General features: G+C 42.0%; 8 protein-coding genes across 26 annotated transcripts in view; 1 reads left to right on the forward strand and 7 right to left on the reverse strand.

The window, feature by feature from the left end:
- Nucleotides 1–4,334: 4,334 nt before the first annotated feature.
- Nucleotides 4,335–11,467, reverse strand: LOC117963704 (taste receptor type 1 member 1-like). Of its 5 annotated transcripts, none has more exons than XM_059002422.1 (7): nucleotides 11,412–11,467; nucleotides 9,756–10,359; nucleotides 9,363–9,672; nucleotides 7,932–8,714; nucleotides 6,561–6,776; nucleotides 6,223–6,343; nucleotides 4,335–5,877 (listed from the first exon to the last, which is right to left on the reverse strand). In XM_059002422.1, the coding sequence occupies exons 2-7, from the start codon at nucleotides 9,950–9,952 to the stop codon at nucleotides 4,946–4,948; spliced, it is 2,559 nt and encodes an 852-aa protein (XP_058858405.1). In that variant the 5' UTR covers nucleotides 9,953–10,359; nucleotides 11,412–11,467; the 3' UTR covers nucleotides 4,335–4,945. The 5 variants fall into 5 exon arrangements, with proteins under 5 accessions (XP_058858405.1, XP_058858403.1, XP_058858406.1 ...); XM_059002420.1 differs by lacking the exon at nucleotides 11,412–11,467 and adding an exon at nucleotides 10,960–11,026; XM_059002423.1 differs by lacking the exon at nucleotides 11,412–11,467 and adding an exon at nucleotides 10,606–10,881 and having other exon boundaries at nucleotides 8,109–8,714.
- A 1,628-nt stretch (nucleotides 11,468–13,095) lies between these two features.
- LOC117963703 (taste receptor type 1 member 1-like) lies at nucleotides 13,096–20,067 on the reverse strand. Of its 3 annotated transcripts, none has more exons than XM_059002493.1 (7): nucleotides 19,978–20,067; nucleotides 18,323–18,926; nucleotides 17,932–18,241; nucleotides 16,249–17,031; nucleotides 14,934–15,149; nucleotides 14,596–14,716; nucleotides 13,096–14,253 (listed from the first exon to the last, which is right to left on the reverse strand). In XM_059002493.1, the coding sequence occupies exons 2-7, from the start codon at nucleotides 18,517–18,519 to the stop codon at nucleotides 13,322–13,324; spliced, it is 2,559 nt and encodes an 852-aa protein (XP_058858476.1). In that variant the 5' UTR covers nucleotides 18,520–18,926; nucleotides 19,978–20,067; the 3' UTR covers nucleotides 13,096–13,321. The 3 variants fall into 3 exon arrangements, with proteins under 3 accessions (XP_058858476.1, XP_058858475.1, XP_058858473.1); XM_059002492.1 differs by lacking the exon at nucleotides 19,978–20,067 and adding an exon at nucleotides 19,526–19,590; XM_059002490.1 differs by lacking the exon at nucleotides 19,978–20,067 and adding an exon at nucleotides 19,236–19,387.
- A 1,318-nt stretch (nucleotides 20,068–21,385) lies between these two features.
- Nucleotides 21,386–28,881, reverse strand: LOC131701850 (taste receptor type 1 member 1-like). Its single transcript, XM_059002294.1, has 6 exons — nucleotides 27,243–28,881; nucleotides 26,849–27,158; nucleotides 25,423–26,205; nucleotides 23,544–23,759; nucleotides 23,206–23,326; nucleotides 21,386–22,864 (listed from the first exon to the last, which is right to left on the reverse strand). The coding sequence occupies exons 1-6, from the start codon at nucleotides 27,437–27,439 to the stop codon at nucleotides 21,933–21,935; spliced, it is 2,559 nt and encodes an 852-aa protein (XP_058858277.1). The 5' UTR covers nucleotides 27,440–28,881; the 3' UTR covers nucleotides 21,386–21,932.
- Nucleotides 28,882–30,829: 1,948 nt separating this feature from the next.
- Nucleotides 30,830–41,196, reverse strand: LOC131701851 (delta-1-pyrroline-5-carboxylate dehydrogenase, mitochondrial-like). The gene is made up of 15 exons (XM_059002295.1): nucleotides 41,055–41,196; nucleotides 37,566–37,659; nucleotides 37,091–37,183; nucleotides 36,757–36,804; nucleotides 36,479–36,634; nucleotides 35,938–36,087; nucleotides 35,682–35,756; nucleotides 35,267–35,454; nucleotides 34,840–34,913; nucleotides 34,317–34,513; nucleotides 34,013–34,060; nucleotides 33,641–33,793; nucleotides 33,033–33,154; nucleotides 32,745–32,863; nucleotides 30,830–32,202 (listed from the first exon to the last, which is right to left on the reverse strand). Exons 1-15 carry the CDS (start codon nucleotides 41,093–41,095, stop codon nucleotides 32,090–32,092), a joined length of 1,671 nt encoding a protein of 556 aa, XP_058858278.1. The 5' UTR covers nucleotides 41,096–41,196; the 3' UTR covers nucleotides 30,830–32,089.
- Nucleotides 41,197–42,528: 1,332 nt separating this feature from the next.
- Nucleotides 42,529–72,679, reverse strand: LOC117963634 (intermediate filament family orphan 2-like). Of its 2 annotated transcripts, none has more exons than XM_034904445.2 (9): nucleotides 71,665–72,679; nucleotides 53,925–53,985; nucleotides 53,676–53,771; nucleotides 51,192–51,368; nucleotides 49,671–49,816; nucleotides 48,705–48,897; nucleotides 48,236–48,325; nucleotides 47,701–47,831; nucleotides 42,529–47,403 (listed from the first exon to the last, which is right to left on the reverse strand). In XM_034904445.2, exons 1-9 carry the CDS (start codon nucleotides 72,204–72,206, stop codon nucleotides 47,298–47,300), a joined length of 1,542 nt encoding a protein of 513 aa, XP_034760336.2. In that variant the 5' UTR covers nucleotides 72,207–72,679; the 3' UTR covers nucleotides 42,529–47,297. The 2 variants fall into 2 exon arrangements, with proteins under 2 accessions (XP_034760336.2, XP_034760337.2); XM_034904446.2 differs by having other exon boundaries at nucleotides 48,705–48,867; nucleotides 71,665–72,678.
- A 7,808-nt stretch (nucleotides 72,680–80,487) lies between these two features.
- Nucleotides 80,488–128,625, reverse strand: LOC117963820 (E3 ubiquitin-protein ligase UBR4). Of its 12 annotated transcripts, none has more exons than XM_059002645.1 (106): nucleotides 128,451–128,625; nucleotides 127,235–127,332; nucleotides 126,878–126,981; nucleotides 126,510–126,639; nucleotides 125,757–125,896; nucleotides 125,292–125,394; nucleotides 125,027–125,168; nucleotides 124,769–124,893; nucleotides 124,503–124,627; nucleotides 124,321–124,380; nucleotides 123,770–123,960; nucleotides 123,310–123,409; nucleotides 123,089–123,226; nucleotides 122,879–122,996; nucleotides 122,555–122,742; nucleotides 121,997–122,153; nucleotides 121,705–121,790; nucleotides 120,923–121,092; nucleotides 120,217–120,499; nucleotides 119,962–120,094; nucleotides 119,725–119,804; nucleotides 119,329–119,457; nucleotides 118,937–119,119; nucleotides 118,677–118,796; nucleotides 118,355–118,584; nucleotides 117,968–118,086; nucleotides 117,610–117,707; nucleotides 117,346–117,503; nucleotides 116,572–116,784; nucleotides 116,041–116,142; nucleotides 115,590–115,690; nucleotides 114,922–115,309; nucleotides 114,657–114,720; nucleotides 114,171–114,362; nucleotides 113,574–113,644; nucleotides 113,302–113,449; nucleotides 112,934–113,170; nucleotides 112,571–112,741; nucleotides 112,185–112,367; nucleotides 111,673–111,831; nucleotides 111,403–111,555; nucleotides 110,947–111,174; nucleotides 110,378–110,535; nucleotides 109,690–109,861; nucleotides 109,339–109,540; nucleotides 108,773–108,936; nucleotides 108,459–108,675; nucleotides 107,876–108,092; nucleotides 107,095–107,127; nucleotides 106,555–106,618; nucleotides 106,191–106,325; nucleotides 105,577–105,751; nucleotides 105,292–105,432; nucleotides 105,086–105,207; nucleotides 104,867–104,978; nucleotides 104,451–104,581; nucleotides 104,041–104,218; nucleotides 103,826–103,930; nucleotides 103,254–103,391; nucleotides 102,602–102,770; nucleotides 102,294–102,390; nucleotides 102,050–102,157; nucleotides 101,799–101,912; nucleotides 101,504–101,713; nucleotides 100,557–100,706; nucleotides 99,949–100,176; nucleotides 99,538–99,616; nucleotides 99,082–99,306; nucleotides 98,563–98,731; nucleotides 98,193–98,337; nucleotides 98,008–98,093; nucleotides 97,803–97,890; nucleotides 97,522–97,715; nucleotides 96,959–97,198; nucleotides 96,541–96,679; nucleotides 96,066–96,191; nucleotides 95,670–95,798; nucleotides 95,060–95,403; nucleotides 94,610–94,700; nucleotides 94,423–94,507; nucleotides 94,190–94,317; nucleotides 93,926–94,055; nucleotides 93,572–93,729; nucleotides 93,188–93,297; nucleotides 92,694–92,835; nucleotides 92,095–92,176; nucleotides 91,296–91,469; nucleotides 91,083–91,204; nucleotides 90,777–90,974; nucleotides 90,594–90,674; nucleotides 90,355–90,442; nucleotides 90,127–90,254; nucleotides 89,807–89,914; nucleotides 89,553–89,672; nucleotides 88,995–89,185; nucleotides 88,511–88,684; nucleotides 88,146–88,245; nucleotides 87,834–88,052; nucleotides 87,245–87,358; nucleotides 86,997–87,139; nucleotides 86,778–86,903; nucleotides 85,981–86,175; nucleotides 85,493–85,717; nucleotides 82,294–82,384; nucleotides 81,850–82,012; nucleotides 80,488–81,590 (listed from the first exon to the last, which is right to left on the reverse strand). In XM_059002645.1, exons 1-106 carry the CDS (start codon nucleotides 128,573–128,575, stop codon nucleotides 81,526–81,528), a joined length of 15,498 nt encoding a protein of 5,165 aa, XP_058858628.1. In that variant the 5' UTR covers nucleotides 128,576–128,625; the 3' UTR covers nucleotides 80,488–81,525. The 12 variants fall into 12 exon arrangements, with proteins under 12 accessions (XP_058858628.1, XP_058858620.1, XP_058858624.1 ...); XM_059002637.1 differs by having other exon boundaries at nucleotides 93,572–93,732; nucleotides 104,442–104,581; XM_059002641.1 differs by having other exon boundaries at nucleotides 93,572–93,732; nucleotides 104,454–104,581; nucleotides 119,956–120,094.
- Nucleotides 128,626–129,710: 1,085 nt separating this feature from the next.
- On the reverse strand, nucleotides 129,711–141,109 carry LOC117962344 (ER membrane protein complex subunit 1-like). The gene is made up of 22 exons (XM_059002651.1): nucleotides 140,936–141,109; nucleotides 140,421–140,548; nucleotides 139,912–139,977; nucleotides 139,446–139,539; nucleotides 139,013–139,141; nucleotides 138,552–138,678; nucleotides 138,037–138,192; nucleotides 137,771–137,938; nucleotides 137,545–137,616; nucleotides 137,224–137,322; nucleotides 136,917–137,013; nucleotides 136,460–136,576; nucleotides 135,640–135,839; nucleotides 134,996–135,145; nucleotides 134,512–134,673; nucleotides 134,152–134,271; nucleotides 133,463–133,600; nucleotides 132,909–133,082; nucleotides 132,125–132,335; nucleotides 131,737–131,821; nucleotides 131,290–131,419; nucleotides 129,711–131,042 (listed from the first exon to the last, which is right to left on the reverse strand). The coding sequence occupies exons 1-22, from the start codon at nucleotides 141,025–141,027 to the stop codon at nucleotides 130,863–130,865; spliced, it is 2,895 nt and encodes a 964-aa protein (XP_058858634.1). The 5' UTR covers nucleotides 141,028–141,109; the 3' UTR covers nucleotides 129,711–130,862.
- A 133-nt stretch (nucleotides 141,110–141,242) lies between these two features.
- The window catches only part of LOC117963629 (mRNA turnover protein 4 homolog), a 3,736-nt gene continuing 3,321 nt past the window's right edge, over nucleotides 141,243–141,657 (forward strand). The window contains exon 1 of the mRNA XM_034904421.2: nucleotides 141,243–141,339. Within this exon, the coding sequence (XP_034760312.1) occupies nucleotides 141,312–141,339 (28 nt within the window). The 5' untranslated portion in view covers nucleotides 141,243–141,311. The remainder of the gene's footprint in view (nucleotides 141,340–141,657) is intronic.

Raw genomic sequence — 141,657 nt, forward strand, 5'->3', positions numbered from 1 at the left:
AGAATACACACACACACACACACACACACACACACACACACACACACACATATATATATATATATATATATATATATATATATATATATATATATACACACATACATTGTAGTGTATGTGTGTAATTAAACATTTACACACGTTCTGCGTACCAGGACTCACCGTTGCTGATAGTCAGTAAAGCATGCATGTGCAGTCTACAAAACTTAATTTTATTTACACACCCACGGTAAATTAATCATACTTGCAATACCAATCAATTATTTTTCATTCATTCAATTTAAATGCACGTCGATTGCACAAAGTTAGATCCACAATATTAAAGTATGCTATGCAAATGAGTGTACTGTATGCAGAGTGTGCCCTCCCGACTAATTGTCATACTTTGAAAATAAATTACAGCTTTGCAGGACAAAAAAGGTGTCTGCTACTTGATGCATTGTGTAATACAGAATTATCACAAAATGCGAGCTTGTTCTTGCATAAAGTTCAGTGGCTGAGTTTATAACAGAAAAAAATAGCCATACCTTTTCCCTCCTATGCAATATATAACATTACTACCAAAATACAAAAACTACCAATTCCGTAAAAAAAACAAATGACTACAGTATTTATATAGATAAATGAATGCAATTTAACAACTACGTCAAATATTGAAGCAGGTTATATATTTATAGCATTTACATTGATAAAGAATGTATTGATACATAATATTAAACAGCTGTCTACAAAGTATTTGCCTACCTAAAAGCTAGCTATTTCTTTAAGTCCAACGGTTATTCTACACATTTTTGAACATGTTTCAACAGTCTTCTATAGTGTTACAAGATAGCGAATGTTTATACATTTGTCATCACGCCCAAAGTCGGCTTATCTACGCTCATTCATTGCCATTTGTTAAAAGCTTCAATTTACCGCTGTAGAAGCTGGCGGTATAGCTAGTGAAACGTTAGGATTATTGTCTATCAACATAGTCCCGGCTGTCTTCCTTTGTGTATTTGTTTGATTTACGATTTATCTGTTTTGGAAGAACTGAGATTCAAGGTATTTGATATAATATAATGGCTCTTTGAGCTAATTTATATATATATATATATATATATATATATATATATATATATATATATATATATATATATATATATTTCTCGCCCTCGCTGTTAAACATGGGTGGGTGGTCCCTTTCAGAAAGTGCTTGGGCAGTGTCCCGTTGGGCCACCCGTCTCCGGCGCCTATGACTATATATTTAAGAAAAAAAGTAACATAATATTATATGAAGTAGACGTTCAGGAGCTACTGGAGTTAGGATGGTGTTCGGGAAACACTGCAGTTTTAAAACGTTCATCTCCGATGGTCTTACGACTTTGGTTTGGTTCAAGTAGCTTTTAGTGAAAAAAAAAAAAAAGACCTGGAACAGAAATAGGACTTAGCAGTTTGTAACCAAATCTAAGCATATATACAAAATGTATATATATCAACTTACACAAATACAGCTGCTGTTCAGATTTGTTGTAAGAAAATTGAATCGGGTACGTAATCGGTTAAGTTAGCTGACAGTTTGATCAAGCTCGTGCTTTTTCCGTTGCTGTTTAGGGCGCGCCAGAGCTCGCGGGTGCCAGAGCGAGGTTGTTCACAATTTTCAACTGAGGTGATTTGAGAAGGAGCCGAGAAGATCGCAGTTGAGGTAATTGCCATTTATATATATATATATATATATATATATATATATATATATATATATATATATATATATATATATATTTCTCTCTCTCATTTCTAAATCGTGTAATATTTTACGATATCATAACTTTAGTTCCCACTTCACCTGGAGCGAATTTGACACACACACACACACACTCCACAATTACAGTTCTTTCTCCACGTCTTATTGTCGAAGTTCAGTTCAATAAAATTGAAGGGCAGGGCCGCAAGAGGCCTGGGAAACGTCTGATGATAACAGGGAGGAGGAATTTCTGAAAGACAAATAAGCCAGCCTCCCTCCCTCCCTCCCTCACTCACTCACTCACTCACTCACTCCCTGCCTCACTCACTCACTCTCTCACTCCCTCCCTCCCTCCCTCCCTCACTCACTCACTCCCTCACTCCCTCACTCCCTCACTCACTCACTCACTCTCTCCCTCCCTCCCTCACTCCCTCCCTCCCTCCCTCCCTCACTCACTCACTCCCTCACTCACTCCCTGCCTCACTCACTCACTCACTCACTCACTCACTCACTCCCTCTCCCACTCACTCACTCACTCACTCACTCCCTCACTCACTCACTCACTCCCTCACTCACTCCCTCCCTCACTCACTCACTCACTCACTCACTCACTCCCTCACTCACTCACTCACTCACTCCCTCCCTCCCTCCCTCCCTCCCTCACTCACTCACTCCCTCACTCACTCCCTGCCTCACTCACTCACTCACTCACTCACTCACTCACTCCCTCTCCCACTCACTCACTCACTCACTCACTCCCTCACTCACTCACTCACTCCCTCACTCACTCCCTCCCTCACTCACTCACTCCCTCCCTCCCTCCCTCCCTCCCTCACTCACTCACTCCCTCACTCACTCCCTGCCTCACTCACTCACTCACTCACTCACTCACTCACTCCCTCTCCCACTCACTCACTCACTCCCTCACTCACTCACTCACTCTCTCCCTCCCTCCCTCACTCCCTCCCTCCCTCCCTCCCTCACTCACTCACTCCCTCACTCACTCCCTGCCTCACTCACTCACTCACTCACTCACTCACTCCCTCTCCCACTCACTCACTCACTCACTCACTCCCTCACTCACTCACTCACTCCCTCACTCACTCCCTCCCTCACTCACTCACTCACTCACTCACTCCCTCACTCACTCACTCACTCACTCACTCACTCACTCACTCCCTCTCCCACTCACTCACTCCCTCACTCACTCACTCACTCTCTCACTCACTCACTCACTCACTCACTCGGTGTTCTGTTTCTTCTCCTGTACTCTCTGGCGCTGCTGTTTTTAAAGCCCTTCTAAATGGCAATCTGGTCAGCCTCGTGAAGAATGTCCCGTATAATTAGCGCATTAGTCAATTGGGGTGGAATTAAATCCAGGTGAATATCGTGTGACAGTTAGTGAAAGTAAGTAAATTAAACGAAAACAAATCCAATACATAAAACACACAGTGATAATCAGAGCACAGCGACTATATAAATGAATGTGAACAAGGAAAGGAAACATAAAGTATATAAATATATTAGTGCCAAAAATAAATAAAATATGTTTTTCTTCCTCAGTGGTTTTGAGTGTAGAGTTTAGATGTTGTTGTTTTGTTGTTTTTATTTTTTACAACTTTTTATTTATGTATGTATTTTTTTTTTTTTAGGCCACAAGTGAATTTGCAATGGCCCTTGGAAGAAGAAGATTTGAAACTTTATACAAAGGGACTGAAGATGTTAGTCTGTCTCCGAGTGTTGAATCCCAGACAGAGGTAGGGATATATACAATCACAGAACACTTGCCATTTCATTCTATTGTAGAATATCTCACACACACACACACACACACACACACACACACACACACACACACACACACACACACACACTGACTTTCTGTCCTTACAGCACATGGAGGGCAGTTAAAACGCTTAGTCATGTTTATTGGTATAACTACCAGTGTGGCTGCATTCCTGGATAAAGCAACATGTTGTCAGTTTCACAAATTTAAGATGCCAATCTTATGGCAGTTTACATCAGCGGAATGACCTGCATCCGTTAAATAGATGTGTTTTGTAAAGGGTGATGAATTAATACCTCAAGATGATGAATGCAACATTAATATCACCTTATTATCTTAACAGTCACGGTTTTAAAATCACAGAAAAATGTGAACTAGTAATAATGCAAATTGCAATGAAAACCAAGATACTTGGGGCAGCTAAATATTTTGTGAACTATGTATAGACTTACCCATTTGTCACGGTTGGCTACTGCCCTGTGCACTACAGGGATTGTTTCAGGTGTGGTACACATAAATGTGGAAGAACTCATTCGGAATGTCACAGGGCAAATTTTCAAAGCTTTACTCATTTTCTTTCCTCAAAGACAAATAAACTAAACTACTAAGACTAAGAATAAGAATAAGAATACAAAACTAGAAATAAGCACATAAGGCATTCAAGGCAGTTTTAATAATTTAGGTTGTATATTTGTTATCAAAATAATGAAAAAACAAAAAAGTAATTTACACACTTTGGAGTAAAAAAAAACCTCTGAAAAATCATCCCCTACAACCCAATAGTAGAACAGAGAACACAACAACCTTACTGAGCATTCAGTTCCATTTGTATTGTATTTTATTTATTTATTTTATACAAAGATAGCTGGGTTGCAAAAGACATACAAAGTATTTAATAAGTATTTCAGTATTTAATAAGGCAAATATAGCTGTCTACAGGATTTATATTGTTGAAACTGTAAACCAATAATAATAATAATAATAATAATAATAATAATAATAATAATAATTCAGCTGTAATACAATTGCTGCACATTGCTATGAATTCCAGGTCATTAGCTGCTACTGTGTTCAACCTGAATTCATTATGAATTTCTGGCAATTTGTAAAAATGTATTTATCTTCAGGTGTAGAAACATTAAACACATTTGTTATTCATATGTTACTTCTATGCATTCATATGAAGCTCTATTGATAATCATATAATCTTGCAGCTATGGTTTTTAAAGTGTTACAGAGATAATAATAATAATAATAATAATAATAATAATAATAATAATAATAATAATAATAATAATAATAATAAACTTGCAAGTATTTTAAACGTTATTATAAACTAAATAAATGTCATAATGCCATTACTAGCAGGATATGTACTTTCTTAATTCCATTGGCTTTTAAAGTACAGAATGATTACCTGCAGTAATATTTTAGCATTAATGATCACTTTTCTTGGTAGTGTACATTTGAATGCAATTCTGAAAATGCGCTGCAGTATTAAGCTGAGGTTTCAGCAGAATAATATAACACTTGGGCATGAAATAACCCCCGAGCATACCCAACACGCTAGCCAATACAGCGACGGTGTTAAAAGCTGGGGTATACTTTCCTTTGTAGACTGCGTAGGTGGTATAGAAACCAAGCCAAGAGACTAAATATAGTAACAGGCTGAACGTGACACACTTGGCTTCATTGTAGTTCGCTGGCAAATCTTTCCCCATGTAGCTAAATGCAAAACACAAGAAGCTGAGCAATCCCACGTACCCTGTCTCCATAGCGGAGCCTACAGACTGGGTCCCGCTGCATTCCAACACGATCTTATCAGGAGAGATGCTATAGTTCTCAATTGGTACAGGACGATCCAGGACAATGCGCAGAAGTGAAATAAGGAACCCAATGGCCGAAGAGACCAAGATAAATACTTGCGGGCCGTTATTTTTGGTCCAGAACTCGTAAGCCTTTGGCAGCTTGCCAGACATTTTAAAAATGCACACAATTTGAAATGACCTGACGGCGACGCAGGAGAGGCAGATGGTGAAGCTGAAGCAGAACAGTTCCCGGAGGAATGCGCAACCCACGGCCGTGGGGATGCCAAAGTGACCGTACACGCTGCAGGACGCACACGCCAGGGAGGACAACATGAGCAGGCATGTCTTTCCACCCGCCGATTTGACCACTGGGGTGTTCAGGTTTAGCAGGAAAAGGCCTGCCGTGGCTACAGTCAGAAGCAGTGTCATGACTGAGGTGATTATCAGCACTGCCGAAGTGATGTCATTCCATGGGAGGTATTCTACAGTTCGGTTGAGGCAGGCGTCACTCTCTGGCAGAGACCACTGATGTATCTCACAAGGCTTGCAATTGAAAAGATCTATGGGGGAAGGGGATACAAAAATAAATTGTTATGCTCTTAGCAGTAAATGGCCTAGTCAGTGAAATTGTTTTTAGAAAGTTGAGGAACACATATAGTGGTGAAGAATATCATACATGTAAACCCTGTTCTGGGTGAAAGCAACTGGGCCAGCAGGTTTCCATACACAAACTGGAATGCAAACACAGCCTGCACAAAAGCGTGTCACATCTGACTCATTGTGTATCTGTGTTTGTGTCAGTGTGTGTGGGAGTTAAACATATATGAGACAAGTAGACACAGTTTTACATTTAATGTTGGAAGTTTTGGATGAGTTAAAGAGTGCAGATTGATCTATTTTCTCACCATCTATATCCACGTAAGTTCCTGCGGGACAAGCCTCACAGTTGAAGCAGCAAACGTGAGCGCCAGTCACAACTCTTTTGTACCCCTTCCAACATTCCGCAGAGCAGACAGAGGTGGGCACCTGTGTGGTTTATATTCAGAGAAGAATTATTAGAAAACATTTAAACATGCAGGAATGGTCTACTGACATACCCTGTTCAAAGTTCACAAATATACCAGATATAGTTGGCATAAATGGGTACAGAAAATGGATTTTAAATCTACACTACACCTTTTAATATCCTATACATAAGGAATGAGTTTCCTACAGTTTTCAGACAGAAAGATCTCAAACTTACTGTCTTGTTGTCCTTGGCATTCCAGTTAATCAAGTCTCTGTTGATTAGCAGTCTCTCTGGGTTGGGGCTGTATGATCCGATCACCTTGTATGATACGCTGTCACCGACCCAGTCCCACGCAATTATGTCATAGCCAGTAGGGGGATCTCCGTTATTATCAAAATATAACGGGGCGTCATGAATGGAAATATTAACCTGTTTAATCTGTTGCAAGAGCTGCAAATAACAAATGATAAATACAATAAACAAAAACATTAAACACATACATGCATGTGCTGTATCCTTCTTTATTAGTAAAATGATGAAACCTACAGTAATTGCAATAAGAATAAATGTGTAATTAAACTTCTCTGACAATTCCAGAATGGGGAATTATTTGAATGATCTAACAGTGGCGGATCCTAATACCACCACACACAATAAATCTTTTTTTCAGTCTTGTACTTTATTTAATTTAACGAATTCAACCTCCAGCCAGATCCTAAAGCAGTTAACTACACCAATACACCTATTACATTGGGCATGAAATGCCCCTTATATATATATATATATATATATATATATATATATATATATATATCATCTTAATTCGACACCATGCTTTACTCGTAACTCAACACTTATTATTGGTACCGAAGGGATGAAAACTATTGCAAACTATTGAAAAGACTAGTGGATAACTCCACACTTGACCTTCCAGAGCCTCCTATCAAATTGGATAAAGCCATCATCGCACTGGACACGGTTCAGATGTTTTTGATTCTGCTGAGAGCTCCCTGTCAGCAGAACTGTGAAAGCGCGTGTTTTTGCATGCAAAACAATCGACAATGCTTGATTTCTGTGTGAAACTGTAAGTTGTTTATTATTGTTTTCGTTCACAGAGTTAATTATGTAGAATGCACATTGTTAACTTTTGCTAGTTAAGCCGTCAAAATAGACAGTACAAGCTAATAACTAAAAGTAGGCCTACAGTCAACAGTTTGTGCACAGTTTGTGGTTGGATTGTTTTCGTAAAAATGACGCTATAGTTATTTTATTAATTCTTATTTCAATCGAACTATAAGAGTTGTACCAAGTTTGTACAGTACTTACTGTAATTGATTCATTCACTGCAGTTCTTTCAACTGCTTTCATAAGGACCTTTAACTAAAAATAAACTTGGAAATACTGTAAACGTATGAGTTCTGCTGTTATATGCACGTTAATGCCATAACTCATGTTGACACCTCGGATAAGTCAACACTAAATGGCATCCACGCGGGATGTCGGGTTAACAGAGGTATATAATATATATATGTGTGTGTGTGTGTATTATGTGCATCTGCTATATAAAATAGATTCAACTTGTCAGGTTGTCAGGTTACCCCTTACCTGCCAGGGGTGCACATGTTTTTTTTGGCACTCTTCAGAGTCGCAGCCTAGTAACTGGTGCAGTGCATGTGCAACAGCGTACACGGCAGTGTAGACATTGAATGAAGACTGAATATCGAAAGCTTCCAGCAGGGAGGGCACGTCTGTAGAATTCAGCAACCTGCACTGGTCGCATACCTGGTAACAGGCGAGGATCTCGGAGAAAGTTTCATTTCGGCACATTGGTTCCTTGTTGGCCTTAGAGTTATCTGATTCAATAGAACGAGCTTCAAACTCGGCAAAGCCGGGCATCTCTGCCGCCTTGACGGATATCCCCATGACGCTGCCAATGCTTTTGATTTGAGGTAGCCTGGAAACCAATGTGGATATGGACCAGTCTTCAGAACCAATCCACACTTTATCCGTGACGTTCTGCTCGACGACCAGTGAGAAGAACCCGCTGGCTTTGCGATTGTTAGAAAAAACTACGACCACGTTCACCTTGGTTTGGACAATGCCTTTAATCATCTGTAGCATTTGAGCCCTTGTGTCTTTGTTGTAAGAGGGTATGATGGCTTGATAAGCTATGCAGATCCCATATTTCAATGCCAGTTTAGATAGACTCTGCACCCCCTGTGTCCCATAGTCATCATCACTTCCCAGGAGGGCAATCCAGGTCCACTGAAACTCTGACAGTAGCTGAAGCATCGCCCTCACCTGATACCTATCGGTGGGGATAGTGCGCAAGAAAGACGGGTATAACCATTTGTTGCTCAGCAATTCATTGGAAGCCTCATAGCTGATCTGCAAATATGAAAGAGTGTTTTATTAACACATGAAGTAAAGGGAGCAGGAAGGGAGGGATGATTTAACAAAGGGTTTTATAATCCCACTCAGTTCACATACTGCATTGCATGCAAGATGAGGTTAATAATTATAATGATGCAGTTTTACATTGTTACCATAGCGCTGTCAAAACTGCATTTATAACACAGTTGCTATTTATAATAAAACAGATAGGCAACCAGTTGCAGTCCATTCAGTAGCAGGACTTTGTTTCAATTTATTCCTCAATTATTTAACAAGACTAAATTCAGTGGTTAATGGAAACCAATGGAATTGACCAAAACAGATAGGATTGTCTTCTCCAGAGTTAAGGTTTCAAAGTGGCTTTATCGAAAAGTTTACCACAGTAGGATCCACAAGAGGTCACTACAGAATAAGCCAAGGAATGACACACTTTTACAGCAAGTCTGATATATGATCCAAACCTGTTTCCAGCATTGTGTTTTTTAAAACTGTTAAAACGTGGTGCTAATTTGCACCAAACCAGCTACCCTTTAATCTAAACACCAAAATACAAAGACTATAGCTCTTTGTCATTTATTTATTTGAGTGAATGTCGCCCATATCAAACCATTTGTAAATATGCTGTTTAAAGTAGGTAAATACCTGCGGCATCAGGTAATATCCCATTATGCTTGCTGTGGTGAAAGCATAGGTGCTGCTGTCTGGCCCGATCACAGCTATAGTTTTGGGGTCGTAGTGCTTCTCTGTTGTTAGCTGTTCATTTTGGTGCTCAGTGTTCTGCTTGGACACGATGTTGAATGCTGCTAGGAGATTAGCCGTCTCTGAACAGATATCGTATGCTTCGTATCCCAATTTAACACCGGGCAGCAGAACACTGGTGGCACCGTTTATTTCTTCCAAGGCGAATCGCATGGCTTGCATCAAATGATAACCATGTTTGTTGAAAACTTCACTAAAAAAAAAAACACATTTACAATTGTTAAACCTGCAGATTGTTGGTAATTAAACATTTAAAACAAAGAATGGAGCACTTACGTATTGCAGTCCGGCAGTTCAGGTACTGTTCTGGTTATACTAAGTGCTTCATGAACGGGAAATAACCCAGCAATCAAATAATCACCGTCCTGCTGGAACTCAGACTGGGATCCAGGCGTTTCTGTGCAGCTGGGTTCAGAGTAAGCCAAGGTCACAACACACAAGTGTGTGAATAAGAGAATAAAAGAAACGGCCATGACTGTTGTTCCTCAGGGTATGGATTATACACACTGCCTCTGTACATGTTTGCGTGTGCTTTTTCTATAGCAGAATTTACATATTGTGGGATATTTGACGGTTTGACTCTCAGACAAATTTGTTTACCACCTGGGCTTCTGTGTAATCAGAAAGACAACATACAGGATCTGATTTCCTGAGGGATTATAAAATTATTTATTTTTATTTTTTTAAAAAGTAGTTGGACAAGCCTGTCATTGTTTGGGAAGGTCCCGGCTCTGTGCTCCTGCGTGAATGTGCTGGGAGGGTCTGGGTTACACCATGTAGGGATATCTCCACTCAGTCAGGGGGACGTGGGTCTCCTTCACCACCTGAGGGCTGGTCCAGCGCAGCACATAGTGGGGGCCACCAGGCTTGTCGTTGGTGCCTGGAAGTAAAGCCAAAGAAATAACAATTAGAAAACTACAGTTAGCCTTATTGATTAAAAAGAAAAAAAACTACTGTTTTCATCTTCTACTAGTTAGCTGTCAAAAACAACAAGAACTATCAATTTATTTAAGCTTTATTTAGCAGCAGGCCTGTAAGCTGTACACAAGTGATTCACAAGTGATTTTTTTTTTTTTTTTTTACAGCTTCCTTAGCTAGTGATGATGTGTAGCCCTCGTTTGTGTACCTCCGTTATTGAACAGTTTTGTATTGTTGTAAACTGCACGATTGCTTTATGTATACCCTCTTACAAGTAAATGAGATTGATCTCTGCAATGTATTAATCGTCCTCTGTCTGGGTTTTCTTTTTTTTGTTTTTGAGCTTGGAGTGGGTCGATTGGGGACACGCCCCGCCTCACCAGCGTTCAATACAGTTAGTACTGAGAAGCTGCACCTGTACCGTGCTGGATAAAATTGAGAAACGTTATTATTTGGGTATCGGTTGATGAGTACGGATTCTTGGCTCTGTGAATTATTTAATTCAGTTATTAAGTTATGTATCTTGTTGTGTAACTGGGCCAGTACAAGATAGTGCTCTTACCCCCTTTCCGTTTTCGTGTAGCACTTGAGTGTACAAATCACCTGTAGCTTGTTACGCTCTTTTGCAGTAATTGAAGCTCTGTTGGAGGTATTGGGACGGTATTGTATATGTCAGAGGTGGCCAAATTGCAGTTCAATCATAAATAAACACAACATTTATTATGTGTGTTCTCTGTATTCATCCGTGTTAATTATTCTTTCCCTCTCTCGTTTCTTTGAACCTCCATGTTCACTGCATGGATATTTTGTCACTTGTTGACCTTCGACACCGCTCGCTGACGCTGATTTTAAATTTCAACTTCGGATGTGCAGTTTAACCTAGACTGGGAGAAAGAGTTGTCTTTCACTGAAAACAGTGGTAAACGTGTGTCTCATCTGCAACACGTCGCTTACACACTGTAGCCTGTACATACAAAGCGAGCAACAAACGTCATTATGAAACAAACCACAAACCATTTTCATCTGCATATTCTCCTGGATCAGACTTAAGGCAGATGCTGCTTTCGGCGTTCAGTAAAGAAGCTGATTAACGACTCAAGCCAGTTTTGTATGGCAAGCATGGAATGTCGCTCGTGCCACACGTCTTTATTCAGATGAATGAATGTTTTTTTTTATAAAATTGGGAGTGTTGGCGCAAGACTAGAGAATGCATGTTTAAATGTTATATTGCAGGTCTAAAATTAATATATTTACATATCTTGCGTCTCGTCATGAGAAGGTACTGTTTTTTTTTTTTAAAACCACCATTCAATTCAGATCTTAAAGGAAAGAGCCTGTCAAAAAGAATCCTTACCAAAATGTGTGTTTAGCGTTTTTTGTTAAATCAGGTCAATTATTGTGTTTTGCTTAATAATAACTGAATATATTTTATTTAAAGTGCGTAATGCATACAGTATAAACTGAAATAATGGAAAAACACCAGTATGTTACATTTAAAGTTACTACACTGTAGATCTACAGTACAATACACATTACACAGAACCTGTGCCGGCTCTGCATTGTTCTATCCCTTGTTCTTGTGTATTTTGCTGACATCAAGAGATAGTCTAACAACTACTGTACTGCACAACAATGCTAGTATTTAAAATGTCTTTTATATTCTTCAGTATTTGGTTAAAGAATCACACTTTGTTAATGGCAGAATACTATAACCGATTTTGAAATATATATTTTAGATACATTAATGCTGGGGAACTGCAGTTTTGTTTATTATTCTTTATCTACAGAATAATAGTCGATACCCTACTATGGAACACTCCATAACTTTCTTAACTGAGTTGATTGCAACTTTAGGTTTCCATGTTTATTGGTATAACTACCGGTGTGGCTACAATCCTGGATAAAGCAACATGTTGTCAGTTGTGTTGTGTTTTGTATAATAGATTATAAAATAGATACATAGATAGCAAACTTAACATGAAGTGACAGAAGGGGAAAAGGACTGTTTCAGGTGTGTGGTACAGAACTCATTACAGGCCTCATAGTGCACATTTTCAAAGCCTTACTCTTTAAATGAATGTGAAATTACAATACTATAAAAAATGCAGCAGGTATTCAAGACAGTTTAAGTAAGTTTGACTGTTTATTTCTCATTTCATTACTTGAATAAAAAAAAAAGAAAAGAAAAAAAAGATAACCTGAAACATTTTAGTAAATTTATACTTTTGACTAAAAACCTCAAAAAATCATCCCCCATACCCCAATGATGGAAAAGACCAACCTCTTCTGAACATTCAATTACATTTTTATTGTGTGTGTGTATATATATATATATATATATATATATATATATATATATATATATATATACACACACAATATATGAATACACAAAGATAGCTGGGTTACAACAGATATACAAGTAACATACGTTCAGTATTTAGTAAGGAAAATATAGCTGTTTATGATATTTATATTGTTGAAACTAAACCAAGCCACAACTGATAATAATAAACAAATGTTTAAACTTTCATACAATCACTGCACATTCCACTGAATTCCAGGGCATTAGCTGCTGCTGCTGTGGTGTTCAACTTGAATTCATTATGAATTTCTGGCCATTTTTAAATAATGTATTTATCTCCAAGAGTAGAAACATCATTACAAAATCACAAACACAAATTTGCTATTCATATGTTACTTCTATGCAATCCTATGAAGCTCTATTGATAATCATATGATCTTGCAGCTATGATTTTAAAGTGTTACAGAGATAATAATAAATAATAATAAACTTGCAAGTATTTTAAACATTATTATAAACTAAATAAATAATGCCATTAACAGCAGGATCCTTAAATGTACTGTCTTAATTCCATTGGCTTTTAAAGTACAGAAAGATTACTTGCAGTAACATTTTAGCATTAATGATCACTTTTCTTGGTAGTGTACATTTGAATGCAATTCTGAAAATGCGCTGCAGTATTAAGCTGAGGTTTCAGCAGAATAATATAACACTTGGGCATGAAATAACCCCCGAGTATACCCAACACGCTAGCCAATACAGCGACGGTGTTAAAAGCTGGGGTATACTTTCCTTTGTAGACTGCGTAGGTGGTATAGAAACCAAGCCAAGAGACTAAATATAGTAACAGGCTGAACGTGACACACTTGGCTTCATTGTAGTTCGCTGGCAAATCTTTCCCCATGTAGCTAAATGCAAAACACAAGAAGCTGAGCAATCCCACGTACCCTGTCTCCATAGCGGAGCCTACAGACTGGGTCCCGCTGCATTCCAACACGATCTTATCAGGAGAGATGCTGTAGTTCTCAATTGGTACAGGACGATCCAGGACAATGCGCATAAGTGAAATAAAGAACCCAATGGCAGAAGAGACTAAGATAAATACATGTGGGCCGTTATTTTTGGTCCAGAACTCATAAGCCTTTGGCAGCTTGCCAGACATTTTAAAAATGCACACGATTTGAAATGACCTGACGGCGACGCAGGAGAGGCAGATGGTGAAGCTGAAGCAGAACAGTTCCCGGAGGAATGCGCAACCCACGGCCGTGGGGACGCCGAAGTGACCGTACACGCTGCAGGACGCACATGCCAGGGAGGACAACATGAGCAAGCATGTCTTTCCACCAGCCGATTTGACCACTGGGGTGTTCAGGTTTAGCAGGAAAAGGCCTGCCGTGGCTACAGTCAGAAGCAGTGTCATGACTGAGGTGATTATCAGCACTGCCGAAGTGATGTCATTCCATGGGAGGTATTCTACAGTTCGGTTGAGGCAGGCGTCACTCTCTGGCAGAGACCACTGATGTATCTCACAAGGCTTGCAATTGAAAAGATCTATGGGGGAAAGGGGGGATAAAACATGTTTTGTTATGCTCTTAACAGTAAATGAACTACTCAATGATATTCTTTTTTGAAATGTTTACTGTAGAAGTGAAGTTGAGAACAGGAACCCTGTCATGGAATATCAACCTTGGTTCCATGGGAAAGTAACTGGGCTAGCAGGTTTCCATACACAAACTGGAACACAAACACAGCCTGTACAAAAGTGTGTCACATCTGACCCATAGTGTGTGTTTGATGGGAGTTAAACAAATATGAGACAAGTAGACACAGTTTTACATTTAGTGTTGGAAGTTTTGGATTAGTTAAAGAGCGCAGATTGATTTATTTTCTCACCGTTTATATCCACGTAAGTTCCTGCGGGACAAGCCTCACAGTTGAAGCAGCAAAGGTGAGCGCCAGTCACAACTCTTTTGTACCCCTTCCAACATTCCGCAGAGCAGAGAGAGGTGGGCACCTGTGTGGTTTATATTAAGAGAAGAATTATTAGAAAACATTTAAACATGCAGGAGTGGTCTACTGACATACCCTGTTCAAAGTTCAGAAATATACCAGATATAGTTGGCATAAATGGGTACAGAAAATGGATTTTAAATCTACACTACACCTTTTAATATCCTATACATAAGGAATGAGTTTCCTACAGTTTTCAGACAGAAAGATCTCAAACTTACTGTCTTGTTGTCCTTGGCATTCCAGTTAATCAAGTCTCTGTTGATTAGCAGTCTCTCTGGGTTGGGGCTGTATGATCCGATCACCTTGTATGATACGCTGTCACCGACCCAGTCCCACGCAATTATGTCATAGCCGGTAGGGGGATCTCCGTTATTATCAAAATATAACGGGGCGTCATGAATGGAAATATTAACCTGTTTAATCTGTTGCAAGAGCTGCAAATAACAAATGATAAATACAATAAACAAAAACATTAAACACATACATGCATGTGCTGTATCCTTCTTTATTAGTAAAATGGTGAAGCCTACAGTAATTGCAATAAGAATTAATGTGTAATTAAATTTCTCTGACAATTCCAGAATGGGGAATTATTATCTAACAGTGGCGGATCCTAATACCACCACACACAATAAATCTTATTTTCAGTCTTGTACTTTATTTAATTTAACAAATTCAACCTCCAGCCAGATCCTAAAGCAGTTAACTACACCAATACACCTATTACACTGGGCATGAAATGCCCCTTATATATATATATATATCTTAATTCGACACAATGCTTTACTCGTAACTCGACACTTATTACTGGTACCGAAAGGATGAAAACTATTGAAAAGACTAGTGGATAACTCCACACTTGACCTTCCAGAGCCTCCTATCAAATTGGATAAAGCCATCATCGCACTGGACACGGTTCAGATGTTTTTGATTCTGCTGAGAGCTCCCTGTCAGCAGAACTGTGAAAGCGCGTGTTTTTGCATGCGAAACAATCGACAATGCTTGATTTCTGTGTGAAACTGTAAGTTGTTTATTATTGTTTTCGTTCACAGAGTTAATTATGTAGAATGTACATTTGTTAACTTTTGCTAGTTAAGACGTCAAATTAGACAGTACATGCTAATAACTAAAAGTAGGCCTACAGTAAACAGTTTGTGCAGTTTGTGGTTGGATTGTTTTCGTAAAAATAACGCTATAGTTATTTTATTAATTCTTATTTCATATAATATATAATATAAGAGTTGTACCAAGTTTGTACAGTACTTACTGTAATTGATTCATTCACTGCAGTACCTTCAACTGCTTTCATAAGGACCTTTAACTAAAAATAAACTTGGAAATACTGTAAACGTGTGAGTTCTGTTATATGCACGTTAATGCCATAACTCATGTTGACACCTCGGATAAGTCAACACTAAATGGCATCCACGCGGGATGTCGGGTTAACAGAGGTATATAATATATATATGTGTGTGTGTGTATTATGTGCATCTGCTATATAAAATAGATTCGACTTGTCAGGTTACCCCTTACCTGCCAGGGGTGCACATGTTTTTTTTGGCACTCTTCAGAGTCGCAGCCTAGTAACTGGTGCAGTGCATGTGCAACAGCGTACACGGCAGTGTAGACATTGAATGAAGACTGAATATCGAAAGCTTCCAGCAGGGAGGGCACGTGTGTAGAATTCAGCAACCTGCACTGGTCGCATACCTGGTAACAGGCGAGGATCTCGGAGAAAGTTTCATTTCGGCACACTGGTTTCTCGTTGGCCTTAGAGTTCTCTGATTCAATCGACCGAGCTTCGAACTCGGCAAAGCCAGGCATCTCTGCCGCCTTGACGGATATCCCCATGACGTTGCCAATGCTTTGGATTTTAGGTAGCCTGGTAACCGACGTGGATATGGACCAGTTTTCAGAACCAATCCACACTTTATCTGTGACGTTCTGCTCGACGACCAGTGAGAAGAATCTGCTGGCTTTGCGATTGCCAGAAAAAACTACCACCACGTTCACCTTGGTTTGGACAATGCCTTTAATCATCTGTAGCATTTGAGCCCTTGTGTCTTTGCTGTAAGAGGGTATGATGGCTTGATAAGCTATGCAGATCCCATATTTTAATGCCAGTTCAGATAGACTCTGCACCCCCTGTGTCCCGTAGTCATCATCACTTCCCAGGAGGGCAATCCAGGTCCACTGAAACTCTGACAGTAGCTGAAGCATCGCCCTCACCTGATACCTATCGGTGGGGATAGTGCGCAAGAAAGACGGGTATAACCATTTGTTGCTCAGCAATTCATTGGAAGCCTCATAGCTGATCTGCAAATATGAAAGAGTGTTTTATTAACACATGAAGTAAAGGGAGCAGGAAGGGGAGGGATGATTTAACAAAGGGTTTTATAATCCCACTCAGTTCACATACTGCATTGCATGCAAGACGAGGTTAATAATTATAATGATGCAGTTTTACATTGTTACCATAGCGCTGTCAAAACTGCAGTTATAACATAATTGCTATTTATAACAAAACAGATAGGCAACCTCTTGCAGTCTATTCAGTAGCAAGACTGTGTTTCAATCTGTTGCTTAATTATTTAACAAGACTAAATTCAATAGTTAATAGAATCCAATGGAATGGACCAGAACAGATATTATTATTATTATTATTATTATTTCTTAGCAGACGCCCTTATCCAGGTCAACTTACAATTGTTACAAGATGTCACATTATTTTTACATACAATTACCCATTTATACAGTTGGGATTTTACTGGAGCAATCTAGATAAAGTACCTTGCTCAAGGGTACAGCAGCAGTGTCCCCCACCTGGGACTGAACTCACAACCTTCCGGTCAAGAGTCCAGAGCCCTAACCACTACTCCACACTGCTGTCCTAGGATTGTCTTCTCCAGGGTTAAGGTTTCAAAGTGGATTGATCGAAAAGTTTACCACAGTAGGATCCACAAGAGGTCACTACAGAATAAGCCAAGGAATGACACACTTTTACAGCAAGTTTAATATGTGATCCAAACCTGTTTCCAGCATTGTGTTTTTTAAAACTGTTAAAACATGGTGCTGATTTGCACCAAACCAGCTACCCTTTAATCTAAACACCAAAATACCAAGACCATAGCTCTTTGTCATTTATTTTTTCTTTGTGTGAATATCGCCCGTATCAAACCATTTGTAAATAAAATGCTGTTTAAAGTATGTAAATACCTGCGGCATCAGGTAATATCCCATTACGCTCGCTGTGGTGAAAGCATAGGTGCTGCTGTCTGGCCCGATCACAGCTATAGTTTTGGGGTCGTAGTGCTTCTCTGTTGTTAGCTGTTCATTTTGTTTCTCAACGTTCTGCTTGGACACGATGTTGAATGCTGCTAGGAGATTAGCCGTCTCTGAACAGATATCGTATGCTTCATATCCCAATTTAACACCGGGCAGCAGAACACTGGTGGCACCGTTTATTTCTTCCAAGGCGAATCGCATGGCTTGCATCAAATGATAGCCATGTTTGTTGAAAACTTCACTAAAAAATAAGACATTTACCATTGTTAAACGTGCAGATTTTTTGTAATTAAACATTTGAAACTAAGAATGGAGCACTTACGTATTGCAGTCTGGCAGTTCAGGTACTGTTCTGGTTCTACTAAGTGCTTCATGAACGGGAAATAACCCAGCAATCAAATAATCACCGTCCTGCTGGAACTCAAACTGGGATTCGGGCGTTTCTGTGCAGCTGGGTTCAGAGTAAGCCAAGGTCACAGCACACAAGTGTGTGAATAAGAGAACAGATGAAACAGCCATGACTGTTGTTCCTCAGGGTATGGATTAAACACACTGCCTCTGTACATGTCTGCGTGTGCTTTTTCTACAGCAGAATTTACATACTGTGGGATAGTGGACGGTTCGACTCTCAGTCAAATTTGTTTACCACCTGGGCTACTGTGTAATCAGAAAGACAACGTACAGGATCTGATTTCCTGAGGGATTGTAAAATTATTTTTTATTCTTTTTTTAAAAAGTAGTTGGACAAGCCTGTCATTGTTTGGGAAGGTCCCGGCTCTGTGCTCCTGCGTGAATGTGCCGGGAGGGTCTGGGTTACACCATGTAGGGATATCTCCACTCAGTCAGGGGGACGTGGGTCTCCTTCAGCACCTGAGGGCTGGTCCAGCGCAGCACATAGTGGGGGCCACCAGGCTTGTCGTTGGTGCCTGGAAGTAAAGCCAAAGAAATAACAATTAGAAAACTACAGTTAGCCTTATTGATTAAAAAGAAAAAAAACTACTGTTTTCATCTTCTACTAGTTAGCTGTCAAAAACAACAAGAACTATCAATTTATTTAAGCTTTATTTAGCAGCAGGCCTGTAAGCTGTACACAAGTGATTCACAAGTGATTTTTTTTTTTTTTTTTTTACAGCTTCCTTAGTGATGATGTGTAGCCCTCGTTTGGGTACCTCTGCTATTGAACAGTTTTGTATTGTTGTAAAAACTGCATGATTGCTTTATGTATACCCTCTTACAAGTAAATGAGATTGATCTCTGCAATGTATTAATCGTCCTCTGTCTGGGTTTTCTTTTTTTTGTTTTTGAGCTTGGAGTGGGTCGATTGGGGACACGCCCCGCCTCACCAGCGTTCAATACAGTTAGTACTGAGAAGCTGCACCTGTACCGTGCTGGATAAAATTGAGAAACGTTATTATTTGGGTATCGTTTGATGAGTACGGATTCTTGGCTCTGTGAATTATTTAATTCAGTTATTAAGTTATGTATCTTGTTGTGTAACTGGGCCAGTACAAGATAGTGCTCTTACCCCCTTTCCGTTTTCGTGTAGCACTTGAGTGTACAAATCACCTGTAGCTTGTTACGCTCTTTTGCAGTAATTGAAGCTCTGTTGGAGGTATTGGGACGGTATTGTATATGTCAGAGGTGGCCAAATTGCAGTTCAATCATAAATAAACACAACGTTTATTATGTGTGTTCTCTGTATTCATGCGTGTTAATTATTCTCTCCCTCTCTCGTTTCTTTGAACTTGCATGTTCACTGCACGGATATTTTGTCATTTGTTGACCTTCGACACCGCTCGCTGACGCTGATTTTAAATTTAAACTTCGGATGTGCAGTTTAACCTAGACTGGGAGAAAGAGTTGTCTTTCACTGAAAACAGTGGTAAACGTGTGTCTCATCTGCAACACGTCGCTTACACACTGTAGCCTGTACATACAAAGCGAGCAACAAACGTCATTATGAAACAAACCACAAACCATTTTCATCTGCATATTCTCCTGGATCAGACTTAAGGCAGATGCTGCTTTCGGCGTTCAGTAAAGAAGCTGATTAACGACTCAAGCCAGTTTTGTATGGCAAGCATGGAATGTCGCTCGTGCCACACGTCTTTATTCAGATGAATGAATGTTTTTTTTTATAAAATTGGGAGTGTTGGCGCAAGACTAGAGAATGCTAGTTTAAATGTTATATTGCAGGTCTAAAATTAATATATTTACATATCTTGCGTCTCGTCATGAGAAGGTACTGTTTTTTTTTTAAAACCACCATTCAATTCAGATCTTAAAGGAAAAAGCTTGTCAAAAAGAATCCTTACCAAAATGTGTGTTTAGCGTTTTTTGTTAAATCAGGTCAATTATTGTGTTTTGCTTAATAATAACTGAATATATTTTATTTAAAGTGCGTAATGCATACAGTATAAACTGAAATAATGGAAAAACACCAGTATGTTACATTTAAAGTTACTACACTGTAGATCTACAGTACAATACACATAACACAGAACCTGTGCCGGCTCTGCATTGTTCTATCCCTTGTTCTTGTGTGTTTTGCTGACATCAAGAGATAGCCTAACAACTACTGTACTGCACAACAATGCTAGTATTTAAAATGTTTTTTATATTCTTCAGTATTTGGTTAAAGAATCACACTTTGTTAATGGCAGAATACTATAACCGATTTTGAAATATATATTTTAGATACATTAACGCTGGGGAACTGCAGTTTTGTTTATTATTCTTTATCTACAGAATAATAGTCGATACCCTACTATGGAACACTCCATAACTTTCTTAACTGAGTTGATTGCAACTTTAGGATTTCCATGTTTATTGGTATAACTACCGGTGTGGCTACAGTCCTGGATAAAGCAACATGTTGTCAGTTGTGTTGTGTTTTGTATAATAGATTATAAAATAGATACATAGATAGCAAACTTAACATGAAGTGACAGAAGGGGAAAAGGACTGTTTCAGGTGTGTGGTACAGAACTCATTACAGGCCTCATAGTGCACATTTCCAAAGCCTTACTCTTTAAATGAATGTGAAATTACAATACTATAAAAAATGCAGCAGGTATTCAAGACAGTTTAAGTAAGTTTGGCTGTTTATTTCTCATTTCATTACTTGAATAAAAAAAAAGAAAAGAAAAAAAAGACAACCTGAAACATTTTAGTAAATTTATACTTTTGACTAAAAACCTCAAAAAATCATCCCCCATACCCCAATGATGGAAAAGACCAACCTCTTCTGAACATTCAATTACATTTTTATTGTGTGTGTGTGTGTGTGTGTGTGTGTATATATATATATATATATATATATATATATATATATATATATATATATATATATATATATATATATATATATATATTATATACATACAATATATGAATACACAAAGATAGCTGGGTTACAACAGATATACAAGTAACATACGTTCAGTATTTAGTAAGGAAAATATAGCTGTTTATGATATTTATATTGTTGAAACTAAATCAAGCCACAATTGATAATAATAAACAAATGTTTAAACTTTCATACAATCACTGCACATTCCACTGAATTCCATGGCATTAGCTGCTGCTGCTGTGGTGTTCAACTTGAATTCATTATGAATTTCTGGCAATTTTAAAAAAATGTATTTATCTTCAAGAGTAGAAACATCATTACAAAATAACAAACACAAATTTGCTATTCATATGTTACTTCTATGCAATCCTATGAAGCTCTATTGATAATCATATGATCTTGCAGCTATGATTTTAAAGTGTTACAGAGATAATAATAAATAATAATAAACTTGCAAGTATTTTAAACATTATTATAAACTAAATAAATAATGCCATTAACAGCAGGATCCTTAAATGTACTGTCTTAATTCCATTGGCTTTTAAAGTACAGAAAGATTACTTGCAGTAACATTTTAGCATTAATGATCACTTTTCTTGGTCGTGTACATTTGAATGCAATTCTGAAAATGCGCTGCAGTATTAAGCTGAGGTTTCAGCAGAATAATATAACACTTGGGCATGAAATAACCCCCGAGTATACCCAACACGCTAGCCAATACAGCGACGGTGTTAAAAGCTGGGGTATACTTTCCTTTGTAGACTGCGTAGGTGGTATAGAAACCAAGCCAAGAGACTAAATATAGTAACAGGCTGAACGTGACACACTTGGCTTCATTGTAGTTCGCTGGCAAATCTTTCCCCATGTAGCTAAATGCAAAACACAAGAAGCTGAGCAATCCCACGTACCCTGTCTCCATAGCGGAGCCTACAGACTGGGTCCCGCTGCATTCCAACACGATCTTATCAGGAGAGATGCTGTAGTTCTCAATTGGTACAGGACGATCCAGGACAATGCGCATAAGTGAAATAAAGAACCCAATGGCAGAAGAGACTAAGATAAATACATGTGGGCCGTTATTTTTGGTCCAGAACTCATAAGCCTTTGGCAGCTTGCCAGTCATTTTAAAAATGCACACGATTTGAAATGACCTGACGGCGACACAGGAGAGGCAGATGGTGAAGCTGAAGCAGAACAGTTCCCGGAGGAATGCGCAACCCACGGCCGTGGGGATGCCAAAGTGACCGTACACGCTGCAGGACGCACACGCCAGGGAGGACAACATGAGCAAGCATGTCTTTCCACCCGCCGATTTGACCACTGGGGTGTTCAGGTTTAGCAGGAAAAGGCCTGCCGTGGCTACAGTCAGAAGCAGTGTCATGACTGAGGTGATTATCAGCACTGCCGAAGTGATGTCATCCCATGGGAGGTATTCTACAGTTCGGTTGAGGCAGGCGTCACTCTCTGGCAAAGACCACTGATGTATCTCACAAGGCTTGCAATTGAAAAGATCTATGGGGGGAAGGGGGGATAAAACATGTTTTGTTATGCTCTTACAGTAAATGAACTACTCAATGATATTCTTTTTAGAAATGTTTACTGTAGAAGTGAAGTTGAGAACAGGAACCCTGTCATGGAATATCAACCTTGGTTCCATGGGAAAGTAACTGGGCTAGCAGGTTTCCATACACAAACTGGAACACAAACACAGCCTGTACAAAAGTGTGTCACATCTGACCCATAGTGTGTGTTTGATGGGAGTTAAACAAATATGAGACAAGTAGACACAGTTTTACATTTAGTGTTGGAAGTTTTGGATTAGTTAAAGAGCGCAGATTGATTTATTTTCTCACCGTTTATATCCACGTAAGTTCCTGCGGGACAAGCCTCACAGTTGAAGCAGCAAACGTGAGCGCCAGTCACAACTCTTTTGTACCCCTTCCAACATTCCGCAGAGCAGAGAGAGGTGGGCACCTGTGTGGTTTATATTCAGAGAAGAATTATTAGAAAACATTTAAACATGCAGGAGTGGTCTACTGACATACCCTGTTCAAAGTTCAGAAATATACCAGATATAGTTGGCATAAATGGGTACAGAAAATGGATTTTAAATCTACACTACACCTTTTAATATCCTATACATAAGGAATGAGTTTCCTACAGTTTTCAGACAGAAAGATCTCAAACTTACTGTCTTCTTGTCCTTGGCATTCCAGTTAATCAAGTCTCTGTTAATTAGCAGTCTCTCTGGGTTGGGGCTGTATGATCCGATCACCTTGTATGATACGCTGTCACCGACCCAGTCCCACGCAATTATGTCATAGCCGGTAGGGGGATCTCCGTTATTATCAAAATATAACGGGGCGTCATGAATGGAAATATTAACCTGTTTAATCTGTTGCAAGAGCTGCAAATAACAAATGATAAATACAATAAACAAAAACATTAAACACATACATGCATGTGCTGTATCCTTCTTTATCATTAAAATGATGAAGCCTACAGTAATTGCAGTAAGAATAAACACGTGGATTTAAAGTACTCAGACATTTCCAGACCGGGGGATTGTTTGAATGATCTAAGAGTGGCGGATCCTAATACCACCACACACAATAAATCTTTTTTCAATCTTGTACTTTATTTAATTTAATGAATTAAACCTCCAGTCAAATCCTAAGTAGTTAACACTACATCAATACACATATTAAACCAGGCATAGCATGGCCCTTCAGTGTGTGTGTGTGTGTGTATATATATATATATATATATATATATATATATATACACACACACACACACACACACACACACACACACAGGACTAGAAGTTAACTTTTTAAGGAAGTAGTGAGGATTTGCTACCTGCCAGGAAAGTAGGTAGCAAAATGGTCTTAATCAACAGCGGTTTATTCGACTAATAATTATAAAAATAATTGTAAAAAAATAAATACCTACCTACTGTTTTAAATAAACTGAATATCCCAAACGATCACATAGTAGGATTATATTTAAGTTTTTTGTTGTTATTGTTGAATCATGCATTGTATGACCTTAGAAATTACAAGGTTACAACCACAACCAAGCTGAAAGCTAATTCCAGCACGGTATCCCAACATTTTAAAGATTCATGCAACATGTTATAATAACTGGTTTGTTCATAAATATGTATGCTCACACCCTGCCTTTTCACTGCATTTTTAAATTCTGTAGAATTTTGAAGAAATTAACTAAGTAGTAATAAGAATAAGGGATATCAACCATGATTTAAAAAAAAAAAAAGAAAAAACACAATGGTTTTTTTTTTTAATTAAACAGTGACATTTAGCTATGTGCGTAAGTTATAGTTTGAAGGTGCAATCTATATATATATATATATATATATATATATATATATATATATATATATGCATATAACTTTTTTTGCCAAAGCATACGTTTCACTAGTTAAACAGGAGAAGTATGCAAGGTAGTGAATTTATTATAAAAAGAAAACCGATAGATAAATTAATGCACCTCCAATGCACCAAAATTGTATGTTGTCTATTATTCGTACTGGAAGTTGTTCTTGGATCATGGTAACATTATAGCTAGCTATTTGCTCCTGTTTTTTTTTTTTTTTTTTTTTCCTCCCCTTAGTCAGAATTTTGATAAAGTAATAGTGATCTACCTATTATGTGTTCATTTCTATCATGGGTGAAACTAGGGTTAACATTCTAACAAAACTGGAGATGACATTCTCCATGACAGATTAAATTAGCATTTTATAACACTGAATAAACGTAATATCCTGTTAGATCATTGCCTGTTATCTTAAAAAAAAATCACAATGTTTTTACAGTTATTTAATTTTACTTTTGGTCTATAAAATAAATGTGCTACTGCATAAAAAACACTTGTAGCAAATTAAGAGTTTATACGTTAACTTTGAGCATATATCTATCTATCTATCTATATATATATATATATATATATATATATATATATATATATATATATATATATATATATATAATGAACACCTGCTATATAAAATATATTCGACTTGTCAGGTTCTCAGGTTAACCCCTTACCTGCCAAGGATGCACCTGTTTTTTTTGGCACTCTCCAGAGTCACAGCCTAGTAACTGGTGCAGTGCGTGTGCAACAGCGTACATGGCAGTGTAGACATTGAATGAAGACTGAATATCGAAGGTTTCCAGCAGGGAGGGCACGTCTGTAGAATTCAGCAACCTGCACTGGTCGCATACCTGGTAACAGGCGAGGATCTCTGAGAAAGTTTCACTCTGGCACACGGGTTCCTCGTTGGCCTTAGTGTTCTCTGATTCAATAGACCAAGCTTCGAACTCAGCAAAGCCGGGCATCACTGCCGCCTTGATGGATATCCCCATGACGCTGCCAATGCTTTTGATTTTAGGGAGCATGGAAACCAACGTGGACATGGACCAGTCTTCAGAACCAATCCACACTTTGTCGGTGATGTTCTGCTCGATGACCAGTGAGAAGAACCCGCTGGCTTTGCGATTGTTAGAAAAAACTACCACCACGTTCACGTTGGTTTGGACAATGCCTTTAATCACTTGTAGCATTTGAGCCCTTGTGTCTTCGCTGTAAGAGGGTATGGTGGCTTGGTAAGCTACGCAGATCCCATATTTCAAGGCAAGTTCAGATAGACTCTGCATCCCCTGTGTCCCATAGTCCTCATCACTTCCAAGGATGGCAATCCAGGTCCAATGAAACTCTGACAGTAGCTGAAGCATCGCCTTCACCTGATACCTATCGGTGGGGATAGTGCGGAAGAAAGACGGGTATAATCGTTTGTTGCTCAGCAACTCATTGGAAGACTCATAGCTGATCTGCAAATATGAAAGAGTGTTTTATTAACACATGAAGTAAAGTGAGCAGGATGATTTAACAAAGGGTTTTATAATCCCAGAGTTTGCGACATACATACTGCATTGCATGCAAGCCTAGGCAAGGTTAATTATTTTAATTATACAGTTTAACGTTGTTACCATAGCGCTATCAAAACTGCAGATAAATAATAAATTGCTATTTATAACACAATAGATAGGCAACCTCTTGTAGTCCATTCAGTAGCAAGACTTTGTTTCAACCTGTTGTTTAATTATGTAACAGGACTTAATTAATGGAATGCAATGGAATGGATCAGCACAGCTTGTTTTCTGCTTCAGAGTAAAGGTTTCAAAGTGGCTTTAGCAAAAAGTTTACCACAGTAAGATCCACAAGAGGTCACTATACAGAATAAGCGAAGGAATGACACACTTTTACAGCAAGTCTGATATATGATCCAAACCTGTTTCCAGCATTATGCTATTTTAAACTGTTAAAACATGGTGCTGATTTGCACCAAACCAGCTACTGTAATCTAAACACCAAAATATCAAGACCATAGCTCTTTGTGATTTATTTATTTGTGTGAATATCGCCCATATCAAACCATTTGTAAATAAAATGCTGTTTAAAGTAGGTAAATACCTGTGGCATCAGGTAATATCCCATTACGCTCGCTGTGGTGAAAGCATAGGTGCTGCTGTCTGGCCCGATCACAGCTATAGTTTTGGGGTCGTAGTGCTTCTCTGTTGTTAGCTGTTCATTTTGGTGCTCAACGTTCTGCTTGGACACGATGTTGAATGTTGCTAGAATATTAGCCGACTCCGAACAGATATCGTATGCTTCGTATCCCAATTTAACACCGGGCAGCAGAGCACTGGTGGCACTGTTTATTTCTTCCAAGGCAAATCGCATGGCTTGCATCAAATGATAACCATGTTTGTTGAAAATTTCACTAAAAAAAAAACAGACATTTACAATTGTTAAACCTGCAAATTTTTATTAATTAAACATTTAAAACTAAGAATGGAGCACTTACGTATTGCAGTCCTGCAGTTCAGGTACTGGTCTGGTTATACCAAGTGATTCATGAACGGGGAATAATCCAGCAATCAAATAATCACCGTCCTGCTGGAACTCAAACTGGGATCCGGGCGTTTCTGTGCAGCTGGGTTCAGAGTAAGCCAAGGTCACAACACACAAGTGTGTGAATAAGAGAACAGAAGAAAAGGCCATGACTGGTGTTCCTCAGAGTATAGATTATACACACTGACCGTGTGCATGCATGTGCTTTTCTATAGTAGAATTTACATACTGTGGGATACTGGCCGGTTTGACGCTGAAATTAATTTGCTTACCGCTTGGGTTACTGCATAATCAGAAAAACAGCTGATTCTGATTTGTGGAAGGATTGTAAAATTATTTTAAAAACGTAGGTTGTTAAGAAACGATATAGTGCAACACAAACTGAACATTATTTAAGAGTCAAGAGTTCTACAATAGCAATGTTCATACTACTGGTATTTTCCACATTTGAGTTAATCAGAGTGCCAGCAGCAGTTTATATGTAGTGTTGCATTTGAAATATTTGCATACCCTTCATTAGTGTAAATTAAGAACAGCAGAATAACAAACATCGGGCCGGGTACCCGCAGGTGACCCGCAGAAGCGGGTCGGATTGCAACGTGAACTTTTTCGCGGTTTGCAGTTCGGGTCAAAGAATAAACCTTTTCCCAAATAACATACTAGAAGGTAAATGTACCTGTGTAGTGTTATTTTCAGGTACGCGGATAAAAAGTGGTACACAGCGCAATGCGCTTGCTCGCGCATGCTTAAACAACTTACGCTTAGAAAGCACGTTAGTGTCCATTCAAATCTGGTACATTATGCTGTTTTCAGTCTTTTTCATCTTCTTAAAATTAATTTATCAGATTTTTCCACCATTAAAAAATAGTATGTGAATATTTATCATATGCAATACATTGGGTCTTGTGCATTTTTTCACTTCTGCAGCTTTGCGGTGGACTTCTCATTTTGTCTTGTTCGTCAAACCGATTGTCTGTTTCCAGTTTAAGTTTGCAAAAAAAAAATAATGTATAATTAATGGTTTGCAAAGAAATAATGTATAATTAATGGTAAATGTACCTCTGTTTGACAATAAGAAAACACATCACATCTCAATTGATTGCACCTGTACCAAAATCTGACAGTGTACCAGTTTCTAACATTACATGGGTCAAGTTTTGGTACGCGTACCACATTGTGATGATGTACCACTTTATAACACTACACTGGTATTTCCTGCACTAAAGCAGGAGGCGATTAGGGAGGAGTCAGCTGACTAAGCAGTGTTCTCGGTTTGTATTGCCGCTTGCTTGATACGTCACAAGATCCTTTTATCACGTCTGCTCGGTGACAATAAAAATGCCTGCGGACTAGGTGAAACAAAAGATAGCACAGGGTTTATATCATGTAGTGGATAATAGTTTGACAGGTAAATCAGACATGTAGAATTCTTTTGGAATTATAACAAATGAAAATAATGAACATGTGACTGGATTCATTGCTTGTAAAACCTGTCACTATGTGTAAGACAGCCACAAAACTGGTATATCTGCAAAAGCACAGGTGTATCTCCCTTTCAATTGGTGACACGAAAGGAATAGACTTGTATTTAGTACTAGGAATAGTATTTTATAGTAAAGTAAGTAGAGATAGTTAATATGTTACAATGTTTAAAAATATGCAGACCACTAGAGAAAGCTACCACGTTGTACAGCCTGTTGTTTCTGTAAGTCGCCTTGGATAAAGGCGTCTGCTAAATAAACAAATAATAATTGTATAAACTCATTCTGTGGAGAATGGTAGATATATCTGTGTGGGAATGTGAGAGCGCCAGTCGACACAGGCACTAGGTAAAGGACAAATACTTGCGAGTTCGAGTTGTGTTGCAGGTCTTATTAAAGTGGGTTGGGTCGGGTCGCGGGTAAGAAGACGGTGCTGCAGCGGGTTCGGGTCGGGTTCTGTAGTAGCGTTTCCATGTCGGAAGCGGGTTGTAAAAATCAGACCCACGCAGGACTGCCGTGAATAAATGTTAATAATAAAAATAAAAAAAAGAAAAGAAGGAAACATTTTAGGCTGCTTATGAGAAACAATTTAGAAATTGTAAAATAAAACTACATATGTTTCAATGTCATCAATCAGTCCAATACCTCACATAAGACAGCCAACACCTCACATATGCAAACAATGACAAATTCGCAATCCAATAATTCCAAATTTGCATCGATTTTCATTCAGAAGTGCACCGCAAACCAGAATTTGTTCTCTGGTACCGGATTTGCTATGGTGAAAAAAAAAAAAAAAAAAAAAGACAGGAAAAACATCAATCTAAGCATAACCTATGCAAAGGCAGCATCCTGGACATGCAAAGTGCAACAATAACAGATCATGTACTCTAATTGTGCCTTCCATATGTAAGGGATTTGTCAAACAAGACTTCCCTCCACTATGTATACAAAGCAAGTGCTACATGTGTATAGTTGGATGGACTTATAGACAGGCAGCTATATATTCCCATGTTCTGATAGTCTCCATTACTTGGCTTAGGAATGTCCTTACCAAGTCTCCTCACAATTAAACAAGCTGGGGAACACTGATGGGAAATTCTTCCTGAAGCAGGCCTGGCAATTCTAGCATGAATTCACTTTCCTTTACATTGCCTGCCAATTTTATTAGGACCTGTATCTAATATGGTGCTGGTGCCACCGCCTGTCCTGATCACAGTCAACATGCTCAAGTAAAATATGCCAATTGTTCCATCTTCCAGAGTAATCAAAGCACCTGTGGTCTACCAGGAGGACTTGCCCCATACCAGGGCGATGCCAAACCCAATCAGGTATGGACAAGTCCTAATTAGTGTCCAGGAACTGAACTTTTACCATGCTGTCCTGCAGTAAGCTCTTAGGACAGACAATGCAGAAATGCATCATGTAAGTGTTCCAGTTCATCCACACTGTTCATTTCTATGACTTTTGGTACTAAAGTCTGACGGCAGCTTTTACAAACCCAGTCTGAGATCATCGCTGACCAGCTGTCAGACTGTTTTGTTTCTCCATTAATGGTTTGCATAGAAGATGTTATTATCTGTGCAGTGACCTGCATCCCAGGTGAAGACAGGCAGCAGAAACATTATTTGCATGCCGCCCTAGTTTCCCAGCTCACGTTGTAGCAGAACAATTCAAATCAGGGAAGGATGTGGAAGATGCCATTCATGCAACACCAGTCAAGGGCATGGAATACAAACTAGAACCAATGATTCCACAGAGAATTACATTTTAATGTAATGCCCTGTGGACAGTACAGGATAACAAGGTTGCAATGTTATCCCTGCAAGTTTAAAAAAAAAAAACAAGACTAAAAAAGCCCCTAGTATTCTGGTTTGTTATGGGACCCCATTTACATGAACTGATCCCCCCCATTGAGAACACAGACAGAGGAGTGTGTTGCACTCGGGTATCAGCAGTAACAAAACACCCCAGCTCAGTCAAAAGACAATCGATCAGAGCACCAGCGTGGGCTCCTACTGTTTCCCCAAGTCATAAGTAAAAACACACAGTAAACCAATAACTTTTTAAAATCTTTTACTGAAATGAACCAGCATTTGGAAGTACAAATTACTACAGTAGCAATGCAATTAAAATCTACAAAATCAACAAAACATGATGTTAGGCAGCAAATCATCCAGACATTATTACTAACATTAATTTAAAATATATATATATATATATATATATTTAATTTAGATTAAAATCTGAGACAGTAACGTTTTTTTATGTAATCGTATACAATCTATGTTGTACTATATGCCTGTTGTGTTATATGTTATAAAAAGCTTAATCTTGCTAAAAACAAGTTGCCAACAGATTTTCTGACCTTCGTGTTTTGGAAACCACAGAGAGATATTGCATTACCTCAGTGGTTCTCGATTGCTAGGGTTCAGGAGGCTATGTGACCATTTGTTTGCAGTCCAGACTCATTTTTTAAAATCACAGGCTTGCAGCATTAGCCTGACCCTCTATCTGCTCCGCAATAGAAACAGAACACACTTTTAGGCATTTATAGCAGTCAAGACCAGTCCCAACAAACCATTCCTCAATTCTCTTTATGCAAGTCCTACTTATATATACAGTACTATGCATTTACCATGATATGCACACACACAGTAAACTTTCATAAGCATGGCTTTAAAAACTCACACTAGCTGTGCACAGAGCCCTGGACTCAGAACTACTGTCAATTTAAGATATTATTAAAGTAATAATGAGTTTGATGCTGAATGCATTGATCTTCCCTTATTGCTGCATGAACTACTTCTATTAGTAAACCTACAGTTCAATCAGTTCAGAGCTGATTTAACCCAAGCCTGACTGTTCAAACTCCTGGCACGTGCTCATTTCATTAATACTGTAAACCAAAAACAAAGGCAGTTCTGAGACCCATGATGGGTGCTTGGGGCTAGTGGGAGTTTCAAGCACTACAGGTCAGGTCGCTGGACTGGACGGCTGGATGGACGGACACTGGAAACTCCCACCAGGCCTAAAAAAAAGCACTTTCAGTATACTTCTGTAGCAAAGTTCTGTGTAGCCTGCTGTTATGGACATTGTATCTACTGTAGGAGGGTTCAGAATTCACAAGGCAAGTATATGCTGTGCAAGGATTGCATTACTCCAGTATTCAACAGTCCAAAAACGGTTACGTTATTTTTTAAATACTGGTACTTTTTTTCTTTTTTTAAATAGTTGATTGAATAGTTGGACAAGCCTGTAATTGTTTGGGAAGGTCCCGGCTTTGTGCTCCTGCTTGAATGTGCTGGGAGGGTCTGGGTTACACCATGTAGGGATATCTCCACTCAGTCAGGGGGACATGAGTCTCCTTCACCACCTGAGGGCTGGTCCAGCGCAGCACATAGTGGGGGCCGCCAGGCTTATCGTTGGTGCCTGGAAGTAAAGCCAAAAACATAACAATTAGAAAACTGATTGTAATTACAGCTCCCCAAACACATGCATATTGCAATTAGGATTCAATCTTCTGTTGCTGATATATTCATTAATATACCATATTTCACATCAGTGGAATTCTTTCTGAAGAATGTTTTTATTTAAAATTTATGATTTTGGTCACTGAAACAGGAAAACTGAACTATTTAATTCAAATTTAAAAAACAATGAGCAAGAATGACTTTCTTTTTAAATGTGTTTTAATTCTATGTCACCATACAATATATCATTAGTCCCCAACTCCCTCTTGTCGTCTGTTCCAGTCCAGGATTTTGTTCCCATAAAGTCCTAAAATTACTTAATTGACTCTTAGCCTGTTCAAATTTACTAATTTAAGACCTGGTTGGAATCTGGACTGGAGTGGACCTTGAGATTCAGAGTCGGTAACAACTGCAATAGATTCTCCTTTCTTGTTACTCAGCACAAGCTATAGTGTTCAGGTGAGTGCCTAGTTAATCGCTCACGAACCCTGGACTCCTCACCTGAAGCGCGGGTGCCTCCGAACGGCTGCTGGGCCACGACGGATCCCGTCGATTTGTCATTGATGTAAAAGTTGCCGGCTGCGTTCCTCAAAACCTTTGATGCCTCAGCTATAACATTCCTAAAAACAAAGCCAGTGGTCAGTCCAGGAAGAGGGGGGGGGTCACCTTTTCATAGATGACAGGCACAGTGGCCGTGGACTGTCCAATAAATCATTCAATGACTTATCTCTGGACAGACAGCATTGTCACCAGTGGTTGGAAATGAGACGTTAATAAAGGTATACTTACTTGTCCTGGGCAAACACTGCCCCCGTGAGGGCAAAAGGGGAAGTGCTGTCAATCATCTGCAGCACTTCTTTGTATTGGTTTTCAGGATACACATACACAGTAAGGACTGGACCGAATATTTCCTACGAGTAGAAAAAAAATAATTTAATACAAGTTTTTGTCATATATCCTCTTTGGCCCTTTTGTTCAGTATATCGAACATTTTTCATTCGAAAATCTCTGCGCTACCATTATCCAGAGAGCCCTGTTTGGACGTTCAGAATACTGAACGTTCAATATTGGTCTAATTATATTTTGTATGTTTTTGCGATCTCATGTAAAGGAAATAACGCGTTTCACAGCCAATTAAATATGTTCTCTTAACAAACCTGGTCTCAGGACTGAGGAGGACATGGGTATAAACATTGTATGTAGTCTAGAAATCTTCTACTCTGCAGCAAGCCATGTTAAAACTGCATCTCACATGAGAACTGGAAAGCAGCAATGTGTTATGAAGCATATTTCTTTCATATTTCTTTCTCAAGGGTCCCTCCATTATGTTATATAGAGTCTGGTCTTTGCAATCATGGTTCTTACAGTCACACTCCTATTCTTGAGCGTTTCCCTACCTCTTTCATGATGGAGTCCCGAGGGTCCTTTGTCTCGATGATAGTGGGCTCCACGAAGTAACCGACTTTGTCATCACACTTCCCCCCCGCCACGACGGTCAAGTTCGGAGAGGACTGCGCGTGGTCCAGCCACTTCTTGATACGGGCAAAAGACTTGCGGGGGGATGAAGAATCAAGAAATCATTAATTGTTCCCAGCAAATGAAATAAATGTAGTCTTAAATTACTGATGTTTCACTTTTTCAAAGTGATCTTGACATGCGCATGACTGCACTCTAAGAGGGGTTGCTTATTGTAATTGTACCGTTTCTTTAACAGGGAAAATCATATTTCTTAATAATAACAATACTAATAATAACAGCAATGCCTTTACCTTGTCATCAATAACAGCAGACAAGAAAGTGTTGAAATCCTCAACAGGCTACACAGAGAAGAGAGAAAAAATTGTTTTGTGAGCATGAAAAAGGCAATATATATATATATATATATATATATATATATATATATATATATATATATAATATATAATTAATGCATTGTGAAATTACAATTCAAACTGATAAGTTGTCCTTTATAAACTGGCATGATGATGAAAATTATATAGAGGACGCTGGCACTGGAAACAAAAAGGTTGAAAATGTGGCTGGCACTGGCATGTAGGAATCAGCCCGACTCACGTCTCCCAATTTGAGCTGCTTGTGCAAGTCCAGCATCTGCTCCTTGATCTGTGGCCACAGGGAGTCCGGGACGTACATCCTGGAGCAGGCTGAGCACTTCTGCCCGCTGTACTCAAAGGCTGAGCGGATCGTCCCGGTCACCACGCTCCTCACGTCAGCAGACTTGTGCACGAAATGGAAGTTCTTCCCCCCACACTCTGCAGCCCAGGAAGGAAGAAAGAAACGAAGGAAGTTGGTTAGAGCGCAGGTGCAGGCAACTACAAGACTAACAAACATGCTCCCCACGAAAAAGATTGCTTCAGATCACCCAGCGATACACGTATAAAGCTGAGGGAACACAAAGCAACTTTTTTCAGGGACAGTGGCTTGAAACCTGGTTCCAAGATCTCACGATGAAACGGCCCTACCATGACAATTGGATAAGCAATTGAAGATTAGACAGATAGTTAATGCGACATAGCTGTAACAGACTTTCTCCATTACCTCCACTATGTAAATCTGCAGAAAGAAAACTAGAGCTCACCTCCTGCAACGCGAGGGAAGTTTCGATACTGGTCCAGGTTTTCTGCTACCTGTCTCCAGAGCCGTTTGAAGGTTCTGAAGAAGAAAAACATAAATGAACCGGACTTTCTATTCCAAATGCATATGTAACAGGGTGGAGGCTAGGTGTGCACTGCAAGTGACCGTGTCTAAACCACAATTAGAAAAAGAGCCGGCCTCGTCTGCATTCGTGGTTTTAGAGCTTTTACTCTCATCTCATCTCACAGATAGGGGACAGAATCCTTAACGGCAGTGTATTGTATGTATTTCACTGTATTAGGATAAGGCTAGGGCATTCTGCATTGATTGTACTTCCACTACAATTCCCAATTCCAGTATGAGTGACCACAGAAGCCAGATGTGCAAAATCCCAGAAAACCTCCGGCTGGGCTCATGTCCGGTACACTCACGCTACGCTGCCAGTGAAGTTGATGCCTGCTAAATGCTCGGAGGCTGTCACTGTGTCCCCAAACACTGGCCCCTCCGCCGGCACAAACTGGATGATGTTTGGGGGCAGACCGGCTTCTCGGAGGATCTTATAGACGACATAGCTGGCAGACATGGCCGTGTCGCTGGGCTTCCACAGAACCACGTTACCCTGCAATCAGAAATAGAAACAGGGTTCAGGAGCCGTCTAGCCTCGAGACAGGCTTGTCAGTCATTTATTTAATTTAAAATGTATATAGAAAACCTGTTTGATAGGTAAATGATAGCTAACCCCCAAACATGTCCTCACAGAGCTTCTCACTGCACACACCCCAAGCCACACACACTCAGCAAGTCGCTGTTGCATGCTAGAGTCAGCTATTGCACGCAGGCACTCACCATCAGAGCGGGCGCCCCTGCCAGGTTTCCTCCGATAGCAGTGAAGTTAAAGGGAGACACAGCTGCAACAAATCCCTAGTGTAAAAAAAATAAAATAAAAAAAATAATAATTTAAACATGTAACGTTATATAAAAAAGATTAACAGTTTATTATTTTGTAGTTTAATTTTTTAAAATAGAAATTAAAAGTAGTACTGTAAAACAATAATAAAAAAAAGCGATGTTGTCTCACACACCTCCTCTAGGGGGTGCTCACCTCAAGGCCACGGTACAGCATGGTGTTGGTGCTGGGCTGTATGCTGAGAGGCTGCTGGTCCTGCAGCTCAATAGCGTGTTTCGCATTGAAGCGGAAGAAGTCGATCAGTTCGGGTGCGGCGTCGATCTCAGCCTGGATCACGGTCTTACCCTGTGGAGAGAGAGGGGGCACTAGAACTGAGCAAAGCAAAGCTGAGAGAGAGAGAGATCAGCACCATCCCTTTGCATAACAGGATATTAATGAGAACAAGTAATCCAACAATGACAATCTGCAAAGCTCCCTGCTTTCATTTATAAAAGTTATGCACTGGTTGCTGCAGTTCTAAAGGGACCGGACTGAAATAGCACATTCATGTTTGTACTGTTGCAGAGGGAATCACTGGAGAGTCTTAAGTAGACTATTACTGGGAAAACACTTTGGAAGTATGCCCTGATAAATATGGATTCCCAACCATCTGCGCAGTGTCCCTGAAAGAAAAATGAATTGTGTACAAATCCAAGACCTTTACTGCCTCCGTGCCTGCTGCTGCTGCTGTGCTCACCTGGCCGATCATGGTCTTTGCCAGCACCTCTGCTCTTCGGGGTCCGCTGATCATGTCCGCAGCCTTGAAGAAGATCTGCGCTCGGTCCTGAATCGGCTTCAGGTCCCACTCCTTCCGGGCAGCCATACAGGCATTGATAGCTTTATTGAGCAAATCCTAAAAAAAAAAAAAAAACCACACATGTATGGTATTTACAAATCGCCTCGTCCTTTGGTGAAAGCAGAGGAAACAACAATGGACCTCACAGATTTTCTGAACCAGTTGACTGTTTTACTCACCTTATCAGCGTAACAAAACTTGGCCAGCTTGTGAGAATGATTATAAGGCTGCAAAAAGAGATACAAACACAAGTGTTAAGGTCTGATGGACTTCATAGGAATATTTAAAGAGCAGCTCAGTGCAACACTTTCTTTACTGGGGGACAGTGTTGCAGGGGGACAGGTTAATGGTCAACAATATAATTATACCAAAGTAAGCAAGAAACAGAAATAGGTTTGAAACACATTTGGCTGTCTGGCGTTACCCAATGTTTTAGGATACAAATTATATTTTTTTGTTTTTTGTGATTCTACATTCGGCACATCTTTAGCTGCAACCCTACAGTTCACTCACTGAAAGCTGGTATCTGATCTCCTTGGTCCAGACATGCTCATCTCCAATCACACATGGGATCTCCTCCGTCTTCCCCTTTAACTCTTTCAGTGCCTGTTAAAAATGAATACAAAAAAAACTTTAGGAAAGTTTGTCAAGCAGGAAAAAAGTGCATCTATATCAACCCCAGTTTGTCTTATATGCCGTTCAGTCACTGCATGTATAATTATACCATGATAAGTTTCCTATCTATACTTTGTAATGGATACCTGTTTATTTCTTGCCTGGACAAATTCCCATATCCCACAGAGTTAAACAGTTTTATCGCTCTTAAATTGTGTTACATTTACTACATTTATTTGGCCACACGCAATTTGCCAGCCAAAAGAAACATAAGTTCATACGTCACTGAAATGCAAAGAGGTATAAAAATACAAAATATTCCGCCTGCTATTTCCTCATGGTAATGAGCTCTCCCTATAGCCTATACATTTACCTTCTGCAATGCATCCCTTTCAGAGCTGCCTGGCTTGAAATCGAGGATGGGCTCATTTTTAACTTCCACAGCTGCACAGGGATAAGTTCTAAACCTGAAGAGAGGACAGGGGGGTCAGTGTTGCAGTATGGCTTCTTGTTGGGTATTCCAGCTGCTGATCAGTGCTGGGATCAAGCCGATAATAGGCAATAGACTGATTCAGTCAGCAGTCCTCTTGATGCAATGAAAAGAGCATTAGGAACTTCTATTACGAACTACTTCCTTAAGAAGGCTAAAAATGCTCTTCCATGTGGAATCCTCTCCGCTGTGCCAAAACTTTGCTCAGATTTGGCTGTCGTTCTGCCACTGACCCACAGACACGTAAAGTAAAGCATTCTGACAAGATGGAGAAAGACACTTTGTGGAAATACTTGTCGAAATCAGATAAATGCATTATATATTATATGTGTTACTATATGTTTAGTATACCTTCAGATTTATGACGACACCACTGCTGCTAATCAAGCTAAAACTGAGTAAACTGCTCATATGATCATTTGCTCACTGCTGTTGATTATTGCAGGGAAAGAGTCACACACAGGTTTTGCTCTTGCAGTTTTAACAGCGTGAATCAGCCTGCTGTTCAGTGGCTGGTTAACCATTACACCTGTCTTAATGTTTAAAAACTGACACATGAGCTGTGGCACAAGAAATATCACAACTCAGCAAAAACTTAGCTTGACCTCACAGAGGCAAGCCAGGAGAGCAGCAGTTGGTCAAAGTAAAAAAAAAAAAGATGTTGCAATTTGTACGCAGTTGCCAGGGGGTTGCAAAGTGTGTGCCTCACTGGTAACTGGCTGCAACACTGGAACAAACAACCGCACTGGAAACATATTAGTAGCAGGTCCAATCACTGGGTTGAAAATCTTTTTGGGGAAATCGAATGGTTTATTTTGACTTATCAACGATTTACTTAGTTTGATCCCAACGTGGTTTATTGCAGTTTATACTTCCCATCCTCACCACGCTAATCCAAGCTAAAAAAGTTTACTTCAACCAAGATTTTAAACTGTAGGTGAAGTGTACCTATTGTGATTACTTATAATGAACTAGTCTAGCTAAATTCTGCATGCCTCTGTCCCCTTTTAAATGCACTTTCATTGCAAGATACAGAATTATGCTCAAAAACACTAGGATTTTGTTTTGTAGTTAATTAACATTATATTTGCAGTTAAATGGTTATTATAATGCATAACTTTTACAATCACTATAAAAAATTAAAAAGTGACTTCAATCTGTTTAATTATTATAAAAGGCAGACCAAGACCTTGAATACCCCACAGAGAAGTTTAAACAGCTGGAAAAACGCCACCAGACACTGTTTGTTTTTTGCACAACTTCTGTGTAACTTCTATTAGCCCATTAACACACAAAGGCATTCACATTTTAGGCAGTGCTAGTTAAAGTGTGCATTACCTGCCTAAAAGATTAAACTGCAGTTTAATTACACTGGCTTTATTACAATTTAATGTGCAGTTGTTTTTCATTTGCAAAAATGTTCGTAAATTAGGAGGGGTTCGACTGGGGCCTGCACTGACAACCTTACCGTGACCCAAAACAAGATTTGCATTCATGACATTACTTTTCCAGAATTGTAAAGCAATAGGCAAATCCACCTAGAGCTTGTTAATCTTGTTTTTCAACTGATCAATTCCACAAGGGTCACTACTGTACACCCACAGCTTGTAATCTGGTCAGACCCCTGAAGCTCAGTACGACTGGCTCTTTGGCAGACAGATCAGTTCAACAGTTTTGGTAAGGACTCAATATTTTGTTGCAGAACAATGCTGTATGCCCTAGAATTCTTATGATGACAGACGCTGAGCTGTTCAACAGGAATATTTTTTACCTCTCATCAGCAGAACATCCTTCCTTGCCAGTCCCTTATTGTTTTTTCTGATGATCTTAGCTTTACTGATGTTATTTTCACTCTAGATGCAAGCGAGGCCTAATTTTTTCTGCCACCACAATTCTACAAAATTAAAGGAAAGGGGCATTCCCAGGTTTACTAGTAAACTTATAGTGTTGTAGATGTAATGTAAAACCCATACACCACACTTTACACTCAAGTGCAAAAAAGGTAACAGGCCACTGTGGAACCCAGCCCTTTACTAATGCTTGGATTTCCCATCAGGATACAATAGCCAGCAAGTTAACTCTGAATAGTCTTGCAACAGCTGTCTTATCTGGGCCTATCACTATATACTCTCTACAACACCATAAAACAATCAGGCTAATTGTGTTTGTATAGGAGTAGCTTATAGAGCAGGAGTCTCCAACCCTGGTCCTGGAGAGCCCCTACCCAGCAGGTTTTATAGGTGTCTTTACATCATCTGTGGCTAAAGATCTGGAACACCTGTTAATCTTGACTACTTAAGCCAATAAGTGGTTCAATTAAAGGAACAGAGATTGGTTGAAACGAAAACCAGCAGCCACAGCAGCTCTCCAGGACCAGGGTTGGAGACCCCTGTTACAGAGGGATAAAAAAAAATTGAAATGCTTGCACGTGTGCTGGTTATAAGCTATTCCTGCACTCCTGGAATATTAGAATCTACCAGGCGATCATCTTAGAAGACTCATACAAAAGTCTACAGCGAAGTCTGTTGATGAACGATCATGTATGCCATGCATGCCATGTATTTATTTATACAGTATACAAAAGATAACAAAACGCTGGAGCAGTCCTAGGTCTATACGCTCTCAGTGTTGTGTATGTGGAAATAATACCAGTGCGTGGTTCTGCATCTCTTATAATGCCATTAATTAACTGAACTAAAACCAGCGTGGTGGCATTGTGACTTCATAGACGAAAGGCTGCTGCTGCTCGATACATTTCTAAAGTAACAAAAAAGTACATTACAGGATAATTAATGAAACAGTATAACTGGTATGGCGACCTCCTTTTCGCATTGAATAAAATTATCCGGGTTCGCCGCTTCTTACAATCATTAATGTGTATGTATGTATATATATATATATATATATATATATATATATATATATATATATATATATATATATATATATAATACAGGTAATCAAGCAAACAGGTGATACATTCCACAATCACCAACGACTCCAGCGCTGGACTGACACACAGCACGGAGAACACATAAGCATACGTTTGGGCTGCTCCGAAGCGTGCTTTGATTTTCATCTCATGGCGTTATTATTATGTAAAATCATTCATATATATTCATATAATATATATAGTAACCGGCTATATTGCAGTGCCCGCATCCGTAATTACAAAACGACCCCGGTTCCGTTCTAATAAACGTGCTCTCATGTTCTGGATGTATTTAAAGTATGACAGAAGTACGAGGTTCGTTATTTGCCAATACCGGAATGGCTTTCGGTTTTTGTGTGCATGTGAAAGACACCTCAAGGAGACAGCTGGTACAAGAAACCAGAAAGGACTAGAATAATTATGAAAAAGGAACAACATACCCTCTCCGGGAAAGGCAGGCAGCTCTTCCTAACCGCAGCATATTTCAGTAAAAGATTAAACACCGGATTTGTAAATAAATAAAATATAATACAAGGTAACCCCCCTTAACCCTATCTATAAAGCAGCCAATTGCTTCGAAAGGGAAGTGCATCCGCACGACTGCTATGACAGTAAGGGCGGTCCGGGCAGCAACATTTCTGAATGCAGGGGTGGAGTATTTTTTTAACAAAGTATTTCTGTTCCCAATTTGTTTTTCAATCACATAGACACATTGATAGCTTTATTTAACGGTTTAATCATGTAATTTATTTGATAATTCATAATTTTGCATTTTATCGTTCATATTTTAGATTCACTTGAGGCTCATTAACCACCCCTCTTTCTGGATTGGTCTGTGCGAGGCGTAGCATGGGCGAGTCTCTGAATGACCACTCAGCGTCGCTGAAAATCCAGCCAGCCAATCAAATGGTAGTTACGCCAAATACACTATTAATAAAGCGGGCAGGTATCAGATTTGCCAAGTCCGCTTATAATAAGCGAGGTTGGGCATATTTTTTGAGAGTCGCTGGTTGGAATTTGCATAAACTAATAGGGGTTGCGCTTGTTTGGGCTTGTTTTGAAGAACGAGAAATCTGGTACCTCTGGCAGGTATCATGAACGAGATCAAATGACTTTGGTTTGGATGAAGTAATACAACCTTTAATTTTTGTCAAACTGTTACTCAAATTATGTTTTGTAGTGTAGTGAGAAGTGCAAATGCAGGTGTCTGATAGTATTGTAAACAGTCATTTTGAGGTCTTAGTATCGTAAAATCTATTTTAAAGGCAAATTGTCCATTTTGTGTCATTTGTTAAGTGGCGCGGTGTTAGAAAAGCATTGCCAAATAGAGTATTAAATTGACTGTGGTAAGATGTGTCAAATAGGAATGATGCATATCAAGTGCTATTGTCCTCATTTGAGGACGGGCTACTTTGGAGCATTTTTAACTGGCATTTACCTGTCATTTTAATTTAGTTTGTAACTATATTGTTATGATACATTACAATAATATTACTAACCGCAAAAGTGAAGTCTTAATGGAACTGGCAATTCTGCAAACACAGCCCTTCAGATGCTTTTAGGATACCTCAATATAAAATAAGAAACCAAAACCTAAAAATGAAAGTGATGATAAAGCTCCATTTTCTACATGTTGAGCTTCATAGCCGGCATGACATTTCAGTGGTCCGATTCCAGGTACATCGAACTGTCCTGTCCTCAAAAGGGGACGGTGCATTTTGTATTAAAAACTAAGGATTTCAATTTAGAAATATTGATTTAGAATGTATAAAATTACATAAAAACAGCTTGTGTTCTGATTTTTTGCAAAGAAAAATATTTGGTACTGATTGGGTTAATAGTAGAGATAAGACACTCAAACAGAAATAGGACACAATGTAGAAGCCTTTGTTAAACCTCAAATAAAATCAATGGCACCTGTGTATCCCTTGTTTATTTATTTCATTTATCTCCTTTACATCCTCATCAATATTAAGTGCATTTCTTTTCTTTTTTTTTTCTTTAAAAAAAAAGGAAGCCCATTTTTATATATTGTATACAACAAAAAAATGTTAAACACTTTACAACATTACAGTAAAACAGAAGCTTTTAAATCAGTACTTTCTTTTTGAACCGTAAAAACAAAATAAACACAAAATAATAACAATAATAATAAAAAGACAGTCAGCAACGGTAAGGCAGGTGATTGGGGAAAACAATAATTTCAGATAAAACAATGATATGATATCTAAAAACCAGGAACACCTACTGCATGACTGTGTTAGCTATCTATCTGCCATGACCTTACCTCATCTCACCTACCCGGTAGACAGGTGTACCCCATGCTATTAAAATGTATTTGTATTGGTTCACTATTCCTGTAGAAACGACTCTCATATACACTGTACTTTCAGTATATTGTAGAATCTTGTACTTTTTGTGAAATGGGCAGCTAATTCAGGTTCCACGGAATTTAACAAAATGATTCCATTACTCCCAAGGCAACATCACCACAAAGAACATTAATTCCATTATGGACGGATTCACAGACCCTCAATAGCACCAGTCTTGTTACTTAAGATTAGTGCTAATCGGGGTCTGTGAAACCAGCCCCATTGGACTCTTACCGAAGATCCACAAAAAAAAAAAAAAAGTAAATTAAAATTAAAAAATATCTATATGTATAAAAAAATTAAAAATAAACCACTCAATAAACCAGGCATGACAGTCAATCAAGAGGCTTCGAAGAGCTGTAGATTTCTGTTTGGATTCAGTGTTCGGCACACACAGTGCTCCCCCATTTGTAACTCTGTAGTCAGGAGTTGTAGTTATGAGTTTGTACTGGTGGAATGACATTGTGGGCCAGACGGGAGCCATGAATATACCGCCTTCTAAAAACAGTAACACAGGAGCACTGCTGGCATGGAAATAAGATTCTTATTGCATAGCAGTTTTATTTATTCCAGGTTTTAATATTTAATTCAAGCTTGATTAGCCACAGCGTGTATTTAACATGTGTGTCTTATTAAACTCAAAGTAAAACCAGAAACGGATTAAACTGCTATGCAATGGGAGTCTTATTTCCACCCCTGCACTGTTTGTGTTACCTATAGAGACTATGCCCTCCTATGAATTCCTAGAACTGATACCAACACGGGCAGTGTCCCCCAAACTACTGTACCCCCAAGTGAAGGCAGTACTTTTTATTCATTGGCCTCTATGAGATGAACAGGACACATTAGAACTTGAGGACGGTCCAGCAGAAAATACAAGCCCCTCCAAATGACAGTGATGTCTGTTTATACTGTTCATGCACTTTCAAACATGTCCCTTATTACACACAGAAAACCAAAGATCATAACAAAAAACGGCTGCACTCACTCGTGTGAGCGATCTCCATTTCCCCCCACAATAGTGGGGTATATATAAGCTATTTCTAAGTCCCCTTATCAATAAAGGGAGGAATTCACTGGTGCAAAAGGGGGCCTTATATGACAGACATATTAGGATCCCTGCGCAACAGACAGTAGCAAGACATTCACCAGCTTGACTGTTAAGAATATGTTGTAATGTACATGCTATGTGTACTTGCTGTTTTTTGCCCATTTAGTTTGACAACGTTTGCTTCTTTTTGTTACAAAGCCCCTTGAGAAGGCGCCGAATAACTATTGTAGCAGCATGCCATCCTCTCTAAATCAGACGCAAGTGGGGCCACTCAGCTGCAACATTCACACAGATAAAATGTGTATGTGTTTATATTATCTGTACCAAGAAAAAAAACGGTTTGGTTAAGTTTTTTTTTTCCTTCTTCTTCTAGCTTCTACTTGCACTAAGGCAGGACTGGTTCTTAAATGAAATATCTTAGTACAGTAAGAATTCTTACAATTGAAATTCTAAAAAACAGAAAGTGTCAATATGACACTTTGTCTGAACTGAGACACACACACACAAAAAAAAGAAAAGCCACAGCGATCAATCATCGCCTTGTGTAAATTCTCGCTTGTGAAACATTTCTGAGTACCAGTAACTCCTTTGGATTCTATTTTACTGTTGAATAGAGTGACCGCAACGTAGTTTCTGAAGTAGGTTTGGTTTTGATTCAGTTAAAAACCAGGCACAAAATAAAAACAAACTGAAAACTTGCCATGCTGTCCATACACTGTATATAACCTATAACTTCCACGCTTACTTCAGAAAAGGCTAAGCGAACACTCAAAACTGTCCCTTCCTTGACCATATATATTTGAACCAAAGGCTGTTTCATAATATCTACTACTGTACACAGATCTAGAAAGCATGGTTAACAGAGACTGCCCCGCCCACTAACCGACACAAACACTCCCAACACCATCAATACCACCACCATCCTCCTCCCTTTGGCTATATTAGTTTTTTTGCGATGCTTAAGAATCAAAGCTTTGGAATAAAAAATAAAAAAAACACACACACACACACACACACACACGGGGAAAGCCAATATACAATGAAGTAAAATAAAAATTACATACAACCATTTTTGTTTTTAAAAAGGCCACTAAAGGTATGATACATAAAAAAAAAAAGAAAACCCCACTAATTAGATCTCTATATACAAGAAATGGCTTTAAGAGTTTATTTGAAGTAAAAGTATTTGTAAGGAACGGTGTACCATTTGGCATTCATTTCTTTGAAGGACGTGTATAAAACAATGCAGGAAGCAACACCCCCCACCCCCCCAAAACAAGACTGACTGTCTCTGGCTTTAAACAACAAGCTAAAGAGTTCAAAAGGATTCAGCGATATGAGAAAATGCAGCCAGAAGTCCCTCAGCTGAAACCACACTCTAGTCCCTCCCCTAACTGGGTTAAGTGAATTGAACTGGTAACATGGAAACTGATTGTCAAATACCGTCTTTGTGTAAGTACTGTATCCATACTTAATGGAAGTGCACTGTAGAAAACAAAACGGTAGGTAGCCTACATTTATCTCCATTAACATACTAGTACGCATGTGTTTTAGTGTTCAAATTTAATACATTTTGGTAATGCACTGACCCACAGCTTCCGGTTATGTTTCTCTCAGTATCACGGCGATTACAAAGTTCCTACACACTGTTCCCTCTCGATAAAGAAATAGTCTCGAGGACACCGTTCCTTTTATAAAAGGCAGCTTTACACAAAAGGTAAGGCTCCCCCGTTTAGCTTTGCACTTGTAAAATAGATCAAAGCGTTCTTTTCACTGACACATACAGAAGTTCCTGCCTAGCAAAAGAAAGGCAAAAAGTTCTCTCCATAAATAAGGCTAGCTTATTGCATAGTAGTTTAACACTGTGTTGCTCTGCATTGGCTGTGTGGAGATCCTTGAGCACTGCAGACCTTGGTAGGTAGGTTTTGTCTATTGTCAACACAACCAAGTTCCATCTTTCTAGCATGTTAAGAGTGCAGTAAGCCGACTACGTGTTTCACACAACAAAGTGATCCAGCACAATTAACCTTGATTTAAAGCTACAAAACCGACTGCCTGTGTTACTGTTGTAGAGATTTACATTTTAATCATCGACTTCCCTTTCCCCTTATCTGTGCTTTTCAGAAACCTCAAAGATATGGCTAACAATTAACCTGCTTTTCAGCTCTACTATATACAAGATGCAAACTTGTATAGTAACTGTATTTACTATCAGGGACTGGCAGTACTAAACAAGAAACCGAGGAATACATTTAGATGGTCGTCTAAATGGATTACAAAAGTTTCTATCTAGTGCTGCTGTATATGTTACGATGCAGTGCTACAAGTTACAACAGTGCTATCAGGGACCTCGTCTATAGGCACTTTGCTATATCCACAATTGTTTTTTCACTGCACTGACAATCGTCTCCAGTATTGTGATGTAATCTTACTGATAACCAGGTTTTCACTGTGCCATGAAGCTACACACTATCCCCAGTGTAACCGGACTACTGTTCAGTAGCCTCATCAGTAGGGGTGTAACAATTTATCTGGTAATCAGTGAACCGCGACACTTTCTTTTACATGATACATATCGTAATAGAAGTATGTATCGTTTGTATCGTGATACAAGACCAAAAGCACAGCAAAACGGTTCTTGAATGAAGAAGAAGAGTGTTTTGTAGTTCGTACTGATACACACACTCTCCCTACCTCATACAATTTTTGCCTTTTTAACTAAAACGGTCCAGCATCAAAATTACCTTTGGGATCTTACTATGCATCGTACAAGTAGCCAAATCGGGACAAACACATGTACTGTGATACATATGCATATCGCGATACGTATTGTATCGTGAGTGTCTTGTTACACCCCTAATTAACAGATCATGCTAAACCTTCCGTTTATGCTGCAAGTTCATCTTCAGAGGCAGCAATGTGGTCTTTAGCCCCAGAGGTACCTTGCTCTTAAATATGTACAACCTGACAATCAGTAAGCCAGACTGGGATGTGCTGGACCTGCAGTGCTTAAGGAAAGGGGTTCAGCTTAATACTACAGTTTTTTTTTTTTTTTTTTAATATACTCTTGAAACAGGATATGAATCATTTTGTACAAGAATAGAAATGTACAGCACCAATCCTTTTGGGTGGGGGTGGGTTCTAGTTTAAGGAAGTCTTCAGAACCCTGGACAAAAGCAGAGTCACCAGTGAAAAGAAGGATTAAAGTCTTTTTTTTTTTTTTTTATTAATGTAAATTTTGCCCACAGTTCCATTCTTCATCAGCTGGTAGAGCTTTCCCCTTCTCCATCCTTCTCCAGTTCATCCTGGATTTCATCTGTGTTCCCTGAGTCGCTGCTGGCCACCGAACTAGCAGATGGAGAGTTTCTGTAGCAACAGAAATAAAAAAAAGTTGCAAATAACGAATATTAAGTTTGTATAATGCTAAGAATTTGCATCACTTGCTCAAATTTGCATCACTGCTTCATAGTCACACCGGTTATGCAAGTGACCATAAACCCCTTGATTTTATTACTGCCTTATAACACACACACGAAGTATGGCACTTGAGCTAGTTCTTGTATCAACAATGGCAATGCTCACAGAGAACTTTTACTTTGGGAAACTTTTATAAAAGGTATAGCCGATTGAGAGCCTTGCAAATCAAAAGCAGAAGAGGTTTACCTGCCGCCAGAGCCCTTGATGAGTCTCCTGCAGGTCTCCATCTGCACGTCCAGCCCCCTCTTCATGCTGCACATCTCCATGTACTCGTGCAGGTGCCGGTTCATATCGCTCTTGGCTGTGGCGAGCTCCAGCTGTGAGGGAGAGGAGGGACAGGGTTAGGGTTAGTGTGGGAGCGACAGGGGCTGAAGCACAATCTGGGAAGAAGTGTGATAAACAGGGCTGCAGCCACACATACTAAAGTCACTATATGATGCATATCCGCTATGCAGGTCCTGCTGGTCTGTTGTGGATGATGTGTAGGGTTAGGGTTAGGGTTAACCTTATTGTTTATGATGTGTAGTAATAAATCATGGTTATTTTGTTGAGGTATATGTAAAATCAGATTTATTCATCATCGAAGACACATTTCGTGGACTATAAGTAGCTGTGTCGTACACAAATAATTTCACCCCTTACAGGACCATTTTCATTAAATGTCCTAGTAGCTATCCAAAGAGACACAGACACAGCACCAGTTTTAAAGAAACTGCCTCACCTCGATCTGGCCTATCGATTCCTGATACTCCTGCTCTCTGGTTTTGAACAGGGATTCTGTTTGGTCAATCAGACTTCCCAAACTTTCTTCCTGCAAGTTGTGAAACAAACCAGGAGAAAAAAAAAGAAATTAAGGAAGGATAAGACACTCTAATCGGACACACCAGGCATGAAGAAAATGTAACTGTGGCTTAAATAATGTACAGAAAGCTAGGAGACGAGCGTGCTAGTCTGAATGTAGCAGCTGTACCCTTATAAAAAGACTACCATGGTATTTCTGCAGTTACCATGCTTTTCCCATCATTATACTATGCATTTAACATAGTTTACCATGTTTTTCAATATGTTTTCGCATACTTCGCTAGTTTTTACAATGCTTACTCATACTTTGCCCTGCTTTCACTAGGCTTTAGGACACTTTGCTGTGCTATTACTCTGGGAGACTTTTATAAGGGTGGAGGGGCTCTCACCTCCCCCTGAGCCTCGGCGTTGGCATTGGCGCAAGCAGAGGGGCCGATGGCGGCCGGAGTGTTATAGTTGGCGAAATCCTCCCACAGCAGCAGGGTATCCTCGTTCTCTTCCCAGATCAGACTGTCGCAGTCGTCGTCATCATCAAAGTCATACGTCTCCCGCCTGGCAACAAATGAAGAATCTGAGCTAGTTCTGCGAGCGAGAGAGTGAGAGAGACAGAGGGAAAGAGAGAGGGGGGGAGACAAACAGAACAGCCACCACATTCAACTGGAGTCCACAGAGAGAGACAGAGGAAAAAAAGACACAGCGACAGACAGAGAGAGACGGCAGCCACGGGGATATTAAAATACCATGCACACAGACCCAGCTATTAAACTGGTATAAAAACACCCAGAAATAGAAGAAAGGTGAGTTTCACAAAGGAGACTTTGTTCATCACAATATGAGCAGTACAATAAATCCTTCTATAGAGGCTACACAATCATACACTGCGGTGCACTAGCTGCAGTATATTCTGATATAGATGCAGTTCCTGATCTGACCTGGTGGTGTCACTGTAGGACTGTCATTTTGCATTATTACCGGCATGCCTGTGCATGTGCAAACCATTTTATTCCCCACCCCTCCAAGATTGGCTACTCTCTTTATAAAATATTTAAAAAACAGTATTACAGTTAGGGCAACTGTTCACTTTAACAACAACTTATGTTCAGCCAATCAGAAGCCACATCAGAATGTTCCAAGATTAGTGAAGTTGGCATTCGGCAGCCATTTAAGTTGGTGAAATTAGCTATAATTAATAAATAAGTGTATTTTTACGAGATGGGCTGGAAGTTATTAGGCAAAACTATCTTTCCATCCAAACTTCTTGAAAGCGCATTATTGAAGAGGTTTTCAGTGATATCCCATTGAAAGCCTGTGTGGCGTGCACTGCAGGGTGTAGCTCAAAGCCAGTGCACACTTACAGCTTGTTCAGCATGCGCTTCATCTCGTCCGTGATGTTCAGAGATCCGGGGACCTCGTCATCGGAGTTACAGGTGCTTTCTGCTTCCATCTCGGAGCTGTCCTCGTCGGAAACCGGCTTGTGCTCCTTCTTCTTGCACACTACTGCCTAAACACAGGAGGAAATGTATTCCTTTAGAATCACCGGGACCTACAGTGCATGCACCGTCTGTGCATGTAAAGCTTCAAGTGTGGCGGACAGATTCTTCTACATAGCCCCAGATTCTGATGCTCTCCATAATATGTCGTAAAAATAGTTCTAACCAAATTGGATCACGTTGGGATGATCAGTACTCTTCATGTGCATAGAAATCTAGATGCGTCTTACGTACATGCACAAAGGCACACAGGCATGCATCTCCGTATATATCTCCAGATTTTTAAAGGATAGCCTAAGCAAGTTTCATCACCGTTGGATTCTGTACGGTAGATACATGTAAAATTTTAAATGTGCTGGCGTGCCATTCAATGTTGCCGCCCCAAAGTGCACCAGGGTTTACAAGATCGGGTATCAGCAATGCCAGCAACATACCTTCTCAATTTATATGCCAGTGCAAGAAAGGATAACGTACCACTTGTGACTCTGTTTACTGCACAATACTGAACTCCTGGTGTGCTGGGAGACAAGTTACAGCATCAGCACAAGCAGCCCCTAACTCTCACTTTGTTGTTCAGCAGCTGCACTTCTGCAAAGCTAAAGGTTTGGGGCTTAGACTTAGCTGCCAACCTACCCTGGCCACTGGCCAGAATTTCCACAAGCAAAGGATCTATTCTGCAGATCATCAGCTAAAATGCATAGCTCTAGCACAAAGATAAAAAGGGCCAAGCAATCTGGGTATCGCGTTTCTAGGAACGAACAGAAGGGAAGGTTCAGTGTTTTAATCCACTGGGAGCCTGTCTGACCCTTTGATTTTAGAATGTTTTTGAATCACTGCAGCGCACTGAATCCCAACCCTTTTTCTTTTCTTGATTTTATTTCAACCATGTTTATTTACAGATGTATTCAACACAGAGGCCAATACCCACTTGCATCATCGTTATTAACAAAGAAGAAAAGCATTATTTCTTCAAGAAACTGTTGACCATCCTTTATTAATTTCCTTAACAGGTAAAACAAGCTAAAGGTCAGTGTGCCCAAATGCAGCCTTCAAGAGGTCCAAGGACATGTGTATTGGCATAAACGTCTATTAGAAACTAGTGTAATGTTGCAGATAAGCTACCCACTATATGGGAGCAAATGTATATTTCCTAATACTGGATGGATACAGCTTTTGGAGGAATATATGAACTCACTGTACTGAGATTAAAACACTAAAAGATTGTCCCTCATGTTTCCATGTGATCTGATCTTTTATAAAAGGTATTATTTTTTAGTTTATTTTTTCCCTAGTGAGATATCAATTTAGTATACAGCAAACAAAAATGTTAATCTATATTTAAAAAAAAAGAAAGCAGTGTGGTGTACAGAAGTAGGACGTGCATACCCTGTTCTGCTCGGACTGGGCTCTCTGCGGGTTCAACTGGAACATTGTGGACATGTCCTCAGAGTTCCTCTGCTGCGCCACGTCGCACAGCTTGGCCGTGATGTCGATCCTCCTGCAGATATCCATGTCCACCTTCATCGCCTTCTCCTGGATCTTTGTGTCCAGGTCGGACATTTGCTAAAGAAGGGAGGAGGAAGAAACAGGAGGAGATGAGGACGAGGCAGTGGCAGCAGCACGCTGTGCCGGATCGACTTGCTAAGCTTTTTTGCAACAAGGATCTGTGAAACAAAACTAGCGACAAAACATACCGTGCATGCACCCGGAACTGACATGCATTCCAGTTTCTTCTTTTTTTTTTTTTTTTTCTCGTGTTAGGAAACTTTCCAGGAGCAAAAGCTTAGTAAGGCTGAGCCCTAAATGTGTTTTGCAAGTGCAGGAGTACGTTACTCTCTTGTTTTTAAACCTCTGGTAATTATTTTGGAGAACAGGGTGGGGGGGTGGGGGGGGGGGATCCTAATGTGGAACAGATACACCAGACACTGAACTGTCATAATGAATGTCTTGATTATTAATACATAGAATGAAAAAATATATTTACTTAAGCAGACATTCCAAGAAGGTGTTGGTGAGTTTAATTGCATTTAAAGTAATTGAGGTTGACACCATTTGTTTTTGAACACCCAGTCATTTTGAAACACCCCATTTATTTGGGGGGTAATTCATCGTATAGTAGGCTCAGCCACACTTGATCTTGCAGCTGTTCCACACTGGCAGGGATTTGCTGTTTTTATTTGTTTTTCGGGGCTCTTACTTTCATGTCAAGATGTTTCCAGCTGTGTTCAATCAGCTTTAAACCGGGACTCTGGGCAACCCATGGCAGCCTCTTGATACCCTTAATCATAAGTAATGACAAAATAAATCATGTTTGATGAATTACCCCCAGAAAGGTGGTGTTCAAATTACCATGGGGGAGGGCACAGGATACCCCACATAAGAAACACTGAAACTTCATCATTGAACTTTTAGTATTTCTCATGCTACAGTTATGGATGATACCGCGCAAGAATCAAAGCTCTGATTTGTTACAGCAGAGTCAGGACTGAGACACACGGAAGTCTAGAGACTTTTAAATGATCACACGTGGGGTTAGTGGCCAAGATTGGGTGGAGACCCAGGACTGATCTCCAACTACCGGACGGCACTGCTTGCTTCCTTAAATATTTTTTTTGACGCAGAAGCAAACAGTTGCGTGTATCAATTTAAAAATCAAGACAAAAAATGTTAAAATTGGAACCAGATCCAGCCCCCTGCTATAAAAGAGCTACAGCACATTCCCATCCAACACAAAGCTAGCAGCTTTAGGGAAGGAGGGGGGCGAGGCAGACTAGCACAGCAACAATAAGAGAAATAGAACACAGGATTTCCTGAAATCAACTATGTGTATGCTTTTAAATCCAGCCGGTTACTCAGACAGTAGCTTAACCTTTCTGTTTGAGTCACTCTTGCATTTTCAAGACATTTCTCTGCTGCTTACAATACCAAATAAGGGAGTACGATATTTTGTCCTGCTTAGTTTCTGCCAATAGTCGTGGGGGGGGGGTGGGAGGGAAGGAGGGGTGTTGAGTGAAGCCAGCACACTCAGGAGGGACATAACATGTTTGTACTACTTCAACTGAAAACAATTTGGCCTATTGGTTATAGGACATTCAAAATGACAGAAGCCCTCAGTGCTTGGAAGGAAGTGTTAAGTTCTACTTTAAGAAAATACAAAAAAAAAAAAGTAGCACCTAGAAAAGTGCTTCTGATGTTCCTGACATGCTGTTATTGCAATAGGAACAAATAGGTTCCTTCTTTGACTAGGCACTATACACACTGCTACTGTACTCAGGAGTCTGATTCATTGACACATCTGAAACACATTTAAACCTAAGACACTTAAAGATAAGAGAACACTGCTAGCATCCAATTCAAGTTAATCCACATTTATAATATAAATTAAAAGCAATCTTTACAATCCTGATCTTTCAAGTCAATGCAATTCAAGCATCTGAAGGTCAATATTTACAACTTGTGGGCTCAGCCTCGGACCTGGGCTCGTTCTTGCTCTAGTTCACGTGACACCTGCTGTAATTCAGTTCCACTGTAAAGGCTGGTTCATGCTTCAAATCACACAGCCGCCTCTGCGGGTGATTTCTAGTCTCTCTCATCGAGCCGCTGTCTGGTGATCACAGGGAGACTGCTAGGCACAGTTCAACTCTAGGTGGTCGCATCGCAAGACTGAAGTATGAACCAGTCTTAAAGATTTGAAAACGGATAGAAGCGAAAGACCCACAGGAGGGAAGTGCTGCATCTCGACTGGTGCGATCCTGGTTAGGATTTTCAATTCGTTAACACAAGCCCTTGCGTTCAGAAGCACTACTGGGATATCTCTATAGGCACATGGATGAGTTTCATGGGAGCGCCTGTGAATAATAAGATACTCACGTCGGTCATGAGGCTTTTGAAGACCACCACTTCTGCCTTCAGCCGCTCCACTTTATCATTCAGCTCATCTTGAATGACTTCGGACTCCTGTGCATTCTGAAGGCACAAAAAAATAAATATATATTTATATATATATAAAATTACATTTCATTATAATTTGGCATAGCAGAGGGCCACCAGCTGGCCAAATATTGTAACTGCAGGAAAAGGACTTCTTCAAGTGTACTGCTCACTGCAGTCAGCACTCACCTCCTGCAGTGTCTCCACCATGGCTTCCACCTCCTGTCTTCGTCCTACCTCCTCCTCCCATCTGGAAAAGAAAACATCACAGGCACTGTCAGCATGATAAACAACACAGGGGCTGAATTTAACTGCCCTGGAATCCTGCCTGCCTTTATGGATAATCTTGATTGGCTCTATAATCTGCAATAACCCCACCATGGCATCAGGGGGCGCTGTGTGGTCAGGGTGCCTCATATACAGTAGACAGGTCTTAAACTATATGATTTATATTATTACATGCTGGTTGCTTTGCAAGAACATATGTGAGATCAAAGGAAATTCCCCCAAACCTGGACCCTTAGTGATGTTTTGCCAGTTGGGCAACCGTTTATAGCGGTTTGTTTTTGCTTACTGGTGCAAAATATATACATTAATAAATTCTGAATGTTAATCTGGCTTCAAGATTTTGTGTTATACCATTCCAACACCACAATTTTCTTAAGCTGTAAGTGAGGATCACAGCCTTTGACTTTGAATTGACTTCAGACCTGAAAGGGATGATATAACACTTGAAATGTATTTGCTTAGGATTGTAAGTCGCCCTGGATAAGGTCGTCTGCTAAGAAATAAACACGAGACAGTTAAGCTATGCTCAGCAGCAGCCCCAGCCTATTTCATGCATGAGATAACTACTTTTTAAATGTTTTTAATCACTGAGAAGACTCCCTGCATTACAACTGAGCCTGCATGAGAATGGCTCTTACAGTAGGGAATGTCACAAGGGCAGAAGCCTGAGGTGAACTATGGGCAGCAGTGTGGAGTAGTGGTTAGGGCTCTGGACTCTTAACCGGAGGGTTGTGGGTTCAATCCCAGATGGGGGACACTGCTGCTGTACCCTTGAGCAAGGTACTTTACCTAGATTGCTCCAGTAAAAACCCAACTGTATAACTGGGTAATTGTATGTAAAAATAATGTGCAAAAAATAACGTAATTGTATGTAAAAATAATGTGATATCTTGTAACAATTGTAAGTTGCCCTGGATAAGGGTGTCTGCTAAGAAATAAATAATAATAATAATAATAATAATAACAACAACTTATCATACATTAAGAGTTATTAGGAGGTGGCTGCTTGGCTTACTGAACACCATGTAGGTGAGCGACCAGGGTTTTTAAAAAGATATCAAAAGACCCTCTACTGTAGCTGTACTGCGAGCCAAGCCGGTTTTAGGGGTTAGCAATCGGGCCCCAAGCCATGGGGGGCCTATACTAGGCTAAGTTAGGTCCTAACCCTAAGTTAGGGTTAGCAGTAAAAAAACAAACATACATTTAACACAAAAATCCATAATAGTACCATATATATGTCACCTTAGAGTGGCATAGTCTACTTCAGGTCTACTCAACCCTGGTCCTGGACGGCTGCTGTCCCTCCTGGTTTTGGGGTAATGGGCCAGTAACACGACTAATTCTCATGATGTTTTTGTTATTCTAACCTAATACATCCTGAACTTAACTACAGCAGACTGATTAATTAGTACCGGCAGGAATACCCAGACCCCAGTGCCTTTACTGTCCGAGTCTGCGCAGATAGAAACTGCCTAAGGAAATGACAGTCCAATTTCCAAGTTTTCAGCTTCTTTCTGAATTTCAGGGTCTGGGTGCATGGCAGCAGAAAGCCCTCTACAGTAAGCAGGCAGTCTGGAAGCCCTGCAATTTCTTTTCAGAAGCTCCGGGTATTTTCTTTGTCTCAGGCTTAGCAGAGACTCGTGACACACACACAGTAGCTTGAAAAACCTTGTTGCTGAAATTGTTGTGTTTATATAAAGTTTATAAACTGTGGAGGCATTCTTTCCGATTGGGATAAGGCTGCGCGACAGGCCTGGAGACTTCAGCCTAATAGTTAGAACTGGAAGTCAAAGCATAAACAGTTTAAGAGACTCAGAAATGTGCGAGACTGAACTGAAGAGAAGAGCTCAAACTTGCATAGGGGAAACCCATGACAACACAGAGACAGTTCCTCTTTTGTTCTTCGAGGTTAGACAATCCCCCTAAGCATAACAAAATAAAAACCCACAGAGGAATACATTCTTTATAAACAGCCCAGCAAGGTTTCATTTTATGCTTGTATGTTACATTTTATCAGGCTTTTGAAACTCGAACCCTTCTGTTGCGCTGAAGTCTATAGAGGTTGCTGGGGTTTATATTATTGTATAATACTGTTGGCTCTGCCTTTGTGTGGTTCTGAATGGTAGTGAACACATTAAACCCTATAGCACTGACATTTGCATTGGCGACTAAAATCACCCTGAAAATATCTCTGTTTTAATTACAGCTCTCGGCCTCCGAAAAATGTCTCCATGGCAACGGCAAACAGGGAACAAACTAAATGAGGAAGTAGGACTGCATCACTCTGAGAAAGCATGCAGTTAAATTTAGCTGCCTAGACTCATTTCAATCTAATTACCAAGAAGTGTCTGCATTCTACTTATTTAAAATAGCTTTTATGAGTGCAGCAGGAAAATGCATGTAAAAGAATCACCCTGTAAGCTGATGCATTAGGTACACATTTTAAAAACAAAAGACAAGACAAGAATTTTACCCACACTGGTTATACAAACAATGTTCTCCAGACTGTATCCTTGAATTGTTTGACTAAGTTAATTATCTGCACCCGTGCTAATCATGGGCTGAGTGGCTTACCTTTTAAACCAGTTCAAGAGTCTCAATTAACTTAAAACAAAACTCTTATGTTTTGATCTCCAAGGCAGCACTGTACTGTTCGGTGAAAGTTTCTGTGTAGCAGTGGTCATGGCCCAACCTGAACAGCATTCAACTACGTAACCCGAGTACGTTATTGCTGCAGGCCAAGTAGATCCGAAGGCTACGGCTGACTACACTGCTGTTCTAGTAGGTTGTTTTCCCAGGTATAACAATAGACAGCTAAGATGTTTCTCTGATATCAAGGTATACAATCTGTCATTAAGAAGTCCCACAGAATACCTTTCAAGCGTGGGTTCCCAGACAGCCTCACGCTACATCACAATTGCCTGTAGAACTCTGCAGCTGTCCATTTGGTTGCTAGATGCAGCACCAGGTGATTCTATGGTGATGCTACACGCTCTCCTTGCATGTTGAGCAGCACTATGCTTGCAAGGGGCTGTCATACCGACTCTCAGGCAGTTCATCATTAGAAATGACAGCAATCCATTTTAAACTAGTCACAAGGATGTGCAGAAGCTAAAGGTTCATTGCTGGAATAATTTACCGTCAGCACATCCATGTGAAAAGGAAAACGGTTGATCCAAATATTTTCATTTTAACAGAGAGTACCATACTGTACTGCACTGGATAATCTCTATGAGAGGTGACTCCATAGACAGTACTGTGTACTGGGGTGAGGGATCAGATAAACTGTATTATTAAATGAATCTCTAACCGATTAGTTTACACATTTTTTGTTATTTTAAAAAAGGTAAGGATTACTTTCAAGTAAACAAACTTTCTGCTTGTTAGTGCCTGTAATGATTATGTGGTGAAATTATTATATAAATGAGAATTTGGTGTTAACATCGCCCATAACATCGATGAAGCCACCAGCCCAAATGTTTGACGACTTGACCTGTTTTTACCATTGAATTAAGTTTAACCAAATCAGAGTAGGAACAGTGCAAAGAACTAAATGAGGATCCTATAGTTTCCATTTAAAAGAAAGTAAATTCCACTTGTAGCCGCTCCCGAGGTTTAAGCTCAGCTCCCTGACAATACTGTGCACTAGAAAAGTAAGAGAACAGACTCGACGGCATGCATGGAATCTGAGGCATCTGAGCATTTTACTATGGGGTACGATTCACAGGACCAGCCCTGCCTTCTTCAACATTGTTGGGAACGCTGTCACGCCTTCAAAGACACATTGCAACAAGCACTTTTGAGTTACTGGAAGCTATTTAAGCAAATGCATGCTTGCTAGGCTAGGATGAGCTACTTTAGCACTGGAATCATAAACATCTGATTTAAATGTCATCTCCTACATGCAGAAAAAAAAAAAAACACACACACACCATATCAGATTGCGGATTTACGTTTTCATATTAAAACTTGAAATGATCACAGCTCTTTCAGCTCTCTGGACCCTTGCTTAATTTTAGGATTCATCCCCAACAATCACACAGCGCGTCTGGGTATTGGAACAATACAATAATATGAGCCAACTATGCAAATGTGCTTCCTTCCAAGTTCCATATTAAAAGGGGTTAAATGACCTTCTTGCTATTGTAGTAAAATCCAATATTATTACACTCAGTAGTATTTAACTCCCTTATGTTCCAGACTAATTCCCAATATACCACTTCTCAAGACCATAAGTGCGAATTCCAGGAGCCTCAATGGAAATTGAAGGTTTAGACTTATTCACTTAAGACTGACCCTCATCTTATTACTATAGATGACGTTGAAGCTTGAGTTCGTTGAAATGAATATACAAAGCCCAGTGCTGAAAAATACCTAGATTTAAATCAGTATCAATCAATATATTCAATTGATCCAGTGTGCAGCAATTGATGGTAAATTGTCAACTTTTTTCTGATTCATACACCACTCAGCTGAAGTGGTGCACAAGAGGCTTCTCAGGGCTGAAAAAACAGCACGATATATGCTGTGTATTGAGATATCACAGACTGCTTTTTCTCCTGGATTTGTCTCAGATTACTGCATTCTTGAGGACAGGCGCACTCGTATAGCAGTCCGTGGTTTGAGCTCTGCTTTCAAAGCAATCTTTTTGCAACCTGTCAAAGAGATTGATTGCAGGAGGGAGATCCTTGCTTGCCAAAGCACCTAAATCCCAGTGCCCACTGCAGGCCCCCCAAAACAAAACAAACAAATTAAAATACACAGAGAGAAAAGTATCAAAACAAAACCAGATTTCTTTTTAAATAACATTTTTTAAACCCTGCAGACAATATTGCAGGGTCAGCCCCCCAGACAGCTACCCACATGAAGGTCACATTTTACTGGATTCCTCTGCTTCTTATCTCCAGTCCCAGACTGACCATGAAGAATTCCAATCCAGGTCCGTCATTAGCACTTCGGGCTTCACTTGCAATGCATCACAGCCGTCTCGCAGCTGGTTGCTCAATTCCTCACTCCCCTATTAAAAGCAGCACCCAGGCTCTCCCACACATTACAAGCACAAGGGGGATGCACACCTAACAGAGGGTTCCCACGGTGACTCGAGGGTTCAGGCTCATGCACCTCATTGAGTACGTGCGAGGTGGGAACACGGAATGTTCTCAAATCACACGGAATGTTCCACTCACGCAAACATTCCGAGACCCCTTTCATTGGAATAAACACCCTTTTGTTTGACACTCTGTGCTACCAAGAAATGCTTCCCAGCACCTCATCAATCAACCTTTTCCCTGCAGGTCTCACCATTGGACATTCGCACCTATGTGAGTTTTACATATCGAAAAGGTTGAGATACTCTTCCATGGCAGGCAGGTATAAGCTGTTGGAAAGCACTATGAAATCGCAGCACCCTTCAGCCAAAGGCATTTCCTTAATTATACAGCAGGCTGGTGTTCGATTCAAACATGTGCCTATTCTTAATGGTTATATAATTAGGTAGAAAGGTACAGTACTGGGTGGGGCAACTAATCCCTGTTGCCCCCTAGAAATCTGACTATTAGGTTCTCACGCAAAGCCGAATAACTGTTACCCCAGGGAGTGAGGCACACAATAAGGGGCTGGTGAGCCTTCACAAGGAGGGCTTTATTCTGTTTTGTTTTGCCCTCTGTACACCAGCAACAAGACACCTGAATCAACTCAAAGTACTGTTGTCAACTTACAGTTCAGTATTGTCTGGCTGTCTATAAATCCAGTCTTCATTTAAAAAAAACCTAACGTATAGCTATGGAAACCTCGTTTTACCTCTAAAGATCTATCAAACATAAGGAAGCACAGGTAACCGATTTCAGGGTGCGTTAAATCGAAAGCCCTGTTGAGATTAAAATAATGAAAATCATAAAATCATAAAACGTAGTTGCACACGCCTATGAAGATTGCTGAATTCACTAAACATAATTAAAGGGTGCTGTTCCTTTTAAACTTTCCTTGATGACATCTGCATGGCTCGTTATGAATTTCCAATGAGATCATTCTTAAAAAAAAAACCATCAGCTATGCGACTGATTCATTCAACTGCAATGATGGCCTGTGCTGCCCCTGCAATGTACTGGTTTGGCATGAGTTTAGATTACTTTAGTAATCTCCTGGCTGAGTAGTTATTGGGGCTCTTGGATCTGGAGGTCCAATAGCTTGCTGATGCAATGCACTGTATGGCTGTCTGTATGAATGACACCAAAATGACCCAAGCAATCACTGGGACGGCTAAACTCAATACCTTCCCCAGCCCCTGAACTAAAAGCTATTTTAATTCAATGGTCGATAACTTGCACAATTTGAAACCAGATTACAAGCAACCCAAATGCATCCTTATCATTAAAAAAAAAAAAAAACACGAATGAAGGTGCAAACTGTAAATCCATACAACAAAAAAAGAAAAGCTTTTATAAATTAAAAATGCAATTATAATCATTTATCCAGTTGAGCCGCCCTGTTACACATATCCCCCATTTCCTCGTGAAAAAAAAAAACAAAAAAGTTTAATTCATATAACAAAGTGACGGGTGTGGCCAGGTGTTTACCCACAGGATTGCGTGTGATGAGAACTTGGAGAATGTACAGATAATTATTTTCTAAAACGTTACAATCACCTTATTAAAGGTGCTAAGCACAGACTTGTGTTTTCTGTGTTTGGCGCTTGCTGTTTTGGCATGTATCGGCACAGAGTAGGCTGTGGAATGCTTCTTAGAACAACAAGTCTACACCCCCATCTGGATTCATTGGAATTCTGTGGGATAATGTTTTCACAGTAATTGGCGTTTCAGGTACTGGGCTGGCTCAAACCCATTACAAAACCTCAATATTAAAAGGCTCAGCGGGAAATACTGAAGGACTTAAAAGTAATACTGATAATACAGTAATATAGCAATACCAGAGCCATAGTGCTGTTTCACCTTAGAACGAGAATGCAGATCCCAGTGGGATGGCGGAGGTTCTTCAGGTTACACTGAAGGCTTTACAAGTCATATCAAGGATCTGCCGGATGCACACACAGCTTGACATGGGTGGAATAGGGGCATCGTTTCTCGTACAACTGCCTTCCTATGGTGGAGACTTTAAACCAGGGTTAAAGACTCCACGACTGGGTAATAGCACAGCATTATGACATTGCCAACCCAAATGTACCCATTACCAGCCAGAGCCAAAACAAGATGCCAGTGTCAAATCTGTTATAATAATGACCATGCTGCCTTAACAAAATCACCTTACACTAATAATACTGCATCATATATGTGATGTGAATCAGAAGAACATTGTCAGGGATGCTTTACGCATTAGATTAAATAATCCAGCCTAAATAAATCTACATTTAATTAAGATCGGAAGACCCTGCAGGGACTGACGCTAATTGCTTTAGGGTTACCTGCGCCTCATCTCCCTATGGAATGGAGCACTCCCTATACAAAGCACTACGCTTCCAATACTAAAAGCAATTATATATATATATTTATTGATAGAGGTTGCCAACAATCTTTGGTATACAGTTGATTAAGGATTTCTGCCAACTCTTTCTTCACGACAGCATTATTGCAGGATTTGTTGCAGTGAATTGTCCAAGTGGCCTGCTAAGTGATTTCTTCAACAAACAAAGAAAAAAACAAAACAACAATAAAAAAAAAACACATGTAACATAACACGGAGCTCAACAAGCCTGTCCTTCAACATCAGAGGCTGACGTTCGGAATATAATCCTGCAACAATGCCACTTCCTTGTCTTTTGATTAGAAAAACAAAAAACAACTGCAAAGGACTTGCGCTTTCTAATGCACAGCTGGGAAAAGGGAGTGTTGGGCTGCGGTACAGAAACCATGTCTGCTCTGTACCTTTATTGTTCTAATCACTTTTGATCTCTGCAATGATGATCATATCAGTCTCTTCATTTTTCTCTCGTCTGTTTACTTCACACAGGTGCAACCAACCACTAACTACTCTTTCACCAGATTACTGTGGCTAATTGTTTAATTTCTCCTTTCCCATACTTTCTAGCACATGCCTTATCATTCAATAATTTTAAGCCTAAGGACAAGTGCAGTTGCCTTAGCAAATCGCCAAAGTCACCTCCAACAAACTGGTTTAACATTACCAACACATTTTCTTTCATACAATTGCCAACACATTTTCACTCTACACGAGGACTCTGTTTCCTTAGTCTGTTGTGAAATTTAAGTACAAGGAATTATACATAATTGAATAATCTTAATAGAGACCAGTGTAGTTAATGTAGGCCGTTGACCTGGATGTTTATCGGACTGGCAAATAAGATAACAAGGAAACACCTGATCGTAGCTCATCTGGTGCTTTCGTTAAACATGCTGCTGCCCAAGGGCTGACTGGCATACATAGTGGACAGGGAGGCGATATCAATTACATTTACCCAGCCCAAGATCCGCAGCCTCACAGCAGTGGTCTGACGCTGCAATGAACAGAGCTGTCAGTGCTGTGACTTTATCCACAGGTAACTGGCACGAAACAAGCAGGCTAAATGAAATTGGGAGGAAGAGACTGCCGTCGCAGTGCTGCGTGAAGGAGCAGTGCACAGGAACACACGCACACACAGAGCAGGAGGCTTCAGAGCCTCAATGAGCATTCTGTAGCAGGTTGTTAATGTGAGGCTGGTAAATGTATGTACGTATAAATCTATCTATCTATCTATCTATATCTATATCTATATCTATATATATATAATTTTAATTCTCATTTTAAAATGTTTGCAAGTTACTTTAACACTGAACCCCGCCTTGTACTCCACAGTCCCTCTGAAAAGGAGCTGAGCATTGTTCTATAGCATTTGAGCATCTCACAAAACAAATCAATTCCACTGCAGAATACCAAACAGAATACCAAACAGCAATGATTGTGTCCATATCCTGTGTTTCTATCAGGGCTCAGTAAAGCAAACACACAGCCCTCCTGCTGATAGTATGCACGGCCCTGTAGACTTTCCTCAGCTCATTAGCTGCTGTTCATCATCCCCGCCACACAAACCCGCGTGTTTCCTTGGGTGAGATGTAAATAACCCAAGCAGATACTCCCCATGAAAACAACCTTTCAAACAGCTGATGCACTGCTCACAGCTGACAGCGTAATTATACCAATCAGACAGAATATCGAATCGGCCCCCAGTGAAACAGTATCGGGACACAGGCAGGATTTAGAGATTCTCTACTTCAGCAACGGCTGCAACAACGTGGTCTCAGAGACTATTATTCCTCGGCTCGTTAAATAAGCATTACTTCATGGTGAAAATGACACATCTTCAAGTTATTCCTGGACAATGTTGTACTTCTGGATTTAATTCATAAGAGTCTACAACAGTGTGAGCCTTTAGTGAGTAAAGTGCAGACTCTGATGACTGAGCAGTTACAGGAACACAAGCTGGAGGTCAGGAATATACTGTGTGGGATCAGCTACACTATTTTGTCCCTTGCTGCTTCCTGTACTAAGATTGAAAGCTCAGTCTCGCTCTTAGAAGACAAGCAGGGCAGGGTGCCAGTCAGGCTTTCCAGATGAAGCAGGCCTTGACCCAGAGAGATGGGTCAAAATCATATTTATAAAACCCCTCCCTCGTCTTGTCTTTAAATGAGGTCTGGACGGGTGCCAGGACAGTGTCAGCACACATAACCAAATCAGACGGATCTGTGCTTCAGGAGAGCTGGGTTAGACAAGCGTGAGAGAGAGAGAGAGAGAGGGGATGCAGGGGCAGTCTGTGTCCCAGTTTTATTCAGACGGAAAAAAACAAGAGCCCAATCAAATTAAAACAATGTTTTGCGTTTGTGCCAGGATGCAATGCGGGATTGAAATGCTCAAAGCAAGGCTCAGCTGCAGCCCCCAAAGAATTTCACTCCTTCTTTTCCATCTAGACAAACCGTGATGAGGCTGCAGTGTTCTCATTCACGCTGGAGATTAATATACCAGCTTAAACTTTTACCCTTTGGGTTTGACAATTTCCCATGCTTCCTGCATCCCCTACATGACACAGCACTACACTGAAACAGCTACACCAAAGGCAGAACATCACTCGTCTTTACAAACATTGACGTGGAAGGCGAATTAAATTAAATTGGTGTACTGGACAGACAGCTTGGTTAAAAAACAGTTAGTTGATAATGGATTAAAAAGTCTAGCAATAACAGGACTTCTGCTACCTTTATAAAAGTTTACCGCACTGCATTTCTGAAGTTTTAAAATGCTTTTCTCCATGGTTATACTATGCATTTACCATGTACCCCTGGTTTACCATATTTATTAATATGTTTTACAGGGCTTAACTATGCTTTAATTGTGCTTCATTAGACTGCTATGCTTTTAATATGGACATCTTTTATAAAGGCAAGCATGTTCAGAACTGGGATTTGGAGTGCAATGCTGGTTAAAAGCTTGTTATTGCTGGACACCAACAGCACGCTGGCAATTGCAAGAATTTCTTACTGGGCAGGAATTTCTTACAGTGCTCCTGGGAAAGAAGCAGACTGTGTCCTTTTCAGGTCCTGCCAAAGTAAACGGATCAGCACGTCTGTGGACTCCACCTGGTAAACAGATCTGCTCTTAGGTAACCAGCTTTCCCTTTCAACTAGTTTCAGCAGTAATAAAGACAGCTCATCTATCAAGCAGACCGCAAGCATTGAACTCACTGCTGTCTTTACCAGATACACTAGCGCAATCACACATGTTGTTGTATTACCATTAATTTACATGTGTCCATTCCCCCACACTGCGTTTGTGCACGAAGCCTTGTGGGACTTCAAGGGTATTTATAGTGGAAAGATTAGCAACAGGAAAGGAAGAATGAAGCAGCACACAGCCTGTGGGCTATCATTAGAGGTCGTCTTCAGCATTCCCAAAGAGGCTTGAGAAACGCACAGTATTTCTTCCACATTTACACTCCAAGTGCATTCTCCATAACCAAAAGTTAACCTCTGACCAAAGGGCACATGGATACTATCACTGCTTATGCGCAGGTCACTATGGTTACCAAGCTAAAGGAATGCATCTAACAATACAGTCACGTTTAAGCAAGACTTGTTAAGACAGGGAGTGAAGTTCAGTGGTTTGAGCAATGGGCCAGGATGCAGTAGGATGTGGGTTTAGAGTAAACCACCTGGTACCAGTAAAACCAGCACCCTTGTGTATTTACCAGACAACCCTATTTGTTTGCTCAGACAGATATTTTGACATGCTGCCGATTGATACCAACATGCATTAATTAACAATCCAGACGTTACTATTGATAAACTCTGCTGCTGCACAACAGAAAGTTCAACCATGATGCTTTAACGTAAAAGAGTTTTCACAGCACTTCTCAACTGCTCCAGTGCACAAGAGCCAACAGCATTCCTGGACACGAGGAGAAGTCCCTGAGATTGATGCCGTGAGTCACTCTAATCTATCTGGAAGTAACTTTCCTCCTCCCCCTGAACCACCAAGTCAGAACAATGGGCCCCGTTGGCGGCGCCACTCCCCGGCCTGGATCTAAGCCGTCAGCATTTGCAGCTCCTTCCCTCATTAATCCCTGCAATCAAAGGGCATGTTGTCCTGCGCCACACTAAAGTGATACGAGGCAAAACGAAGGACTTATTAAGCTCTTGCACTGACGAACCTGCTTTATTTCAAATTTTATTTTATTTTTAAAAAGAACAGCGGTAAATGGTCCCATTCTTATGCAGATGAATGCGTTGCTGCGTTCACAGAGATTCCTTTGTGCGCGGTTCAGTTCATGCAGACAGCAGCACAGCTATGAGCTGCCGTACAGTATGACTGTTAATAAATCAAGGAAGCGCTACGGCACGCACGGCGCTTGAAGCCACGATTGCCATTATCAGCACGTATGCCCAAGGAATCTAAGGAAAAGTCTCTAAATTATAATGAACTATTTATAATATCTTCCTTAAGAGCCCAAAAACTGTCCAGCTGCAGGTTCCTGCAGTAGAACTCTGGTTGATCTTTAATATATCCTTAGAGGGCATCGAAATAGATCCGGGCATTCTAAGTTCTAAAGAACTCTTGAATGGAATCCTCTATCCATATATGCTAGTTAAGCACTGACCCCATATGAACTTCACCCCAGCCAAACCTACCGTATTGCTTTGTTCACTGCACTGCCCTGATTCAATTAGAAACTGCTAAATGAAATCAGTCCCTTCCAAAACCTAGTTATGTGTAAGCACTTAGCCAAGATGAGACTAGGGAAATATGTGGACTATGGACCTTATTTTTTCAATCTTTTTTGGCAATTTAATGTTATTTTAAAAAGCAGCATTTGTTGACAAATATACAAGTCCCTTTTCAAACATAAATCATAATAAAAAGTGTAATATTTGTTATTAAAAGGTTAACCCTTAGGGTGCGGTTTCTTTCATTATCATGCCTTTATTATACAAATATCCACCCATCCTTTTGGGACTGGAAAAATCTTTACAATGTCCGATAACACAATCTTTGACACAAGCGCAGTATTACTTCATGTTGTGTCAGGGGCGGATTCTGCTCAGGGCATTTAACACAGAGTAACCCCTTACACTGCAGAAATACCCTGCCCGCTGTAGAAACCTTTTTTCAATAACACTTTCATGTTGTTGCGCACATCAAGCGATTAACAAAATGCCTTTTGATCAGTTGTGCGGCGGAGCATCAGGTCGCATCCTGGTCTTCACGCTGAGACTCCGAGTGCATCCTGTCCTGCCTCCTTTATAAACTGCGTCTGATTAGAAAATGGAACTGGTACAGCCAGCAGTCCTTCTCTCATCTTCAAATCGACAGCGGCTGAAACGTTCTTTTTGCAATTCTGTTTCATGCACTGTGTAGCAATCCTTTTAAGACTTGTATACATTAACAGATGAAAGGGCCACCACACCGTCCCGGAAAACATAGCACCCAAGGCCGGCTTAAAATATTAGAGCGCATTTTATTTATTTTTTTTACAACATTCACACATCAGTAATATCACAAACCTGGACAGAATTCTTCAGCAGAGATGTACAACAATATTGGTGGAAATCACCAATACTTATTTTTTCTCCTTTCAGTTTTTTCTCCTTTTCAGTTTTTTATAATGCAGCTGCATTATAAAATATCCCTTAAATCAATATTTGACATTTATATACTGCAGAAACGTGCCCCCGTAGCCGGAAAACAGTTTCATGTTCTCCTTTACTTTTATAATACAATATTATTCATATTCTTTCCCTTCCTCCCCAAAGACAACCTTCCCAAAATGAACAATTGCCTAATGTTTGGTATGAAGAGTTCCCAGCCCCTACACAAATAACATACCATTATCATAGGGGCCAAATTCTGTCATTTCCCTAAAAAAATAATAAAAGGTTCCCAACACAGGAGGGGTTGCTTTAGTCCCTCTCCAGTGAACCGTCACAAGCAAGACAGTCTCTCACAGGAAAAGCATGACCTCACTCAACCCGACCCCCTCCCTCCCTCTCGCTCACCCAGCCACAGAGCACAAAGCACAGGAAGCACGGAGTCACTTCCTCCTTGAGCACGCTGAACAGACAAAACAGGAGCGCAGATCTGAGGCTTTACCCTGATTATTACTGCTCCTGCTGCATTAATCACATTCCAGATCAGATATGAAGGATCAGATCACAGGCGAGACACCAGGAACACATGGGTTGCTAAGCCTCGGGGTGGGGGAGGGTGGAGGGGTACTTTTATGACACACATTGCTAGAGTCTCAGGTTACCATCTACCTAAATACTTTGAGATCTGGGTCAGATATGTGTGTATCTATGTATTCTCAGACACATACACACATGTTTGAGAACCCCAATGAAACAATAAAACTATTATTGCTTCTCTCATGCTTCGTAACAGCACTGTGCTACTGTATCCCTTCAACAAAATATTTCATATTGCACACTAGATAAAAAGAAGAGCTTGAATAAATAGGGATCTTTGTACTTTACAGATAGACAAACATAGGGAAGCTGCTTCCAGCAATTACTGTCCCTATTTGTGTCTCACTCCACTGCATTTTGAGACATTATAGCTTTTTTTTTGTGTGTGTGTGTGTGCTTAGTTAGACACAACCATGCACCCTTAGATTAGGCCACCAACAACTACAGCACACATGGCTGAGATTGCTATGAAAGTGAAGACTATGCCCTGTCTAGATACAGAATGTTTCCTATCCTATTCTGTATGTGCTGGGGTGCTCAGCCAAACCCCCTCTTTCAACACTCTGTGCTGTCCAATGAGCACCATCGGCTGCTAAAGCTGTGTCCTGGACAGCTGCAAGTTGGTCTTTCCAGCACATGTTTGTGGTTACATTTGGCGCGATGGCTAAAGACTCCCATTGCACAGAGGTTTGAGCCAGTCCTAGTTTTTTTTAAGAGAGCCTCTTGAGGCTCGTCCGAGCTTGTCAGCTCTGTGCTTTGTCTAAGAACTGGAACCAATGCGTGCGCAATGTTCAAACCGCTACTTTCATTCACATACTTCTGCTTCCCCCGATTGTGAAACTGTCCTCACAAGACTGCAGGGCTTTAATGAGCTTTTATGATGACTAACAGCACAGCAACAGCAAGCAAGAGAAAGAAAATAACTAGCAAGTATCCCGGGCTGATTGAGGATTAATAACATGAATTAGCTGAAAAAAAAAAAAAAAACATGCAGGAAATGGCACAGCTGCAAGACTATTCCTGGAAGTGATTTTATTTTTTATTATTTAAGTCTTATGTTTCTGAAGATTACAGGCACATTACCCAGCAGGCTCACCGCAGCTTATCATGTCTGTCTGGTTTGTGATAAAACTCCACATAGGCCAGCTGTTCTCGTGTAATTATATTTTCAGGACAATCGGGTTATTGAGGTCAAAACGTTGCTGTAAACAAGAGGACGGGACGAGAAGCACAAACCCCATTCCATTGCGGATCTGACCAGTCCAGATTTTACCTCAAGCTGCATATACGAGACCTCTACTAATGTGCGCTTGAGTCGAAGGCTTGGGTGTACCCAATTATGCTCATAAACCCCCACATGGCTCAAACTGCCCCGTGAAGGGAGTTTAATTTCCCTATGCTGTTTGAGATTCCAGTCATTCCAACAGGGGTTACTCAATCTCTTACGTCAATAACTCCTGTTATTTAACACAATATATTTCATTCATTCATTTCATGTAAGGAACGTGCAGTTACTCGAGCAGAACAGCAGGTTTACTCAAACCAGGTATTTGCTAGTTGCAGACAGCTGTCTCCAGCGGTGGTTCACACACATCTGAAAATTAACTGCTGGAACAAAACGGATGACAGAAAAAAAACCATAGCTGCAAAGCATAAAATAGGACCTGCTTGTCTGATGTGCTGTCCGGTTCCCCGGGGCTAGGCACACATGAAGACTCTGAAAAGAGTATGCAGCCTGTTATTTGTACACATGCTTTACTTCTGCATGCTGGCCCATTAAAACATCTGCTTGGTCTGAACGATGAACAACAAGCCTGTCCTGTCCTGTCCTGTCCACCCCAGCTGATTTTCAGGAGCTCAAGCAGAAGGGGCAGGTGTTACAAAATGTTTTTTTTTTTTATTTTCTTTAGCTCCTGTATCTATGACAATCGCCAAACACAGAGTATTATTTACTGCCCATCGCCTCATATAGCAACTATTAGCACTGCCTTAACAGTGCAGTGAAACTCTAACAAAGGGACTATCTTTTTTTAAATCTCCCCCTGGCATGTGCCTCAGCCACTCCGCTGGTCAAGCAAAACTTGCATCAACGGCGGACGGCTATTCTGAGATCATATTAAACACGACAGCTGAAGTCGTCTTTTAAAAAAAAAAAATAATAATAACTTAACAGGGAACAGCTTTGAGTAATCCAAGACTTAACCCCATATTTATAACTTTATGGGTCCTATCGTTAAGCTTGTGCAGTCAGGTCTTCAGAGGTAAAAGGCATACCTGCAAAACACTCCAGTTATAAATGATAATACTAATACTAATGGTATCTTCAGTAGGGTAAATCACATACATGCACGTATGAGCTGTAATGTGGTAAATTAAAAACCACGGTTTGAAACTGCATGCCATGAGGTGGAAAGCTGTGGATTAATTGCCTTATCCCATGTAGCTGCACAATTACCTTTACTGGTACCTGCCGCCATGTCAAATAATAAAACAAAGAACTAAACAATATCAACAATCTATTCAAACGAAAGGAGACACCCTTCTCAAGAATGATGCGACTGATCCGGGTGTAACCGATGAATCACGATACTTTCCTTGCAGGACATATCATATCGTAAAAGAGGTCTGTATCGTGATACCAGACCAAGAGCACAACATGGCTCATTGCAGTTCACACAGTGGATCTCCATTAAAGAACACATGTGTTTTGTAGCTGGTATGAATACATCCTCTACCTAACTCATTTAAGTTGAGTCTTTGACATCATCAACACAACACGTGAACTCACTGCAATTGCTAGGCGCACAAACCTGTACATGTTTTGGACAGTATTTAGTGTAATTAAAAGGCATAATTTTAAAAACACACAATTACTGGGAATTTAAGTAAACAGTTTATAAAAGTAATTCATGAGAAACGTTCACCTACAATGTTCCCAAATCAGCCACCCACACCATACTTCAGGGATGGGAATAAAACTCCTAGTGCATAGCAGTGTCACCCATTTCAGGTTTTACTAGGAGCTTGATCAGCCCCAGTGTAAAGGTAACAAGCTCAGGTGTATCTTATTAAAGATCAGGAATGGATCAAACCACTACACAATCTCCATCACTGAAGTTACTTCATAGTGACACAGCTTTGTTTATTTCACACCTAACGCTGTGTGCAACTTGAGCACAACACAGACAAACCTATTTAAGAGAAGGGATGGGATCAAATATTAAAAGGTGATTTGCTTAGAATTTAACCTGGGAACCGTGAATGGCAAAACACCTGGTTGTGAATCTATTAAGTTCTTGGCAATGTAATAATAAGGTGTGTATTAATATCACTTTTTAAATTTCCAAGCAGGATGGTTCCACAAAAAAGGAAACAGAATTTGATTACATCTCCATTGATAAGACCGAAGGGATGGATCTTAAAATCAATCTGCGGTATCCAATAATAAATACACTTTGCAGCCACCCTAAAAGAATGGAAATAAGGTGAGCTTTTTGATAGCGAAGAAAATACAATTACACACACAATGTATCTCTTAATCAAAGAAACTACAAAATGATATCGCAAAAGTCTACCGGAAGCCATACAGTGTTTCATGTTAGATTTCGAAATGTCACATTTTTTCAATTGTCAGTTTTTCGTTAAGTACATGGAAAAACTACAAAGCGGTATATATAATTGAATATGTTAACGTGTATTCAGCAGCTTTCATTTGACTTTATGAAGCAAATCTGTTATTTCTATAACTTGGTGATGCAAAACTTTTGGCCAAAGCTGTACATCCGGTTTAGCTAAATCACTGCAGATGGATTGGATCGTTTCATTGAAATCTGCAAAACTGCAATTGGGTATAAATTACAAAGACGCAATATACCTTAACGCATCAATATAATGTTTGAGTTTAGATCACTATTATTATCAAGGAAGGAGAGCGAGAGAGCGAGAGAGACCCCACCTACCTTCGTTTGTACTCGTCCCTCTCTCGTTTGACTTTGGCCAGCACGTTGTAAAGCGCCCGAAGTTCTGGTGTGATGGTATCGATTTGTACCCCTACCCCGTCCGGATGCGTCCAGGTCACCCCGGGACCCTGCAACGTCTCGAACCGCTCCCCTTGTCTTCGAACGTGGGTGAAGCTCCAAATGTTTCCGGGCAGCCGAGAGTGGTGGTAGAGCCCAGGGGCCGGTGGATTCGAAGAGGAAAAGTCGGTCTGGACCGCTTGGTTCCGGGTGTAAACGGGTCGGCAGCGAGGCTTCTGGAGGAGAGCTTCCTGCAGCTGTGCCTCAAGCAGCTTGTTCCTTCGCTCTAGTTCATGTACTTTGGCTAGAAAGCAGCGGAATCGCACGTTTAATGTCTTCAGAACATGGATGTTGGAGCCCAGATCGTTTCGCAGCGCACTGGTGACCGCCGGGCGCGCACCCCTGGCCGCAGACCCGGCTACGGGGACCGCGGAGAACCCAGATGCTTGAGACCCCTCGGCGAAATGCAACGAGTTCATCATCATGAATCTGTATTAAAAAAATAAAATAAAACACAAAAAAATAATCGCTATATTTAAAGGCCCGTCTTCCTTTCTTTCTATATATAAAATGAGACCACCAGAGTTTCCTATGCTCGAAACCCTTGGAGTGAGATTGACAATTCGGCTCGTTGTGGTGCAGCCATTGCTGTCAGCCTAGCTTTTGTATTTGTTATTTAAAAAAAAAAAAATTAAAAAAAAGAGAAAGCGTTTTTTTTATCAGAAGTACAAAACTCTAATACAAAATAAAACCGTTCATTTATTTTCCCGTCCCGGGGACTCAGGATGTGTATGCGGCGGTAAGTGGCGCATCCATTGCTGTAATTTTTGCAGTTAAACGCATGCAAGCCTATACATACACACGCGCAGACTGCTGATACTGTAATGCTTCGAATAGAGCTCCGTCCTGCACACTAGGACAAGTCTCCGCTATTCTGAGTTCAGTGACTCCAATGCACCACTCCTATATCTGCGCTCTGCCCCCTGCAGGCGCTAGGAGCCAACTACAGCTGCCATTCTCCCCCAGGGCTGAAGCCGAGTTGGTGGGGAAGTATTATTAACGACAAGTCAGTAAACTTGCTAATGTTGCTTTGATACGGGTGCTGCCTGCCGAATTATAATAACACAAAACATTCCAAAGCATGACGTGAATTGGTGGCAGGTGATGCTGTCTAGGCGTTACTGGTAATTACTGTATCATAAGAACATAAGAAAGTTTACAAACGAGAGGAGGCCATTCAGCCCATCTTGCTCGTTTGGTTGTTAGTAGCTTATTGATCCCAGAATCTCATCAAGCAGCTTCTTGAAGGATCCCAGGGTGTCAGCTTCAACAACATTACTGGGGAGTTGGTTCCAGACCCTCACAATTCTCTGTGTAAAAAAGTACCTCCTATTTTCTGTTTTGAATGCCCCTTTATCTAATCTCCATTTGTGACCCCCTGGCCCTTGTTTCTTGTTTCAGGGGTCGACATTGTCTATACCTTTTAGGATTTTGAATGCTTGAATCAGATCGCCGCGAGGTCTTCTAAAACTTCACTAACACCTTACTACTAAATCCTGTTTTATTTAATTTAATTTATTTATTTTTGTTAATTTTGTGCATACTAAAATAAAACCAACCCTGACTTGAAATCCTTATTCTGTGCACATTTGAAATAATCTAATTGTTACTTTGTATTACTAGGTACTAGAGCGTGTGTGTGACCTGTGTCTGGCTGTGATCACGATAGTGGTGTTATTTGGTGGTACGCGTTAAAACCATGTACTGTGTTTGCCCAGGCTCCGCACATGATTTTAGCTCAGAAGACAAGGAAACGCCCATCTGAACGGGTACGATGAACTGCGTTTGGCCCTTAAAATTATTTTTAATATATATATTTCACTGGGGATAACAACAAAAATACAAGAGACATACGTGCAACTTCACGTTTACTTGTTGATTAGAACCGAAGATAGTTACCACTGGCATCATTTGACATGTCTTTGAGCTGAAAGGTTATTTTTTTAATTTGATTTATCGTCTGCTCCAGGCTATGCCTCGCCCAACAAACTCACCTTCTTAATTGTTTTTCGTTTTTGTTTAAATGTTTTAACATGTAACCTAGAATCGCGTTGCGTGCACACTAGCTTTCATAGTTGAGGCGTGATAACAGGTTTTAATTTAATGTCCCTAAATGGGTTTATTATTCGTTTTGTGTGGGAGACTTTGAAGTACAGGGCTTGTAACTTGCTGAAGGCCCTTTCCCCCCCCCCTCTCTGCATTTTTCAGACATCCAATGCGCAACACAAAGCGGCAACGATCTATTGTATTTGATATTCCAGCAGATATTCACATTAAGAATTCCTAACTACATAATTATTATTTATTTCTTAGCAGACACCCTTATCCAGGGCGACTTACAATTGTTACAAGATATAACATTTTTTTTTTACATACAATTACCCATTTATACAGTTGGGTTTTTACTGGAGCAATCTAGGTAAAGTACCTTGCTCAAGGGTACAGCAGCAGTGTCCCCCACTGGGGATTGAACCCACGACCCTCCGGTCAAGAGTCCAGAGCCCTAACCACTACTCCACACTGCTGCTTTGAAATTAGAAAAACAAGTTGTTTATGAGTATCGAGGATAATTCCATAAAACATTCTATGCTATTGATACAAGCACAGTATTCTAGCACAGTATTCTACCAGTGTCGTTTTCCAATGAGTTATTTCGGTACTGTGTGTTTCCTTTGCAGAATGTAACACAGGAGGCCCATAGTCTCCAAAAGCTGTTTTCAGGAATATTGTCAAGAAATCGCTTTTCACCTGTTTTAGAAAGGGTTGGATACTCAAAAGTGCTCTTAAAAAAAAAAACACTCCTTCGAACAGCTCTTAAATATCTGCGATAAGTCTATTCACGGGAGAGATTTATTTACACAATTTAAGACATTTCGTTTACAAGAATTCAATTAGCCGTGGCAGGGTGGATTCTCAGCCTTACAAACATACAACAAAACGGGATCATTTCAGCTCAAGTGAACCCGATTCAGGGGGAATGTTTTTTCACATTGTAGTTGAAGATACACACAGAACGACATGATGAAAAGGGTTCCATGGAACAATATTGAAAAGAACTACAGTAAAGAAGGCGAACCAACAAGCCCGTATAAACACACACGTAATAAAGGTTATTGACATTCCAGGAAACATGGTCCTGATCACTATCACGCCATATCAGTGTAACGCTTTTATACCACGCTGTGTGCCAGTGGTTGGATGCCAGCTTCCTAGCCCCCTGACTGGCTGGGGATACCCGAAGGCATGGCTCCTGCGGTTCAAAACCACCTACTGTGGCTTTAGCCTGTCCTGGGACTTCCGAAACACGCGGTATATGTGTTACATGCGCTGCCATGATCATGGAATAAAAAAAATGAGGCTTTATCAATTGCATTTCAGACCGGGAGCTTTTCGGGGAATTAATGCATGACATCATTTTGGGGAGCTGCCGCTAGAAAAACTACTTAGGTTTTAATTCCCTTTCATCCTCGAACATAATCTCCCCCAATCCTGCCTGATAATGAACGCCCTGTGATCGAAGGAGCCTGCCTCACACCTTTACCATTCTGCCATGCCAGCTTCCCTGCCTGCTATTAAAATAATATGAAAGGACTAAGCCTAGTTTATTTAGTGTTTATTTAGTGTAATACACTGACAGCTTAATACTTTTCTGTGACTCCACTATTACATCACTATGCAGTTCTTGCAAAACGTTCCAGTTGGTTGCTAGTGAATACCTACAGCACTGGCCAAAAATTTTGCATCACCTAGAATTTTAGGATGGAGACTGAGAAAAAAAAAACTATAGGAACATTTTTTATTTAACATCGTATAATCAAAGAAACTACAAAATGATATTGCAAGTCTACCGGAAGCCATACTAGTAGTACAGTATTTCATGTGAGATCGAAATGTCACATTTAAAGTCTCATTAAGTAGATAGACAGCTACAAAGCGGTATGTAATGCAATATGTTAACGTAACATTATTCAGCGGGTTTTCTACGACTTTATGAAGCGAAACTTTTGGCCATCGCTGTAGTGTAAACCTTTCGGGGAAGTTTGGAGCTCTGTCACTCACAGAAAGTACTTTCACACCCTTTATAATTCTGCCATGCTTCCGACAGATCCCCTTTGACAGGCTGATGCCTCACTGATCCAGCGAGCAGAGAGAGACGTTTCTCTGAAGGCGAGGCACGCTGCTGTGGGAGACCTGACAGAAGAGCTCAGGTCTGTAACACACCTGCAATGACTTACAGACTGATTCGGCGCTGAGACAGGCAACCTATCAAACCTCGACCAGCACAGCGTCTATCGATGTAGCAATCCGGGAACATCATTTAATTTTATTACATCCTGTTGTGCTGCTGGCAGCATTTCCAGATCAGTTAACCATGCTTCATGAATCCTTCTTTGTTAGAAATGCATTCATCAGATATCCATTCAAGCTCACTGGCGTGTTTCTCTTCCCTGCCATGCAAATGTCAGAAGAATCCTTTCAGCATCCTTTTAAAAACACATACGACCTTAAATGAATGCCTTTTGAATTCCAAGGGGCCTTTTAATTGAAAGGGGGGACCGTGGTTTTGAAAAGACGAATGTATTAGAAAAGATAACAAGGCAATGTAGTGTATGTGTGTGTATATATATATATATATATATATATACACATGGATTCAATTATCCCCAAACTCCAGTTATGTTGGAAACTATTTCAATCCAACTTAGGCCAGGCTCTGGAACACAGAACAGGTTTCTTGTCTTATCTCTGGAATTGCATACGGAATGGAATGTAGTTCTGGATTCTGTTTCCAATCAGGCATTGACAGCTAAGTGCAAGTTAGGAACACCTTTGTCCAGTTTGACGTTGCAAGCCAAATACTGTGAATAACCTGAACAAAAATACAAATGCTTGAAGGTCTGAGCTTGCACTTGTCTTACTGGGGATTCTTCGGGGTAATGCACTGCTGTCCCAATATGATCCCAATGGGATATTTCTGTAAGGAGGACCTGTACGATTACATCAGTGTGTCACATGACATCAAAGTGATTTATTTGGCTTATTAATTTGCATGCATAGTTGCAGGGCGCCTTGCCACATTATTACATGAGGGTTCTCTTTCAAAAGGAGGTGCAGAATCAGGTAACGGATGCCAAAGACTGTGTCATCATCTCTGGCTCCTCTTGCATTGCTCAGCAGCTCAGGGGTAAGACCTGGGATGCAAATAGAGTCATTATCTTTTATAGTTTAACATGAAGACATGTACAAACAAGCTCAGTCAGTGACTCTCAAATAAAGAACTATGAAAATACATAAGGTACACAGAGTATAGTTTAAGGAACATTGTCTAACCCTTTGCTGGAAAAATACTGCATATACTGCAAAGTTCAAGGGTCACGGACAGACAGGCGTTCTGGAATGCAGAAATCAAAAATTGAAATCTGATTCCACAGCGGGCAGAGATATTTAACTGAAAGCCAGTTCAATGTTTGCTACAGAATAGAAGATGACTACAATATCAGAGACACAGATCTCAAAACCATCCAAAAGGATTGATAGTCATCTTAAAAACCAATAAATTGACCCTGTGCAAGTCACTTAACCTCCTTGTGCTCCGTCTTTCGGGTGAGACGTAATTGTAAGTGACTCTGCAGCTGATGCATAATTCATACACCCTAGTCTCTGTAAGTCTCCTTGGATAAAAGCGTCTGCTAAAAAAACAAATAATAATAATAATTATTAATAATAAATTATGGAATGGTACTTATATTTTAAAAGCATCTTTAGGACACACCTAGACACAAATACAGGATGTTTTGATAATTACTGTACCGAAGAGTATTTGGGTGTGAGATTAAATTGCAGAGCTGTACGGACATGTTCAAAGTTTTACATCAGACACACACGCAATGGGATGACGGGTGTATGCTGTTGTTCTGGGTGGTGGTGCTGTTCTGAAGCTATCCCAAACAGTTACATCATGGGTCAGCAGGCATCTCTGCTTGTGTTTGACAGGAGCTGTGGAGTCCTGGACATGCACAGAGCTGAAGGATTCTCTGGTATAACCTGCTACATTGTTTCCACATGAGAGCGCTTGAATTGTTCCAGGATGAAGGAGAGGATTGCCCTGTTTGCACAAAAAAGCAAGCATTTCAGTTTTAACTGCAACACTTCCTGGATTACTGTAACGTGCAATTCGTGCTGTCAATGTCATCCAACTCTATACTTTGAAGTTTTCAGGGACATGATTGTGAGGACCCTGTGTGTATCGCACTCTGGTTTGAATGGGTATGAGGTGTCAAGCACTCTGAAGGCACAGAATCGATTGCCCCATTGCTTTGGGTACGGTGTGATAGTACTTCAGTTTTGCTTTTCTCCATGGAGGAAAGAAATGAGTTGTCAGGGCAAACATTGGCCCTATTTCTACAAGCTTTCTTCTGAAAACAATACAGCAGTTTTAATATTATACAATTAGCAGGAAAAGCACGTCATGCACTGAAACAAAAGCGTGCAAGAGTTTGAGGTTTAAAAGAACCACCAGTGACAACGGCTCTGATAAACAATGCCACAGCACTGTACTGACTTAGCAAAAGTAACTGGTCAGTCATCCGTGAATTCTTTAAACTAAATAGTTTGTTTCGAGCCCGGAGGCTAATGTCCCGAGGGAGGGGTAGGCTCTGTAATTGGAGCTGTTTTTCACTTGTCAGGGAAAACTCAGAGATAATTAGATTTAACAGGACAAGTGTTGTCTTTGGCACATGTTCAATAACTTGACGTTTTGAGAAAACAATACATTCAGATGCTGTAGCATTCCGGGGTAAACACAAAAACACAAAGAGGTTTAATACTTGGTGATTCTAATTTAGAATTTCGATTTCCAGCTGTACAGGTACCTCAAAAGATCACTCCAGAATTGGAAAGTCAGTAATCGCAACAATTACCCAACTTGGTAACTTTGCTTTGGTAGCACAGAACAATTGCAGGTTTTCACACTTAGAAACTGCCACTGAAAATCATTTTCAACAAACACATGCCTGATTTCACAAACTCTGACAAGCACCAGTCTTGAACTATCTAATCTCATGCAAGAAAGGAAGAGCAAGAATAGAGGCAATCTCGGTTTGTGAAACCAGACAATGCAATTACACGTTTTAGGGTTTAAAGCACTGCGCATTGAAAAGAACTACACATGCTCCCAATACTCCCAGGCAGCTTCCATTTTATTATTATTAGAGTTTCAACTAAAACAAAAATGTTATAATAAAAAAAAAAAACTGTGACCAGCAATCCTCAGCGAAGCAGTACAGATTCAACACTCGAGTCGTTTGCCTCTTGTTCCAGGAGACACACGTTTTGACAAGGTGTTCTTTTTCAATACCTCTGTTTCCTTGCGCCAATCAAATATCATCAATACAAACTGCCTGCATGAACTCAGCTGCGTACTACTGTGTACTACAGGAAACCCCTCATCTCTGGGGAATGTGGTTTAAGCTTTTTGTACTACACAACTAATATTGGTGCAAGTTGTGTCTTGGACTAAACCGGTATTAGATGATGGAGGAATGGCATCAATCCCCTTCGTCCACATGTATACGCTTGAAACCCCTGCTGTTTTACTCATGGTTACCCTGCATGCCAGGCTTCTTACTCATTCATTCCTTTGTTCTCCCAGTTTGGGTGTGTTTCACAGCTCCATAGCGTACAAACATGTCTACAAGAAAACTACTTTAGAGTATTAAGCGTAATCCTCTGACCAGTTATGGAAAAATACCCAAATCATTTTATATTGTAATAAATACATACAAATGTTATATATAATTTATATTAATTAGTGCTACCCCTTGATAATGCTGTAGGTGGGAGCCATAGTTAAGAGACCACACGGTTTGTGTTCCGCTATATAAAGAGAATACTAGCCTTAGTGTGATGGCATTATGGGGCAAATAGGAGCCATGACCGTACTTTTATAACCTGTTCCACAGTATAAAGGGGGAGCACTTTGTATGTATTTAATTACGGTGTACAAATGTATTCAAACACAATCTTTTCATAGACCCCCTAAGCAGATCCGAGTATTGTTAAGCAAAGGTATATATTTTGTTGTAAGTTTTAGTTTCCCTGCCAGACTACATACACTCAAGCTATTAAGATGTTGTTGTTCTGCAATTACTGTATAGGTTAAATTGGGTTAGTTCTGTACTGTGGCTTAAATATTGGATGCTAAGTTCTTTCAATCGCCAGGTCACAGGGGACATTGGGAATTAAGATCAGTTTTGAACAGGCGTAACCAGCAATGATGATAAAATAGGATCCTGGTATGTACTCCAACGATACAGCATATTATTTTGTGAATTTTGCAAGGCAGTGATTTTAGTTTTGCATATCCTTACGTTGCGAACGACTTGTTATCCAGTCATCTTTCTAACCCCAACCACTTTCACCTGCCACCACCCTAGCCTCACCTAACCTGTCATGCCATCATTACTGCATTGTAAACACAGTCACACGAAGCATGGCTCTGCTTGTAGAGCTTTATTTTTTACCTGATACAGCCATTTCACTGGTTTTTGCCTCTAGATAACATATTAAACATATCAAGTAAGGTGTTTGCTTGCATAACTGTTCTGTACTGGCAGTAAGTTTCAGTGAAATTATTTTAACTGCACCCTTACACCTTCTACCTGAAAATGAACACCTTGACGTTTAAACAAACACAAAAACACAAGATTTAGATACTAGAGCTTTATTCTTCATCTTCTTCAGCTAAACCAAAAGCAAACACTCAGCAACGGGAACACGTTACAGCAGCAGCGGGCACAGCAAGAAGCACGAACATGAGTGAAACAAACCCGACACCATGCAGTCAGCTCTGAGCACAAGGAGGCCGTTTCAAAGCTTGCATATATGTTTTTAAATGTTTTATATGGTTTTCCTTTTCCAGGGAAAGTGCAATGCAATTGTGGTTAATGTCACCACATGGCTGTTTAGTCCATGTAAACATTAAGATTTGAATGAATTTGAAAGGTTTGGTTTGTTTAAATGAGAAACACCTAAAACACACGCATGCATATTTAAAACATAAAAGCAGAGCCCGCTTTAAATCACAAGTTCACATACATTGCACCAGAATCCAACTACATCACTGCAATAGCTAGAGAAATTCTGCAGGACTCCAGAGAAGCTACATCAAGGTCACGGAGGTTTCCACAGAGAGCATTTTTTTGTGGCTTCATAGAGATTATATTTTTTAAAGAAAAAAAAAAAAAGCAGCTTCCTACACCCTGCTTATGCACCAATAGCATGTTACAGGTTTCTTCTCCTTTAAAAAAAAAATTCTCAGGTTTTATTTTTCTGCTCATATGCTGCAAATAACTTAGGTGCATGGTTTGTTTAATAACATTTGCGAATGCTCTGAAACTGAGAATATTCCTCCATAAATGTTAAGTGTTAGAAATGCAGAAAACCTTTAGACTACCATATACTTTTCCGGAGTTACAATGGTTAAAAGAAAAAAAAACAAAAAAAAAAAAAAACAACAAATCTAAAACAAAAAACAGCAGAAGTGAACCCTCAGGTCCAAACCAAGATGTTTTGTGAACCCGAATGATCCGGTGCACGCAGCCTGACCCCGTGGGATTTCAGCCCAGTGCTAAATGCTGTTAGACCCCCTGGTCGCTGTTTCGGACGTGTCGTTATCATCGAAGGACAGCAACGCAGAGCGGGTTAGAAATCAGGTGTGGGTTCCGTCCTTTCTGGAGGACTTACTCAGGGAACAGAGTTCAGGAGATCCTGGAGGAAGCTGTCCGGATCTGGAATTTCTGCCAGAAGTCCTGGAATGAGGGAATGCAATTGAGAAACACTCCGCTTTACAGTTTACATTTGCTATGTCATGCACTAGCATCCCAGCATGAACAACGCAACAAAATCTGCTGATAGTCTAGGAGTTGGGGGGGGACTGCAGCTCAGAAATAAGATGGTAAGGTGCTGTCTGAATGCGAGCATAGGACGTTACCTGTAAAAGTGATCTTTCACTGACTCCTAACTTTGCCAACATTTACTTATTTATTTTAAACTGCGTCTCGTACTAACCCACGACATCCAGGAACTCTGAAAAGGACTCTGCTGGCATGAACTCCTCCTGGAAGGTCTTGAGAGCCTTGTCCGACTCCTCGTAGATGGGCATGTCGCTGTGCCGGATGTACTCTGCCAGGGAGAAGGACCAGCCTCCTTCTGTGTTACTAGTGGGCACCTTCTGCAGAGCAAGAGAACCACGTCAGGGGAATCAGCTGGCCATTAAGTCTGTGCAAAACTCAACTGCTGTGGTCTGGCAGGATGCAGAACACTGGCCTTGTGATTAGATTACATTAAATAGGATTAAGGTCCTGTTTAGAACCAAGCCCTGGGGTCGGAATGGCCCTCGTAGGCCGAGGGGCTACACTGAAATCATAACTTGCAGGAGTCAACAGCAGCACAGCATTAAGAGATACGCAAGCAAGTAAATGAACTGGTTTTTAAGAAAAGCCTGTCTCTTACCTTAAACATTTCATAGATGAGATCTACCAACCCCCAGAAGAGCAGCGAAGAGCGGTACACTGCATACTCCTTCACAGCTTTGTCTGCCAGTCTGGAAGAGAGCAAGCCGCAGAGGTTTAGGACTAGCACCTGCATTTAGAGTATCTTTTTAGCACATAAACTGATGCATGTAGACTTGACCATACAAGGAGGTCACAACTTGAATGGAATAACCCACATTATCCTTATGATAAAATAAACAGCAGATTTCAGGGAGTGGGGGGAAACAGACAGTTCAGCACCCCTCAAATCAGCTCCCCCTCCCAGTTCTTGTGGTGGATGCTGGTTCGGTGTCATTTGTCACTATGACATGTTGAGCAGTAGATCACCCAACAGTCTATTAGCCCACAGTCCCACCAACCTGCCGCACATTACCAATATGGAACAGAGACAGTAGTGTTTAAAGCAATTGAGCTAGGGAGGATGCTTTGAAGGATAACATTTCTGAATAGATGAAATTGATTTCCTTTTATGATGGGAGTAACCAGTCAGTTTGAGTCCTGACTTGCTCCTGTGTGTGTCTCACGTTCGCTGGTATTTCAGCAGCAGTTCTATCTGATGAGTCAATTGCCTTTCCCTTGCAGATTGAGACGAGAATGAAAACGCCCTTTTAAAATGTAACAAGACTATTGTAAAGAAAAGACTTTGTTAAAACGCGTAGGATTAAAGTACCATCCTCACAAAAGAAAAGGAATGCAAACGATGTTCGATTCTCAAAAAGGGAAGAAAAATACAATGCAGAACGCAAAACAGAAAAGCAGGCTGGAAATAAAGAATGAGGTGTCTCTGCAGTACCAAACTTCAAGCACGTGCAGAAACAGATCAAGCTCCGTATTCTGTGAAACCACCTCTTGCTACACGGAGTGGAAATTCAACCACTTACTTGGTTTGCAATTTCAGCATCTCAAAAGATTAAAATTAATAGTCGAACCACAGTGATTCAGAGTACACAGTGATCTTTGTGTCATGGTGGAGCACAGATCTAGCCCTTTCCGAGTGCACAGCACAAACACTCCAGATTACAGTACGAACACAGGTGATGACCTTCATGCCTGTCCCATCCCTTCAACAGACAGGATACAGCCACCCATTGTGGCTCCGAGAGACTTAGAACCACGTCTCCTAGTGACTCCAGTGCAAGAAAATGATTGCACTTCCTTCAGCGTTGTCAATGGCTCATTAATTATTGAAACTTAATAATGATGCCTCCCTAACTCATGAATACTAAACTGCTACTTGTGCGAAGGCTATTACTGCCTCCTGTATTAGGTTATGCAGGGACCTCTTTTACATGCAATGAAAACAACTTGTTAAAACATTCATTTTCAACACTCAACAAGCATACAGGGTTTTTCGTAACATTCTGCTTCAACCAGAAATCTATTAAGCCCCACTGCCCAAGATCAACATGCAGGCTAATTTAGCCAGTTAAGCAAAGTAGTTATGCTTTAACAGAAGTAGGTAATTAGTAAAAAGGCCTGTCTGGACAACTTCAAACACTGATTTAAATGCAAGGCTTTAGTGAAATGGGCACTCTTTTTTCAGATGGATGCACAGTTCCATGGAGTACTGCAAACGAAACGCATACAACTGATCCGTGCAGGAGACTAAAACACAGGAAGTTTTCAGCTTCCCATATTGATCTAATACATGTTATCCTCCTGTGGGGGAAATAAATCCATAAAAAAAACTGTGGAATAAAAGCAGCTGCTGAGCAGAGCGATGGATTTTTGTCCTGTAAAACAGCTGATCTAAAAATATTACTTGTAATAAAAAACAGTGTTGTAGCAACTCTTATTAAAGATACATCTGTAGGCTCAATATTCATTGCAAACGGACACAAAAATGTCTCCTCAAATCCTACCAACTGCCATTATACAAGACACCACAATTCATTATAAGAAACAGCATGAAACAGACAGCGTGCTTTTAAAAATGGCAGTAAATTAGAGACGGAGAGAGACGCTGTGGACAGAAAGTGATCTCAGCAATGTTTAAATGAGCAGGCATCCAGGATCAAGCTGCGATGCCATGACAGATGAAATAATACAGATGCAAAAGGGAGGAGATGTTTCTTCCAGGGTCTTATCTCCAGAAGGTTGAGAAACCGTTTCTTATATTGCCTCCCATTAATAACGTCTGTTCATGGGAATGGGGAGCTGTTGCAGAATTTGGAATACAGTCTGTGAGGTTGATAAACAACACATGTAACAATTGGCTGGAAGTTCGGTTTAAATTATTAGATGCTTTCAGTAGCAGACAGAGGTACTGCCAAATAGTTTGAAAAATGATACACAGCATCTTGTTTTAATGAAAAAAAAAATATATTTTCTAGACCTCTGCAGCATTAATATAGTGCTTATGTCTATTTTCTTTCATAAGGGAGTAAGCAGCCTCTGTGTTAAACAAAAGACAAAAACACTTCGAACCAAGGGCAGGCCAGGGAAATGGGAAAATTATCTGTAGGCGAGTCTTAGTGTTACAATATTCACAAACAATACGTGTTTTACAGGAAGAAGGTGTGCCACTGTTTACAGGGTAGGACTGCTTGTCTTTTGTAACACTTACAAACAGGTTGAAAATCCAAGGACTGCAAAGATGAAAGACATTCATGCAAAGAACACGTTTTGTGTTGACAGTGAAGTTATGCTGTCCCTCTTCCCAGAGAGGATGTTAGAAATGTTCTGCTGTGCTCATTCTGGGGTGACCTACGTGTCAAAGTCATTTGAAAAGCTCAGTGTGCATGCTATTCTGTCAGAGCTCAGACCTACCACATGCATGATGCTCTGTAACTGAGATGAAGGCAGCCGACCGCCGATCAATAACTACCAGGCATGAGGAGGGGTACACTTTATACAACATTTACACACTGGAGAACGTCACAGCTTGGCTTATATTAGCTCACTGAGAAATGGAATTGCAAAGATATCCATATCTGCATTCCATCTAGCGTCGGTCCAGGTTTAAGTGCAATATTTCTATGATTTGAAGTTTAGTGTATCTAAAATAAAATATTTAGTAAATGATTAAATAGTGGAATACTGAGGCAGCCCATATTCGTTTCAGTGCACAAGAAAACTGTGCAATTTGCGGAAAAGGGTGCTAGACAAGCTCAAGGAAACAAGAGAGCAGCGAGAGGGAGCTGACTGCTGGCTCTTACTTGCTGGCGCCCCCTGGTGACACCTTCCTGACGTGCGTGGCGACCAGGAGCCGGCGCAGGAAGTCGATGCGCGTGGCTCTCCAGCGCTCGGGGGGCAGGATGTGCACAGCCATCAGGGTGAAGTAGTGCGGCCCGTCCACCTCCAAGGAGTTCTCCAGCCACTTCTCCTTGGGCTGCTCCAGGAAACTCTGCAGGTTCTTCTCCTCCCGCGACGTGGCCCTCGTCCTGCAACGATATTCATTACTGCACCGGACCTTAGCCTGCCTGCTTCTGTAAAAGTGGGCTGCCAACTGCGTTAATGCAGGACTGTAAAACTGGGCTGCCTACTGCGTTAATGCAAATTTAATCACAGGCGTCCAGAGACCTACAACACATTTCCCTTTTTCCCTTTGTATCGTGTTACATTAAAAAAAAAAAAAAGTGAACCCGTGCATGAAATCCTAAATGTGGTTGAGCGAACCACAGCGCAGAGGCAGCTGAAGACTCACGTGTTGAGCACATAGAGCACGGTGTGGATCATGTAGGGGATGAGGTGGATGTTGCTCTCCCTGCCCCCACCTCCAGTGTCCACGCTGAAGGACTGCTCCGTGGCGAAGCGCAGGAACAGCAGCTTGATATCGTGGATGTTTAGCTGGTAGGTGGGCTCGCGCTGGCCTGTGCACTCCTGCAGGTACGTGTTGTGCCTGAAGGTTTCAAAAGTAACAGCAATCGTAACTCAATGGATGAAAGAGGAGGAATGTCGGCAGCAACAAAACGTTATAAGAATACATCTACTGAAACATGTTTCTAAAACAGATTTAGCTTCCCATTTGTATTGTTTCCTTTGTTTAGGTCATCCAACCTTTCAGCAAACAATCCTCTCTCTACTCAGAACCGCCAGAGTCTATGAATACATTTATTTATTTTATTAATTCGCAATTGGCATGCCACTTCAAAACATGAAGAGGCTTTTATTTCAATATCCTCTTGCTGCTGTTCGTTCTTAATCTCTGTGGATTATTTTGACGATACAAACAAAAACGGCCTTTGCGGGCATGCTAAAACAGCTTGTCTCAATACAGCAATGGATTAAATGTATAACAAAAAGTGACGTCAGTGACAAGGATTTCAATGACACATTACAACAGGCGTCAGTATCATAAAAAACAAAAGCACCCTGACCTACAAATAAATTATGTGAAATGTCACATCTTGACTTCCCCACGCATAATGTAATACACATTCCAGAACCCAAGACAAAAGTCAATCTGCAGGAAGCTCGCTTAAAACACGAAGCCGGACTCACCTGGCCAAACACGTGGCGAAGGCAGACTCTGGGACGTGAGGCCCCCAGACAGGAAGCAGCCCGTTACACTTCGTATTGGCGTTCTGCAGGGCGGCGCTCTCCCATTCCTCACGCCCCCGGGCCAGCCTAAAAACGCCAGGCGGACACAATGCGAAACATTAAATCGCTGTTGTAAATAACGTATTTAAAAAGTAAGGAAGGTGAGAAGCTTCTTCATACCTGACAGCAGCGAGATGACAGTCGTAATGGACAATGTTAAAGTGCGAGACAGTGCTGTAGCCTTGCTGTTTGCGGGGCTTGTTCTCAAACTCCTCCACAGCTACGCGCTTTGTGAACGTGTAAATACCCAGGACTTTCGTCGGCTGCAGAGGGGGAGGGAAGACAGCAGCGTGTTGTTAGCAAAGGGTGACGGCTTGTACCTGCACATGACACACACATCCCGTCACTGTGGGTAATTGAAGCCTCACCTGGAACTTGTATCCCTCCCGGCAGATACAGCAGGTCAGACCCGGCTCTTCGATCAGCTCCTCCATCTGTTTGAGTAACAAGGTCTTTGTCACCACCTGGCCCTTCTCGTTGGTCTGAAAAAGAAGGCAGTTTAATTAATATACAGCTATGGCTAAAAGTTTTGCATCACCTAGAATTATAGGATTGAGACAAAGTAAACAAAAAAAAAAGCTGTATAAACATAATTTAGATCTTTTATTTTACATCATGTTGTAATCAAAGAAACTACAAAATGATATCGGAAGTCTACGCAGTACAGTATTTCATGTTAGATTTCGAAATGCCACACTTCTATTTGTCAGTTTTTTTCATTAAGTATATGGAAACACTACAAAGCGGTATGCAATTCAATATGTTAATGTAACATTATTCAGCGGGTTTCATGCGACTATGAAGCAAAATTAGTTAATTCTATAGGGTTGCTGATGAACACACACACACAAAAAAAGTTTGCTTCTTCATATCAGAGAATAAGCGTTTTACAGTACGACACACGTTGCTGAACTCTGTGGCGGAAGCCGTCTGATGCAGTAATAACAGGGATCTCACCGTCATTCCCAGTGTCCCCAGTGCCTTCTGCCTCATAGCCATGGCCATGCGCTTCTTCTCGGCCCTGGTCTCCTTGCGGGCCGCGTCGATCTTCAGGTTCACCTCGGGGTGCTCCCGCAGCGCGTCCAGCAGGTTCTCCGCCAGCGTCCCGATGCCCTCGTCGCTCGACACCTGCTCCAGCTTGTGCAGGTTTGTGATGGAGTCCGTCCCGATTAAAACCTGCTCAGAGCCAACGTGCAGTTAACGGTTATTCAAAAGAAAAAGAAAGTGGCCTCAAACTGGGCCTCTCTGAGCAACCCCCCTCTCCTTTACCTGTGTGGGCGGGTGCTGGGTGGCCAGCCCCCGGAGCAGCCTCAGGATGTAGGGCAGGCCAGGGCGGGAGAGGAACTTCTTCCACACGTCAGCGTCAAGGCTGGAAAAACACAGTCATAGTTATAAGCTGAAGGGAGTAATCTAACATGCCACTCTACTGCCAGACAATGTTGGCTCCAGGAGTGGAACGCTTCTTGTTTGATCTAGTTGTTATGGGCAAGTACATAATCCCTTTGCACCCAAAATATTTATCGAGTTCGTCATCACCCCAAACTGTACCCCCTTCAATGGCTTTTGTACTTGATCAGCAGACAGCAACGCGTCTAAAGACTTTTGCACGTGTGAACCATGAAAAGGGGAATTACTTTTTGGCGCTGGGGAGGTGCTTCTCCATGTAATCCAGCGCGTTCTGGGTGATTCCCTTCTGCAGGATGAGGTCTTTCAGGTGGTGTCCGTTGCTGTTGTTCTTGATGCCGGCCGCGATCTTGCAGAAACAGTCCAGGAAGACCTTGTCGTCGGCGCTGTGCTCTTCATCGTACCTGCATTGGTGGAATAAAAAGGAGACATTATCAATACTGGGATCAAACTCCAAATTCATTGGTTTGGCACTAGGGACACTCGTTTTCACAAAGCATTTACCACTGTGTTAAGTAATAGCTTCTTAATGACATTTTACAGACCAAGCAAGAAAACTACTAAAGGTGCACGTTGAAGCTCTTAACGAACTGGTGTTAATATACCATGGTGGTAAACGTTTGTGAATATGGCCCTCGTTGAGTTATATTGATTTAGGTGCGCAAAATACTGCTCGTGTCTCCTCGCAGCGCAGAAAGCGACAGATCCACTCACTTGTCAAAGATGCAGTAGGGTTTGAATCGGTCCACTAGGATCTGCATCTTGTCCACCTCCCCGAAGGACAGGTAGGGGATGATTCGGAGAAGACCCTGCAGCACGCTGGGGTTGGAACGCACAAAGGGAGTGTTGATCTGGTCCAGCAGCATTACCAGCTGGTCCTTATCCCCTGTCAGCAGCAGGTTACCCTGGGGAGGAATAAACAGAAGAGTTAATCATCCAAGTTACAGTGGGGGAAAAAAAACCCAAAACAAACAAAAAAAAAAAAAAAACACAGGCTTTATGCAGAGTCAGTTTTAATTCGTTTTTTTCTTTTCTTAATAATGCATGGTTGGGCATCCAGCACAGAATTTGACGATCTACTATAGACACTATTACATGCATTCCAGTAAATGAAGAAATCACTATAGACCAGATGTTAATGTGCTAATCCCCTCCATCTAAAAAAAGGAGCTGCAGTGACAATCTGGCAGGAAGCCTTTAAAATGGTATTGTAGAAGTATTACACATGTTGAGATTTCTGAAAACCAGAAACTGGATGAACGGAATCCTTACTTTGTCTTCAGAGAGCGTCTCTGCATTGGCTTCATCCAGTATGATCTCCATGATGCTGAGGACCTGCTCTGCAATGGAGGCGCCGCCAGAGTCTTTACTTTCCTGCTCAGCCACCAGCGCCTGGGACACACACACACAGAGACACACACACACACACACACACAGAGACGGAGGTCATTGGAGGACGGCTTCGCTTAACGCAATTCCCTTCTCTTATTAAAAACGGTTTGATCTGTCGTTGAACGATCACTCACCAGGTTAAGAGTGCCAAGCATCACGTTGAGGGTGTTCATCTCGGGTTTGACCAGCTGCTGTCTGTTGATTTTCACCTTCACACAGTAACTGAACAACTTCAATAACACCTGGAGGACCAGAAACCAAACTGTTACGCATCCTGCTGCGGGATCAAATTCTCACTACATCTGTAGGGTTAGCAATTTAAATTTGGCACTGAAAAACGACAGCTCAGTAATCTGAAGGTAATTGCGTAGGCTGAATTGCAAAACAAAACACACGTGGCCCGCAGTTGGTTCTCATGCCTGCAGAAGGATCAGCGATTGCTATGGGTACTCACAGTGAGGAGGTGGCGCCCCTGCTTGAAGTCCTTGATTCCAGACAGTCTGCTCAGCATACACTCCAGTCCCCCACACTGAGCCATCACGCCAGCCATTTTGTACACCTCTTCCTCGTCCTCCTCTTCATCTGAAGAAACAGAAGGGGCAAGCTTGTCAATATATTTCAAAACCCAATTACAAAACTTTCTAAGCAGTTTGGCTATACAGGACAGTCTAAAACCCAGTACCTGTTGTGGAGTCCAGCGACTCTATAAACTCTTCAGTAGCATCTCCAAGAAGCCCTCTCATGCGGTAGATGATTCTCATGGGCTCTCCCTAAATAGGAAACAAACCCGCATCAGCACCAGCAACACAGGAGATGCTAGCAGATGAGAAACCGCAACAGAAGAAGATACGAGGCAATTCTCAGAGCTTTACCGTAACTGGATTCAGGATGTATTTATAAGAAGAGAATCTCAATGCTCACCTCATTCGTGGGACACCACACCTTCTTGTAGACCTCCGCAACAGGGAGATCAAGGCTGATGATTTTATTATTAACCAGGAGCTTAAAAAAAAAAAAAAAAAGGAGAGTCAAAGTTACCCTTTCTCTTTGTTAAAAAACCTGAACCAAAAAGAATCTCTATTTCTGCACTGTTGTGCATGATACCTCCATGCCGCTGTCATCCTCCAACAGGGCCACCAGGTCACAGTCCTGGCAGATCTTGTTCTTGATGTCTCTCATGAGCGGCCCGATCCCAGGCTCGTTGCTGCTGTAGGGGTTCCCCGGCATCCTGCCCTGCAGGAAGTCCTCCTGCTGTGGGTCCTTCTCCAGGGTCACGAAGAACTCGGTCACCTCGTTCTCCTCCTGAACCGACAAGGTAATGGCAACACATCATGTCATTAAGAGATGCTGCTACGTATACAATACAATTATAAAACTTTCTTTCTGGAAAAAGAAAAATCAAGCACTCACCGGGTAAATGATACTGCAGAGCCGCTCGAAGATAAAGACCGGTGTTCTGTAATCATCCAGGTTGTAGCGCTTGGTGGTTTCGATGCACACAGCCATGAAAGCCTTGGTTTCTGATTCCGTGCCTAGATAACAATGAACACACGTTTGAGATGTAAGCCTTCTTTTCGATCGCACGCTAAAAGGAAGGGCTCCTGCAACGTCGCCACGGCTCACCTGTGGTCATGTCCTCCAGCATCTCCAGCAGCATGTCCTGGGTTTCATCGATCAGCTTGGTTCTCTGAACCACCAGCTTCCGAAGGCACAGGTATCCGTTCAGGACCGTGCCCACCAGCCGGCTCTTGAAGTGACGCTTAATGGACTCCACCTCGACAAAGGAGGACAGCAGGCCTGCGGGAAACAGAGCAGAGATAGATCAGGTATTCCCTTTCGAGAAACTATCATGCTCACCAACGTGCGATTCTCAACTTTACAAACCGGTCTAGTCTAAAAAGAAACGCATCATCTCCCTGGAACTAACACACAATGAATGAATCTGAAACCAATAAAATTAACTAATTTTGCTTCATCAACTCGAATGAAACCTGCTGAATAATGTTATGTTAACATACTGCTTTGTAGTTTTCCAGATCCGTAATGAAAAATGTGACATTTCGAAATCTATCAATCAAATACTGTATGGCTTCCGGTAGACTTTTGCAATATCATTTTGTAGTTTCTTAGAATTACCTGATTTAAATAAGATAAAAATTATGTTCATATATATTATATATATATATATATATATATATATATATATATATATATATATATATATATATATATATATATATATATATATATATATATATGTATATGTATATATGTATGTATGTATGTATGTATGTATGTATGTATGTATGTATATTAGACACACACACTAAAATTCTTGGTGATGCAAAACTTTTGGCCACAGCTGTACATATATCTTGCAGCAGGCAGGTTGCCATCAGAGCCCATTCTCAGTATGCAGTACCTGTCAGGCTCTTCAATGCATATCCTTGCTGCAGGTCTGTGCTCAGGGTTGCCTCCTCCAGGGCCAATAAATGTGCAATTTCCTGTCAGAACACACAGAGCCATTAGAACACAATCACCCCCAGCTCGCTGTGCAGCAGCAGCAGCTTAGTAACACAGCACTCCCTTCAGTTATAAGGTTTTATAAAACCTTTTCTATTCATCACATCTGTAGCTAGTCTTTAAACACAGTGTAATCACATATGCAGCTCCTAATATGTACAACCCCTGTTGGTGCTGCAAGACAGATTCATGCCTAACTATTCCCTAAAAAGAAAAGAAAAAAAAATCCACTAATAACAGGGGCTTCCCATTATTCTAAACTGTTCCTTATTTCCAGATGGACAGAAATATCTTCTTTATGCCATGGAGAGTGTGTGTGTGCACATTTAGATCATGCAAACACTTCTCCGCCATTTTAAGACACAAGGCAGGCTTTTAATGCTGCATTGTTTAGCTTAATAATGGAAGCATCTACAATAGCATTTTGTCCTGTACCCTAGACACGATGTAATGGTGCCCCCTCCCCATGCACACACACCAGGCTCTTTCGGCTCTTACCTTGGTGATGAGGTTCCCGATGTATGGCAGAACCCCCCGTGCCGCCAGGTACACCTTCCAGTGAGCCGGCTTGATGAGTTTCTGATAAAGGGCCAGATATTCAGCCGCACACTCTCCTGCAATGCTGAGTTCGTCCAGGTAACTGGAAGAGGAATGATTCAACCAAGTTAAAGACTACAGTGAATGCATATACAATCAGGGCATTTTTTATAAATATTTTAAAAAGGCAGTGGTGGTTGTGGTGGCTAGACTTTGCATAAATTTGAATGAAACCTTTAACATTACAACTTTTGTTTTCTACATATTTTTTATTTTTCTATAAAACAAAACTACCATCTGCCCTGCAGAACAGTTTGCAAGGAATTATTTTGCATGCATCTATTTACAAAACCTTGGCAAATAACTAGACAAGATACGTGTTAAAAGAAAGCTCCTAGTAATCACTGTCTAGCGGGGATTGGGATCTTGCTGCTGTGACAAGCAGACTGACATACCTGGTTAGCAGGTCAAGAACTTGCTGCTTGCGGCTGGGGATGGTGGTCAGAGCCTCCACGATGGTGCAGGCAGCCTGCCGAGCAGCCTGGGTCGCAGGGGTGAACAGAACCTAGGAGAAAGAGACGTCATCTTTCAGTAATACAACCGTTTCTGCATGGCTTCAGGACACCCCATGAGCACAAATCTGGCTCTACTTAATGTAAGTAAGGTAGTCCGAGATTAGTGTTAGAATCAGGGGGTGGGGGTGAAATCAGCTGTTTCGGTTCTGTCTTCATCAAACTTAAAAGTTTTACTCGAAACTGATTTTAAAAGAAAGCTCTCTGTATTGAAGAAACACACATTACAGTAGTTAGTCTCGGGTTTCCAGTGCCCTTGTACATTACCTGCCGAAGCCAGTTATTGTGTCCCAGCTTGAGATCCAGAGGGGACGTTCTCTTCCCTCGCTTGCTCATGAATTGCTTCCACTTCCACACGTATTTCTCCAGCAGGTACTGCCGATGCAGCTCTGCTTTGTTTGGGGGCTTGTTGCCGGAGTCTTGGGCTGCTTGGCAAGGTACAAAAGTGCTTTAATATATTGAAACTGAAAACATACAGGAGTGAAAACATTCTTTTTTTACATTTCTAAGCTCAAGAACAACAACTGCCAGATAAAAAAAATGAATCTGGACGCAAAATCACATTTTTGTCTGGAAGCTGAAAATAAAACAAAGTCGTTTTAATAAAATGGTGGTTTTTACCTCTGGCTGGAAGGCACTTTTTCCAGGCTTCGTAAGAAGCTTTCGAGTCTTTCTTGAGCCAGAGCTGAGCCTGCGCGTGGATCTCGTTGCTGTAAGGCTTGACAGTGGTCAGAGACTCTACAGGAATTTCCTACGCGGAGAAGAAAATGTAGCCGTGAATACAACGATGCATAGAAGCTGTACAACTAAATAATTCACTTGCATAATAAAAAAAACAAAAGACACAGAATGACTGATCATGGATGTGAATCTGCTCTGCAGCACCTTGTTCTTCTTGCTGGTGGGGGCCGGTGGTTTGATGAGTTTCTGTAGGATCCTCAAGCACATCAGGGTGATGTTCTCCACCACCACAGGAGTCTTGATGTTCACAGCCATCAGGAACAGGCTGAGGGCTGCATACAAACAAGCAGGAAGAGGTTCATCGTCACAGCCCCAGCTAGCGAGCTGCCATCACAAAAAAAAAATATATATATATCTGTGCAGAAGCTGCCACTCACCACAGCGAAGACGAAGCTCCCAGCAGCCACCTTCCTTAGCTATGGAATCCGTCAGCAGCAGCATCTCATACTGAAGGCTGCTGGCCTGTAATGCAATTTATAAACAAACAGCGGTCAGACACACACAACTTAATCTAGAAAAATCACATATGTGATTTTTTAAACAGTCATTCCAGCTACTCCTCACCAGATCCGGATTAGCCCAGTGCCCTTTGAGTGCCGCGGAGACTTTAGCAATGATCAGGTCGTTCATCTTCTGCGTTGCATCAGGATTGTCTCTGCCACGGAGAAAGCAATGGGGAAATCATTAATTCAGAAGATACTAGGGGAGGAAAACACAGTAAGCAAGAACAGCACAACAGTTTGGAAGAGGAATTAAACACGAGAGACTGGGCGGGGGGTGGTGCTGACACTAAAAGGGCATGATCGTAAGGATTTGAGAATTCAAAAACGTCTAAATGCGTGTTGCTGCTTATTTTAGGGCAGGAGAAACAAAAGAAGCACAACAGTTCGGGAGGGAAAGAAATACCATTTATATATACAAGGCAACTGACAGCCTGAGCATTCCCTCGGTGAATGAATGAATGAATGAATGAAGAAGTGAGAACGGAGAGCCCCATCAGGAGAACAGGCGTACCTGGTGAGGAGGCACATGAGCTGCCGCACTTCCTCCCTCATGGTGGCGGCACCGCGGCGCAGGTTATACTCGAAGAGCTCGCGGATCAGGCCCTGCAGTACCAGGATCTGCCTGATGGCGGTGTTGGAGGCCAGGGCGCGCAGCAGCGTGATGCAGTGCTCCGTGACGGCCGAGGCGCAGCCGTAGCACTTGGTGGAGGAGGTGTGGCCGCAGCCCAGCACCGACAGCGCCCGGTACTGGCTGGCGGTGATCGTGGGCTGGGCCGTGGTGCGCGAGGATTTCGTGGCCGCCTCTCGCTGCTGCAGATCATACTCCAGCAGCTCCCTCCGGGAGGCCAGCACTTTCTGGTGTCAGAAAACAATTTTACATCCGATTAGCTAATAAACCCAGCAGATGACCCTCAGTACACTGAATCACACAGAGGCAGGGAGACTACAGAATACAATCTGATGCTTAAAAGCCAGGCTTTATTGCTGCATTGCAAGGCTTAAAGGACAACCAGGGGGAAGGGTGGCTTGACGCTTTGATTTCCCTGTTATAGGCATCAGTATAATGTGGTATTGTAAGGGTTGTTCTCCCTAGATGTATCACACGGATGTGTTTTTCCTACCTGTATGATTTTGGAGAGCTCATCGAAGGAGGTCTTGCAGTCTCCAGAGTACTCCTGGGCCAGCTGCTGAATGTACCTGTTCACACTGGCTGAGGAGGCGCCGAGTCCTGCTCCACTGCCAGCGTCATCCTGAAACACATTCAATAAATATACATTTAAAAAAAAAGAGTAAGCAGTTTACCCTTCGAATTGTAGATCAAAGACACTCTTTAATGACGAGTTACTAGCGACACATATCAAGCACCTATGCCAAATCCTGCCTACTACAGAATCAGATTTCATTTTATTTATTGCAAATGTATATTCTGGAGCAAATTCTCAGTAAATATTCTGTCTGGAGCTCATTTCAGCTGGTTCGCAGTTTGCAAAGGGATTTATTCTTCGTTTCAGGCTCACCTGTGGTTTCTCTGGAGCGGCCTCGTTCACTTTGGAAAGCAGGCTCTCCAGCTGTGGACGGTGTCCCATCAGCTGATGGTAAACCCGGTCAGCCTTGTCCAGGAGAGTGTTGATGTTCGTTACAGCCTGCAAGGGAACAACATTTCAATTACAATTCCCATGCAATGCAGGGGGACTACTTTAATTAGTCATTTGGCAGACGCTTTTAACCAAAGCGACTTAAGAGACTAGGGGGTGAGCTATGCATCACAACTGCTGCTGCAGAGTCACTTACAACAGGACCTCTGTTTTACGTCTCATCGGAAGGACAGAGCACAAGGAGGTTCAGTGACTTGCTCAGGGTCACACACAGCGAGTCAGTGGCTGAACTGGGAACCTCCTGGTAGCAAGCCCTTTTCTTTAACCACTGGACCACCAAGCCTACTTGGTGAGCAAGTTAGTTCTGTCAACTTGCCTTGTACATTAAATATCTTACTTTTTTCCGGTCTTCCTCGTTCTCAATTGGGTCCACTGCGCAGCAGGGCTTAGCATAGAGCATGAAATCAAAGCGGGCGTATTTACAGAAGCCACAGGCATTGCACAGGAAAGGATCCTTTTCATCATAGTTGATAGATCTGAAATTATAATTTGAAGAAATATATATTAATAATAATAATTTCAGAACTTGCTTAGATGAACCAAAACTATTCAGCCATACTTGCAAGTTTGCTCCCCTACCCTTTGCAATCTAACACTTAAGTACAGATTTCAAAATACTTCACTGGCCAGCAACAAGATCTGATTATTAACTGTACTTAAAATACATCAGTTACAGCAGTAATAAGATGAAATGGCACCCTCCTGTCTCATGTTAAGATGGTCTATAACATCCTCTACCCATGCCCTCCACGCACCTGCACTTGTGGCACTGATACACGTTCTCTCCACAGTTGCCACAGACGCCGGGGTTGGCTGGGACGGAGGCGCTGCAGCGTGGGCACTGCAGGGTCTCGGTGGAAGCCTGGTAATTCTCGTAGAAATCTGAAAACTCGATCATCAGGTTGGACGCCACGATGGGGAGAGGCAGATCAATCTTCACCTCCGTCTGACCCGGGGTCAACTGCACCTTCTTTGCTTTGTGCCAGCGAGCCGGTCTAGACAAAAAAAAAAGGATTTAAGAGATTTAAATATTTCCAATCAATTCAAACCAAATCTACTGGGGGCTACATGAATATCTCAGCACTGTTAAAGGTGGTAGTCTTTTGGATTAAACATATACCTAAAGTTTCACAGACCCCGATTAGCTGTACCTAATGTTACTGTGGGTACTGTAGTCCAAGAACAGTGTTAATCTAGGTCTGTGAAACCACCCCCATAACTGTTTTCATATCTCAGATTTGAGGTTAAAATATAAACACTTTTACGAATACGGCGAAATGTAGCTTAAAGGAACTCAAAAGGTGACATCAACACTCACTTGTTTTTCAGTTCTACGATAGCCTGCACCGTCCTGTTGTTGTAGTACAGGTTGATGGTTCGAACCATTTTAGTGCGCTTCAGGTCCCCAATTTTCACCGTCACTTTGCTGATGGTGTGGCTGCCGATGAGCTTGACCACCTGCTGTGTGGTGGTGTAGCGGGTATCCACCTTGATAGAGGACAGCTTGATGTTCTGCAGGTCACAAATACTGCGTGTAAATAACCTGGACGCACTTTCAAATGGTCTCATGGAGAAAAATCAATGATTTTATACACTTACAGAAAAGGGTACTTCAGGATTATTGCAGACAAGACAAGGGTCACTTTCCAGGTAGTAACCATCAAACTCCACCAGTCCAGACAGAGTGCTGGGAACAAAAGAGAAATTGTAAACAGATTATTGAAAAGCACCCGTACAATAGCATGGCTTTAACACGCAGCATGCCCTTATATCCAGCCTGGCTGCTTCCAGATCATAGACTCACTTGTAGATGTTGGAGTTGGGATGGTTTGTCAGAATGTGGTTCTGGGTTCGGAGAATCTCTACAGCCTTCTGGGAGTATTCTTTCAGCTGCAAAACAAGAATTTGCATCAGAGTAAGATGGTGAAATTATGCTGAAAAAATAATAAATCTCCAGTTTGCTCCAGGTTACAGTGCTGGTACAATTACCTTCTTCTCAGTCTGGAGAGTCTTCAGTGAGAAGTACCCCAGGAGATCCACAAACTGGGCTGCTTTGCGCCCGTAGGCTGGCAGCTCGGGCCAGATCGCCCACATCAGGTCCAGGAGGAGCTCCTGCTGAGACTTACTGGAGTTCCTAGGATTTAAACACAACACTGAAGTCAGCCCCCCCACGGTTTCAGGTTTCAGCTCGTGCATCTACAAGAAGTGCAATAATTTACCACCCCTGCATGCACACGATTCAAGAAGACACATTTACTTGTGCAGAAACCAAGATGAATTTAACTGTAAGGATCATCCTCAGCGGGGCTGTAACAAGCTAAAACTGCTGTGAGTGTGGAGTCCAGGTGTGCAGGGCTACCTGTAGATGTGCAGGGCCAGACAGTGAGCCTGCCAGCGCACAGAGGAGGCGTTGGACTCCAGCAGGAAGCACCGCAGGAACTGGATAAGAGTTTCCTTGTCAGCAAACGTATTCAGCTGGCTCACCAGAGCCATGCACAGCTGGTCCTCCTGACTGCCCGAGCCTTCTCCTGAAAAGACGCATGCATTCCAATGATACACTGCAGCTAGACACTCTACAAGAGACATCTGTGCACGCAGCGATTAAAAGGGGAAGCAGTGATTTAATACACACACTGTATGGAGGTCAACAGGTTGATGCAGTGCTATCTGCTGGTTGAATATAACTGTTCTACAGGTTTTCATGAAGTGTACTTGTCATTCTGTGCAATATAGAAATTCTCTCGCACACCGCTCTTATCAACAAATTAGTTGTTGTAGTTTTGATTTTCTTGAGGCTGCTCACCATGCTGTTTTGAAACACTAAAAAAAAAAAAGAAACGGCGTGAACGCAAAACGAGAATCCGTTTTCAATGCTCACCATCCTTGTCTTTCTCCTTGTCCTCTTTCTTGCTCTTCTTGCTGGAGGAGGAGGAGGACTTGCTCTGGGAGCCTGACTGGGAGCCGGACCCCCCAGCTGTGGAGCCCCCTGAGGAGGTGGAGAGGACCTTGCTGCCACACAGAGCACAGGAGAGCAGCTGCAGCAGCACCGGGGACACGCCCTCATCCACCAGGAAACTCACCTGCAGCAGGAAGTACAGCACCGCTGGGGAGGAAACACATAGCACAGCTTCACAGCATGCAGGTACGTGGCTTTAAACTCATACTGGCCCCCGTACACGGTCCAGGCTTTCAAAACTACCTTCAATTAAGCATGTTATTTAAAATTCTGCTAAACAAATCGTTCCTCCATTTAGCTGCATGAACAAACCTACAGACCAGGGTCAGTTCAGAACAGATAGAAGTATAACATGTCTGAATATAGAGATGTACTTACAGTCATCCTTGATGCAGAACTTTTGCCAGTTCACAGTTCGCTGGGTGGCAATTTCAGCACATGCTTTCAGATGCTCCATCTTTATAAAATAAGAAAAAAATCTATAGGTCTACTATCTATAGGTCTAGTTGCTACCAAGAATGAAGGCATATCGTCTGTCTAACTGCAGGCTCTCAAAAACGGAAAATGGAATCTTTAATATTAGGGATGACTTTTACTGATTAGAATTTAACAATCTATTGCGACTCCCATTGTGTGGATGTTTGAGCCTTTCCAGGTTTTTCCTGCAAAGCCTTAATTATAGAAGTCACACCTGTACAAACGGCGCGTGGTGGTGTGCGTCTAATTAAGCACTGGAATGGCCGCTACACTAAACCCTGCACTTGATTAGGAAGCCAGCACAGTGCTTACCAGGCTGATGAGGGTGTCGTACTGCAGAGCTGAGCCGGAGGTAGCGGTGAGCACTCCAGCACGCAGGAAGATCCCCTGCTCCTCCAGCAGCTTCTTGATCCCTCGCATGTGCGAGTCCAGGGTGTGCAGGTCCCGGAGTTGCCGGTACTTCTCTTTTGAGCCGCAGATGAACAGCAGCAGCTTGCGCACTTGCCGGCGGACGAAGGGAGTCTGCTGGATCATCAAATACTGTGATAAAATAAGAACAGAATTATTAATAAATGAGTCATTCAGCAGACGCATATATCCAACTTACAGAGACTAGAGGGTGAGCTATGCATCAGCAACTGCTGCTGCAGAGTCACTTACAACAGGACCTCGGTTTTACATCTCACCCGAAGGACGGATACAGTGAAGATCTGCAGGGTAATATAATGCAAACCTGCAGGGCAACGGAAGCCCACATGAATCTATCATATTTTATAAGATTTTATTTCTCTCTTTATTTTACGCCTTTCTTTTTTCTAATTATGAAAATCGAAATGATCTGCAAACAAAAGTAGCAAAAGTAACTGCCACGAGGCTCTTATTGTTTTCTTCTAGGAAGGGATCACAGAGTGCAGCCTTACCTCCGACAGGTAGTAGAACCAGGAGTGGTCAAAGACAGGAGGTGGGATGCGTGGGCTGGCATCTGCGATTTTCTTAATCTGGTACGGCAAGCGGAGCACCATCTCCGTCAGCAGCTGGGAATAGGCTTCGAATACATCTGCAGCGTGGCCCTGAAAACACAGGGAGAAGAAGAATAGAAACATTACACCACCTAGAACTTTAGGATTGAGACAATTTAAAAAAAAAAAAAAAAAAAATTATATATATATATATATTATTATTTATTTCTTAGCAGACGCCCTTATCCAGGGCGACTTACAATTGTTACAAGATATCACATTATACAGATATCACATTATTTTTACATACAATTACCCATTTATACAGTTGGGTTTTTTTACTGGAGCAATCTAGGCAAAGAACCTTGCTCAAGGGTACAACAGCAGTGTCCCCCACTGGGGATTGAACCCACAACCCTCTGGTCAAGAGTCCAGAGCCCTAACCACTACTCCACACTGCTGCCCATATATATATATATATATATATAAAATATTAGATTTTGAAATGTTACACTTTGTTTCCTTTTTGGCAGTTTTTCGTTAACTGCAAAAGCAGTATGTAATTAAATGTCAATATAACTTTATCCAGCAGGTTTCATTCGACTTAATGAAGCAAAAGTTGTTAATTCTATAGCAGGATGCAATGTTGGCCCAATAATACCGTTTAATAGGATTCATATAAGTAAAAATTCACAGAGTGACACATTATGTTTGTCTTAGAAGTCAATATACTTGCCTTAGCAGTGAAAATCATCATGAATTCCTTACATCAAATTGATCACCTCAATGCAGCTTCACGGCAGTGGAGCTACAGGCTTTTGTGCTGTCCCCCTACAACCTGATCCCTGGGTTGAAAGGGAAGCATCTTTGCACTGTGCATTACTGCGAGACACCGCGATGGCTCCTACCTTGACGTACTGACGGAGGAAGAAGGGGCTCATGTCTGGCGGGGAAGACGAGGTGTGTGGTTTCAGGAGCTGGCTGGCAGCCACGGCCTCCTCCTCGCCCTGCTGCGTCTTCCAGAACTCCAGTAGAGACTTCAGCACGTGGAGGCAGTAATCGATCGAGCCCAGGCTCAGCAGCGCCGTGGCCGTGGCGTTGGAGATCAGAGAAGATGACTGAAAGAAGGGAAAAGGAGGGAGACGTTTAAAACACAGTGATGAAACACAGCAGAAATCAGCTGGACGGAGAGAGCTGTCCTACCTCCGAGGAGGATTTTGATCCTGATTTTGTGCGGGACATGAACACGCTGAGCAGTCTCATGACGACCAGGTGGACTTCGTTCACGGCGTTGCGCTCGTTCTTCTTGGCAACATCCTGAAAATCGGGGGTGGGGAGGAGAAACAAAACAGGACTGTAAAACAATTCACCCCAGAGGCTTCGAATCTGAACACTTAATGATGGCAAGCCTATTTAAAAAAAAAAAACAAAAAAAAACGCTGCTTCTATCTTACCTTTTTGTGCATGCAGAGCTCAGCTATGAGCTGAGACAGCAGCTCATCCAGAGCCCCTTTATCCTTCTCATCCTCTCCATCCAGGTCTGCCGTGAGCATCAGAATCACCTGTGAACAACAACGCAACATTCCACCCTGATTTCTGCCTCCAATTCAAATTTACAGGGAACACTTCTAAAAACTGAACTGATACTCTAAGTGGGTTTCCAGTAGTTCAGCTAGATCCTCAATACCCCTTTCTTACCTGCATGTAAGGGATGGCACGGACTCCTCCGACGTTATGGAGCTGAGGCAGGTGCTGCAAGAGCCTCTCCAGGAGTATCAGGCGGACCATGTGGAGCCTGTACACACGGAGAGAGAGAGAGAGGCAACACACATGCTGAACAGATTCCATTAGAAACTATTAGGACATTATAAAATCAGGTACATCAAGGAACAAATCTCATGCAAGTTACTGAATCACGTTATTCAGAATGATGAGGGAATGTAGGGTGGGTCTGAGCCAGTGAAACCTTCACATCTTCCATGAGAAGGGTGTGTCTGAACCCTGACCTGTTGCTGGTGTGGATGTCCCCTTCAGTTTCCCCTTCGCCCTCTGACCCCTCTCCCTCCGGCTGGCCAGTGGTGGTGCTGATGGCTCCGGTGCTGGAGCTGACACTGCCCGGGCCGGCAGGGTGACCCTCCGCTGCGGTATCTCCATAGGCACTGCTACGGCCAGACACTGGGAAAATAGAGCCAAGTTCAGGAATCTGACTCTTCAAAACCTACCTGATTCCACGCTCTCTCTGCTTGGCACCTTGTGTATAGCAAGTATACATGAACATACAGGGGGCTATCTTTAAAGCTTGGTAACTGGAGTTTTGTAAATCTTTGCTGGAACTGGAAAAGCAAATCCCTTTTTGTTCACAATTACCTAAAACAACCTCGCTTAGCTGAATATAAATCTAAGTTGAAGTAGAAAAATAAAGCAGATTTTTTTTTTACCAGTTTTGAAAGTCACCCCCCAAGTGTAATATATTGCAATGTTGCAGGAAAAAATAAAAATCATGCAGTAACCACATTTTAGTTCCGGGTTGTACTGACAATTCTGCAACTTTCTAAATCCTTGTATCAGCCTTTCTTACATTTGATATCTTGCCATAGTGTTCTGTATCTCTTCCTAGCAATGGTTTTAGGTGTACAGTGTTTAACAGAGAGGTCTTACCGCTGTGCTCTCCGGCGACAGAGTCAATGACACTGCCCCCGCTCTCCGAGCCCACGCTGCCCCCATGGTCGGCGGGGGACGTTCTGAGGGTCGACCCATCCGTGGCTGCCGTGCTCCCTTCATCATCAGAGGCTGGAGCTAAAAGCATAACAAGAGCTGTTACAGAATAAAAACAGGGCTTCTTCAAACTCTGCGATTCTTTTTAAAAAAAAAAAAAAAAAAAAAAAAAAATCTGATTTATAAATTAAACATTTAAAAAAAGCAGTGATAATGTATGAAATTAAAGCCTTCGCTGCTAGTACTTGAGAAGTCACATTTTTGGAAACCTCAAAAAAAAAAAAAAAAAAAAAAGGAGGTTCAGCTTCGTAACCTGCAAGTGAACTTCAGTTCTGTGCCGACATACTTGCAAGACATGTTGAAGTGGCTTCAATTGTTAGTTGACCTTTTTTTGTGCTTTTTGGTCTGTTCCGGCTCAGCCTGTCAGTGCAACGGCCTCATGCCAAAATGCAACAGTAACTCCAGGTCCATCAGAGAAGCACACTTAGAGAGGGGCCCTGCTGAGCTCCATTTACCTGATGCAGTGGTGTCAGAGAGAGTTCCTGCATCCAGGGAGGAGGAGCTGGGCGCCTGTCCTGAGAGACCCAGACTCTGGAGGCCAAGACCACTGCTGCTGCTTCCTGCAGGATAACAGGAGGAGAGAAAGGGTAAAAAAAACGCAGAACCAAATACCACTGGCCTGTAGCAAAACAGCCCAAGTGAAATTCAGATGGTTTCTGGCACAGCTCACCTTGCTGGTCTTGCTGCAGGCTGAGTGCGATAGCCAGTTCCACCATGGTCTCATCATCAGCGTCCGGAGGGATATCCAGCATGGGAGGGAAGCCCTCCGCCCCGGCCAGCAGCGCCTCCAGAGGGGAGGGATTGCCATTGTTCACATTCTCCGCAGACTCCAGAACCATCGACTCGGACTGCAAACCGGAGACAAATAAGGGGATTATAAAACAACCGCTTGTTACTCTCGTGCGAAACTGCACATCGAACTTGGAAGACAGAAAGATTGCCATTAAAAAAAACAAGTTCAAATGTAAAAAAAACACATCTGTAGAGTGTAATTTATCAAATTAAAATCTGTAGAGTACAATTTATAAATGAAAATCTTAACGCCTACTTAAAGAATAAAGACGATCGTACCAGACTCACCACCATCTCAAAGTCCCCGTGGTCCACTTCTCCTTGTTCTTGACTCTCCTGCCGCACGCTCTCCCCGCCCGCCATTCCTGAGGGCTGCATCTTGTCATCTGCATCGTCATCATCATCATCATCTTTATCTCCTACAGGGATTCAAACGACCGAAGGGTTCAGGTAAAAACTCTGTGGCGTACTGAGCAAGGATCAGAATCTAACTGAAAGCAGCAAGCTATATCCCGACAACATCCAGGGATCTGTTTCATTGATCAAACAGTGCATATATTATACATACACATGTATCCCGATTACTGTTAGATCAGGCTTGATTTTGTTGCTCCAGTCTGTTAATTCTAGTCCTAAAACTCAAATGGAAAATTTAACAAACGAATACATTAATGTTTTACCTCCTTCTCCTGGGCTACACTTACCCATCGGCGTGTTGCTGCGTGGAGGGGAAGGCAGTGTCACATGCCTCCTCTTGTTCCTTGGTCTCAGCACACGAATCAGAGCCTGCTTACAGGCAAAGCTCACCGAGATGTCCTGTGATGCAGAAAGAGTCAGGGTCAAAATCTGCCATCTGGTGTGCTCTATAGACATGCACGGTTTACAACAAGGTAAAGGGAGAGAAACAAAAACAAACTCCTCACAGGGCAGAGCAGCATCTGCATGTAGATCTTCGATGCTGCATTGATGCAATCCAGCTCGCAGGTGCAGTATCCATGTATAATATCCACAAGGGCGTTCACTGTGGCCTCAATGTGTGTCAGACCTGGTTCAAAATAGAACAGCAAAGTAAGCAAAGCGTAAATGACAAAAGGGTGGAAGACATTGCATTGACTGTGCATCTACTCACCCGGTAAGCAAGCAGGAGCTAGGAAGGCATTCTTGGGCTTCAAAGCATGGAGCTTCCAGAAATTGTTGACCAGCTGCATGATGAAGGTACAACCTTCACTCTCCATTGGCTTCTGGCTCTCTCTGGTCTCCTCGCTTCCCTCTGAAAACGGGTGCAGGTACAAGATTAACAACAAGCAGTGGGGAGTGATGCACACGCTATGAAAAACCAACACGGATGGTTCAAAACTAAATTCCAGGTCTTTAAAAATGACCCATTTGATGGCGATTCCCCCGAGCTAGGCACCTGCTTCAGTGTGTAGGAGCTTGGTGTCAGTGAAGTGCACCAGATTGCTGGGTCTCATGATTGCGATGGAGCGAGCCGTGATCACCAGCCTCTGGAACACCTCTGGGTCAAGGTCTTTCCCGTCCTGATTGCAGCTGTTCAGACACTGGACTGCATTACTCAACAGGGACTGGTCCTGCAAGAACAAGAGCAGAGTTCACATTCATCTGCACCAAACTCCCCTTCAATACACAATGCATTATCTACCTTGTATCAGTGCTATTTCTATTACATTTACTAAGAGTATAATGGTGTGCCAAAGCAGTGTTGTCAGATAGAGGATTTGGGATCCAGTCACGTGATAAAAGCTAGCATCTTTACTGGTCCAAGAATTGAGCTTGAAAACTTGCAATGTGTACAGCTTTGACTAGAGAAAAATGTTACATGCGAAGTCCAAAATTCACTATTGGCTAGTTTCACAGCACCTGATTAGCACTAATCTTGGAACTACTCAATGTTAATTTAGATAAGGCAATCCAAGACTAAAGCTAATCAGGGTCTGTGAAACTAGTTGTATATGTTCTTCTGCAGGAGTGCATGCTCTACCATCCTGCACAGCACATTGTTCAAAGTACCTTGTGATTGTGGTAGGCAGAGCGGCTGGTGTGCAAGCTGGCTAGCAGGCCCTTGGTTTGCTGCTGCACACAGGGTGGGGTTGGCATGGAAAGCAGCTGTGTGGCCATCTCCAAAGCAGCAGCTTTGTTCTTCTCCTGCACAGTGAAAACAAGGCAAAACGTTACCAAAACCACACAGCAGACTCATTAACAACCCAAAGAGCAGCAGTGAAGAACGACATGCTGCATTGCACATCTGTTGAGGAGTCCAGACAACAGTTTAGGCAATTTAAATAGAATACGCATTGGATATTGAAGTACAGGTTATAGTTTTACAGAAAATATTTGTTAGTGTTACGGAGGACGGAGTGTCTTCACCACTTGCCTTTTCGTTTGTCGATCCGACAGCGAAGCAGCTTTCAAGCGCCTCAAGGGAGCTTACAACCAATCTGTGAAGAGAGATGCCAATGAGAACAACCAGAAGTGGAGGCCACTTACAGCACTCGCAAACTTAGTTACAAACCTTAACCAATGTTAAGCAGTTTAAAACTGCAAAATGACACACAGCTGACTGATTTTATTCTTGTTTAAACACAAGCACACAAACAGGCCATTAAACACTGTACACGCTTAAACTACTAAATACATATGACTTTTTTTTTTTTTAAAGATGCATCTATTTTTTTTTTTAAACTTTCACATTCAACTTCACTTTCAGAGTTAGACTAAAGAAGACACGAGAGAGAGAGAGAGAGAGAGAGAGGAGAGAGAGAGAGAGAGAGATGTCTGTCTAAGAACCTGGTTTTACACAGTGTATCAATGAATCAAGACTGTAAAGAGGTATGTTAACTTGAAACTCTGGCCCCTATTCTTTCTTGCTCGCTCTCACAGTTACACCTAAGCAGAGAAATGGAGTGGTACTAACCGGTCCAAGGTTGATAAGGACTCAGTTTCACAACTTTTTTTTTTTGGGGGGGGGACAAGGAGGGAGCAAAGAAAAAGAAATAGAAAAATGTGTGAAGATCACAGAAAAGAAAAACAGAACAGAACAGGTAAAAAAAATAAGATTTCTGCAACTCAAGCGGGGAGAGAGGTGAGCATGCAACAAGGAGAGATGTGAAAGCAGCCATGCGTTAGGAACACACACTCAGGGACTGGCCAGGAAATAAACGATACATTTCAAAACAAACTTCATCGTGAAGGAAATATATACAGAATGTGTCAGAGGACACTTATCTTAAACATCAGCAATAACCCGACTAAATCATCAGTCCTTTTGTCCAAACTTAACACAACATCAACTCCAGCAGTTATAAATCCCAGTTTTATCTCATTAATACACATTTGTTCCATATTTCTGGAAGCTGTCTAGAAGGCACTTCTAGTATAGGACTACACTGCATGTAACGTTTAACTGGCATTCAAACAGAAACAGCTAAAGGTAACTGGATCAGTGTATCCTCTTTTCAGACATGCAGAACATGCAAGGAATTAAGGGAGGAAAAACACACCATTTTAACAGCAAGTACAAGATCACCTTTTCTAACATATCACTAAAAAAACCTTTTCCCAACACAAAAAAGCAATACTGCACTGCATTTAAATCGCAAATGATTTACAAACTTTGTAATAACTAAGGAGGATTTAAACAGTGCTGCTCTTGTACAGTGCCGACACAGAGCCGTTTCCTGTGCTCTTGCCCTTACCTCTCCAGGACTGTCCCGCTGGCAGCAGCAGGCACTGCAGTGTCGCTGTCCCCAGTCCCGTTCCCCTGATTGAGGTTTGGGCTGCAGACGTTATTCACAGAGGCCGATGAGAAATCCTCTGGGGGCTCGTCCGGCCAGCCAAACTGTTCCTTGGTCTTTCCGTAAATCTTAATGGAATCCAACATCGTAATTCCTGTAGGATCCACTGATGCACCAACTGGAGATAAGAAAGAACACCAAAGTGACAAAAATATTTATATGTCACATCCCAGCTCATGCAGTTTCGTTCCAGACCATTACACAATACAAGTGTATATTTCATTAAAATGTTTCTTCCTAAACAGTGACATTAACAGATCAGGATTATTCTAGACAGCTGTTGTACATGGTATAACAATTCTGGCTGAAAAATTCTCAGCCACGCAAACGATTCCAAGCTGCATTGTCCCGACAGCACAGACTAACCGAAAATCTTTTTGCGACTACAAATGCATTTTATTATAACGGAAATCACAGCAAAGGCCTCTGGTCCTAGCACTGTATTATTCCCGATTGCGATGTAACCGGAAGAGAGGAGACTCACGGAAGACGGTAAGCTTCTTGTCTGCCTGCAGGGCCTCCTCCCGGATGAAGGGGAAGTCGAACCAGCGGGAGCGGGTCAGGCTCATCTGCATGGTGCGTCCAAAGATCTCAATGTAGGAGGGGGCTCTCTCGATGGCCTGGGTGCCCACTTGGACACGCATGCCCGTCATCACCATGGAGCTGTTATTGTTGACAACTTCAACTGCAAACCCACCAGGCTGGGGAGAGCAGAAAGGAAAGGATGTCAAACAGCACACGCTAATGAATGAAACAGCATGGCAACAGGAGGCATAGTGGAGGATCGTGGGCACCTACCTTGGTGTTGGCTACATACATCCCAGTGGAGTTGAGCCTGTGTTTGATCTGCTGGCCATTGTAAACCTGCAGCAAGTCATTGCCCCCAAACTCCACGTCTGTCAGCTGCTGATTGTGCTCAAAGAAGTCGACGGGGAAAGTCATGAGGCTGGAAGTCCGGGTCGCTGAAATAAAACAAGGGTGACTGATTTAGACAGCTAGAAAATGCAATGCAGTCAAGGGAGGGGTCTATTCAGATCAATCTAGACTTAAGCCTTTTATCTCATTAAAATACCCTCCCTGGAATTTCACATAGGTTTAAAGAATAAAAACTGCTAAAACTTGTTCTTTTAAAAAAAAAAAAAAAAAAAAAAAAAACACACAAAAAAACAACTTAGAATGATCTAAAAACGATTGTGCTTATGGTAGAACTCTGCGACACAGCGGCTGAAACCAGCTGGTGAAGTAAAAGGTCTGATATAACAAATATCAGCGTTTGTGTAGCTGTGGATTAACAGGAAGGGGTCAGTTTGTGGGGCTATCTAATGATATTCCCGTCGATCAGCAGGTGTATTTTGTACTCTTACTGGTGGCAGCTGCCTTGCGCTTGCGGACTGGCTTCATGATGCTGATGGCACTGCTGGGCTGCAGGGAAGGCTGGAGCCAATAGGAAGTGTTCTCCACATTGGCCATGTAGATTCTCAGACTGCCATCCTCACACAGCAGGATCATGGTGGTCCTCTGCTGGTCGTTGCTGGCAGTGTGACGAATCGCTACCATATCCTGAATCTGGAACACAGGAGGAGAGAGAGAGAGAGAGAGAGAGAGAGAGAGAGAGAGATGACAATTGCACACCACATTTTAATTCGCAGAGCAATACTTTTATTAAGAGGGAGCTGTTCTTTATAAAATCACTATCCTTGACTGCAGTAACATACCTTGGCTTTGGCTGGCAGGGTTTTGATCTCCTGGATGAGGAAGGTGTCTGGTTTCACCATGATCACCAGCGGGATTCCTGTGGTCTGCTGGACGCAGCACACCAGGCCAGGGTGGTTCATCACCTCTGACCACTGGCACAGGGCTGGGGAAGTTTTACTGCCCCCGTTGGAGCTACGAGAAAGGACAGAACACTATGTTATTACAATGTTACATTGCAGCTTTGGCCAAACGTTTTACATCACCTAGAATTTTAGGACTGAGACATAAGTGTTAAAAAAAAAATAAAAAAAATTAGATATTTTATTTAATGTTACCAAAGAAACTGCAAAATGATAAAATTGTCTAACGGAAGCCATAATATAGTAGTTCATGTTAGATTTCAAAATGTCACATTTTTCTATTTTGTGTCAGTTTTTCAATAAGTATATATGCAAAACTACAAAGCAGTGTATAATTCAATATGTTAAGTTAACATTATTCAGCAGGTTTCATTCAACTTTATGAAGCAACAGGAGTTAATTCTATAGGATGATGCAATACTTTTGGCCATAGCTGTACATATATACTCCAATACACAATAATTAAACTAAAAGCAGAAAACCAAAATCACCAAATATTTCAATAAAAGGAGGACAACCGATACTGAAATTGATTTAATGCGTTTAATATGAGACCTTCTCCCCCTACCTCTTAACAGTTATGGTGAAGAGTCGCTGCATCTCTAAAGTGCTCCTGTTGACAGTCGCTGCAAAGGACTTCCCTTGGCTGTAACTGAAGAACAGAATCTGCAGCACATGGGAGTAGTACACAGACACACCCCCTCCTGCAACCTGCCCGTTACTGTCCTGGAAAGGGAAGCAATGCACACTGTAGAAAGGATGCCAAACAGTATAAAAAACACACTCTAGTTTTCATACATCGCACTTAGATACAACTTGATGTGCACTTTTGAATGTATTTTGTTAATCATTAAGAAACTAAAAAGATGATGTTTCAGCTAATGCCAATTACTGTTAGAATCATACAGTTCTTTAATTAAAAAATACCAGGGTGCACATTTATCATGCCACTCAACACAGCGCAAAGGGCTCTATTACATGGAAGTCTCCTATTCAGTTGTAGTTTAGCACCAAGCAAACCTGCCTTAGCTTCTGAAGTATGGGAATGTGAATCCAAGGCTGTGTGGCTATGTTTGCCCAAGGAGGCGAATAATAATAATAATAATAAATCTACAAGGGAAGCGGAGCTGCAAGTACCTTGAGGTCCTCGTCATTGATTTCCAGCACGTTGGTCACATAGAAGGGGCCGTGCTGCGCGCTGCTGGACTCCTCCATCACCTGCGTGTAAATGTAGCCGGCAGAGGACATGATCACAATGATGTTCTTCCCCTCCTCATTAAACAGGAAAGTGGCATCGCGGATCTTGGAGCTTGGCAGCAGGAAATAATACATGGGGCTCAGCGCGTCCACCGACAGGTCGTAAATCTGAAAAGCAAGCAGGCAAAGGGGGTGAGAAAACAAGATGGAAAAACGGCTTAACATGCAGCTGTAATCCACGTTTTAGGGTTTTACACTTACCGTTTGTCCTGCATCAGATCACTGATTTTTTTTTTTTTTTTTTGCAGTCCAACATTGAATCCTTCTAATTAAACAGGTCTTGTACTGTTAAACTACCCCATTCTTCATTACAGAGACACAATTTTAACATTTTACCTTGACAAAGTCAGCAGTTATAATGGCGAGTTCAGTCTGCGATCCAGGCAGCCAGATTGCCTTGATGATGAAGTTGCCCGTGGCCAGTTGAGGGTGCAGGACGAGGTGATCGGACACTGACCCGGTACTGCTGAATGTTAGAACATGGCAATCCTGAGAATGGGAGAAAAAGAAAAAAGATTAAAAAGAAGTTCACAAACAGCATGAACTAGATCACACCAGCCATACAACTGAAAGAAATGCCGAAGCTGCTGTTCATCTCTCCCTTACCTTAAGCCCACAGACAGCCAGGTAGTCCTCATTGCATGGGTTCCCAGTCAGGCTTAGCACAGTGAAAGGCACTGGGGCGGAGGCCAGGCGAGTCAGGGTCAGCTTCCTCTTACTGGAGTCTGCCTGCTTCAGCAAGGCTGAGAGCTGCAGCACGGTTATCTGAGCAAAGAGACAAATTTAACAAAAAAAATAAATAAATACATAAGCTGGTATTACTGATGAAAAAGAACTAGTCATGGTGAAAACATCAAGAGGCTTCGATATAGCCCTCACATTAGTATTCTCCTTTGTAGACTTGCTTTTTTCTTTCCTCCCTGAAAATCTTCTTTTAATAGCTGATTCTTCCTACTTAAGTGTTTAGTGAACAGCCTACGCCATTCAGCCAAGCATGACAAGAAAAAAAATTAAAAAAAGGTCTCTTGAACATGTCAAATGATCTATTTTATGCCTGTTCTTTGAACTACTTAACATTCATACATTAAAAGAAACCAGCAACAGCCGCTAATCAGTACCTTTCCTTTCTCGTGACTGACGGCCAGGTGCTGTCGGCGCCCGTGCGGAGAGGACAGGACACACATGGCGACGCGGCGCAGCATGTGGGCACTGATCAGCTGACGGATGGTCTGCCCCTGATCCCCGCTGTAATTCATCCTCACATTCTCAAAGGCACCTTCCTGGGAGCCCAGAGTGGGGACCTGCAAACACAGATTCGACAAAGTCGGTTTTGAGCTTGCACCCCGGCGTTCCAACATTGGACAACGGAAGAAGCAAAGTGGACAGAACCGGTTATGAGATTTATTGAATACTCGCTCGACTACTTTTAAAAATCAAAATCACCATTGCAGCACTATAACAACAGTAGTGGTGTTAAAGAGCATCCCCTCCCTGTGCTGCCTACCATGAGCTGGTCAGTCATCTCCACGTTCTTGTCCGTGGTGTGCAGTTCGTTCAGAGCGTGTTGGGCTCGGCTGCTGCTCCCCACTGAAGACGACTGCTGGAAGTTGGTCTGGATTGCTTCCATGAGGAAGTTCAGCATCTCTAGCACCAGGGGGGCAGTGAAGGAGCCAGCCTAGGGGGTGGCAGAGGAGAGAGAGAGAGAAAAACATTAGGAAAGGTGCACAGAAAAAAATGACTTAAGAACTGCAATGCTGAAGTGTAACTAAAATCAAGTCCAGAAGCGGGTCACTGAAACGCCTCCTGCTCTGGTCTCGATTGGCTCATAAGCACCAACATTGTCATGCTGTAATAAAGCAGCACTAACCACTTGTCCCTGGAGCTCCTCCCTGCAGCCCTCGATGTTCTTGCACAGGCTGCTCTTCTTGAGTTTCTCGTCGTCCCCACCCTTCCCGTCACAGATGGTGACCTTGGTCTTGTCTGCAGACGAGGAGGAGTTTTGGTGCCGGATGGCGCTCTCGAGCATGCGAGGCTCGCTCTGGAAAGCCGACGTCTCCTTAATGGTGGAGCTCATTCCACTGCTGGGGCTCCGCTTCACCAGCGCCTGGGAAAGGGCACGATAAACGGGATGCGTGAATGCGTTGTTTAGCATGAGCGATACGAGACGGTTTGCCGTGCTGAATGAAGCCTTACAGCTGAAGGCACCACTGTGTCGTTCTAGCAATTTCCACTCACCTGGCAGCTTCCATCTTCCTTTGCCCCACAGTCACAGAAGAAAGAGCCGTATTTAGCGTAGGAGATTTCATGGTCTTTGTGGCAGACCTTGGCGCACACAGTGCAAACTCCGACCCCATCCACCATCTTACATGTGTGGCAGTGGTACCTGCAGAAACAGTGCTGAAGTTATGCAACAGGGTGGGGAGAGGAATTTATAGAAAAAGCACACCTTAAAATGAATGGGTTACTATTACTAAATACTGGCATGGACTTAAATATGCTTCTCTTACCAGTGCTGGTTCATGAACTCTTTCTGGGTGATTGTGAAGGTGCACAGTTTATTACACAGCGAGTCTTCATCCTAGGAAATTCAAATGGAAAGGAAATGATGTACTTGATGTAAGTTCACTTACAATTAATGAACTGTTAGTTATTTAAGGATTTCAATTGGCAAAGAAAAAACAAAACCAGATGTTAGCAGTTGCATCTCGTAACAAATGCTTTTCAAATGGATTTCACCCACACAATCAGAGGTCAGAACTATGATGCCACACACCAAAAGAAAACAAAAGTTTTATCACAATTAGAGGAACAGTTCAAGATACAACTAAGAAACAGAAACTGACAAAAAAAAGTTGACCAACATTCACTGTACATACAAAAAAATACCAGGGATGGAAATAAAACTCCCACTGCATAGCAGTTTGATCCATTCCTGGTTTAACTATGAGTTTAATAAAACACCTGATTGTTACCTATACGCTGGGTCTAACCAAGCTCGTAGTAAAACCTGGAATGGGTGCAAGTGCTATGCAATAGGTGTTATTTCCAGATTCTGATAATCTCATAGAGACTGCGGTGACTAGATGATGTAGGGAAGAACCCACCGAATCCTCAGCTTGGGAGTCCTCCTCCTCGACTGCCAGGTCCTCCACCCAATCAGAATCCACCTCGATGGCCCTCTCCTCCCCATCAACCAACAGGTGAGAGGAGCCCTGGCCAATGCTCTGTCGGAGGGCGTTCATCACATCAGCCAGGTAGGAGATGAGGTGGCAGGTGCACTCCAGCATGCTGGCATGCTGCAAAGGGAAAGAGAAAGAGGAATGTTCAGCCCATCCAGGAAACCTTTTTGCCAAACACTCGTGATAGAACTCGATATCATTTTTTTAATGATTTATCCAAAGCTTCAAATTACCGGTATGCCAAACAGAGCTAAATCAACCCAAATATTTTGTGTCTCAAACATTCAAGTTGTCATGTGTTCAAAACTTTTAAAACATGGTATTTCAAGAGCAGGAAATACACAATTAAACCGTCTTAAGGCATTAAAAAAATAAAAATAAAATCAATCTATAATCTTGGATTTTGCTTACCTTGCCTTGAGTTACATTGGCACTCACTTTCTCCACCACATTCTTCTGAGTGAGGTACTTTTTACTGGAAGGAAGGAAAAAATATTATTCTTCAAGTAAACCAATGTATACTGGATTTTTCAAGTCGATAAGGCATATGCAAAGTTTTAATATTTATGCAAACCAAAGCATCACAAACTGCCCATATAATACATTTACTCTAGAGTTAGGAACCTGCACTCAACTTGCCTTTATGTCTAGCACATACAAGGACTCCTTCACTTACCACTTTGCCAGCCAGTCCATCGTTGCGTGGTGCAGCTGCAGATGCCCCGCCCCCTGCCCGGCACCTGCCAGTGTCGCCATGACAACCATCAGCTCAGGGAAGCCAGCCCCGTCTCCATTGGACAGCGTCTCGGTCGCCATGGGGATGAGCGTGTTGAGCAGCACGGTGCAGACGCCCTCCCCCACCTGGCTGTTCTCGCGGACGATGTAAGAGGTCAGCGTCTGCAGCAGCTGCCGGTTCTCCTGCACAGTGTCCAGCTGGTCCGAGTCCTTGGGAGGGGAAGCGGTCATCCTGGTTAGCCAGGCCTGCAGGCGGCTGGGCTCGACACAGGCCAGCTGAGCCAGAGAGCCGCACAGATGCAGAAGACTGGGGTTGGGACTCTTCTCAGCTGAAAGACACACAGGGGGATAGTGAGCTAAATGAACATAATTTAGATCATTTATTTAACATCATGTAGTCTACAGGAAACCATAGTAGTAGTACAGTATTTCATGTTGGATTTTGAAATGTCACATTTTTCAATTTGTCAGTTTTCTTTAAGTACATGGGGCTATAAAAACATAGCCTTAATTGTTTTGTGGCCGTTGTACAGAAGAGGGAACCATTCTCTATATGAAAAAGGAACAAACAGCTGACAGGATCTCAAAACTGAACTGAAATGTACTTACTAAGCTGAAAGAGTTTGGTGAAGAATTTCAGGACTCTGTTGCAAAATTTGGCAGAGAGATTCTCATTGGCTGTGGCCATCATGATCTGGACGAGCTCCCCACTGAGAAAGTGAAAAACAATCCAGTCAGAAAACAGAACTCGTGGGACGGCTCACATGACCTGAAGAATGTGTGCCAAGGAATGTCCTTACCAAGTGTCACCACAATTGCATGTGCGAAAAAAAAGTGTGACAGATGAAATTGCAGGCTCAGCTATAATTTCTGGGGATCATAAATCATGGATGGCAATAAGGCTCCCACTGCACAGCCGCTTGATCCATTCCTGGTTTAATAAGAGTTTACTAAGATGCACCTGCACTTGTACCCTATACATTGTGGCTGATCAAGCTTGTAATAAAACCTGGAATGGGGTGAAACTGCTATGCAACTGGCGTCTTGGTCTCAGAGCTACCTGTCAGAGAAGAACTGCTCCATGGCTTTGCGTGCCTGGCTGCTCTCCAACTGCTTCTCCAAATACTGCAGACACTCCTCCAGGACCGACTCATCAAGCCCACTGAAAGAGAAACACAAAGAAGGGAATCAAAGCTGCACATCAGAAATGATTTTGGTTGAAAAAATGAATACAAAAGCTTTTGGCTTTTTAGAAACACAGTTTAGGATTTGCAGATGCCACAGGGTTTACAAGCACAATACCGCATAATGGCCCTGCCTTAATATTCTTACAGTGATATGACACCATTCAAAAAAAAAGATGCTGTATTTCCTAAGACTACCATGAATCTGCTGCAGCCAGCCAGAAAGGGATTTCTTTAGGGACCAGCTGCACGTGGATGATCTCTATGACTGTTCCCCCTCCTCTCTGGGTTAGAATGCTCCGCTTGCCGTCTTCCAACACCTCCATGTTAATTGAAGGTGCGTGCGCCGCAGTCAAACTATCCTATTAAGGGATGTTGAAGTTTGGTGTTGTGCTGCAGCAGGTTACCTGTTTGGGTCGGAGTGGCTGGCTATGATGTTGTAGCAGCCGGTGATGAGCTTCTCATAGACTCGTGCCAGGAACTCGTCAGACTCTGAGGGGCCCAGGATCCTCTCCAGGGAGGTGCTGCTGATCTCTGCCAGGCTCTCCGTGCTGCTCTCCAACAGCAGGGGCAGCAGAGTCCGGATCACCTGCGGAGGATTCAGCTCATCCGGACACCATCTAGGAGGGGAAGTAAGTGTTAAAAACATACAAGGAACAGGGGCTCATCTAACTGCAAAACACTCAACAGCAGTGCATGCAGCAATATTAAAAAGACACTTGCACAGGGTGACAAACATTCAGTGCCTTCAACTGAAGGAATTGAGAAAGACTTGCAGTCAAAAAAAAATCTACAGATGTGCAAAAAAAAAAAGAAAGCTTTAAAATCACAATTAACTTCTTTCTTAATGCTTTTTTGTTTTGTTTTTTAAATACAGGACACACAAATGTAACTTAAATGTAACTGTCATGACTGGAGTTTTCCAGATGACAAGTGAATCCATTGTGGTTTCTTTTTTATTGGTCAAATCTGAATGTTTCTCCTCGCCCAACATTACAAGCACAATGTTTGCCTTAAATTCTGAAGAAACAATACAGCCTAAAACTACCGTAGCAAGCTTCATAAGCTCCTTAGAAGGATAGGTTATAAGATCGAACTGTTCACTGCAGTTACAAAATAGCATCTAAAAATGAGTGAATAAAGTTCACCATACTAACTGGTGTGAATTATACTGAACTTACACTATCAAGTCTCCAGTGAGTCGCACCAGGGACAGAAGGATGTGTTTCAAGGAAGATGCCAGTGGCATGCTCTGGCTGCTCAGAGTACCAAGATGGGCCGCTTGGATGGCGCTGATGTAGCTCTCAGATGGGATTGTGTCGTTTGCAAAGGCATTTCGCTGGAGGAATAGGAGATAAAAATCGAAATCAGAAATAAAGTCACCATTACGCGCACAGGAAACGTGAAATGTACTCAATTTATTCAACTCGCTGCGGTCAACCTACCCAGGAACCGATGTTGGGAAACTCGTTGGTGTGGATGTTGTTCCACGAGTCGCACAGTGTCTGCACGGCTGAGGGAAGGTTCTGCACCACCGTCTGACCTGGATGTATTTGAAAAAAAAAAAAAGGGTCAATCAGATTTGATCAGTTTTTTTTTTTTTTTAACCCTGCAACATAAAATAGGGACCATTTCTTCCTTGTTCATTTCATACATCTGGGAATGCAATTGAACACCGACATAGCAACTGGAATAGCCTCATGGAAACTGAACAGATTATCGACTTGTATTTATTTATTAATCCTGCACGACAATCTGGTTATTTGCCTTACACAAAGATCCAGGGCAGTGATTTGATTTTACCCAGCGTGTTTGATTTGCAGCGTGTTGACCCAATAGAGAGCACAGCAGCATATCCCAGCAGTTTCTCTGCTGTGGGTTTGTTCTCCCCTTCCTCTGGTAGACTCATCAACAAATACGACCTGCGAGAGACATTTCATTCAAAAAAGAGTCATCGCAGGTCTTCAGTATCACAGTTCAATATCAAAACGAGTACAGCTTACATTTTTAATAGTTACTTCGGGTTCAAATCAAACAGATCAAGGTGAACCCAACAGAACATTGGATGGGTTATTATATTATCCCCAAATACAAGATAATACAAACCAGTTTTTTTTTTTTTTCTTTAAAATTAGGAAAACCATAAACCATAATCTCAAACCCCCTGTATACTAGGAGAGAGGGGCTGACCTGGTGAAAGCAGTGTAGGTGTTAATGAGCTGCAGGGTGGCTGGCAGCAGGTTCTTGGTTATCTCTGAAGACTTGTGTGGGTCCGTTTCTGCAGCTGCCTTTGAGAAGTGCTCGTCCAGGGATACCTGCACCTTTGAGATGACTGCGTCCAGCGTGTACACCGTCTGCAGGTTGGGTATGTGGTGCAGAGGCAGGATGGCGTTCGGATCGATGCAGCAGAAAGACGAGATCTGAAGAGGAACAATAAAAGGCCAAATCAGGTGAGCCAGTGTCTGACTTTTGACGTTGCGCTGGACTAACATGACCTTCGGAGCACCCTTGCCTGTCTAGCGATGTACTCTTCTGCGAGGTCCACGTCGTATTTCACGGCACTGCACTTGGTAGCCAGTTCTATTAGAGAATCTGCATGTTCCTCCTTCATTCCCTGTTTCACCAGGTGCTCCTAGATTTCAGGATCGAAAGACATACAAAAGGCAGCATGGTCAGTAACATACAATACATTAGGAGGTGTCAGAAATGGGAACAGATCCCTCCTGTTTTTCTTAGTATAAATAAAACGTTCTCCTCTTTCTTCATCCTTACCTTTATCCAGCTGACGTAGGTGCTCACTCGGAGCCTGGAAGACCAGCGCAGGGTGTGCAGAATGTCGCTCTCACTCCGCTCCGTCGTGATCATTGCCAGCTGGTTGATGTAAGCCTTGGACGGTGGCAAGATGCCCAGGATGCGCCACAGAATAAGGAAATAGTACTGGAGAGAGCAGGCCTCCTGAAATAAAAAGAGCCTTTAGTTTGGGCGAGCATGAAGAAAAGCATCATGCCGACTCAAGATAAAACATTGATATTCATATATATATATATATTTTTTAACTTCCTAAGCATAAACTCCAATTGCATGTTAGCAAATCTAGATTTGGATTTTTTTTAGATGGACTGGCTATCGATGTGTGTGTCCCTGTGCACAGTAAAGCTTCCTACCAGAGGTGTAACACTCTTGTTTTCCTCCCTCCTGACGGTATCAAACTGAGATCCAGCAGAAAGCAGGGAGATCAGAGCAGAGTATAGGTCACCGTACTTCATTGAGCCACTAAACAGAACCGGGAAGATCTGAGACAAAAGAAGATGCATCATTCACAATTTCATATACACTGTGTGTACAACTGTACCACATTAAGTTTCCTGTCTATGTATTTTATAATGCATTTTTTAAAAGTTTTGGCAGGACAACCTCTGTCACACATATAATCTATAATGTATTATTCCAAAGAATAAAAACCAAACTGTGTTCACTTGTTAACACAACAGGCAGTGCTCTCCCTTGGGCACACTTTCCAGAAAAGGTTATTAGGTGAAGTTTAAAAGCACAGAAGGTACCTTGCTGTCCAGTCGGCTCATGTCATCCTCCGATGCCTCTGGGGAGAGGACGCAGTAAAATTTTGGCTGCGGGGTGGAGTCTGTGAAAACAGAGAGACACCAGTAAGCATCGGTTTTTAAATTTGGAAACTGTTCAATTTAAGTAGGTCTTATGGAAAGAGAACGATTCAGGAATCGCCTAGCATGCATCTAATAGATAAATTTGAGTAAGAAGCATGAAGTGGAACTTACTCCTACCTGTCGAGCAGTGCTTTGTCCAGTTCTCTTCCACCTCTTTGAATCCATAGTAGAGTGGAGCCACACTGTGCCTGCCCCCCTCTTGGCTAGAGCCTGCTCCCGCTATGGGGGGAGTCAGGAGGTTATACTGAACCTGCAGATTCAAGCACAAACAGTTAGCCACTGAATAACAGTTTGGCATACAAATAGCTTGTCTATAGCCAATTAGTAACCAGTCACATTTCTTAAAAGAAATCAACAGTGCTGGATTGCTACCTGCTCGAACAGGTACATGGGGACTTTGGAGAACTGATGCAGCAGGTAGTCAAACACCAGCAGCAGCCTTGCCAGATTCAGAGGCACAGTCTGGAGCTGGGAGTCGGCATGGGCAGCCACTTCGGAGATGGCCTGTGTGCACAGCGTGATCGCAGTCCTGCGGCCCTTCTCCGAGAAGTTGTGAAAAATAAGTAGCAGCAGTTGGAGGTGTTCCACGTTAAGATCCTCCGAGTCACTGGGAACGTTCCCCTGCAGGGCGTGCTGCTTCAACGTCCCTATGAACCTAGACACAACAGAAACCCCCCCAAAAAATCAGGTTCAGATCACGGTCCCCTTATTATCTATCTGTCCCAGATAGATTATTGGAATTTCCAGTTTGTAGAATGCTTATGAATGTGTCAGCTTTGACCACAATAACCCAAGGACTTCAGGTTTTCTTTTTTTTTGCCCAAAATGTACGGCCTACACTTTATCCAATAATCCTCTCTGTTTAATCCCTAGTAACACTAAAATGTTCTATTTACAATTTACCGCCATTGGGGTGTTTCACAGCTATGGATGAAATATCTATTTCATTTCTCGATTGAAGATATTACCTACTACCTTCTTAGAAAACAACAGCGCAATGTTAAACATGCGTAGCAGGAACTAAGATCCCCAAGAGTAAAGAAACCTGGCAATGACAACAGATTGGGATCCAGCTTACCTCTCCCAGACCTTCATGCACTCTGCTACATCAGGGTCCCCCTGGGCACCGGCTTTGTGCTGCCAGATCAGCAGCAGCCTGGAGAGCACAGAGAGACTCTGGGGGTGGATATACAGCGGCCACGGGCCTTCTGAGAACGGAGCAACTCCCAGCTGCTGCAGCAAGGTGTTCTGCAATGGAAGACAGGGGGCTGGTCAAAGAGTTCTGAGAACAGTACACAGGGATCAAAATAAGACTCCTATTGCAAAGCAGTTTCACCCATGCCAGATTTTAATACAAGCTTGATTAGCTACAGTGTATAGGTAACAAGCTCAGGTGAGTCTTATTCATCATAGTAAAACCAGGAATGGATCAAACTGCTATGCAATGGGAATCTTATTTCAATCTCTGTGAACACTGCTTTGATTTTTTTTACTTTTTATTTATTTATTTATTTATTTACTATTCTCATCCAAGCGTTTATCATAGATTGTTATAGACCTTACAGACTGCATTTGGGTACAATCTGAAACTGCTGATTTTATACAATTTAACCTGAAAGATTAATGTGGTCTGAGATTCAGTTTTAGTTGAGTCTATTCACTTTGTTCCCACAGTGCCAGCACAGGTACATCTCAAGCAGACCACACCCAACAATAAACAATACAACAATTATACATCCAAGCAATAAAAACACACACACACACACACACACACACACACACACACACACACACACAATACCGGTTATCATATTTTAAACATTATGCTGTTTTTCTGATTACTACAAACACAGATCTCACCTGTAACGTTGGGGAAGGCAGGTCGGATGTTACCAAGGAGTGGTTGAAATGATAGAGAGCTGCTGCAAATTCTTCATCCGATGAACCTGAAATTACATAAAACAGGATTAGGATTGTTTAATGCCACCATTTCAAATCAGCAATCAGCATTGTCCCAGTAATACTGAATCAAACAGAGAGCTTTCCCTCTTTATATGCATGTGTTTATTTTTCCTCCAATCCCAGGTAGACGGTTTATATTTTTTCCACATGTCTGAAACAGGGCAGTTTATTTCCTCTGTGCTCCACTCACCCTTCACATCCTTGTCCACGTCCTTGATGATGCTGGCTAGGGTTGCCATGTGCTGCTCACTCAGAGACACGCTCAGGTAGTTACGGATGAAGTTGTTCCTGGATTTCAGCATGTTTGTGGTGATGAAGTTCAAGATGCTGGAAGCCAGGCTTAAAAACTGAGAGAAAGACAAAAACAAATCCTGTGAAGAGGCATCCTCTTGAAAAGGGAAGTCAAAGGGAACTCACTGAGAACTAATAACTAAAGGGAAGTAACTCCTTCCCAAAGACATTTGCATTGCCTAACTGCATTACTGATGGGGATTACACAGTACTGACATTCTAATACATTTTATTTAAAAAACATGCCAGAACAGACAAAACATGTTTTAATTGTCAAGACTGGGGATTTAAAATCAATTTTTGTGCAAAACTGGAGAAGGGGCTATAACAGCATACAGGTTTAATACCACCATGCAATCGTAAGGTCTGAAATTACATTGAGGAGGCTACAGCAAGAACGTGACCAGAGCACATTGTTTACCGCTGTAGTTAACACAAGGAAACTCTCCGCCCTTACCAGTTCTGGGTCCTTGCGGCTGGCCAGTATGTTGCCGTTCTCCCCGGCAGCCTGCTTGCTGGGGCTCTTCAGTCTCGGGGAGGTCTCCAAGGGGGGTGGGGGCGGGGGAGGGGGAGGGGCAACCTTCTCTTTGCTGGGAGAGATGGTCTCCTCGAACCACAAGCCGAGAATAGGCTCGCTGTCATCATCTGGAACAAAACAGGATTACAAGGAGTTCTTATTCTGGTTAACAAAAAAAAATGCTTATTTTGGACACACTATCAAAGCTTGAAATCTCTAGCAGTGTCTGAGCTCAGATGGTTCAATATACAGCAAGCACTATACCTTGGCTACTGTCTTCTTCAGTGCTGCTGAAATCATCCTCGTAGTACGTGTTGGAGTCTGTAGAGGCACTGGCATCGCTGCTCACCGAACCCTTTCTCTGTCGCTGGAGAACACAAGCCTGGACGATACAAATAAACAAGCTCAAGTAAGAATCAAGCGTGCCATTACCCGAGGAGAACACATGCAACAGACAGGGATATGCTGCTTTACCTTCCTGTACGATGTGGAGAGCAGAGTGAACAGCAGGTTTGTGAGAGGGACAGAATCAATGAGTCTCTGAACCCTCTGGATGGATGTGCTCTGGGCCATGATACTCAGCTCTGCTGGGGGTCCATCGCTCTCCCAGCCCTGTAAAGAGAGAGCGTTTCAGCATTCAGTTTCCAGAGAACCCGCAATGAAAATGAAAAGCTGTCGAGTAACTTGGCACTCACCCGGTGCATCGCTTCCACCTGCAAGTCTTGGAAGAGCGAGGTGAGCAGCTTAATGGAATGGTTTGCCAGGACTACAGAGAGAACTCCAAAACCTTGATGTCTGCATAAAACCAATCAAAAAAACAATTAGAAAATTGAAATGGTATATAAAACACACCTCAATATCAGGCTCGAAGGTTGCAATATTAACCAAATAAATAAGAAACCTGGCATCGCAGTGTATTTACTTATGATGAGATTTAATATATATATATTTTTTTTGTAAGGATTAAACACTGCCTTGCAGTGGAGAGATCCGAATTCAAAGCCTGTCGAAGACGTTATTGTCACATCACACTGCTACAAGCTGGCTGTTTAAGTAGGATAGCTTTGGCACACCCATGCATATGCAATATAAAATCGAGAGCAACAAGGCGATTGCTCCCGTTTGTTGAAGTGTTTAGAAGCTGGTGTTGCGCACCCTTTCCCAGGTCCCAGTTTGGGTGACCCTGCTCCTTCCTTGCTTCGGGCTGCGATGTCTCTGACTCGGAGAGCAGCGAGAGGATCCTTGTCCTTTCCCTTGTCAGCCAGGGCGGTGGGGCTGAGGTTCAGGATCAGGTACAGGCTGTTCAATAAGCACCACGCTCCCAGCAGTTGGAAGTTCTGATAATGCTGCAAACAGGAGAGGGGAGAATCACACTTACTGATTTTTCTTGTAATTTGTACCCATTTTGGACTTTGCAGCGCAGCCATCAAAGTCTACTACATCATGACCAGAACAGAAGATGTGCATAGAAATGCTATTCACTTTTTTTTTTTTTTTAAACTAGAAAAATCTCTTGTATGTCAGCAGTACCTAAAAGATCCATACAATCAGTATTAGCTGCTTAATCACTGTATAGTTTCAAATGAACCAACATTAAACTTGCAAGAATCAAATCGTTTCATTTTAGACATTCCATGGCGAGTTTATTTCCTCCACTGCAGTCAAAAGTAAACAAATAAAATTAAAAAGTCTTAAAGGAAACCTACCTCACCCCCTGCTCTGCGAGAGTTACTGATTGCCTGTCCAATCATGTCATAAATTTCCAGCTGTTGGAAACAAAAAAAAACCCATATTAAAATCAATCAGCAACTATTATTAAAATAAAACACCCCAGCTTTATAAATAGTAAACACAGAATTCCTTTGCAATTCTCAATGGGTTTACTTACACATTTCTGCACTATTGTGGCTGCATCATTCTCATAGTCTTCCTCCTTGGAGCCAGTGGATCCTGCGCGCAGCTGCACGCCGCTCCCCACGTGCAAAATGGCCATACAGGCAGCAACACTCACACCTGGGAAGGAAGAGGCATGCCATTAATACCCATCTCACCACCAATACCCTTCACACAGCTTATACAGGACGCAAGTGTGCGTTCTAATTCGATTCTCCTGATGTGTGTAGCAATGCAGTAAAGTTTAAAACACAACCAAACCTGCGTAGAGACAGCTGAGTGCAAGGACTGTCACGTCCAATAATCTCTCTGGGGTCAACGGCTCAAGAACAGGGAGAGAGAGTGTGTCCAATGCCATTGTTACATCGATTACCAAGGAATGGAATCTATGGGGGGGAAACAACAACTGTTAGTAAAAAACGAACAAATTGCAAGAGGCAGGTCAGGCGACAGACAAATTCAGCAGCTTTGTCCTGGGGTACTTAGCCCTGACCTCATAACACGCATACTGTAACTTACCCATTGCGAACTGCAGTTGCATCCGACACTGTTGCTGGCATAATGAAGAAGGAATTAGCAGACACGGCGTCCTGGAATCTGTTTATGTAGCGCAGGAAGTAGGGGAGATTCAGACACACACGGAGCAGCTTCTCCGAGCCTCCTAGAGAAACAAACGAACACACATTAAAACACAGTGTTGACTGGCACGTCAGTATTCCTCAAAGTCGGGTCTCACCCCATTAACAGTATTACTGGATTTCTTTCACAGGACCAGAACACTCACCCAGCTCTTGTAAACTTGCCACATTCTGTGAAATAAAGGCATTCTTCATTTTAGCCTGAGTGGCCTGGTCTACAGACGGCTGGTCATCACTTTCACCTTCCACCTGGACAAGGCAGATCAGAGGGAATCAATACAAGATGTTCCTGACAAGAGGCAATATTTCTAATGAAACAGGATAAATGGCTCCAAAAAAAACACAATGATCAGGGTTGGGGTCGATTCCTGTTTTTCAATTGCTTTCATTTGAAGCCAATTTAATTGACTAACAGTTAGTTTAATTGTCACAGCAAGAAGCTCTTTTTTAACAGAATACTGCTAAATACAGTTTTGATCAATGCTGTGTTGGAATTGATTAAGAGAGAATGGGAATTGGAACTGGGAATTGATTTTAAAAAGAAATTGGAATTGAAAAGCAGGAATTGACCCCAACCCTGAGAATGATGAGGGTAATGCTGAAGCGCTAACCTGAGTCTGTGTTGAGGGGGCAGAAAGCATGTTCACGTCAGGGTTAAAGACCGAAGTTAGTTGATTGAAGAAGTTCATCTGCACTTCCTTCTGTCTCATTTCAGGGTTGACCGGGGAGGGCAGTTCCTTCTGGTCCTCCACTGAGAGACAGTCAATCAGCAGCTCATACAACAAATCTTAAAGCATTCTGGGAGCAGACGTCTCACTGTTTGCAACTGCGGCATTGCTACCAAAGCTCTCAACTAGGCAGCCAACCGAGCTTTTTGAGCTTCCACCTCTTGAAACTTTTCCCCCCATCCCAAAGCTGAGCTTATACTTTCTCAGCCAGAACTGTGCCAAGCATAATTCTGATGTCTGAAGCTGTTTAAGGAAAATGAAGCATACACACCATCAGCATGCAAAGTGATGCATGCATCAGGGCACACAGTAAGAAAAACACTGGCTCTGGTCTCTGCCTTGACCTGTGCGCCTTCTGCATGCCACATCAATTCAATTGTGACAGTTCAGGTTCATTCTGGTACTCAAATCAGCACAGGGAAGCAAAAAAATTTTTTCTATATGCACCGTTATGTCTCCACATCAAAAGCATGCAAAAATAAACACACACAAGTTAATCCCGACCAGCAGTGCAGAAGAAGTATTTACCAACTTCTTAGGCTAGACAAACATTTTCTTTTCAATCTGTTTTCCATGTATTTAGCACACAACATCACCCGGTACTGAACAAAGCCCTGGTGTATTTAGATGCATTACCGTCTGAGAGCGTCTGGACTGTCTGAGGCAGTTTGGCAGATTTCATCATCGCAGTGAAGGTGATGATCTCTGTTCTGTCCAGTCGGCTGCAGCCAGTACACAGGCCTTTTATTAAAAGGATCAGGTGTTTCTGAGAAAAGGAAAGCAGATGACAGCCAACTGCAAGGATACCAACTGAGTGCTATTCAGTAGTCTGACTTCAAAGTGTCTCGGATCCACAAGCACCTCAGTAACAGAGGAGTTATTAGATCTTTCAAAATATACAGCTTGTTATTTAATCAGAGCATGTTGTTCATCTTATTATTAGACTTGGCACAGCCAGTCAGATTATTAAGTGCCAGAGACAGCGCTGAATATATTCTGCTCACCTGCGACACAGCACATGCTTCATCTGGATTCTCCAGTCGCAGCAGAGAGAACTCAATCAAAACTTTACAGGCTGCTGTCACAGACAGCAACTGATTTCTGGGGACTGGAAATAAGAACATTTGTACACGTTCATTTTCTAAGCAGCTGAAAAAGAAACTGACAAAAAAGTTGGCCCAGTGCACAGCTCAGGTTTAGGAGCCATGTTTAAATAGAGCAGATGCTTTGCGATGCTAAAATCAGGGCACAATTAACATTTAAACATTAGTGTTTCATGCTGTACACCAGATTGTGTAATGTATACATCTTGAAACCCCCTCTTCTCAGCTCTATTTCAATCACAACACAAAACTACTTACTCTGTCCACACACTGTGGTGATGTAATGTGCAGAGAGGGCCACAAACGAGGAGTAAAATGGCTCATACTGTTTGTCATGGTGCAAAATCTGAGATTCACTGAAAATAAAATCAACGAGGAAAGAAATGAGCAAACAAATATATTTTATAAGCAAAACTATTCAATATGTATATATTATTATTATTTGTTTATTTAGCTGACGCTTTATCCAAGGCGACTTACAGAGACTAGGGTGTGTGAACTATGCATCAGCTGCAGAGTGACTTACAACTGAGACGGAGCATAAGGAGGTTTTCTTTAACCACTGGACCACACAGCCTCTATATATTGTTATAATAAGGTTACATACTCTAAAGCATTTGTTGCAATAGAAGCATTACTAAAAACACATAGATATCAAATGCATTTTATAGATCTCTAAATGTATTTTAGATATCTTAATTATTTAGTGGTATCTTTAAATATTTAGAAACACCTCTAAATTTATAATGTGGCAAAACTATAAGTCAGTCAGAGGCGGTTGTTACTGTGGCTGTATAATTTGCACTGCTATAAGAAACCACAAAAGGCTGCTGCCTGCCTGTAGATTTTACACTGGTTCAAGACACTCCTCCTATACTGCCCTAACACATGTTTACCAAGAAACGAAACCTAATCAGCACATACTTTCATAAACACAACAGTGCTTTCACAATGATGTTTGACATAACTTGCTGTTTCAATAAACAACGTCCAACGGCTTTAAAATGTATCTCGGATTTTTTTAATATTAATGTGAATATTGCGTTCTACGATTAATTTAATTTAACAACCCTGATTTGAGAAGAGTCTCTTACACACAATTCATATTTTGCACCTAGGAATGACAACACGAACACAGAAAACATGCATTAAATACCAACAGACACTGACAGTTTCTCAGGAGACCCAGCAAACAAACAGAAGCGTTTTATTTCATTATTATTGTTTTTCCAATTGCACGTTCACTCCGATATTTTTATACTTTAACACCTGCTAAATACAGACCAAAAGAGAACGGTCTGTTTTAGCTGAAGATGACAGCTGTCCCTTTAAGTTTAATCAAACCCCCTCCTCTCTCTGGCCTGATGATAAAGCAGAATCTGTTCGCGTCTACTTAGACAACAACTCTCCGACAAACAGCCGCCCTTTCCTTTCCGTAAAAACCCCACAAACCCGCGACAGGGCCGGCGTTCACCTGTTTATGATGGAGCCGACCAGTTGCGGGAGCTCCTTCGTCTCGAAAGCCGTGTAAGAGGCTGCTAAGAGAGGTCGGACGGCGGCCGTCCACTCAGGTTCCTCATCGCCTCCACTCGACGCCATTTTGGGATTCTGTGTGATGAGCCAATCTCAGCAAGGAAGTGATGTAAACACAGCCGCCGACACCGCAAGGAAGTGACGTCAATTTCAATTCGTCCCGTGAAAAATGTAAAGGGTCTTGCTGATGACGACACATTTTGGTGTCATTGCTTTTCTCTGTTTTACTCGTACAATGTGAAATATTAGTGTCTTACTGCGTTTACTTCCACAGAGACACACAGAAATTTAAGCTGTACAATTCCTGGAAACTTATCACTTCTTACCTTTCAGCATAATTTATGCAGGACAGTATGCACACACAGTGGTAGTTGTAGGAAACATGGAATTTACTAAATAAAATACAGACATACATTAAGGAATGGTGTTAAAAAAAAAATACAAGTTCAGTTCTCAAGTCAAATCTTTATTCCGTGCATTCAGTCCAAAGGGCTGTTTATTAAATCATTACACACACAATCCTGATCTCACTGCAAATTAAAAACAGGCATTTCTTTCACTCTATCAATTAAATTTCCTTAAAAAGACCAGTGCCCCCCCCCCCCCCCCCCCCAAAGTAACTTTGACATCAGTACATTCTTTAGAAAAAAAAAAGGGGGGGGGGGGGGGGGGAGTTAGACAGATGCACTTCAGAGGTCAATAACGAGACCATTGCCTACTAACAGCTTAATTAGAACATTTGTTTAAATAGAAATACACCTCTTCAATGGAATAGCCCAGGGGTCTCCAATCCTGGTCCTGGAGGCCCGGTGTCCCTCCTGGTTTGTGTTCCAACGTGTCCTAAATTACTTAATTGGACCAATTATTGTTCTAATTGAGTAATTTAGGGCACAGTTGGAACACAAACCAGGAGGGACTGCGGCCCTCCAGGACCAGGATTGGACACCTCTGGACGAGCCTCTTCGTTGGACAGTGAGTGAAACGCCACTTTCCCTGGTGGTAAGGTCACACAACTGAAGGTTTGGTACAGCATCTTCTTACTTGGTAAGGCTAACCCTGTGCATGATAACAGTCAACCTCCACGGTTGTAACAATTCCATCCAAGACCACAAGCAACAGAAACACGCTCATGAGACCTCAACAAGGAGCACAGTTTCATCATTTAATTACACTTTAAAAAGAAAGACAAACCAACAATCTCTTCTGAGACCATCACCACCTCGATGTTTAATTTATTTGACACATCCTACAGGCCTTTATTAATGGCAGGGAAAAAAACAACAACATACAAAACTACATACCAATCCTTGAAATATTTGACATTATTATTTTTAAACTGGCAGCCTAAAGCAATCTTTTAAAGTGGTGTTGCCATGGTAATCCAACCTGTCTGGTAGTAACATTAAGGTTATGTTATTACAGGCTGCTTCAACCAAGCCCATTTACCTCTCTCAATAAGAATAGCATTGTTTGATGTAAGATGTAGAAGTTACAGGACATATTTGAAACAATAAATACCCTTTTCCATACACAATAAACACTGATTTCACTTAATTGTAAGTGAAGACAATGGTGTGCTTACAATAAACATGGGGAAGTTCATGAAAGAAAAGAAAATCATTATTTTTCAAATCACACGGCTGGGTGCCATAACCTGGCTGATTAATAATAAAACAGTTATTTTTTTTTATTTATTTAAGCAAGACCGGGTTCTTTTTGTGTTAAATAAAAAAAATACTGCATTACAAAGTAAAACCGAAAGGTGTGCAGTCAGTGTGTGATCCCATTGCTGCACATTTCTAGTTGATGTGCAGGTTGCTGTGTCCTCAGGTACAGTATGTTGATGACCAGCTTCAGTTTCTTCCCTTAAAATTAGTGGCTGGTCCCCAGGGAAAACCAAATGTCCATTTTTATTTTTTGTTTCAATCGGGTCCTAAATAAAACCTCTCTGCATTTCTTTTAAACCTAAAATCAAAACACAGATTAAATATATATATATGGGACATACTTAGAACCTCACAATAACTTAATATTGTTCATTGGAAATCTATGCGGATTTAAAATAAATAACCCTGATTATATCAACTGTCTAGAAAGGGTAAAAGATGCTTATGGACAGGTGGTCTTCGTATCTCCATGTCTTGACATTGAAACACACATATATTTACACACACATTGTACAGGGATTAGAGGGGGACCTTTTCTACAGGGGGTTTTAAAAGCAGGGTGGACCGGTTGAAATGTAAAACGATCTGGACCATCAGTAGCCCTGGGAAGCGAAGTTGGAAGCGGCCAGTGTAAAGTAATGGGAGGGTGGTGCTCCACTGGGAGGAGGTCTGGCTCCAGCTCCCTCTTACCGCCAGGCACGGTTCAGCAGCTTGACCTGAGCCAGCCTCTTGCTGATCATGGTGGTGAAGACCAGTCCGAAGAGGACACTGCTGATCAGCATGTAGTCGTAATCATCGTTCAGCACGTCGAACTGCTTGGAGGGGTAGACCCGGGTCTGATAAATATCCAGGCCGTACGCCACCACCTGGGAGCACACAGACAGGGGTCAGGACTACAGGCTGCTGGCTCCCTCGTGCACAATAATGCCATTCCACTAGCACTAGTACAGGTGGAACACAAATAATCATGATCTGATTTATTTTAACCATGCCGTCATATTTAATTGAACACTGACATAACAAAAAAGGTCAGCACTTTTTTTGATAACTTTTTGAGAAATAACTGACAGCTTGCACAGAGGTATTGACATTAGTCAGATGTGGGGTACTTACAAGACATGTGGACTCCAGACCAGAGGGGGCAGTGTAGATCCCCTTGGCTCGGGTAACAGTCTGGTTGTAGTTAATGAACCACTCGGAGCGGATTGGCATTTCTGGGGCATATGGAATCAGATTCTCCTCCCTGAAATATAAAGCATTTTTCAGTCCCTAATTAACAGCAGAGCATCCCGTCTGGGTGAAGTCATACATTGAGCCACAAAGGATGCCCAGGGTGGAGTCTTAATGCATGCTACACCCCCTATTCCAATATCGCTGTACCGTGTATTCCTCCCTTTCAAGACAGAGAAGTGGATAGTGCTCTAAATATTATTTAATGCTTCACAAAACTTGGCCCAAATCATTACTGAAAACAGACGTGTAATAAAAACATTTCAAACGCTCCCCTGGCACTACCACAAAATGCTGTACATCCAGACAAGGGCACATGGTCAGACTCACCGGCTCTGCTCTGAAGGCACCTCCGGCCGTCTGGGATCCAGAAACATCTTCGGCAGGGACAGTATGGCCCCGGAAGGCAATCCCACTGTGTGTCGGGAGGCAAGGAAACGCTTTCATTGACACAAACAAGGCAGGCGTGATCAAAGTGTGTTTGTTCAGCATGGCTTTGGCTAAATTAAGCAACAAAGGAATTCGTGATTTATTAATGAAGGAAGGAGAGGGTGCAGGGTGTGTGTGTGTGAAGGACGTATCCCATTTTTTTAAAACATATAAGATAATAAATGGGATACGTAGTTTATTTGAAACAATTGCATTTCACGGACCATTTCTAAGTGTTAAGCAGCCATTCCCTGTTTAATTGAGAAAGAACGCTCTGTACTGAACTGACCCAGCAGGTGCCGGCTGGTGATGCCCTTCTCGGTGATGGTTGCCTCCAGCTGGCTGATGGCGGAGGGGAAGATGTAGGACTGCTGCAGGACCTGAGGGGTCAGGGGCCGGTCCAGAGAGCTGAAGGCTGTGCTGTTGTACTGCTCTGTCCCCTCATACAGCTCCAGTACAGAGAACTCGTTCCGACGGGACTTGGTGTTCCAGTACTCATACTGGGAGACCGAGAGAGAAAGGACAAGACGACTGGTTTAATAGATTACTACCACATCATCATCATCCCCCTCCTGGGGATGCACAAAACAGATATTCCAATATTATAGGGAAGGGACGGAAATAAGGCTCCCATTGCACTGTAGTTTGATCCACTACGGGTTTTCCTATGAGTTTAGTAAGACACACCTGAGCTTGTTACATAGGTAACGTGGCTAATCAGCTTGCAGTAAAACCTGGACTAAGTGAAACTGTTATGCATTAGGAGTCTTATTTCCATCCTTGTAGGGATATTATACAAAAAAAGCTACCTTAAATGCAAAATACATGTAAATTTCTGCTCTAAACACCATTATAAAAAACACACTTTAAATCGAACAATACTGCAGCATCATAGAGTGGATTTGCTTTAGACACACTACCAGTAAGCAGACCACATGCAAACAAACCCTAACCCAAACCCTATCCCATTACTCATGTCTGCCAGGGTTGTTCCTGCAGCCGGCACACATGCGCGCACACACACAGAAAAGGGATCTGTCTGAGGGTGAGCGAGAGGGAGCTGGTGAACGCACCACGACCCAGTTCTCAGAGTGGACGAAGTAGACGGGCCCGCGTGCCTTCCTCTGCACCGCCTCATGGATGATGCGCCCGGTCACCCCGTCGATCAGGTACATCCCCACGAAGCTGCGCTCCGGGTGCGAGTCGCTGCTCTCCGTCACCACCGCCAGCAGGTTCGGGTTCAGGTACTGCAAATTCAAATGTGATTATTCAACCAGGACAGAACCCTTGAGATACACATCTCCTTTCAACACACACACACACACACACACACAGGAATTGTAAACATTCACACTGAATACAGTGGGCCACATGGATAAAGAAGGGTGATATTGATTGCAATAGAAGACATAATGGATGTGTTTGTGGAAACAGCATCCAGAGTTGGCCCATGAATGAAAGAGGATTTGTGAACCTAAAATCAGCTGGTTTCACAGACCCCCCCTCCCCCCCCAATCTTGAACTAGCTGACGGTATACCTATAATCGTAGAATACATTTACAAATACTAAAAACGACAATCAAAACAGCAAAACGTTTTGACTGTGAGTAATGAACGAGATGCGTACCTTATAGAGCACGCTGCGGTCCCCCATCACACGCCCCTGGGAATGGACGTGCTCATTGGCTCTCTTTCCTTTCACCGATACGATCCTCTGCACCTCCGTGGGAATGACCACCTCCCAGATCAGCTCTGTCGTCAAGTCCTGGAAGGGGAGGCATACAGGGAGCCTAGTTAGCGGACAACACTGCAGGTACTCAAGTTAAAACACCCAAGCAAGAGAGGAAATTCTACACTTCCAGGTGTCAGTACTACGTAAAAGATCCCATACCCAAAAGTTTATTAAATAGGGTTCCCAAGATATAGCCTTCAATAGTTCAGCCAATCATGCACACAATCACTTATCCATGCAAAGATTTCACACTTGGTGAGCAGTTCTCAAACTATATTAATGTGAATTCATGTACATGTAATTCATGTTTTATGGAATGCTGGTTTAGGGCTTCATCAAGTATGATGGAAAGAAGACTCCCATTGCACAGCGGTTTGATCCATTCCTAGTTCTACTAGGAGTTTAAAATAAGACACACCCGAGCTTGTTACCTATACACTGTGGCTAATCACGCTCCTATTAAAACCTGGAATGCATGTAACTGCTATGCAATGGGAGTCTTATTTCCATTGCTGACCTCGCTTGTGATGGTAAGCTCACTGCCTAGACGGCGTAACTGAGCTTTCCCCAGCCCAGCAACCTACCCTGCGGAGCCGGAAGCCAGACAGCTTCCCCTGGTCTGCGTCCACCAGGTAGAAGAAGACCAAGGAGGCCATCTCCTGGAGCTGCTGCAGGACACGCTTGGCGGAGGGGAAAGCCGTGACCTGCAGAAAAAGGAAGTGTGGGTGAGTTGCAAACGTGGCCGGTTCCTTCAAACTCTTTGTAAGCCAGCTGGGAGGAGTGTGGGAGGAGTCGTCTCGGGGCGTGTGGGAGGAGTCGTCTCGGGGCGTGTGGGAGGAGGAGCCTCGGGGCGTGTGGGAGGAGGAGCCTCGGGGCGTGTGGGAGGAGGAGCCTCGGGGCGTGTGGGAGGAGGAGCCTCGGGGCGTGTGGGAGGAGTCTCTGACCTTGTACTCGTTGTCGATGAGTAGCAGCACCTTGGCGTAGTCCTGGTCCATGAGGGGCAGCAGCAGGGACTGCAGGATGGGCCGGCCCAAGCTGGGAGGGGTGATGTGGCTCCTCTTCCCAAAAATAGGGTTGAAGACATGGAGAGTGCTCAAGCCAGTGTCCTGCAAGCACAGGGCAGGCAAGTTACACCGGGACCATAACACACATGCACGCTGCTTAATTTGTTTCCACTTTAAAGTAGAAATTTATAGAAATATAAATAAAAATACACAGTAAGTGAACTTTGGGACAGTCCATAAAAAAAACTTGACTGTCTTTCTTGTTTCTCTTTTAAGAACGTTGCATCCATTTTTGAATTTCCTTTCCTCTAAAAGATAACTCTTTAACTGGCGTTGCACTCTCCTCCATCCACCCTGCCTGCTTTGTGAGGGACACGCCCCAGGTGAGACGGGCCGCGCACTGCACAAGAATGTGCTTCGGTACCTTGTCCTTGATGATCAGGGTGCACTGCGGAGGGTGAGGGAAGTGGGCTGTCGTTCTCTGCACCACCAGCTTGAAGGAGGAGCTGGGCTGCACCTTCTGCAGGAAGTGTTTCCAGAGGATAGTGCCAAAGCTGCTCTCAATCCCAAAGAGCTGCAGGAGGAAATGAGACAGATCAATACAGTCACCATTTCAGTACATACGTCTGGAGTTAACGGTTTTCCATCCCTCATTAGGCTTTGTAGCACTGAGATGAGACCTGGGTCAACGACAATTATACTTGTGCAATTAGTAATGAATTCAATTGCAATGTAACTAATTGTAATTATATAACTGATTGATCACAGATCGTTCGATTATTATATTTTGGTGATCCCGTGTGTTACTATATGTAGCATGTTTCTGTCTCGGTTATTTAAAATAGAGCAAACATGTTAACATGCCTATTTGTTTATGTTACCTTTTAGTGCATTTGTAATTACTGCAGCATCATTTTAACTGTGTAATTGAACACAATAGCATTGGAATAGGAACTGCAGTTTCAGTAAACCATTCTTCTGTCACTGCTATTATAATTCTGATTGGCCGCTGGTTTCTAGATGAATGAATAGAGGATCTTCTCTCCTGTTGAGAGCGAGCTTGCTGACCTTCCCCGAGGCCGTCACCATGACCATCATCTTCTGCAGGTTGAACTCATCCCGGGCCAGGGTCTCGATGGTGACCTCGTTCTTCACCAGGCTGCGCGGCTGCCGGGCGTCACAGAACATCTTCCACAGGTGCGCCGTCCAGGACTGCAGCAGGATGAGCTGGGAGGAGAGACGCTTCAGCACCATCCCCAGCAAGCCATCTGCAGAGAAGCACAAGGAGCCCAGATCAGCATGGAAGCAGAGACAGGGTTCAGAGGAACAGGGCGTGAGTCAACGACATGGGACCGGGCTACACTGCAAACAAGATGTGGACTCCCAGGATAAAAATGTCTAAATGAATAAAATAGATGATACAATTAAATGACGTGAACAAGCGTTTCCCAATTTTACATATTTAATTTATTAAGACAGACTGACCCCTACTATAAACAGATTCAAGAATACATATTCAAAAGCAGGGTTTTGTATTCTTGAATTTCGTCTGTCTTCAGTGAGAACTTAAATAAAATAAAAGTTTTACCTTGAATGGCTGGATCCACGTGCAGCGTTAAGAAGCAGTAAAATAAAATTGTTAAACAGACTGAAGAGACAACAGGCAAGGCAAAAACTCGACAAGATGATCAGACAGATCTAAAGTCTGATTTTAAAATAAAAAAAAACCAGTTTCACTCGTCAGGCAAGAGATAAACCAACTACAAGAGAATGAAGGACACAGCAACTGTGCAACTGAAGTCCTGTGAACCTTTATCTAGCTGTCAATTTCCACCCTCCTCCTTTCCTCCAGAACCGCACAGACACAAACGCAGAGAAAGTCCTTTACCTGCTTTTTTCCCAAACTCCCCCTCCAGTTCGGCCTGTGTTCCTGTGAGCGGCAGATCCACCATCTCCATGGTAACCACCTCAGCCAGAGCCTCTTCCCGGATCCACAGGACCCTCCCTGGAAACACAACACAACACAACACTTCACTTGCTGAACAGCTCCCGTCAAAACACAAAGTAACACACACTGTGTTCCAGCTGTTCTTAAAGAGTATAAACTCAGGATTACTGTATATTTGAAAGTAAATAAAGCCAACTGAAAATAAAATGAGAGAACTGAAGAACAGGCTCAAAAGCAGACAAATAAGGACTACCTCCTCCACCTCGCCGTGCCTTTCAGACTAGCAGGTCTGAGGAATCATCACTGCTCATCATTTGGACTCAACAGCAGTGCAGAGCTTTGGAATGCCCCCACAGGGCAGCGTTGCTCTCCTGTCAGTATGCCAGGGCTTCCCTACCTGGCTGCTGTACGAAGATCAGAGCATGGTCCTCAGTCTGTACCAACACCCTGTACCCAACCGAATCATCTTTCTTCAGGAACGCATGAACGTAGAGCTGGGACGAAGAGAATAAACAAGGACAGAAATATCTAAATACTAGGTCTGTTGAAGATAGTTTCTGCACAGACTCACACACAGACCGTACCAACATATAAACGATCCTGGCCCACTGTTTTCTTTAAGTTGTAACGGGCAGATGCTGGGTTCGAACCAGCAACCTTGTCTTAACCACTGTACTAAAGGGTCAGTGCCCGTTGTGACTCACCCTCTCAGGCTTCCCACCATTGGGGTCTAGGTTAAAGGTGGTGGACGTCTCCAGCAGTCTCCGCCCTGAATCCGCTGAGAAGAGGTTGATGCTGTAGGCCTGATGAGCAAAACCAAGCAGACAGTTTGTTCATTTATTGCAAGTGTTACTCCGAGATAGACACTGTGCAGAGAAAGCAGACCAGTGCATTGCACAGTTAACACATGAGAACAAAAAAAACATTGCTGGACAGGGAGACTGATGCAAAGTGGCAAGGTTGCACGTGGTTTCATTTTCTTTTAAAAGGAAACCGTGCATCAAATGCATCGCTGTGAGACTTACCGTTTCATTTTTAGGCGACATGACGACCGCCACTGTTTTCTCTCCAGTTGTAGCAAAAGACACCAGAAGAGCCTGTGAGAAAGCCAGATGGGGTTACACACAGTCTACAGGCTCCCCTTAAATTGCTTTTTAAACCCCAGCTTTACATCTCTACAGTGCCTTTTCATTAGGATGCACAGCTGAGTTTTAGCCTTCGTGTGTGGAGAGTCCCTGCTCTCTGGTTTACCTGCTGGAAGTCCCGGAGAGGGGTGATGACGTCGTCCCCCAGCTGCAGCAGGATGTGGTGATCAGGGCCGAGCTGCAGGGAGAACTCCGCATTGGGGTGCCGAGCCGGGCTGGGCTGGGTGGCCAAGACATGAGGCTGGAAACCATCAGACACCTCCACATCCAGAGACTGCAAAAACAACACCTTGTGAGCCACAGAGATTGTAAGAGATTACAATATAGTCTGAACGATCTTGCAAAAGGTTTACAATTAAAATCAGCTGTTACCTGCAGTAGCACCTGTCTCATCTCCTGCTCGTGCTCCTCCTCCAGCTTCAGGGTGTACAGGGAGCGGCTGGCTGGGTCAGCACACACCAGCACCCCATCCCCGACCACAGCACAGCCTGGCTTAAGGCTCTCCAGCCAGAGGGCTTCCACTGACACCTGCACAGGGGCAGCCGATACAATAACAGCACACTGAATCACACACACACACACAATACAACATCATCCTTGACAGACCACTGCACAATATACCACACCACCCGGCATAATACAACTGGATTGCCAGCAGCGCGATTTCTTGTCCATCTAAGTTTAAGCACATCACAGGGCTGGAAATGAGACTGCCATTGCATTGCAGTTTGATCCAATCCTGGTTTTGCTACAAGTTTAAGAAGACATGCCTGAGCTTGTTACCTATACACTGTGGCTAATGAAGCTCGTAGTAAAACCTAGAATGGGTGAAACTTCAGTGCAATTGGAGTCTTATTTCCATCCCTGCATCAGTGTGAGGTGCTTACCTGCTTCATGATCTCTCCATCCTCCAGATTGTAGGCTGTAATAGTGAGGTGTGAGTGTGGGACCACGCCCAGCACATAGACCAAGCCACTCCCTCCCGAGTAAACCACCTCATACTGAACCGTCTCGCTGCCAGAAAGACACACAACTCTCCATCAGATAGGCTTGCGTTCAAGTCTCTGCTGCGAGTTCCATTTCTACAGCAGCAAGGTCACGTTAGGGGCTCACGTCAGACAGCATGTTACGATTGACATTCAAGATCGTAAAGAAAACTATAGATTCAAATGATACGTAGATTTCGCTTTTAAAAAACACACTGGATGTGGCTAACAAAACAAGTTTCAACAAGACAGTTGGAAATGGGAAACTGGCACATATTAGACAGTAACAAGCGAGTGATAAAGATTGTGTAATCTGGTCTGGGAATATTGTTCATTCAGCAGCACAACAATATTATCTCTACCTGTCTGGTAAATTCTCCACCCATTTTTGATGCCCGTTGGAGAGGTAATGAAGGGAGATGGCAGTTTTCTTCAGGACAGCTACGTACTTCACTGAATCCTGCACCCCGACAAAATCAGCACACTGAAAACTGAAAGGAGAAGAAGAGCTTTTAAAGATCCTGAGGATTCAAACGTTACTGAAGGAACATCTGAAATGCATAAATAACTTCTACATGTAGGAGTGCACTACCTTCCCTTTGCACCTAACCAAACAACAGTGCCTTGCAAAAAAACAGCCTTCAAAATGAACATGTCTTTTGAGCAAATAATACCAGCTGCACAAAGCTGTATTTAATTTAATAGCTGCAGATTCACACTAACGAAACCAACGTGACACAAAACCCTGGGGGCGGCAGCAGCAGTAAATAGGTGATTATACAAAACTGCTCCGACCTGCCTGTGTCCAGCACTGTCTCCCAGTTCAAGCCCCCAACGGTGATCTCCCAGGACCGAAGCAGACGACCGTTCCCAGACACCATGACTGCATCTGTGGGAAAAAAACAAGGATTGAACCGGCTTAAAATACTTGAAAACCAAGCCGATTCAGAACCTCTCTATTGCATACCCCCCTTTACGCAGTCACCAATAAAGCAGTTCTCCTTGGCAGGGGTCTCAGCATCATTTTAGTTATAGTATCTCTCTGCTTTAGCTCTTCCAGCCTATGCATTTCTGATCTGAACATGTACACAAAGTGTTGACTGTTTGTTCCAGTAAGTAATAAGGTCACCACATCAGGTAACATGAAAAACAATGAAATGATATAAAACACATTCTAGTGTCATGATGAAAACTAAGCATATTTACCAGGATAAGCCTACAACATGTAATCCTACACAACAAAGATCAAGGCAAAACAAACCTTGCCCGTGGACCAGTACAGTGTCAATGTGCCCCTCTGGTCCTGCCTTGTCCACCTGTCTCCAGACTTAAGAAAAGGAAAGTGGTGTTAATGAAAGAGACACATTATTAGGGAACCAGCGTACTAAAGCACATTTAGAACACCCTGCCTTCACTGAAATAGCTTTGCGCAACTGTACTTGTTTGCTCTATGTATTGAACTGTAATTTGAATGTCATTTGAGAACATCCCAGGGGTGTAAATGACTCCACTAGAGTGCAGAATGTGCCATTCCAGGTTAATTTGACACACTTAAGTGTTGCCTACTAAACTCAAAGTCAAACTTAAAACGGATCATACATTTCACTTCCATTCCAAAGCTGCATAAACCAAGTGTTGACATCTACATTGCATTGAGACTCCAGTTGCACAGCAGTTTAACCCATTCCAGGTTTTACTGCATGCTTGATTAGCCCCAGTGTATAGGTAACAAGCCCGGGCAGGTCTTATTAAACTCATAGTAAAACTTACAGATGTCCCCATTCCTGGAATTGAGGGAAGCAATGACGTTCTGCTCTGTGGCCACCACAAGTTTTCTGGAAGCCTGTGTCTGCGAGTCGAAATATGCAAACTTGACCTTCCCTACATACTGCTGCCTCCTGCAAATTCAATGAAAAAGATTAATAATTCTAAAGACGGACACTAGGTTTGTATTATCATTCTTCAAATATACACCGACAGTGTCTGACAAAAACGTCTTACAACCAGCGTTTCAGAACGCCAAATCAGATTTGAGGAATGCATTGTAATAATATGGTTTTGTTCATTTGTATGAGAATCTCGACATAATTGTAACTTGAAATAAAGACGATAAAGAGAAAGGATAACTAAACAAGACCGAGTACGGGGCAGATACATAAAATATATTCTGCTGGTGTCACTGTCATCGATTCTGTCATTCATTCACTACAGAAGAAGAGGGGTAACGCTCTTTTCATGAGGAATGACTCCAGTCTCATTCCCCAGTCCATGCCACAATTACTCACCAGTCGAATTTGCCCGCTTGATCCTCAAAGACAGCCGCGGACAGGCAAACTAACACAAAGAGGAAGATTAAACAACTTATCGCAGCAGCCATGATTGCGAACAGACACAGTCCTCCACTACCCCACAATCCACCCGGTGAAGAACGCTGAAGGACGACAGCGAAATCAAGAGGACCTCGAATATGCCAGAATATAATTACATTAAACTTATATATAAATATTTCAAAATGTACATTTTAGCTTTTTAAATATAGGGCAAATATTGCACATTAGTGAACGTTTAATTTATTTATGTATTTATGACTAGGCAATGTGTTGGTCTACTCTGACACTTGATTTGGGGTCCTGAGAGAAGAGGAAGCACAACGTGAAAGCCATGCCGAAATCAAAGAGGGACAAGAAAAGTGAGTTTGAAATGATTTCTTGTTAAAAATGTTGTTTTATTTTGAAACTTGCCTTGCCAAATCACTTGTCCAATGTATGTGTCACATCTAATCTGATAGATAAACACGGTGGAGCAAGTTTCTTGAAACGCGTTAGTTTGTCACTCGCTCCGTGTATGCTGCCGCCAGGTCCACTAACCTATCTCAAAAGAATTACTTAAAGTTATTTACCAGTATTGAAGAACCATACTTCTGTGCCTTTATTGTACCAACCAAACAGACCGATATTGTAGCCGGTCAATTCGCTCTGTGATGTGATGCTTAGTGTATTTATTGGAT

Source organism: Acipenser ruthenus, chromosome 27 (genome assembly GCF_902713425.1).
Source record: "Acipenser ruthenus chromosome 27, fAciRut3.2 maternal haplotype, whole genome shotgun sequence".
NCBI lineage: Eukaryota > Metazoa > Chordata > Actinopteri > Acipenseriformes > Acipenseridae > Acipenser > Acipenser ruthenus.

Coding starts and splice junctions, on each gene's coding strand:
- LOC117963820 (XM_059002635.1), bottom strand. CDS start 128,575: ATGGCGTCGAGTGGAGGCGATGAGGAACCTGAGTGGACGGCCGCCGTC. Junction 104,582..104,866: donor ACGCAGCAACACGCCGATGG/GTAAGTGTAGCC, acceptor GAATCCCTGTAG/GAGATAAAGATGATGATGAT. Junction 94,508..94,609: donor ACTGGGCTAATCCGGATCTG/GTGAGGAGTAGC, acceptor ATTGCATTACAG/GCCAGCAGCCTTCAGTATGA.
- LOC117963704 (XM_059002422.1), bottom strand. CDS start 9,952: ATGGCCGTTTCTTTTATTCTCTTATTCACACACTTGTGTGTTGTGACC. Junction 6,777..7,931: donor AACATGTGCACCCCTGGCAG/GTAAGGGGTAAC, acceptor TGTTATTTGCAG/CTCTTGCAACAGATTAAACA. Junction 5,878..6,222: donor AACTTACGTGGATATAGATG/GTGAGAAAATAG, acceptor CTTCCCCCATAG/ATCTTTTCAATTGCAAGCCT.
- LOC117962344 (XM_059002651.1), bottom strand. CDS start 141,027: ATGGCTGCTGCGATAAGTTGTTTAATCTTCCTCTTTGTGTTAGTTTGC. Junction 139,540..139,911: donor TGTACTGGTCCACGGGCAAG/GTTTGTTTTGCC, acceptor TTTTTCCCACAG/ATGCAGTCATGGTGTCTGGG. Junction 134,674..134,995: donor CCCTGATCATCAAGGACAAG/GTACCGAAGCAC, acceptor CTGTGCTTGCAG/GACACTGGCTTGAGCACTCT.
- LOC117963703 (XM_059002493.1), bottom strand. CDS start 18,519: ATGGCTGTTTCATCTGTTCTCTTATTCACACACTTGTGTGCTGTGACC. Junction 18,242..18,322: donor GAACTGCCAGACTGCAATAC/GTAAGTGCTCCA, acceptor CTTATTTTTTAG/TGAAGTTTTCAACAAACATG. Junction 14,254..14,595: donor AACTTACGTGGATATAAACG/GTGAGAAAATAA, acceptor TTTCCCCCATAG/ATCTTTTCAATTGCAAGCCT.
- LOC117963634 (XM_034904445.2), bottom strand. CDS start 72,206: ATGATGATGAACTCGTTGCATTTCGCCGAGGGGTCTCAAGCATCTGGG. Junction 49,817..51,191: donor CCCAGTCCGAGCAGAACAGG/GTATGCACGTCC, acceptor TCCTGTGTTTAG/GCAGTAGTGTGCAAGAAGAA. Junction 48,326..48,704: donor ACGCCGAGGCTCAGGGGGAG/GTGAGAGCCCCT, acceptor CACAACTTGCAG/GAAGAAAGTTTGGGAAGTCT.
- LOC131701851 (XM_059002295.1), bottom strand. CDS start 41,095: ATGCTGCGGTTAGGAAGAGCTGCCTGCCTTTCCCGGAGAGG. Junction 37,660..41,054: donor GCCTGCCTTTCCCGGAGAGG/GTATGTTGTTCC, acceptor TCCTCTCTTCAG/GTTTAGAACTTATCCCTGTG. Junction 34,914..35,266: donor AACTTCACTGGCAGCGTAGC/GTGAGTGTACCG, acceptor TTTCTTCTTCAG/AACCTTCAAACGGCTCTGGA.
- LOC131701850 (XM_059002294.1), bottom strand. CDS start 27,439: ATGGCCTTTTCTTCTGTTCTCTTATTCACACACTTGTGTGTTGTGACC. Junction 27,159..27,242: donor GAACTGCAGGACTGCAATAC/GTAAGTGCTCCA, acceptor TTTTTTTTTTAG/TGAAATTTTCAACAAACATG. Junction 23,760..25,422: donor AACAGGTGCATCCTTGGCAG/GTAAGGGGTTAA, acceptor TGTTATTTGCAG/CTCTTGCAACAGATTAAACA.